The 141,603-nt window shown below is 43.4% G+C and overlaps 6 protein-coding genes across 31 annotated transcripts; 2 read left to right on the top strand and 4 right to left on the bottom strand.

The window, feature by feature from the left end:
• Positions 1–33,179: 33,179 nt before the first annotated feature.
• CTNND1 (catenin delta 1) lies at positions 33,180–86,104 on the bottom strand. 16 transcript variants are annotated; one of them, XM_072790889.1, is made up of 22 exons: positions 79,723–79,998; positions 78,801–78,878; positions 56,567–56,685; positions 55,039–55,330; positions 53,024–53,095; positions 51,890–52,042; positions 50,946–51,481; positions 46,983–47,446; positions 45,691–45,874; positions 44,368–44,485; positions 43,734–43,887; positions 43,331–43,348; positions 42,812–42,880; positions 41,863–41,990; positions 41,610–41,760; positions 40,996–41,188; positions 40,528–40,642; positions 39,929–40,016; positions 37,016–37,078; positions 36,134–36,237; positions 35,629–35,715; positions 33,180–35,342 (listed from the first exon to the last, which is right to left on the bottom strand). In XM_072790889.1, exons 4-22 carry the CDS (start codon positions 55,231–55,233, stop codon positions 35,331–35,333), a joined length of 2,904 nt encoding a protein of 967 aa, XP_072646990.1. In that variant the 5' UTR covers positions 55,234–55,330; positions 56,567–56,685; positions 78,801–78,878; positions 79,723–79,998; the 3' UTR covers positions 33,180–35,330. The 16 variants fall into 16 exon arrangements, with proteins under 16 accessions (XP_072646990.1, XP_072646989.1, XP_072646988.1 ...); XM_072790888.1 differs by lacking the exons at positions 78,801–78,878; positions 79,723–79,998 and adding an exon at positions 85,918–86,104; XM_072790887.1 differs by lacking the exon at positions 78,801–78,878.
• An 854-nt stretch (positions 86,105–86,958) lies between these two features.
• On the top strand, positions 86,959–95,033 carry BTBD18 (BTB domain containing 18). Of its 2 annotated transcripts, none has more exons than XM_072790862.1 (5): positions 86,959–87,352; positions 87,524–87,638; positions 87,769–87,921; positions 88,510–88,674; positions 92,312–95,033. In XM_072790862.1, the coding sequence occupies exons 4-5, from the start codon at positions 88,551–88,553 to the stop codon at positions 94,372–94,374; spliced, it is 2,187 nt and encodes a 728-aa protein (XP_072646963.1). In that variant the 5' UTR covers positions 86,959–87,352; positions 87,524–87,638; positions 87,769–87,921; positions 88,510–88,550; the 3' UTR covers positions 94,375–95,033. The 2 variants fall into 2 exon arrangements, with proteins under 2 accessions (XP_072646963.1, XP_072646961.1); XM_072790860.1 differs by having other exon boundaries at positions 87,769–87,886; positions 92,312–95,032.
• Positions 95,034–95,101: 68 nt separating this feature from the next.
• Positions 95,102–96,850, bottom strand: SELENOH (selenoprotein H). Of its 2 annotated transcripts, XR_012013924.1 has the most exons (5): positions 96,423–96,734; positions 96,181–96,326; positions 95,949–96,078; positions 95,422–95,510; positions 95,102–95,286 (listed from the first exon to the last, which is right to left on the bottom strand). XR_012013924.1 is itself a non-coding variant. In XM_072790880.1 (4 exons), the coding sequence occupies exons 1-3, from the start codon at positions 96,542–96,544 to the stop codon at positions 95,978–95,980; spliced, it is 369 nt and encodes a 122-aa protein (XP_072646981.1). In that variant the 5' UTR covers positions 96,545–96,850; the 3' UTR covers positions 95,102–95,286; positions 95,949–95,977. The 2 variants fall into 2 exon arrangements, 1 of the variants encoding a protein (XP_072646981.1); XM_072790880.1 differs by lacking the exon at positions 95,422–95,510 and having other exon boundaries at positions 96,423–96,850.
• A 441-nt stretch (positions 96,851–97,291) lies between these two features.
• Positions 97,292–106,756, bottom strand: TMX2 (thioredoxin related transmembrane protein 2). Of its 5 annotated transcripts, none has more exons than XM_072790870.1 (8): positions 106,498–106,752; positions 100,574–100,634; positions 100,223–100,336; positions 99,666–99,742; positions 99,325–99,431; positions 98,920–98,985; positions 98,699–98,828; positions 97,292–98,161 (listed from the first exon to the last, which is right to left on the bottom strand). In XM_072790870.1, exons 1-8 carry the CDS (start codon positions 106,684–106,686, stop codon positions 98,015–98,017), a joined length of 891 nt encoding a protein of 296 aa, XP_072646971.1. In that variant the 5' UTR covers positions 106,687–106,752; the 3' UTR covers positions 97,292–98,014. The 5 variants fall into 5 exon arrangements, with proteins under 5 accessions (XP_072646971.1, XP_072646974.1, XP_072646973.1 ...); XM_072790873.1 differs by lacking the exon at positions 106,498–106,752 and adding an exon at positions 105,889–105,910; XM_072790872.1 differs by lacking the exon at positions 106,498–106,752 and adding an exon at positions 105,838–105,897.
• A 122-nt stretch (positions 106,757–106,878) lies between these two features.
• MED19 (mediator complex subunit 19) lies at positions 106,879–113,855 on the top strand. 2 transcript variants are annotated; one of them, XM_072790876.1, is made up of 5 exons: positions 106,879–107,341; positions 111,233–111,489; positions 111,637–111,733; positions 112,007–112,128; positions 112,316–113,855. In XM_072790876.1, exons 1-5 carry the CDS (start codon positions 107,074–107,076, stop codon positions 112,382–112,384), a joined length of 813 nt encoding a protein of 270 aa, XP_072646977.1. In that variant the 5' UTR covers positions 106,879–107,073; the 3' UTR covers positions 112,385–113,855. The 2 variants fall into 2 exon arrangements, with proteins under 2 accessions (XP_072646977.1, XP_072646978.1); XM_072790877.1 differs by having other exon boundaries at positions 106,890–107,341; positions 112,034–112,128.
• A 145-nt stretch (positions 113,856–114,000) lies between these two features.
• Positions 114,001–139,191, bottom strand: ZDHHC5 (zDHHC palmitoyltransferase 5). 4 transcript variants are annotated; one of them, XM_072790864.1, is made up of 12 exons: positions 139,174–139,191; positions 133,440–134,637; positions 124,882–125,003; positions 121,808–121,965; positions 120,885–121,057; positions 120,632–120,734; positions 119,262–119,353; positions 118,705–118,837; positions 117,994–118,117; positions 117,130–117,242; positions 115,793–116,652; positions 114,001–115,345 (listed from the first exon to the last, which is right to left on the bottom strand). In XM_072790864.1, exons 2-12 carry the CDS (start codon positions 133,541–133,543, stop codon positions 115,180–115,182), a joined length of 2,148 nt encoding a protein of 715 aa, XP_072646965.1. In that variant the 5' UTR covers positions 133,544–134,637; positions 139,174–139,191; the 3' UTR covers positions 114,001–115,179. The 4 variants fall into 4 exon arrangements, with proteins under 4 accessions (XP_072646965.1, XP_072646964.1, XP_072646966.1 ...); XM_072790863.1 differs by lacking the exon at positions 139,174–139,191 and adding an exon at positions 138,338–138,490; XM_072790865.1 differs by lacking the exon at positions 139,174–139,191 and adding an exon at positions 137,220–137,591.
• Between the last annotated feature and the right edge of the window lie 2,412 nt (positions 139,192–141,603).

Here is a 141,603-nt window from a genome sequence, read left to right as displayed (position 1 = left end):
TAGAGCAGGAGATGGTGTGACTGTGAAATGTCTTTTCAGTGCTCTTGAATAATTTGCAAAGAGAGGATTTAAACACTGCTGGTCTCTCCCTTGATAAAGAAGCCTGCAATGCACAAAATCATGGCAAAAAGTTTGTTGGACTGTGAGGTTCCCTCTATGAAGCTGGCTTACGCTGATTCTTAGCCCAGTTAGAATAAGTGCACATGTAAGGTGCCAAACTCACCTGTACAAGAAGTGTGGCTTTTTTTTTCCCCCCTTGGCAAGTTCTCTTTTAAGCTCCTCATCTACTAGATGGTGAAAAATCCTTTTTGTCAAATCTGGGCAATATTGGTCAACTTAAGAGTCTCCCTCCCCAACACCCACCCACATACACTTCTCTTTCTCAGGGATATAGTATCAACAAGTACACATGGGGTAGACTGGGATGTCTGTCGCCGTGTCCTCTGTCATGCTCTGTCCAGGCTGGCATTCGCCAAGACATACATCCTATTCCTATTTAGTCTCCAATTTCCAGACTATGATGATCATGGTCATAACTCTGTGTCCAAAAAGAAAAGCCTCTCTAGGGACCCATGGATGGCTCAGTGGTTGAGCACCTGCCTTTGGCTTAGAGTGTGATCCTGGAGTTCTGGGATCGAGTCCTACATTGGGCTCCCCAAGGGGAGACTGCTTCTCCCTCTGCTTATGTCTCTGCCTCTCTCTGTCTCTCATGAATAAATAAATAAAATCTTTAAAAAAAAAAAAAAAAAAAAGGAAAGCCTCTCTAGACTCAGTTACTCCTTCCTTTTCGGGGAGGAGGGGGGCGCCACCACTTCCCCACCACACTCCAAGTCTCAAGGAAAGGTCTCAGGCTCTCAGCGCCACAGCCGTTTCTTTTCAATTGATCCTACACCTTGAGAGGTACAGGAGCTCTAGAGATTGGGCCACAGGATTCTTTCCTAAGGATTCACCAGCCTTTAGACTTATTTCTGCTCTGGGAACTTTAATCTAGTCTCTGAGAGAAAGAGAGGCACTAGAAAAACTGGCTCTGAACTGATCACATTCTTATATGCCTGTGGTTGAGGCATGAGTTTATGCCCTGGGTTATTGATGGTTCTAGCTTTTGAAGTTCAAAAGCTTCTTATCACAAAAGTTTTATCTCTGCCTTGGGTTTCTAAAACATATTTTAAACCGCAAAGGCCAGGGATTGACTTTTTTGGTATCTGCACTATGCTGTAACAACCCTACCCTGAGGCACGGCTGCCAAGGGGTCTAGTTTGAATGGGGAAGGACCACTGAGTAAAAACCAAAAAAAGAATAAACAAATGATCAGAAAAACAAAATCAGTGTCTCAAAATAAATAATATTCTATTAAACATAATTGTCAAGATCTACACATTTGCTTTACCACTACGCCCTACCTTTTAGCCACAAACTATGACAAGGTGCTTATAGCATTTTGTACATGTGTTTTAAATTGTGTTGTTTTCCTTTATAATTGAACACAGTTGACAGACTTGCTTAAATTCAATAAGTATCAAATTTACTGTTTTTGGCCTACCAAATGATATCTTCCTTTTGTGTCTCAATTGTAAAATCATTAACATCAGCACTTAATTCTTCCATTTTCCACTATCCTTTTATAAATATGGGCAAGTATGCAATAAAATGTTCAAGCAATTACACAAACATTGCCATATTTAGATGGCAATGCTGCTAAAATAAAACTATTGGTTGGCAGACAGCAGTACCATAAGGTAACTTAGGGTGGTTATTTGCAGAAATAGAAAAAGTATAATTTGGTTGAGGAAGGAAGCTTACAGGTGTGGGTATATAATATATGAAAGGGCCAGTTGTGCGAATTAATGATCACTTTCCCTACCTTCACATCTCTAAGTAAGAACAATTATAACAATTTTATTTGTGGCAGCTTTATTGAGTTATAATTCACATATCCTACAGTTCACTTAGGTAGGAAAAAAAAAAACACCACACTTCTGCTCCTGTGTGTTTCTCCTTTACCCTTATGCCACCACCACACTCACAATGCTCCTGACCCCACACTTTTGGGGATTTTTCCCACACCAAGCAATTCCTGGCAATGTCAGCTGGGTGTCCTACAATTCATTTCCGACACTAACCTGAGTTAGCACAGACCCCACAGGTGAAAGTTTGGTCCTCCAAGACTACCCCTGCCTTAATTCAACACAAATCCCAAGGTGGTAGGAGGTCCCAGGTTACCCACAACTTCTGTCCTACTTGGCTACAGGTCAGAGGCTCCCATGATCCCACTCATCCTTGAATTTGATTATTTGCTAGAATAGCTCACAGAACTCAGGGAAACACTTAAGTTTACCAGTTTATAATAAAATAATGGATACAGATGAATAGCCATATTAAGAGTTATATAGGGCAAGGTCCAGCAGTCCCAAATGCAAGAGCTTCTGTCCCTTTGGAGTTGGGGTGGACTACCCTCCCAGCATGTGGATGTATTCACCAAACTAGAAGCCCTGCTAACTCTGTACTCCTGGGATTTTTATGGATGCTTCATCATGATTTCATTTCCACTCCTCTCCCCTTTCTGGAGCATGGGCAGTGTGGCTAAAAATGCCAAGCTTCTGATCATAGCTTGGTCTTTCTGATGACCAGTCTCCATCCAGAAACCCACCAAGAGTCATCTTATTAAATCAAGACATTGTTATCACCTAGGAAATCCCAAGGGATTTAGGATCTCTTGTCAGGAATCAGGGTCAAAGGCCAAATTTTAGAACAAAAAAATGTTCCTAGTGCTCTCATTACTTAGAAAAATTATAAGGGTATTAGTTTCTTGTGTCAGGGACCAGGGATAGGGATTAATATACATATTTTTCTATTTCACTTCACCCATTTAAAGTGTTCAATGATTTCATGGGATTGTGCAGCCATCATCACAATTAATTTTGGGACATCTTTATCATACCCAGAAGAAATCCTGTAGCATTTGGCCACCTTCCTCTAATCCCTCCACTCTTCACCCCTTGGTGATCACTAATCTACTTTTTGTCTCAAGAAATTTGCCTGGACATTCCATATAAATGGAATCATAAAACAGTGGTCTTTTATGACTGGCTTCTTTCACTTAGCATAATGTTTTCAAGGTTTATCAGTGTTTCATTTCTTTATATGGCTGAATAATAATACTCCACTGTATGGCTACACCACATTTTATTTATCCATTCATTAGTTGATAGATATTTGGATTGTTTTCACCTTTTAACTATTGTGAATAATGCTGCTAAGGACATTCATGAGAATGCAGCCATTCACACGGCAGAAACAGCCCTCACTGAAAAGATTCACACTCTGATCTCAGACCTCTAGCCTCTAAAACTGAGAAATAAATCTCAATTGTTTAAGCCACTCAGCCTATAATATTTTGTTAGAGCAGCCTGAGCTAGGAAATTTATTTTTTGTTGTTGTTGCTTAAGCTTTTGATATCAAATCTAAAACTCCACTGCGAAATCCAAGGTCATAAGATTTACCTCTATGTTTTCTTTAGGTTTTGTTTTTTGTTTTTCGTTTTTTTGTTTGTTTGTTTTTTGTTTTTTGTTTTGGTTTGGTTTGGTTTGGTTTGGTTTAAGCTTTTACATTTGGGTCTTTAATCCATTTGGAGTTCATTTTTGTATAAGGTGTGAGGAAAAGGTCCAACTTCATTCTTTTGTGTGTGGATGTCCAAGTGTCTCAGCACCATTTGTTGTAGAGACTATTCTCTATGAAAGAATCTTGGCATACTTGTCAAAAATCAACTGGCCATAAAGGTATGGGTTTATTTTTGGACTTTCAATTCTACTTCATTGGTCTATATGCCTATTCTTATGCCAGTTCCCACACTATTTTGATTACTTCAAAAATTAAGAATCATGAGTTTTCCAACTTTACTATTCTTTTGCAAGATTGTTTTAGCTAACCTTCGTTCCTGAATTTCCATACGAATTTTAGGATCAGCTTTTCCATTTCTTCCCAAAAGTCAGCTTGGATTTTGATAAGGATTGCTTTGAATCTGTAGACCAATTTGGAATTTAAAAAAATATTATTTTAAATTATTTTAAAATATTAAGCCTTCCCACTCATGAACATTAGATGTCTTTCAATTTATTTAGATCTTTTATTTCTGGGCAGCGTGGGGGGCTCAGCGATTTAGCACCGCTTTCAGCCTAGGGCCTGATCCAAGAGACCTGGGATCAAGTCCCACGTTGGGCTCCCTGCATGGAGCCTGCTTCTCCCTCTTCCTCTCTCTCTCTCTCTCTCTCTGTGTCTCATGAATATGAATAAATAAATAAAATATTTTTTAAAATATTTTATTTCTTTCAACGTGTTGTAGTTTTCAGCATTAATTCTCCTTTTGTTAAATTTTATTCCTAAATATTTTCTTTTTGATGCTACTGTAAATTGAATTATTTTTTTTTCTTTAAATATTTATTTATTTATTTATGATAGACATAGAGAGAGAGAGAGGCAGAGACACAGGAGGAGGGAGAAGCAGGCTCCATGCCTGGAGCCCGACGTGGGACTCGATCCCTGGTCTTCCGGATCACGCCCTGGGCTGAAGGCGGCGCTAAACCACTGAGCCACCCAGGGATCCCCGGATTGTTTTCTTAACTTTATTTTTGAAGTGGTCATTTGCAAGTATATAAAAATATAATAGATTTTATAACAATTTTATTGAGATATAATTCATACTATACAATTCACTAATTTAAAGTGTACAATTTGGGCAGCCCTGGTGGCTCAGCGGTTTAGCGCCGCCTTCAGCCCAGGGTGTGATCCTGGAGACCCAAGATCAAGTCCCACATCAGGTTCCCTGCATGGAGCCTGCTTCTCTCTCTGCCTGTGTCTCTGTTTCTGTCTCTGTCTCTCTGTGTGTGTGTCTCTCATAAATAAATAAAATATTTTTAAAAAATAAAGTGTACAATTCAATGGTAGAAATACAATTGATTTCTGTATATTCTATATCTTGCAAGCTTGCTGAACTCCTTTATTACTTTTAACAGTTTTTAGTGGATTCGTTAGAAACACAGGGTCATATTGCCCTGAATAAAGATGGTTTTACTTCCTTTTTTCCAATCTGGATTCTTGCCTTCCTACCTCCTCCCCAGTTTCCCTGGATAGAAACTCCAGTATAATAAAAGTTGTGAGAGCAGATATTCTTTTCTTTTTCCTTATTTTAGGGCACTCAATCTTTCACCATGGAAAGTATTATGCTAGCTGTGCATTTTTCATAGCTCCTTTTAACAGGTTGAGGAAATTCCATTCTATTCCTAATTGTTGAGTTGTTTTATCCTGAAAGGGTGTTGGATTTTCTCAAATGATTGCTTTCTGCATCTGTTTATGTCCATTAAGTCAGTGATAATGTCTCCTCTCTCATTTTTTATTTTAATAATTTGAATCTCTCTTTTTTTCTTGGTCAGTCTAGCTAAAAAGTTTGTCAATTTTGTTGATCTTTTCAACATTTAGGTTGTTGATTTTTCTTTATGTTTTTTCTATTCTCTCCTTCATTTCCACTGTAATCTTATTTCCTTTATTTTGTTTGCTTTAATTTTGGTGTGCTCTTTTTTTTCCTTACATATCTTAAGGGAGAAGTTTAAGTTATAATGATTTGGGAGCATTCCTCTTTTATAATACAGGTTTTTGTAGCTATAAATTTCCCTCTCAGTACCACTTTAGCTGCATCCCATAAATTTTGTTCCATTGTATTTTCATTTTCATTCATTTCAATGTATTTTCTAGTCTCTCTTGTTATTTCTTGTTTGACCTGTTGGTTATTAAGGAATGTGTTCATTCCAAATATTTGTCAATTTCCCAAATTTCTTTCAGTTGTTGATTTCTAATTTCATTTCATTGTAGTTAGAGAACATTGAACAATTTTAGTCCTTTTAAATGTATTGAGGTTTGTTTTATGATCTAATAGATTGTCTATCTCGGAGAATGCTCTATGTGCACTTGAGAAGAACTTATATTCTTCTACCATTGGACAGTGTTCTATAGTTGTCTGTTTGGATTAGCTGGTGTATAGTGTTCAAATCATCTATTTCCTGTTGATCTTCTATCCAGTTATTCTACTCACTGTTGAAAGTGAAGTATTGAGACCTGCAACAATTATTGTCAAATTGCCTCTCTCTCCTTTTATTTCTGTCACTTTTTGCTTTGTAGATTTTGGAGCTCTGTTGTTAGGTATATGTATGTTCATTGTTATATCTTCCTGACAGATTGGTCCTTTTATCATGACAAAATTCCCCTCTTTATCTCTAGTTAAAATTTTTGTTTTAAAACCTATTTTGTCAGGGCACCTGGGTGGCTCAGTGGTTGAGCATCTGTCTTTGGCTTAGGTCATGATCTCAAAGTCCTGGGATCAAGTCCCGCATCAGGCTCCCTGCAAGGAGCCTGCTTCTCCCTCTGCCTGTGTCTCTGCCTCTCTCTGTGTGTCTCTCAAGAATACTTAATAAAAATAAAACCTATTTTGTCTAACATCATTATATTCACTCAAGATTTCTCTTGAGGCTCTATTCATTCTTCTTCTTCTTCTTCTTCTTCTTCTTCTTCTTCTTCTTCTTCTTCTTCTTCTTCTTTCTTCTTCTTCTTCTTCCTGTATTCTGGGTTTTATAATCTCTATTGATCTTCAAGCTCATTAATTTTTTTCTTCTACCAGTTCAAATCTACTATTGAACCTGTCCAGCAAGTTTTCTTTATTTCAGGTATTGTACTTTTTAACTTCATAAAATCCTTTAGGTCCTTTTTATAACTGCTATCTCTTTATTTATATTATCTACATAGTGACAGATTATTTCTTTGAGCATGATTTCCTTTAGTTCTTTGAATATGGCCACTTGAGAATCTTTGTTAAGCCTGACATTTGTCCTCAGAGGCAGTTTCTATTGCTTGCCTTTTATCCTATGTATGGGTCACATTTTCTTGTTTCTTTGAATGTTACATACCTTTTGTTGAAATTAGACACTCCAAATAATATATCATAGCAACTTTAGATACCAGCCCCTTCCCTTTCCCTCCAGGGTTTGTTACTATTGTTTGCCTGTTTATCAACTAGATAAACTCTTTTAGTGAAGTCAACTTCGTCCATATTGTGAAGCCTCTGATGTTTCTCTTCAGAGGGTGCAATACTGGCCATGCACAGTCACCCTAGGATGACAGTACATTTTAGCAGGGCTCTCCTCTACTGTCCCTTTCCTTTATCATTCCCATAGGCTCTACTAAATGCCTATTTGTTGTGCTATTGTTTGTGACAATTCCCTAGGACATAAATTGTTCCACAGTCTAATCCAACTGAATTTGTACTTCTTTGCAGGGGTAGTTTTTGGGGTCAGTGTTTGAGGTTTGCTCTGTTTGTTTTTTCCCTGGCTCTCTCTAGTAAACTGGCTGGACCATGGTTTAGCTTTTTTTTTTTTAATATTTTATTTATTTATTCATGGAAGACACAGAGAGAGAGGCAGAGACACAGGCAGAGGGAGAAGCAGGCTCCATGTAGTGAGCCTGATGTGGGACTCGATCCTGGACCCCCAGATGACGCCCTGAGCTGAAGGCAAACGCTCAACTGCTGAGCCACCAAGGAGTCCCACTAGCCTTTTCTTAATTGCTTTCTCACCAAACCGCCATTGTTAAGATTACCGTTAGTCGTGAACTTCCCCACATTTGGTTTTCAAATAATCTGTCCTAAAAGGAGAACCTTAGAGTTCTCCCTTTTTGAGCCTGCCTCTTCTGGGCAAAATCCCAGAGCCAACATCCTGAGCTTGGGGCTGGAATGGTGATTATGTCTATCTCTGAGTACACCCTTGCTTTAAGAGGAAGCCACTGGGTGGGACAGTAGCCTCTAGTCCTCTGGTTTGCCTCTCCCAGCATGTTATCTCTGCCCTACAATCTGGAATTGGGGCCCATGCAACCCCTGAGATAGAACCTCTCTCTCAATCTCTCTGCTGCATTTGCTATAACTTAACATCTGCAACAAACAGCTGCTGTGGATGGGAATTGCTGGGGGCTGGGTCTGCTTCTTCTGGAAAGCTATCACTACCCTAAACAGGGAACTGGGGGAAGAGAGAGCATTGTATTCTTTGCTGGAGTCTTGGGGTAGTGTTTCCTTCAGGCTGAGCTGGGACAGGGAAGGGAGGGAAGGTCATAGTTCAAAGGCCACAGACTTGCTGTTCTTAACAAGTAGATTTTCTTGAATAAATGTTTCTTAATTTATTGTATGTCCTAAAAACCATTGCAAGACCTTAAATAGTTGTTGTTTTTTATGATATTGACCAGTTATGCCTGTTTGACTGTGAAGCAGGTCCATGGAACTCCTGACAAAGATGCTCCTTGACCAAATTTTAGACAGGCTTTTCTGAGGCCCCTCTTCAAAAAGTTCTTGTCCTTAGGCCCTGTCCTTGGCCCCTGAAAATAGTCTTAGCAAAAAATCCTGCTAACCCAATCCCTTACCCTTGAGATCCGAACACCTTTGATATCTCATCAAGTTCCTCCTCTCCCATCTTAATACCTGGTCACCTTGGCCTGTATTGTTAAGTATTTTGGCCTGTTAAGTATTTTGTGAAGTCAGTTTACCAAGAACCTGCCTACCCTGATTATTACCTAGTAATAGTCCATCCATTGACCCCTTCACTCTGCTTCTCAGCTCTATAGTCCATGTGTCCTTATTGTATTTGGAATTGAACTCAATCCTATACAGAAGCCTCCCTCCCATTTGTAATATCACTGGATAAAATCTTCCTTTACTACTTTTTTTTTAAGATGTATTTATTTTAGAGAGAGAGAGCAGGAGGAGGGACAGAAGGAGAGGGTGAGGGAGAGAATCTCCAGCAGATTCCCTGCTAAGTGCGGAGCCAGACATGGGGCTTGATGCCAGAACCCTGAGATCATGATCAAGAGTCAGATGCTTAACCAACTGAGCCATCCAGGCATCCCCTCCCTTTACTACTTTTAACTAGCACTCATCTCTGTTTCTCTTTAACACTGCTCACACTGACATTCCAGAAGTGAATCCCCACATAACAGTTTTCTAACACACCATATCATATGTTGCATCTCAATCCACAAGTCATGGAATATAAAAGTTAGGAGCTGTCAAAAATATTGCTGAAGTATAACATATATTACTAATATATTACCTGAGTATTACATAAGTTATTACATATCATTTCATTTCCTTCCAAACCCCCATTCCTGATGCTCAGCTCTCACAAACCTTTTTGGTTTTATTTTACTTTTTGTACTAGATCATTATTTTCTTATGTTTTTAATTCCAGTTAGTTAATATACAGTGTAATATTAGTTTCAGATGTACAATATAGTGACTCAACGCTTCCATACAACACCCAGTGGTCATTACATCAAGTGCACTCCTTAATCCCTATCACCTATTTAACCCATCCTCATACTCATCTCCCCTCTGGTAACCATCAAATTTTTCTGTATAGTTAAGAGTCTGTTTCATGCTTTGTCTGTCTCTCCCTCTCCCTGTTATTTTCTCCCCTTTGCTTGTTCGTTTGTTTCTTAAATTCTATAGATGAGTGAAATTATATGGTATTTGATTTCTCTAACTTATTTCACTTAGCATAATACATTCTAGTTCCATCCATACCATTACAAATGGCAAGATTTCATTATTTTTATGGCTGAGTAATATTCCATTGTACATACATTCCACATCTTCTTTATCCATTCATCAATTAATAGATGCCTGGGCTGCTTCCATATCTTGGCTGTTGTAAATAATGCTGCTATAAACATAGGGATAATATATATATTATCCCTATGTTTATATAGGGATATATATATATATATTCCAATTGATGGGTCATAGGGTAGTTCTATTTTTAACTTTTTGTGGCATCTCCATACTGTTTTCCAGAATGGCTGCCCAGTTTGATTCCCATCAACAGTTCAAGAGGGTTCCCCTTTTCCACATCCTTGCCATATCTGTTGTTTCTTGAGTTGTTAACTTTTGCCATTCCGACAGGTATGAGGTGATATGTCATTGTAGTTTTGATTTGTATTTCCCTAATGATAAGTGATGTTGAGCATCTTTTCATGTGTCTATTAGCTATCTGGATGTCTTCTTTGGAAAAATATCTATTCATGTTTCCTGCCTATTTTTTAATTAGATTATTTGTTTTGGGGGTGTTGAATTTAATAAGTTCTTTATGTATTTTGGATACTAGCCATTTATCAAGGATGTCATTTGCAAATATCTTTCCCTATTCCATATACTGCCTTTTAGTTTTATTGATTGCTTCCTTCACTGTGAAGAGGCTTTTTATTTTGATGAAGTCCCAAAAGCTCATTTTTGCTTTTGTTTCCTTTGCCTCCGGACACATATCTAAAAAGAGTTGATATGGCCTGTGTCAGAGGTTACTGCCTGTGTTCTCCTCTAAGATTTTTATGGTTTCACATTTAGGTCTTTAATGTTTTGAATTTATTTTTGTGTATGGTAAAAGAAAGTGGCCCCATTTCATTCTTTTGCATGTTCCTGTCCAGTTTTCCCAACACCATTTGTTGAAGAAACATTTTCCCATTGGTTATTCTTTCCTGCTTTGTCAAAGATTAATAGATCATAGAATTGTGGGTTCATTTCTGGATTTTCTATTCTGTTCCAGTACCACACTCTTTTTATTACTACAGCCCTGTAATATAACTTGAAGTTGGGAATTGTGAAGTCTCCAGCTTTGCTTTGCTTTTTCAAGATTGCTTTGGCCCTTCATAGTCTTTTGTGGTTCCATACAAATTTTAGGATTGTTTGTTCTAGCTCTGTGAAAAACATGGGTGGTATTTTGATAGGAATTCCATTAGATGTGTAGATTGCTTTGGGTGATAGTATAGATATTTTAACAATATTTGTTCTTCCAATCCATAAGCATGGAATGTCTTTCCATTTCTTTGTGTCATCTTGAATTTGTTTCATCAGCATTTTATAATTTTCAGGATACAGGTCTTTTACCTATTTGACTAAGTTTATTCCTAAGTTTATTCCTAGGTATCTTACTATTTTGGGTGCAATTGTAAATGGGAGTGTTTTCCTAATTTCTCTTTCTGCTGCTTTGTTACTGGTGTACAGAAATGCAACAGATTTCTGTACATTGATTTTATATCCTGTGACTCTACCAAATTCATTTATCAGTTCTAGAAGTTTTGGGTGGAGTCTTTAGGGTTTTCTAAATATAATATCATGTAATCAGCACACAGTGAAAATTTTATTTCTTCCTTACCAATTTGAATTCCTTTTCTTTCTTTTTCTTGATTACTATGGCAAGGCTTGCGATTTTGAAGTTCCCAAAATTTTGCATACCTATTGCTATTATCTCTATAACTTCTGTACAAGTCTCTTACCACTGTTCTCAGCACACTGTCAGCTACCAAAGGCATGAGCATACAGCTGAATTCATGTTAATGTTTTGGTCTGCATCAAAGCGGTGGATAAAAATGGATAAAAATATACCAAGGGTCTGAAGCTTGCCTATGCATGTGGCACAATTCAAGTTCTTCAAGATCCTAGGCTATATACATCTTATAGCTAGCTCTGGCTCTGCATCCTCTCATACATGCTCATAATCTAAGGTAGTCATAGGGGATAAAAGTAGAAGCATGAACCCGTAGAACTCATCACAATTCCTTGCCATTCCATTGGCAAGATGTAAGTAAGAAGCTTAGAAGAACAACTGAGGGACATTCATTCTAAGAGGCTAAAGGAGACGGCCAAGTAGTAATATCTCTCTATCACTCCCTAATTCATGAAAGGACTCCTCCTTCTCTGACTTTGGAATAGGCCCAGGTCACCAGAATATGATGGAATGAGGGTGGAAGTTGGAGAAAATAAGCCTAGTGTTGTCATTATACTTTTTCTGGTAAGCATCACAAATGCTTTATTTATATCACTGCCATAAGATCCAAGCAGGACCAAAATCCAACATGATGTGTAAGGGGATTTGCTTTATCAAACAATTCCAATTTTGGAAATCTATACTACTGAGCTACTTTCACATATATATAAAGATGGTCAAAATAATATTAAATGAAACATTTCTGAAAGACCAAAAATTGGAAACAACCAAAGTGTCCATCAATAGGAAAAAGAATAAATAAATTTAGTGGGGCCATATGATAGAATACTATGATTAAGATTAATATGAGCAGATGCCCAAAGCATATTGCTAAGTTTCAGAACAATACACATAGAACCATAACTTTAATGAAGGAAGGAAGATTAGAAGGAAGAAATGACTGATGAACAGAAGGAAGGAGTGATGGATGGAAGGAAGGAAAAAAAGGAAGGGAAGGAAGAGAGGAAGGGAGGGAAGAAGGAAGAAATGAAGGGAAGCAGGGAAGGAGGGAGGAAGGAAGAGAGGAAATTGTGTACTTAGAGGTATCTATCTTTAGGCACATAAACATATAGGAAAGTTTCTGGATGAACCTCTTAACAGGGCAGCCCCGGTGGCACAGCGGTTTGGTGCCGCCTGCAGCCTGGGGCGTGATCCTGGAGACCCGGGATCGAGTCCCACTTTGGGCTCCCTGCATGGAGCCTGCTTCTCCCTCTCCCTCTGCCTGTGTCTCTGCCTCTCTCTGTGTTTATAAATAAAATATTTTTTAAAAAAAAGAAAAAAAAAGAAACTCTTAACAGCGGATGTTTCTCTGTGGAAAATGAAAATAAGAGTGGTGGTGGAGAGGCAAAAAAGAAAAGCTTTGATATTTTATTAGCTTCTACGTTGTTTGAATATCCTACTCATTAAAAATAGGAAAGAGGGCACCTGGGTGGCTCAATAGGTTGAGTGACCAACTGACTCATGGTTTTAGTTCAGGTCATTATCTCATGATCTCAGGGATCATGAGATCAAGCCTTGTACAGGTCTCTGAGCCAAGCAGGGAGTCTGCTTGAGATTGTCTCTCTCCCTCTCTTTCTGCTCTTCCCCCTGCTTGCACATGCTCTCTCTCTCTCAAATAAATAAATAAAATCCTTTTTAAAAGTAAAAAAAAAAAAAAAATAGGGCCGCCTGGGTGACTCAGCGGTAAAACATCCACCTTCGGCTCAGGGCGTGATCCTGGAGTCCTGGGATTGAGTCCCACATCGGGCTCACTGCATGAAGCCTGCTTCTCCCTCTGCCTATGTCTCTGCCTCTCTCTCTCTCTCTCTGTGTCTCTCACGAGTAAATAAATAAAATCTTTTTTTAAAAAAAGGTAAAAAGAATATTTTAAAAAATAATAATAGAAAAGAAAGAGCATGGCATCAGACAGAACTGAGTTGCAAGTTCAGCTCTGGCACTTACTGTGTGACCTTGGGTAAGTCTGTCCTTTCAGTCCGTTTTCTTGTCTCAATAGTTAAGACAATAGTATCAGCCTCCTTGATGTTGTGTCATTAGATGAGACAAGGTAAGAAAAGGCTTCTGTCACGGACTCTGCATGCAGCTGGTACTCACCTTGGTGAAGTTTCCCTTCCCTTTTGGGTAGATCACTGTCCATGTATGAGGATCTGAAGAGCACCAGGAAAACCTCCTGCTATCACTGACTCAACAACTAACCTACTACTAATAATGACAAAAACTAATATTCACAGGGCTTCTAGCATGTGCCAGTTGCCCTTCCAAGTATCTTATAGGTACACTCTCATTTAGACCTCACAACACCCCCACAAGATGGGCAGCATTGTTTTCTCAATATTAAGAACAAGGACAGAGTTGGATTTATGATCGTTTTTATGACTCCAAAGTCTGCACTCTTAACAACTATGCTTCATTGTTGACGTTTTAAGAGACCTTGATTTATTAGCAAATTTAGACACATCAGCAATGTATGAATATCTTTCAATACATATAAGACATTAGCATTGGAAATTCTTTGGCTAATTTGATAAGTCCCCAAAGTGAGAGAACCTTATCTTCATTTTCATTTGCATTTATTTTGTTACTAACAAGAGTCAACAGTTTCCCATTTATTCTGGTTATTTATGTAGAGAACTATTAGATGTCTGAGTACTTTAACATATCTTTTCTTATTTTGTAATTCTACCATTTAAAAGTTTGTAAGTTAAAAAAAAATTTCAGACAGGCCATAGACTGAAAGAAAATATTTGCAAAATACTTACCTGAAAAAAGATTGTTATTCATAATATATGGGGAACACTTATTTTTTTAAAGACTTTTTTTCTTTTTTTTTAAGATCTTATTTTTAATTAATCACTATACAAAACATAGGACTCAAACTCACAACCTTGAGATCAAAAGTCTCATGCTCTACCAGCTGAGCCAGCCAGGCACCCCAAAAATATATGGAGAACTCTTAAAACTCAACCATAAGAAAACAAGCAACCCAATTTCAAAATTGGCAAAAGATCTGACTTGCTATCTATATGTCTTCTTCAATGAGGTGTCTTTCAGATCTTTTGCCAATTTTGAAATTGGGTTGTTTGTTTTGTTATGGTTGAGTTTTAAGAAGACACCTCATTGAAGAAGACATACAGGTAGCAAATAAGCACATGAAAAGCTGCTCAACATCATTATCATTAAGGAAATGCAAATTTTAAAAAAAAGAGATAAAAAAAAAAGAGATACCATTATATAGCTATTAGAATGGCTAAAATCCAAAACACTGATAACACCAAATGCTAGTGAAGATGTGGGACAACATGAACTCTTGTACATTGCAGGCGGGAATGCAAGATGGTACACATGCTTTGGAAGGCAGTTGGGCCGTTTCTTACAAAGCTAAACATACTCTTACCATGTGATCCAATAAAAACACGCTTTAATATTTATCCAAATGAGTTGGAAACTTATGTCCACACAATACTTTCATGCATGCTTATAATGGCTTTATTCAGAACTGCTAAAACTTGGAAGCAATGATGATATCCTTCAGTAGGCGAAAGGATAAACAAACTGTGGCATATCCATACAATGAAATATTGTAAACACCCTTTTTAAAAAAAGAGCTATCAAGCCATGAGAAGACATGAAGGAAACTTGTATATTGTTAAGTGAAAAATGTCCATTTCATGGGCAAAAGACATGAACAGAAATCTCACAGAGGAAGACATAGACATGGCCAACATGCATATGAGAAAATGCTCTGCATCATTTGCCATCAGGGAAATACAAATGAAAACTACAATGAGATACCACCTCACACCAGTGAGAATGGGGAAAATTAACAAGGCAGGAAACAACGAATGTTGGAGAGGATGCGGAGAAAAGGGAACCCTCTTACACTGTTGGTGGGAATGTGAACTGGTGCAGCCACTCTGGAAAACTGTGTGGAGGTTCCTCAAACAGTTAAAAATATACCTGCCCTACGACCCAGCAATTGCACTGTTGGGGATTTACCCCAAAGATACAAATGCAATGAAACGCCGGGACACCTGCACCCCGATGTTTCTAGCAGCAATGGCCACGATAGCCAAACTGTGGAAGGAGCCTCGGTGTCCAACGAAAGATGAATGGATAAAGAAGATGTGGTTTATGTATACAATGGAATATTACTCAGCTATTAGAAATGACAAATACCCACCATTTGCTTCAACGTGGATGGAACTGGAGGGTATTATGCTGAGTGAAGTAAGTCAGTCAGAGAAGGACAAACATTATATGTTCTCATTCATTTGGGGAATATAAATAATAGTGAAAGGGAAAATAAGGGAAGGGAGAAGAAATGTGTGGGAAATATCAGAAAGGGAGACAGAACATAAAGACTGCTAACTCTGGGAAACGAACTAGGGGTGGTAGAAGGGGAGGAGGGCGGGGGGTGGGAGTGAATGGGTGACGGGCACTGGGTGTTATTCTGTATGTTAGTAAATTGAACACCAATAAAAAAATAAATTAAAAAAAATGTCCATTTCAAAAGGCTACACAATGTATGATACCAATTACATGACAGTGTGGAAAAAGGCAAAACTATGGAAACAGTAAAAAAAAAAAAAATCAATTATTGGGCAGCCCAGATGGCTCAGTGGTTTAGCACTGCCTTTAGTCCAGGGTGTGATCCTGGAGACCTCGGATCGAGTCCCACGTCGGACCCCTGCATGGAGCCTGCTTCTCCCTCTGCCTGTGTCTCTGCCTCTCTCTCTCTCTCTCTCTGACTCTGTGTCTCTCATGAATAAATAAATAAAATCTTAAAAAAAAAATCAGTTATTGCCAGGGGGTCAGGAGAAGGAAGGGATGAATTAGGGAGAGCATCAAGGATTTTTAGAGTGGTGAAATCATTGTGTAGAACACTAAAAAGATTTTTTTTTTCTCCTAATTGTTAACTCCATCATCCCAACATCATCTACTGACTTTTCTTCCCTCATTTGTGATGCTTTATCATACTCTTAGGTACAGTAGGACCTATTTCTGTGTTGGTACCATTACATTTTGAATTACAATTGATCTACTCATCACCCAATAAGTTCATCTTTATTCTTAGCCTTCTATGTCCCTGGTTTGTGTGGTGAACTTTAAAAACAAGTCTATTCCTGGGGCACCTGGCTGGCTCAGTCAGTTGAGCCTCTGGCTCTTGGTTTCAGTTTTCAGGTTATGATCTCAGGGTTGGGCTCCACACTCTGCATAGAGTCTATTTGAGATTCTTTCTGCCTCCGTTCCTTCCCCCACTCCCCCTCCACACACACACTGTCTCAAATTAATAAATAAAATCTTTAAAAACAAACAAATCTATTCTCTTTCAGAACATAGACTGTCAGAGTTGACAGGAACCTAAATACTACAATGCCCGAATGACTCATTTTATGAGAATTAGGGAGAGTACACAGGCTAAATTGTGGTCATGCAACTGGTTATAGAAAGAAAGAGGACAAGTTCCCAAGTGTTTTTCACCTATGTCAGAACATAATCTGAATTTAATCTACCAATTTTTCAAACAGTTTAGCCTTAAGAAATTTTAGAGATTAATTAATCACTTATTAATTGGGGTATAGTGGGCAAAAGCCTGTGGGAGGCAGGTGCAAACACACCTCAGGAGCTCTAGGAAAGGATAGGATGCTGCAATTTTATTTGCATGAGACTCTTGTTCCCCAGCTCATACTCAGAGGAATGCATTCCAAGTTCCTGAATGGAGGGAACTGTAAGAAATTGAAAGAGTAAAGCCCCTTGGTCACTAGAACTGAGGATTCCAGAGTTGGCCAATAAGGCACTTCTCCAATTTCCAGGCTGGAACAGCATGGGAACAAGACAACAGTAGTCTCAGAAGTGCCAGAGAAAGAGCAGCCGCCACAGCAGAAAGAACACAACAGAGGCAAGTCTCCAGAGAATTTAGAATAACAGTGGCAAACTAGCTTTGGGGTCAGAGTCCAAAACTCTTGTCAGGATGCTTACTCAACCTCAAGTCTGAGAGACAGTGGTGCAGGATTGAAAAGTTATGCTTCTAGTATTAAGAGTAGATAGATCCCTCCTTGGAGGAGGACAAGGGGGTTGTTTACAACCATCTCGGCCTTTCTTTTTTTTTTTTTTTTTTTAATTTATTTATGATAGTCACAGAGAGAGAGAGAGAGGCAGAGACACAGGCAGAGGGAGAAGCAGGCTCCATGCACCGGGAGCCTGACGTGAGATTCGATCCCGGGTCTCCAGGATCGCACCCTGGGCCAAAGGCAGGCGCCAAACCGCTGCGCCACCCAGGGATCCCCATCTCGGCCTTTCAACCCTAATTACCCACCACTTACTGTAGTATCTTGCTTGTGTGGGAGCCCTTTGAAGTGTTTTTTGTTGTGTAGTGCAACTTCCAAGTGTGGTAAGCCACTCCCATCGAGCTAACCTTTCTGGAAAACAGTTCAGTACTTTTAACTCAGAAATTCCTCCTCAAAGGAAATAATCCAGATGACAAAGATTTAGGCACAAACATATTTATTATGGCATATTTATAATACTATACATAAGTATTACACCTAAGTATCCAACAACCGAGCAAAAGTTAAATAAATAATTGTATATCCATTTGATTAAATATCATGCAGCCATGAAAAAATATTATGGTCTTGAAGAATTAGCTGGGAAGTGTTATAAAACAATGTCAGACAAGAGAAGCAGTGTTTATATTGTAGAAGCTCTATCAAGTTTTTTTTTTTTTAATAGAAAAACACTTGGTGGAAGGGTGCCAACATGTTAATAGTGGTTGCCTCAGGGTGGCAGGGCCTAGGATTACAATGGATTTACGCTCTGCCTTTTGTAAAAAAACTTTTTGCACTTTCTAAATTGTTTTCAATTATTACATTTAAAGGGGTTTTGCTTTTGTTTTTGTTTTTTTAAACAGCCAGTAAAAGGAATCAATTAAGAGAAAGCTACCCAATGATTTGGCCTACTCTTGCCATCAGTTTCAAACTAGTAAGATAGAGCTGGTGTGTAGAACATTGCAAACCTGCTTCCTGTATCCTCCACCACCACCCCCGCCAGGTGCTCTCACTCTGAACCACTGGCTATCCACAGGAATGACACACCCCCAATGACGCAAACGCAAAAGCACAGGACATCTTGCTTTGGGTGGGAATCTGAATCTCCAGAACAGGGGAGCTTGCACTCTGGATTGGGGAAAGTGAGCACAGAAAGAATTGATGAAAGATGGATAAAAGGAAAAGAGGAAATGTGGCGTTCTGGGACAGAATACTGTGGCTCTCCAAATCCAGAGCTGTGCCTGAAAATGAAGGAGACTCCACCCCAGTGTCAAATTCCCAAGCTTCTCCTAGAAGAGGCTTCACTGCAGAACAGTACAACTGACTGTTGAGTTTGAACTACATGGGTCCATTTAGAGATTGATTTTTTTTCTCATAAATACAGTATTATATATGTATTTTCTCTTATGATATTCTTAATAACATTTTCTTTTCTCTGGCTTACTTTATTGTAAGAATTCAGGATTTTACACATATACCATACAAACTATGTTGACTGTTTATATTAGCAATATGGTTTCCAGTCAACAGTAGGCTATTAGTAGTTAAATTTGGGGGAATCAAAAGTTACACGTGATTTTTGACTACCCCTAACCCCAGCATTGTTCAAGGGTCAACTGTAGTTGTTTTCTTTGAATGAGAACCTAGACTGCAGAGTTTGAACCTCTGTGCATAGTTAAATAGTTGGGTGGAGAAGATGAAATAGATATTTCTCAAATTTTAGCATACTTAAGAGTCACCAGGGATATTGCTTGAATTGCTGGTTCCTAGGCTCTACCTCCAAAAATTCTGAGTTAATGTGTTTGGGGTAGATCCAAGAACACTGTGTTTATCAAGCAGCCCTCACCACCACCACCAAAAAGTTTCAGTGGATCCACCTAGCACAGCTTTAAAAATGTAGACTCTGAATTTGTACACAAAATGCTGTGTGCACACTTTTCTAGAGAAGGTCCATAACTATCATCAGATTCTCAAGGAGTTCCATAATTTAAGAAGGCTAAGAACCATCCTGATTAAGAAGGCTAAGATACACCCTAGAACCACAAAAACAACTAAGGAGGCTTCGTTCAAGCATCAAGTCAGAGGGGCAAGGGCAAAGTTTAAAAAACAAAAACAAAAAACAGCCCACAAAGCCAAACCATCAGGAAGAGTGAAAGCCAATGGCTGGAGGCCCCTGAGAGATGTGACTAAGCCATTTTCACCTGTAAGTCTGGAACACCAATAGCTTATTTTAATTAGCCATAGGCAACTTGGTGCATGGGTGTGTGGCTTGGCACAGGGATCAGAGAGATATGAGCTCCAAGGGAGAGTAATAGGAGGGAAGGTCAGTGGATTTTCCCAGGAAGAGAAATCCCTGGATTGCAGAGATAAGGGAATAAAAGTGAGTTCACTGTTGGGTCTTACAGTCTGGAGTTGAAGCTGCTATACTAAGCTAGAGTCCGGTCAGGTAGGTGTGGTGGGGGTTTATCTGAAGCAGCTGTAGTTGAGACAGGGGCATAGAGGACAGAAGTGGTCACATTGGCCCAAACCACTGGCGTCACTCCCTACACCGTTGGTTATGGTGCATAGAACCAGGCTGAGACTCTCTCATCAGTGAGGGTGAGACTGCAGCCAGGATGGGAGCTCTCCTAGTGCTGGGCCAAGAATGGGCTATTAGAGGGAGCTGGAGTACAGCCCGTACTCAAGTAGGTGCTCAGAGACTGACTTTGTTGCCTGAAGAGCGAGCGTTATTTCCTCACCCTCTCTGTTTTTCTTCCGAGGATTGCACACACTATCATAGAATGTTTTTACCTCCTGGACCAAATCTTTATTAGCTAAATTCCTCTCAAAACAAATTTCTCATTCATTTGTAGTATCACAATAGTCCCATAGCTAATTTCCCTACCTCCGATCTTCTGTACTACAGCTCAAGTGATAACCTTTAAAATATTCAGTTGTCCCCCAGTGGCTAGAGAACCTTTTTAAAGCCTCAGAATCTTGTTTTGAAATATTACCCAGAAGCCCAATTTAATAAGGCAGAAGCAAAGCTGTTAAAATATGTAGGTGAACTGGTGTATCTTCTGTTCAACCCCACTCTCCTGTCTTTGTGGCTGCTCAGGAGGCACCACCACAGAACCTCAGGTCTCCATGGTGGTTTGAAATGCATTTGCCTGCGCAGGACATGAAAAGAACTTCATAACCCAAGCACCATTGCTGCCACTGCCACCCCCTTGCAAATCCCATGTCTTGCTACTACCTATGTGTTCCCATGCCTCAGCTACCTGGAACAATTAGTTCCCAAATTGGTTATCACGACTTAAAATAATAATAATAATAATAAACTTTTTATCATAGGGAATTACAAATACACATAAAAATCAAATAGAATATTATAATAAACCTCCATATACCCATAGCCCAGCTTCAGTGGTTATCAGCTCACAATCTTATTTCATTTAATACCTCCCCCTCTACTCTTACCCCATACTACTTATAAGCAAATTCCTCATAACATTTCATCCATTAAAATTTCATCACATTGCTCACAGTGACAAGAAATTAATTATAACCCACAATATCACTGTCACATCTAAAAAATAATAATTTCTTGGTAATATCAAGTATCCAAGTGTTAAATTTCTAATTATCTCATATCATCTTTATATCAGGATCCAAATAAGACTCACGTATAAGATGAATTGATGACTTTCTTTTCACCTGTAGGTATCCTTTCATCTTTTTTCCTTTTTTATTAAATCATTATATCATTACAACATAACTGTATAATGCTATCATTATAAATTGGGTCACTTGTTTTATAAATTCCCCCATTTTGCTAGTTGCATCCCCATGGTATAGTTTAACATTTCCTCTATCCTCTGTATTTCTTATAAAATAATAATTGGATCCAGAGATTTGATCAGATTCAGGATTTTTCTTTTTCAGAACCACTTTGCATATGGTGTCTGATTGGCTCCTTTTGTGACATTAGCAGCTGTTGATGCTCAATGCTCAAGATCTAGTTATTGAAGATTGCAAAGTGGTGATATTCTACTTTGATCACTCTGTCATTTATTAGATAAAATGTTCCTATAAAGAGAAACTTCCCCTCACCTACTAGGATACTCAGTGAACCATATTCCTTTTACACTTCTGTACTTTTGCATATCATTCCACCTGACCTGCATGACTTCACATCTTCTCCAATTTGTGGAATCCTAAATATCCTTTAAAAGCAAACTAAATTATCGCCTCAGTGAAGCCTTGCCCTCCTTCCCAGCAGAGTTTACCCCTCTTATAACGCTAGAAAATTATCATTATAATAACGCTTATCTCATTAACTCAAATCTAATGCCTCCATCCCTGGGACTGCAACTCCTCAAAGACAGGAATGGCTTTGGTTATAAAATAGTTATTGAACATATATTTGCAGAATGAATAAAATACTAACGGAGTCAGGATTTGTTTAGAAAAGTAGTATCATTTAAGTGACATTATATAGAATGCAAGTTACAAAGCAACTGATTGGCAATGAGGTAACCATCACTGGAATGAGAATAGCAGAATTCAAGACACTCTACAAGAAGTAAAGATGAAGTCTGAGCGGAGTTACCAAGTGCCCATAGTCAGACATTAACCAGACCAAGAGAAGAGAGCTCAAAGCCTGTCCTCTCAAAAGTACAAAGACATAGTAAGAATTAAGTGGGCCCAGGGCCCTAGGAATTCCATCAATAGCAAGTCAGCTGCAGCCTTCAACTGGCTGGCCAGGACTCAAAGTCAACTACATCCTACTTTCTGCTTCTGCACTCAGATCATGCCTGGAGATGGCAGACAGAGCAACTCTAATCTTTGAATGAAATCTAAGTAAAAAAGTCAAAACCTTCCATGTGTTCTGAGGAATGGAGAGGGTATGATGCTTAGCATCTCTGCCCAGGGGCACAGAGCAGTAGGACGCTTATTCCCAAATCCTTTGAGGAGGTGGGGTGAGGACATTGATAAGTTGAACCATTGAGAAAGGGACGAGCAGAGGAGAGGTCTGCTCATCCTAATCACAGGATCGTGGGCGCTCAGTCTTCTGAAGAATTGAGCTGTTGGGTTCCATGTTAGCCCAGAAGCAGGAATGTGCCAGGATCTAAATAACATTATAGTAGACTTACAGAAGTAAACTGGCCAATCATGAGGAAAGCAAGGTAGACCTAGATGTAGTAGAAAGATGTCAAAAAAAGAAAGAAAGAAAAAGAAAAAAGAAAGATGTCCATATTTTTATGGGAAAACACAAATTGTAGAATAATATGTATAACATGCATACATTAATTTCGTTAAAAAGAAGTATATGTTGCAAAGCACATATAGAAAGGAATCTGGAAGAATGTGCAACAAATTGTCAGTAGTTCTCCCTGAGGAGTGATACGAAAGGGAGTGAAGAGATTTAGTTTCAATAATCTACTGTATTAAATTATGGGGGAGAAAAAAGCTATGTAAGCTTTTATCATTTAAACCAAGATTTATTTATTTTTTAAAGTATTTTACTTATTTGAGAGAGCAAGCAGGGGGAGCTGTAGAGAAGCAAGCAACCTGCTGAGCAGGGAGCCTAATGCAGGATTCGACCCCAGAACCCTGGGATCAAGACCTGAGCCGAAGGCAGATGCCCGAGCCACCCAGGTGCCCCTAAACCAAGACTTTTTAAAAAATCAATGTATGTGGTCGGATGGGGTTAAGATATACGCTGCTGAATGTGCATGCCCTCTTGCAGAGGTAGAAAAGCCTGGTGGTGATGGGCTCTGCCAACAAAGAGCACCCATTCATTATCTCTTCTGTCGCAGGTGGCTACCATGTACTCATATTCAGCACTTGCTGTGCTCTGTGCTTGATGTTTTACTTGTACTGTCTCATAGGTGGAGAACTACTCAGCAAGGACAAGTCTCCAGCTTGGTCCCATTTGACCCCTGAAAGCATGGGGTGATGTGACAGGAAGTCTGTTGGAATCACAGTGAGCCACAGAGTAAGAACTATGGATGGAAAAGTAAAGGGAATGGATGTGCGTTTCAAGTCAGTCCTGCCAGTTTTTTTTTTTTTTTAACATTCAAGTTTATTTTTTTTATAAATTTTTATTTATTTATGATAGTCACACAGAGAGAGGGAGAGAGAGGCAGAGACAGGCAGAGGGAGAAGCAGGCTCCATGCACCGGGAGCCCGACGTGAGATTCGATCCCAGGACTCCAGGATCACGCCCTGGGCCAAAGGCAGGCGCCAAACTGCTGCGCCACCCAGGGATCCCAGTCCTGCCAGTTTTGCAAGATTCCTATCTGAGTGAGCTGGGAATCTCTGCTCTGCAGGGAAGACTTGCTACAAGGGCAACCTCCCATGAAGTGGCTTCCTTCTCGTAGTCACAGGATGAAAGATGGCTCTGCTGTATTGGCTATGCTCACCATTCTTAAAGTGACAAAATTTCTGAGCAGGGAGACACTGAGCTAGAGATCTGTGATTCTTGATAAGCTACCAGGTAGTGCAGGCCTGGAGTAGCAGCAACTAGAGTTGTAGTGGAAGAGAAATGAAGAGGAAAGCAAAGAAAGAGAGGGATCAAGGGGCAAGAAAAAGAGGAGTAGGGAGATAAGACACAATAGGCAGGTACATGGATGAAAGTAGGAAGAATATGAGATATTGCCCATTTCGTCCAATTGATACAGTGGTCCTTCAAGATACTGAACCTTAGTTTTACACCAGAGGGAAGAAGAGTTAAAAAATTGAATCCATGCCCTCTAGGGTTCCAAAACCCCAGACCCTAGACTTCAAACCAACATCCATATAAACACTAATGGAAGATCAGAAGAAAAACATATCCAGAGATGGAACAGATCAAAGTAAACCATACTATTTGTTGTGTTACTTCTCTTTGCATTGGGAAACCATGCAGACCTTTTTTTTTTTTTTTTTTTTTTATGATTATTTGAGAGGGAGAGAGAATCCTCAAGAAGACTCCCCACTGAGCACAGAAGCTGATGGGGCTCAATCTCACAACCCTGAGGTCATGACCTGAGCTGAAATCAAGAGTCGGATGCTCAACAGACTGAGCCACCCAGGTGCCCCTGCAGGGTTCTTTTAAGAGAAAAGTGCTCTAAGCCAAGCAGTTCTCTAGTTTCAAGCCCCTAGTGATATCAAACTTTCTCGGAAACAGACTCTCCAAACCTCTCTTGATACTTTTTTTTTCTTTTCAGAATCTCCCTTCCCTTCCTAAATATTGATGTGACACCAGAGTTGGAATCTAAACCCTCTGCTCTTCTCACACAAATACTTTGTGTTTAGATGCTTAGATCTTCTCACAGCTTAAAGTCTGACCTATAGGTTACCCTATACATCAATACTTAATAATTCTGTATTGCATACTTGAAAGTTGCCAGGAGGGTAGATCTTACAAGATCACAAGAAAAAAAAATTCAACTATGCTTGGTAATGGATATTAACTAGACTTACTGTGATGATCATTTTACAATGTGTACAAATATCGAATCATGATGTTAGACACCTAAAACTAACGTTTTCTGTCAACTATACCACAATAATAAAAAAAAAAAAATAGACCAAAACAAAGAAAAAACAAACCCCAAAACCATGGGATTTAGAATCCAACAAATCTGGTCAAAGTCTGACTTTTGCCACTGTATGTAACCAAATGCAAGTTACTTAACTGCTCTTAGATTTCATTTCTTCATTTGTAAGATGAAGATAATAAAAAGTTGTAGTAAATATTAAACAATAATGTGTATAAAGCCTTTAGCACAAAGGTTGGTCCCAAATATTTGCTATTACTATATATGTTCATGTCATTCCCCTCTTATGGGGTTGATAGGAAGATTAAATGTCAATATATTAAAAAAATTCAACATCTCAGAAATAGTAAGCACTAAATACTAGCTATTATTGCCATCATTACAGAACAGACCTGAAATTGATAAACTTTTGTCTCTACACTGTGGCCTAGTCCAAGCCACCATCTCTTGCTTAGAATCTTGCAGCTCCTTCTAACCAGTCATCTTGTCCTTTACCCTCCATACTATTATTCTCTATAGCTAGTGATCTGGTCACTTTACTGCTTAAAACTCTTTGCTCTTAGGATAGTTTATCACAAGTGCCTTGGGAATAAGGATGTGTGGTCACTGCAACATCTCTTATCACCAGCGTAGGACCTAGCATACAGCAAATACAGGTAGCTTTTTTTTTATTATTAAGGTTCTTTATTCATTTTCATAAAATCTTTGCCTTAAAAAGTAACAGTAAAAAATATACCAAGATAAAAGCACGGACTTCCATCTAGTTACTACACTCATTTTTCTGTTTAATTCCTACATTGCTTGAGTTTACTTTTAATTCCAGTTAGTTAACAGTTATATCAATTTCAGGTGTACAACAGTGATTTGACACTTTCATACATCATCCACTGCTCATCATGAGTGTGCTCCTTAATTCCCATCACCTATTTCACTCATCCCCACACACATGGATTTTTTTTTTTTTTTAAGATTTATTTATTCATGAGAGACACAGGCAGAGAGAGAAGCAGGCTCCATGCAGGGAGCCCAATGCAGGACTCAATCCCAGGACTCCAGGATCATGCCCTGGGCTGAAGGTAGATGCTCAGCTGCTAAGCCACCCAGGCATCCCTACATGAAGCTTTTTACTCATTCTTTTCCTTGAATCCCTTTGTATCTCATGGGTTCTATATGGATAGTAGGTATTAAGGCTTCAGACATACAGAAAAACTAGTATCTCTTGTTCAGAGAAGTCTGTGTGTCACAGGCACTACCGGCTTCAAGGGACATGTCTCCCTGGGCCTGTGACAAAGTAGTCTCTAAGCACTTCATGTGAATTCTGCAAGGTTCATTCCTAAAGGTCCTCATGTCTAAAACAGGCCTGGGACCAAAGAGGCAGTAAGTGTCCAGAGGGACTACTACTACTAGGTTTTCTTCAACCAGAGGATAGACATATGCACCACTTGTCAGTTGGGCTGGATATGATAGCTGAGAAGAGTGCTCACACAGCTAAACATAGATTATATACACATATATGAAGAAGAGAGGTACCTGGTGTTTGATACAATAATATAGTAATAGTCTATATGCCCACAGTGTTCTAAGTACAATTATAGTATCTCATTTAATCTTCATAATGACCCTTGGGGGCACCTGGGTGGCTCAGTCAGTTGGGTGTCTGCCTTCAGCTCAGGTCACAATCCTGGAGTCCCAGGATCAAGCCTCACATTAGGCTCACCACTTCATGGGGACTCTGCTTCTCCCTCTGCCCCTCACCTCGCTTGTGTTCTCTCAAATGCATGGATAAAATCTTAAAAAGACCCTACTGGGCAGCCCCGGTGGTGTAGCGGTTTAGCGCCGCCTGCAGCCGAGGGCATGATCCCAGAGACCTGGGATCAAGTCCCACGTCGGGCTCCCTGCATGGAGCCTGCTTCTCCCTCTGCCTGTGTCTCTGCCTCTCTCTCTCTCTCTCTCTGTCTATGAATAAATAAATAAAATATTTAAAAAAAAAAGACCCTACTGGTAGGTATTATTATTCCCATGTTACATATGATGAAAGACACCAAAAGCTTAAGAAATTTGTCCGAGGTCTCCCAGCTAAGTAGCAGAATAAGGACTTGAACTCAGGCAGTCTATCTCCATGGCGTGAGTTTACTGCTTAGTTTTTTTATATATATTATCATTCTGAATCATCTCAAAAACCTATGAGCTAGATTTGAGACATTAACCCTAACAAAGAGAAAATAATGGATTAAAGATAGAGGCACTTGAATGAGACATTATTAGCACATCTTTGTCTCCTATAAAATCCATGCATTCCATTGCAGAGGCACATGCTTTAAGTGGATCAGAGAAAGAAATGTATATTACAAATAGGTGTCAAAGAGATGTATCAACAATCCAAGATTTGAAACAACATCCCTGAGTCTTAAAGCCTATCGTAGAGCCCAGGAAGTGATCCAAGACCCAGAGATGAGCTAGAAGAGCTGAGTGCTCCCCCTTGACCTCTTCTAATCCACAACTTGTAGTGCCCCCAAAAGGGTACATCTCCTTCATGTCAGAGACAGCCTCCATCCTTAGCCTAGCCCTACTCTGAGTCAAGCCCTATTAGGATAGGTTGAGGCCACTCAGGCAAGTTAAGAGCTTGTACTCATGGGATCAGCAACTAAGCCAACAAAACATAAAAATATTCCATCTTGGGATCCCTGGGTGGCACAGCGGTTTAGCGCCTGCCTTTGGCCCAGGGCGCGATCCTGGAGACCCAGGATCAAATCCCACGTTGGGTTCCCGGTGCCTGGAGCCTGCTTCTCTCTGTCTCTGCCTCTCTCTCTCTCTGGGACTATCATAAAATAAATAAATAAATAAATAAATTCCATCTTGATCTTTTGTCTTTTAGGTCAGGCTGACCAACTCACATACCAGCCAGCAAATAATCTTCATTTAAGTTTTAACTTCACTTTAATGAATCTATTTTTTCCCCTTCTTACACTTGACTCACTGCTCTTTCCCTGCACATATCTACTTCGTTGGCCACACACTATGCACCAGGTCAGTGAAATAGAGGTAGGCTCTTCACCTCCTAAGAAAGGTTTGGAATTTATATGGCTACCTATTCTTTAGTTATTTAGCTAATACGTATGGTTCCACAGAAGTCTTGTTAGTATCTTTCCCCCTGAATGTAAGAACGTAAAAATTAGTGCTGTCATCACCCCAACTGACATGCTAATGTTGTCCAGTATTTTCATTCCAGTCTATATCCCTCTCTCAATTGCATACTGCTCTAAGGTAATGCTTTCTTTTAACCAACATTTGCCAGTCTTTGTTTAGTGTCCTTCCTTGAATCTGGTTTGTCATTTGAGATCATTTTCCTTCTGCCTCAAGAACATCCTGTAGATTTTTCCTTTTTTGAGTGGCAAACCTTGCCTTTGTCAGAAAATGTTCTTAGTTAGCCCTCTTTCTTTAAAAAGTTTCACTAAGTGTCAATTTCCATGATAAGAGTTTTGTTCTCAGCAGGATAAATGGTAAGGATTCTGGCTTTTACCATTGATGCTGAGAAGTTACCAATCTGGGCTATTTTCTACAGATAGTTTGTTTTCACTCTAGTTGCTCAAGATTTTAAGTTTTCTGCATTTCACCCTGTCTCTAGGAATGAGTTGCTTTTTAAAATCTTGCTTGGAATTCATTGCGATTGCTAAATCTGAGGTCTCGTGACTTTCACCAAATCTGAAAATTTGATCAGCCATCCTATCTTTGGATATTGCCTCTTCCTTCCCACTGTTACTTCCTGGAGTTTCACATAATGTGCATTAAATTCTACTCTCTTGTCCCAACCTCAACAACATTGCTGTCTTCCATTCTTCCTTCTTTCCTTCTGTGGAATTCATTCTGGATAATTTGTTGAGAACAATCTTCTAATTCACTAGCAGCCCTTCAACTTCTCCAACCTATTCTTTCTGAGTTTTTAGTTTGACTTTTTCCTAATTGAAAACGGCTTTGTTCAAATCTGGATTGCTGTCCTATTTTCAAACTTGTTTTAGTTTATAATCAAAATGTTATTTCATTACAATCTGTGTGACAATGCCAACATCTGAAGTATTTAAAGATCAGCTTCTGTGTCTTTTGGTCCATCCTTTTCACTCATGGGGCCTTATTTGTGTATCATCATTTTGAAGCAGGACTGCTCATTTACCTTAGGAGTTTCTCTATGGGAACTGCAGCATTACAGGGATTGCATCTGCTTCTGGAAGTCACCTGGAGGCATAACTAAATACCACTTTAAATTCTCCACTTACAACTGTTTTGGACCACACAGGCAGTGTACAAAAACTTGGTACTGAAAACCCACAGAGGACCATCTTGTGGTTATGAATTCTAAGGGAAAATACTGTACTTCTTTTTCCTTCCATCTAGAACCTTGGTTGAGACAACTAAGCTCCTTGCTGCTCCCTTCTATACAGTTCATTTCTTGTTCACCTTGACACTGAGGGTATTCCAAGCCTTACCTGGAGTCACCTGCAAAACTTACTTCCCCACACACTGTAGAGTCACTAAAATAGATGCTTAAAGTTTGCTGAGCTTGGCAAAAACTCTGGGGAAAAGCGAGCTTTTAGCAATTGCTTAGTTCTTAGGATTCCAGTTTTCACTTCATTCTGAAGATCTGTAGATTCCTTATTTTTATGCTTGTTCATCAATGTGTTCATAAGTATTATTTATAAATGCATTCACCCAGCATCTTGTTTCTGCTGAAATGACAGTTCAGATGATCCACCACAATGCCAACAGAAGCCTGAACTAGTCCCAACTATATGTAGTACACTCTGCCCACCCTTGAGTCTGACAGAATTAGGTTGTAAAAAGATCCAGAGCCCAAAGTTTGCAAAAGACCAATGCTAGCCTTGCCTTAAAAGTGAAGGGAAAAAGGTGTGAAGAGCAGAGTAAGTGCCTGACATGATTTCACCATGGATGACCCAGATTTTGTTTCCCTCAGGCGCAACCACCTTAGGGCATTCAGACTATGCCCATTAGCACCTGAGTTTGCTGCAGAAAGACAGTAAGATAATATTCCCTTCTGTATCCTCACTGGAAGTGGAAGAACCGGTCCTTTTCAACAACAGAGATGCATATGGAGAGAAATGGAGAACTTTTTCCTTAGCTAAAAATAAAGCATCATGCTTACAATAATGCTTATGGCTCTTACAATTTCTACTAACAAGTATAAATTATAGCTCTTGACTCAAAACAGTTGTGGATAACTCGTCCTGGTCACTTCTAATGCAGAAAGACCAAAACAATTGTTCTCATGCTTTCCCTACCTCACTTCCTCCAGCTTTCTCTCCATCCGTGTCTGCCTCTAAATTCCGGGTGGGTCATCTGAAGACCCATCTGTCTCACACTGTCAGACAACGGCAAAGTCAGGAAGTCAGTCTTTTTTGTGAAAAAGACATTCCCTCCTATAAGGTCTTTTCTCTTTTGTGCTTTCTTGAGGTAGGCCATTTCTCAGGAGGGATTTGTTTCCAGACACACCTCCTCGGCTTTGGCCAATGGAGCCCCATGCTCCCCAGTTCGGGTACCCATTGTAGCCAGAAGTGACCTGTTGGTCAAAGTCAACAATTCCAGAAGATCCTCTCTGCACTACTGGGTCCCATATCAAGGACTAGCTTCACCTCTCAGCCACCTGGATGTTATCTACAGGGGATGATTTGTAAGAAGTCTCTCCTACCTATATACCAGCCTATCACTATTACCTCAAAATTCAACAGTAAGCACTTCATTCCTTTGAAATCAAGTTTTTTCTATGAATTCTCCCTTACTGTGATTATCATCACACCCACCACGAAACTAGTAACAGTGCCAGTGGAGTTGGAGCCAGTCATCCTAGATTTCAGGTTGAGGATCGAACCTTAAGCAAGTCATTAACTACATCAGGATCTCAACCTTCAATGAACCGACCACAGATGTCAGAATAACCTACGTGACTTATCAAGATTTCAGTCGCCTCTATTCAATCAGCTTTTGGAAATGGGACATAGGAATCTGCGTTTTTCAAGCTTCCCAGGTAATTTTTTTTTGCACTTGTTCAGATCCAGAAGGTGAAGTCTAATTGGTCTACTAAGTCTATCCATGAAAATACCAAGATGAATCTCTACTATCCTATACTTCAGATAGAAAGACAAAATTGAGGGATCCCTGGGTGGTTCGGCAGTTTAGCACCTGCCTTCGGCCCAGGGTGTGATCCTGCAGTCCCAGGATCAAGTCCCACATCGGGATCCCTGCACGGAGCCTGCTTCTCCCTCTATGTCTCTGCCTCTCTGTCTCTCATGAATAAATAAGTAAAATCTTAAAAAAAAAGGGGGGGAGGGGGAGAAGAAGAAAGACAAGACAAAATTGAGAAAGGCTGGTTGGTCCTTAGCTCTTCCTGGAAAAGGTATTTCCAGTTTGTAACAAAGTTTGTAACTATAGAGTTACAAGAAAGACAAGACAAAATTGAGAAAGGCTGGTTGGTCCTTAGCTCTTCCTGGAAGAGGTATTTCCAGTTTGTAACTATAGAGTTCAGCAAGAAAGAACAAGTGGTCAAGTGAAGTCGTAACTTTCAGCTGTCAGAAAGTATGTCACAGCAGGACCCATTATGGCTAGCTATTTCACGAACATGTTCACAAAACTTCACCGAGACAGAAAAGTGATGGAGCATCATCTATAACCACTTCCAGAAAACAACTCAGGCTCTAAAGGATCAAGGAGTACATTGAAAAATCTTGACAAAATCCACAGGATCCCTAAAGTTGGTGTTAGCAAGAGATACCAATACACTTCAAAAGCATTACTAAGTCAGTGTCAAGACACTTGAGAGATATAGGGACTTTACAAATCATTCTGTTTAACACCTCATTTTAGGTACAGAGAGGAAAAATGTTTTTAAAAGACCATAAATCAGGGTGGCTGGCTGGCTCAGTCGGTAGAGTAAGCAAGTCTTGATCTTGGGGTCAGGAGTTTTAAGCCCCATGTTGGGTATAGAGCTTAAAAATAAATAAAAGACCACAGATCTTAGTCACATAGGATTCTCACAGGTTGTAAAGAGAAAGTGTCCATTTCATTCTCTAACCCTAACATCCACAACATAGAAGATGCTCAGTAGATATTTAATGATATGAAACAAACGGACCGACCCAGGAAGAGGGGAGAAAAGGAAGATTTGTTTATAGCTCAATGTCAGTGGATATAAAGAATGTAACAGAAATAAAGGCTATTCACCAGTAATCTGGCTTTTCCCCAGTGATAGAAAACCATCTCAAGTGAAGCTACCAAACCTCTTTGGAAAGTAAACTGATAGCTTTTTGGCTCTGTGCTTCATCCTTCTAGTCCAAAACTACAACTGTCAGACATAAGCTTTAAAAGGGATCAGCTACCGTGCTTAGATTTCCTGGTCTCACTAGCTCAAGAAAGTTTTCATACCCAAGACCTAGTTTAACAAAATTGAGACATGACCATCATCAGAAGCTATAGATTTTTAATCTAAAGATTGGGCATACAGCAAGCATTTTACATAAATTCTCAAGTTTTTTTAATTATATAACAGGAAATAGGGGCCCCAGAAAAATAAGTCTCTTTCCATAGGTCTTAATCCTTGGCCTCCGCAGTAAAAAACGTTCCCTAGCAACCCAACAAGTGGTTGCTGCCCACCCACATATTTGGTAGGACACAAAAGCAGCTATAGGTCTGTCCCTTATTAGAGGATTGCCAATAGCCTGAAAAGCAACACTATGACCCAGTATTCAGTACTTATATACATGAGCCTTTTAATTCCACATTTTCATGTTTATTAGGAGAGCATTTGGAGTTGGTAGCTTCTAACCTTCTGGTCATAAATGCTAAATGTTCAAGAGGGCCAGCTTCTAACCTTCTGGTCATAAATGCTAAATGTTCAAGAGGGCCATGTATTGCAATGGGCTTTGTTCAACATTCGTTGGGTCAAATATTGCAAAAGAATTCCAGTGACTAAGAATGTCATCAATTCCTTATACTTTAGTTTCCTATCTCTAAGTTAGCAACAAGCTTCCCATACTCGGCCACATTTAATTTTTAAGAATCTTCAGAGGAAAAATGTTTCATATGTAATTAAAAAGAGTGTTGCTTTGTAAGAGTTGGGATTGAGCTCACAATAAATCCATCCCGGTACAACCCCCTTCTGGCTGCTCTGGAGAGAAGGACACGGATACACATGAGGAAGTAACCAAGATGAAAGGAGGGAAAAGATACAGCTTAAAGTGAAGAAATGACACAGACCCCCCACATACACACTTTAAAAACTTTATTTATATAAAAAACTCATTTGTTTTTAAAAGCATTAACAAGAGAGAAAGAAAAAACAGGAAAGGTATGGAGCAGAAGACATGCCCCTTAGTAGTATTCGGTGGGGAAGTGGGATTTTTGGTTCTCTGGAATTGAATGTTTAGTGTTTTTATAAACAAAAAAGAAAAAAAATAGTTAAAGGTCCCCAAAAGCCCATGGCTGTTCTATTACCCACACCCCACCAAGAAAAAGAGCACCAGGAAAAGAGCAGAAGAGGACAAGAGAAACCAAGAGTGGAGCCAGGTCCAGATGGGGGCAATTTCCCCTGTGCAGTATGTTTTTAGAGTCAAAGAGGGGGAAAGGCTCCTTTTTGCCAGAAAAGGAGTGGGAAGATATGGGGGAGAGGGTAAATAAGGGATTTTAATGCATAGGGAAAGGGAAGGGGATGGTGGGTTGTGCACTTTTCTCCTACCCCGTAGCCTCAATATCAGGGGAGGGGGAGAGAGAAGGATAAAGATTTCCAGTTGCATTGAACAGAGCTTTTAGATTAAGGGGAGGAGTAAAAGGCAAATAAGGAAAAGGGTTTAAAAAAAAAAAAAAAAGTCAACCAGCACAGCAGCTGATTCCTCTAGCCCAACCCACTAATAAACACTAAACTGAAAGGAGGAGGTACTGGGGGGTGGGGGAAAGGGGGTCTGGGAGGGAGGGCAGAGATGCAACTTCCCTCCAGCCCCTTCAGAGATGATGGTGATAAAATTCTGGGCAGCTAAGTAATAAGAGTCGCACCACTCACTCCTCCCATATTTTGAGATTCATCAGAACAGGATTTTTGCAAAATCCCAACCATACTATTGAGCAAAAGCTGAATGGCTGAAATCAGAGGCTCTACCAACTCCCAATGGAGAATCTGAGGTTCTCTAGGTCACCTCTCCTTTCTGCTAGTTAGGGCCAATAGTGGGTAAGAAAGCAACAAAATATAATTTGCAAAATCATGAAAATGAGAGCGCAGAGGCAAAGAAAGGCACATGGAAGGGAAGGAGGAGATGGACCCCAGGCCAAAGGCACAATGAAGAGGCAAATCCAGGGGTGATCTCCACCTTTTATGGGTAAAGGGGGCAGGAGTATGTACATCAAGTCCTTTTGTCAGCCAACCAATCCAGGGGAGAGGCAGGGGAAGGGCAGGGCTATCAGGGTAGAAAAAGGAGACGTAAGGGCAGGGGGAAGCCAGCTTCAAAGCTTCCTGCCAGTTTCAGACTAACTGATTCATGTACATTCCTACTAGCTCCTCCTAGAGCTTCTTCTCCTCCCCAGAAGACATCTTTCTGCTCCTTCTCACCCAAGTCTTCCTTGACACATTCTCCTCTTTCTACAGCCTCTTGCAAATGGCCCGGCCAAGTCAGCAGACATTATCACAGGATGGGAGAGGAAGATTAAGGACAGCCTCAATAAGGGGCAATGGCAGCAGCCCAGGGTTGGCATGAGGCTTGGAGAAGAGATGGAGTCTGTAGGTCCATGATGGTCCCTGCCCTGGAGATGAGGAGAGCAAGGTTTCTTAATCTCAGTTCTAGGAGACCTTCACTTACTCAAAGGCCTTTGCCAGGTGGAATGTGCTAATGTTGCCAGCCTTCTTTGATTCAAAAATAGTCATCAGGGAAAAGGGAAGAACTCACACTTCCCATTCTCCAAAAAAATAAAAGTCCCTTCCCCACCAGGAAAAAAAAAAAATCTGGATTAAGAATCATCAGTTTATCAGAGTGCTGGACACTGCATATACAGCATGTAACTTCCAATTCTTCCCATGGCTTCCAGTGAGGACTCCCATTCTCTCCCTCCCTCCATACAAGGCCAAGAGTTCCAGGGAGAACTGGCAAAAAGAGCTAATCTGCAGCAGTTTCTCGAGATACGCATATAACTGAGTCAGGCTTCTTGGGAGCGGAGGGGATCTGGAGAGGGGAAGAGGGACAATTAAGCTTCACTGGAAGAAGTTAGGAGTTGGTGGAAAGAAGGCGGCCACTTAGGGCTGTAAGGGCAGGAGGCAGCCTGGCAGTTGGCACAATAGTCCAGCGAAGAAAGGGAAAAATCATCAGTCCATTTCACCACCAAAAAATAAAAGTACATATATTATAAGCCCAGATGTAGCGGAGATAGTGGTGCTAAATCTTCTGCTGTAGGGAAAAAAGAGAAAGAAATGTTAATAGGGTTGGGAATGAGGAGAACCAAAAGACAGCTGAGCAAATCTGAAGGGAGGAAAGTAGCACATAATGGAGAATCAGATCACCAGAGGCATGGCCCAGCCTCATAAGAGGCAATAATCACAGAAGCAGCACCCCCAAGCTCCACGTGGCTGAGACTAGGGTCTCTGGCCTGATCAGATCAGCATGATTGGCAAACTGCTGGCACACAGGGGTCTCCTTCCTCAAAGACCATCTTGGGGGTTGCTGGAGGACATACCATGGAGGGGTTAGACACTTGGTCCCCCTCATCATCCAAAACCAACACATCCAACTCTTCCTCCAGAGATTCCTGCCCCTCGTCCTGCTGTGAACACATGCAATTTGTTAGTATGAGAATAAGGAAATAGAAACCTTGTGAGTGTGTGCCAGATCTAAGAAAAAATCCCAACTGGTCAACTCAAACGAAACAAGAGATAGTAAGAAAAGGGCAAGATATTCGAGAAAAGGCAGGAACAGGAAGAAAGTAATGTATGAGAATAGATAAATTAGCATTAGTCACATGAGTAACACATTTATGGTCTTCCTTCCCCTAACCTAACCTAACCATTGCAGATTTCTGACCCAAGAAATCCCAACATGAGTCAAAACTCCTACTTTACCTGAAAATCCCTACCAGAAAAGGATACTCTTTCACTAGGTACTTTTTTCCTATTTCACAAAACATGCAGCTTTCAAAAAAGAACTAGCCTTAGAAGGACAACAGTATATAAACGAGAACTTACCATCAGGGGTGTTCCCTTCAATGGCTCCATTTCACCTAGATCTCCGGATCGATCCAGTGTTCTGTTGTGGTCCCCTCTCTCATTCAGTGTGGAATAGTTGTTATCTAGAGGAAGAAAAGTACAAGAAACAGGATATTCCCTCTGGTGTACAATATGTATTAAGCAGAGAGGTGTGAATTAGGCACCCCTGTTGGGAAGTGAACTTTGTCAAATGCTCCAAAAAGGCATTAAGGTCTGGTCCTTGACTTAAGGTCCCGGACTTAAAAAGAACTTGTAGGACACATGATAATAAAGCTAAACAGAAGCGAGCTGTCTATAAATGGTAGTATTGGAATTAAGAGGAGAGAGAGTGAGGTGAACTGCCAACGGTCAGGAAGGACCTAACAAAGGAGACAGGACTTAGTTAAGCCTTAGGGATGAAGAAAATTTAGCAAAGCAAAGAGGAAAGGCATTCCAGTTAGGAGGTATTACCTGAGCAAAACCAAAAAAGTATAAAGAGACAAAATAGCAAATTAGACCAGGGATGGCTGAAACAGAGTACAAGGGAGAAAGAGGGAGAGGGAGCCTGGGGCCAGCCAGTGAAAGGCTTTAACGGTTTAAGGACCCACACTTGATTCTGTAGTAAGTGGGGGTGGGAGTGGGGGGTGGAGAATGAAGATTTTTTTTTTAACCTCTGAGTAGGTAGGAATGTGGAAGAAAGTAGGTGGATCAAGTTTCACTAACTCTCCTCACATCCTCACAAATGGAAATGTCCAGCCAATCAATGCTCTTTCAGGATGGTAAATGGTGAAGGTGCTAGAAAAAAAAAAAACTTCAAGGCCAGGCAGTTCTCATCTCAGTGAAAAATCACTCCATATCCTCAGGCAGGAATTAATCACCTACCTAAAGATTTTGTGTTTGATCCCATACTGCTCATCTGAATTTCTTCCCGATCAGGTTTCTTATCTATACGAAGTCAGAAAGTTATCCAGGTCAAAAACCAACTCTTCAAACTCTATGCTCATCATAAAAATGCTCTCTGGTCGGTCCTCCCTCCCTCTCGTCAAATTTTTACTGAGTACCCACCATGTGCCAGATAGTAGACAAAGCCCTCATGGAACTGAAAGAGATCCCTTTCCAAAGGACTCCTAACATAAGAAATCATTCACTCTAAGCCAGCAATTGTCAAATTATTTGGTCTCCAGACCCCTTTACACTCTTAAAAATTAAGATCCAAAAAGCATCCATTGGTGTCGGTCATATGTATTACCATTTGTACTGGAAATTTTAGATATTTATTTCACTTAAAAGTAACAACTATGGGCAGCCTGGGTGGCTCAGCAGTTTAGCGCCGCCTTCGTCTCTGGGCGTGATCCTAGAGTCCCAGGATCCCGTCCCGCATCCGGCTCCCTGCGTGTAGCCTGCTTCTCCCTCTGCCTGTGTCTCTGCCTCTCTCTCTCTGTCTCTCATGAGTAAATAAATAAAATTAAAAAAAAAAAAAAAAAGTAACAATTACCTATTCCATGTTAACTTTTAAACACTTAAAAAGCACGGGTTTTTTTTAAATAACATTTTTGCACATCTCTTTAAGGTTTGGCTTAATAGAAAATAGCTGGATTCTCATATCAGCTTTTGCATTCAATCTGTTGTGATGTAATTTTAGTTGAGGTTTATAAGAAAATCCAACTTCCAGATAAAATGTTAGAACAAGGAGAATTTTAATAATCTTTTCAGATAACTGGATATTCTTTGATAGTATCCTAACACTCAACAAGTACAGCTCCTCTAAGGTTAGCAACTATATGGAATCTGAATCCAAATGAACGATCTCTTCATACTTTGTTAAATTAAAAGACACTGGTCCGCCTTGCACTTTGAATAGGTCAATTACTTATGCATGATTCTGAAACATCACGCATTGGTCACTTGAAAAATACTGGTTCACAGAGTAATGCAGATCTTCTAAATGTTAACACATTTCATTATGCAACATCAAAAAAAAATCACATTCATTACCATCACCACAGATTTCATTAAAAAGTCTTTTAAGTACTGGGGTGTTACCAGACTCATAATGGCAGGTACAGGTTTGTCAAAATTATCATTTTCACTTGAAAATTCAGGTAACAAGTATGGTCACTTATTTTTCCTCAAAGTGACAAGCTCATGGCATTCATTTTTGAGAAAATATCTAGCAAATATTCAAGCCTGAATAGCTGTAGTTGGTCATCCTTTTTTTCAAGGCAAAATGCCATTCCATAAAAAGAGTGGCTAGTCCACTTAGAAACTCCAACTATGGCACTAGTGTTTCTCCTCAGGTCAACCACTATGCTTTGTATGCAGCACAGGATATTTCAAGATGTGTACTCAAGGTTACAAACAATAAAATTAATTTTTACAGCTCCATCAAGTACATTTTTTTTTAATATTTTACTTATTTATTCATGAGAGAGAGAGAGAGAGAGGCAGAGACACAGGCAGAGGGAGAAGCAGGCTCCATGCAGGGAGCCTGAAGGGGGATCCCAGGTCTCTAGGATCCTGCCCTGGGCTGAAGGCGGCACTAAACCGCTGAGCCACTGGGGCTGCCCCATCAAGTACATTCTTAAGTGAAATTTGCTCCTTTTTAAATTGTGAGTCCATGGCAATAAAGACTACAATGACTGGTTTGGTTTGATGTCCCTGCCAGGGCTGCCACAACAAGCACCACCAGTGTGCATCACCAGGGCTTTTGTACAATCAGCCTAAACGTCAACAGACATAGGAATCCTCACACCACATTTCAAGAGCCCTGACTGAGGCAAAAGCCAAGTGTCCTCAGGATAACAAGAGTTACAATATACACTTCCATGAAAAAGAAAACTTTTCCTAAAACAAAATACGTAATTCATATTTTGGGGAGAAAATGTATATGCTCACATGCCAAAAGTGTGTAAAAGATAGAACCAGGCAGCCCGGATGGCTCAGCAGTTTAGCGCCACCTTCAGCCCAGGGTGTGATCCTGGAGACCAGGGATCGAGTCCCACATCAGGCTCCCTGCATGGAGCCTGCTTCTCCTTCTGCCTGTGCTGTGCCTCTCTGTTTCTTTATTTATGAATAAATAAATAAAATCTTAAAAAAAAAAAAAAAAAAGATAAAACCACAAAGAGAAGCAGTTATCTCTGGGTAATAACAGAAGTGGTTTTGTTGGGATGCCTGATGGCTCAGTGGTTGAGCATCTGCCTTTGGCTTAGGTCACGATACCGGGGCCCTGGGCTGAGTCCTGCATCAGGATCCCTGCAGGAAGCCTGCCTCTCCCTCTGCCTATCTCTGCCTCTCTGTGTCTCTCATAAATAAATAAATAAAATCTTAAAAAAAAAAATAGAAGTGGTTTTGTTATTTTTCTAGTTGTCTGCATTTTCTAATTTTTCAACAGCCCGTATGTTACTTGACATTACGTGGAAATTTAAAAAGCAAAAAATAATCATTAGGTGACATATACATGTATCAAGTCATTTGTGTTGTACACCTTACACATGTACAATGATAGATGTCAGTTCTCTCTCAAAAAGAGGATATGGAGAGATGAGGGTTTACTGTCCTGTCATTGTAAGTCTGCAAGGAAGGACAGAGGATCCCACACAGGCTCCTGCTTTTGTTTCATTTTCTAATGCTCAAACCTAGCCGCTTCTGTTGTAAAATCCCCAAGTATTATTACCCTTTACCAAAATATTAGCTCATTCAATAATAAATTTATATTCTATTCCTTAGGTAGCCCACGCACTAAAGAACAGCAGTGGTGGAGTAAAAGCAGAAGGGTGAGCCCCCTAGATACTGCACCTGTTTTCTGGTTCCGGTCAATGAGAGGGAGAGTGGTATCGTCATATGAATGACTGCTCTGGCTTCGAGAAGCATTGTTTAGATTTACCTGGAGGCAAACAAAATGCAACAATGTCACAAAACACTGAATTCACCCCCATCTTATTCCCCAGTGGGCAGACCTTCAGGTCCCTATTCCCAAACACAACTCTCACCAAAAGGTAATTCATATGGGTTAAATAAATACCTATACAGCGAAACAAACTAGGATGTTACAGCTTCTGTTTATGTTCCTAAAGAGGAGACAACAGAGAAGGTGACTTCCTTCAAGGGGCTGTGGCAGATTTGGGGAAAAGTCAAAAAGACCAAGTTCCTTCGTCATGACCAGCACGGACAGCATGCTGTGATACAGAGGAAGGCCACGGCTGTTTGGGCAGCAAATGAAGCATACAGGCACTACTCCTTTCGGGAGGAGGAGTAAACCAAATTATTTCCTCACTAACTAAGACTTGGGATAAAGTAGGACTTAACATGACAGTGAAGCACAAGAGACCAAAGACAAAAGTGGTACATGAGACCCATGTCAAAAGTACGCGCCTCAGGCCCCAGAGCTACGCTACCTGGAAGTCTGATTTCTTCCATCCTTCTTTTTCCAGTGGCTTCCGTAGTTCCTTATAGCCCCAGATCGTCTGTAATACAAGTGCTGCTGCTCGGACTTCTTTTTCTGAACGGTTCCTTTTGAGGAAAGTAATACCAGATGGAATTTGGACATTAAGACCAGGGAAGAAGCTAAGAACCTGTACTCTCTAATGTAATGTAACAACAGAAATGCCAAAATAGGCAAGACCAAGTATTCATTAAGTTCTGTATTCTGTCCCCAACAGTGATGCACAAAAAAAATGTCTGATAGAAAAGGGGGTTATCAACTGATAGCTCAACATTAAGACAAAGAACAGCAGTATCTCTTCATACTTCACATATAAATAAGGGACAATAAGCTTAGAAAGCAAAGGGGGTGCTCCTTTCTAGCAGCAACCCTGTCACACTCAAACTCTTCCAGTTGTTGTTTTAAGTGCTAATAAACTCACCCTGATTTGTTGATCAACACCAGCTTCTCAATGCCCTGTGTCTCTCGAAGCTTTTTGGCAGCCTCCAGGTTCTCAGCAATAACCTCGTTGATGGTGTTCAAGAGAGAGACCACAGTGTCCTCAGAGAAATTCTGGGAAGAGCTCTGCTGCCCTCCTGGCAGATTCTTTACCAAGTTGGGAATAGCATGTTTACCTACAGCATTAAGACGAAAGGAATTGTGCAGGGAGAACAAGCCAAGTCCAGCTATGAGGAGCCTAACACTATACTTAATTATACTCGTCATATATAGTGCCAGTCCTGTCCATAGGAATCAACTTCATTCTGCTACAGACTATTATATTGGAAGATATAATCAGTGAGAATGTGTGGAAGTGTTAACAATGCCTACTAACAAAGAATGTGCTTTAAATAAAGAGTTGCCTCTGTTCTGTTTTTGAAGAGTCAACACTTCTTGTCTTTCTAAGAACCGTTAAACTAGAACCCTCAGATCGCAAACTACGGAGGGCTAGCTAGAATTCCACCTCTGTCATTTCAATAATAAATGATTCAGCATCTGCCGGATGAGAGGCTTTGTACTAGATCCTGAACTAATGGTTCACATCCAACTCCTTACCAATGAGTTCTTTGTTGCGAGCATCCACGGCCAGATTTCTCAGTGCTCCAGATGCAGCTTTCACTACCCGCTCGTGTTCATTGGTCAGGAGGTCAGCGATGGCAGAAAGAGCCTTCTCTTGACGCAGAGCAGAGCGAATGTATCGGCCATACTAGAAGTAACATGTGGAAAGAGATAGAACAGATTACAAATGGCGGCAAACTAGTCAGCTGAGTCCTCTCACCTCTAAATCCATGTTCAAAAAGGTACTCACCGTCCAGCGCCCAGCACACAAGTTCTGGATGGCTCCAGCTGAGGCTTCTAGGATGGCAGGAGTCTTGCTCTCTTTGAGGAGTGAGATGTATATCCGAACTACCTCTGGCTGAAATAAAAGCTCATAGCCTGCACAAGAAAGGGCAGGAAAGCAGAAGAAGCTAGTCAGTACCTATGCACCAGGCTCTGGCTGGTTGAAGTCCAGCCTCAGTACTCTGGATTGATGGATTTATGCTCCTATACCATTAGACTCCCTATACTCTCCCACCCACCCAACAGCCAACTCAGAGGCTTGCGTCCATGCCTTCTTAAGAATAATTCATCCATGGTAGGAGAACAGATATCAACTTATCATGTGCAACTCCTCTGTCTCCTTCTTCCTTGCCTCTTCCCTTCCACAGTTTACTTGGCCTTGGCATTTGGAGGATTCATTTGCCCACTGATAGCACTCAGGGTCATAGATTCCTCATCTCAAATTAATTGCTTCTAACTTAACGGAGTCATTCTGCTCACCTTTACTATGACTAAGTGTAAGGGGCCTATCCTAGATTTAATAATATATAAAAATTTTTATATCCATGAAGAGCTGTGAATTTTAAGCCCACTGTATTGATAAATATAAACACCCAAACTGTGAGAAAGAGGCTTCTTATAACAGGTGATGATTAAGTCCTAAGGACTATAGTGGTTACTTAAGGCACCTAACGTTTCTAGCCTCACATACCATTGGGACCTTACTCATCCTCCAATAATCTGAAAAGTTTCCATAACAAGCCATCCTTCACAAGTTACTGCTACAATACCAGTTTCCCAATGCTTCACCATCACTCCACATCCAGAGTTGAAGGAACAAGAACAATGATCATATTGCACAGCCTACTGCTAGGCTACCTGACACTTATTTGTGTATGTAAGAGACCCTGGAGACTAAAAAGAAAAAGACGACCTACCTCGAGCTGGACTAGTTCTTTTAGGGAAATCCACTGTATCATTCGCTGGATCCTCTGTGGGTTTTTTCCCTTTGGAAATTAAAAAAAGGAGAGAGGGGTAAAAAGTTTGAGAAAGAGTCCATGTGGTGCACTTTTATTCTTCAGTCAAAATCTTTTTGATCAGAGATGCATCAAAAGGGGGAAAAAAAAACCCACCAAAACCCAAAACCAAAAAACCAAGCCCCACCCCCGTCCCTACAGGGGGCTGCACAGAAACAAGGACAGAAAACAGGCAGCAGACAGGTAAGACAAGGATAAGCACCGTGGTTGCTGTTGTCCTGAGTTCTGATCACTGGGACTGCTGCCCAGGAATAGCATGCCAGGAGCCACTAGCTCCAAAGAGCTGAACTTGTTTCCATAGTCCTCCTCAACTGAATTTTCCTACATGCATCCACAGGGAAGGGTTAGGAAATACTAGGGAAGCTAAAACCAAAGCATGCAAATTAGAAGTAGGGAAGCGCCTTCAAAGACTCCACTCACCTCTGGAGAACCACTCATCTTCCAGTGCGTCACCCAAGGTGGAAAGCAGAGAGAAAGGAAGGAAGAAAAATGCAGGAGAGAGGTGTCAACATGATCACGGGCAAATAAGCAGGAAAGCAGAGAGGAAAAGAAAAACACAGGAAACACAAAGGAGGAATGGGGGAGAAGGCCCCAGATTAGTTGAATTCTCATCCTTACTGCCCCCAAACTGATACCAGTACCACCACCACCACCACCGTTATCACTGCACACAACACAGGGAAGCAGCTGCAGAGCAAGGAGATATCCTTGACTAGGAGGACTCATGTATCACTCAGCAAGTATTTTGTACCTAAAGCTCAAAGTGTTCCTTCCCCTTCCTGTCCTACCACTAAAGAGCAAGGGACAATGACCCAAAACTCACCTTTGCCCTTCTTGGCCCCAAAGCAACTGGCAGCATGTGGCCCAGTATTGTTGGCAACACTGGGAGGTGCCTCTTGGTAACGCTCTGCCTGTGGGATCTCCCGGTGCACTTGATAGGACAGATTCCGAAGAAGGCAAACACAGTTCTCCACAAGCTTGACAACACAAGAGGAAGGGCTCGGTGAATGAGGAGAACATCTATCGTGATTTCCCCACAAGTACAGGTTTCCGTGATTCAAGAATTAATATACTGATCCCCAAAAGCATAGCCTAATCCGTCATCTCTCACAAAGCCTCTTAAGTGCACCAAGCTTCTCAAAATCCTTGCAGCCTCAGGCTAATGGAAGGTTTCTGCCACCATTTGGTGTGTGACACAAAACAGGGTCACCCTGACTTTTTTCCTACTTAGAAAAATATATAACCTTGGAAATACAGCTAAACAGCCTTAAAATAGATGACATAGGTGACAGAAATGCTAGAGAAAACGGTTTTCTTCTAAGGTGAACATCTACTTTAGGCAGGGGGGCTGGTACGCATGGATACCTAATGTCATTTGAAAGCCTGAGCTGGGGAGGTCTGCGCTACAGGTACCTTAATGGTTGCTATGAATGGAATTCACTCAGCCATTAACTTACCTTGCTGTCTGAATCCTTCTGCCCAATCTCAGCCTGAACAATGAAAATGAGGGCATCCACTAAACCATCACATTCCCGAAGTTTCCGGCGAGCTTCACTCCTCTCTGAGCTGACATTCCTGAAGGGGAAGGGAGAGGCTTCAAGATGACTCAGATCTAGAAATCCTCCTTTAATATCTTCAACATTACAAACCTCCTCCATACCTTTTCTTTTTACTATAACAATTAGTGAATACTTGTTATAAGCAAGGCACTGTAGGTGAGAGAAAGCTGAGTAAGACATTCCCCACTTTCAGACATTTATAACAAGGCCGCAGGGGGTGGGGGACTAGGGAGGGTCTAAGTAAAGTATACCAACAATACTTTAAGATCACATAGATACTTCTTGCACAGAAGTACAAATGAAGAATGGGGCAGAGCATATGGGGTATTCCAGAGAAAGACTACACTGCAACATTTATAGGATAGAAAAAAAAATCAGGAAAACTTTCCTAAATAAAGGCAATTTTGAATTTAGCCTCATAAGATAAATAAGGAGGGGCACCTGGGTGGCTCAGATAGAGCATGTGACTCTTGATCTCAGGGTTTTAAGTTCAAGCCCCACGTTGGGTGGAGATTACTTAAAATCTTAAAAAAAAAAAAAAAAAAAAAAAGACAAACAAGGGCACTGTGGCCTGAGGGAAGAACACAACTTCCTCCCTCTCCATTCTAGGACTCTGTACTCCTTTTGTTGCATTTATTGCAGCTTTACTCAAAATACAGGTCACTGAGGACAGGGACACAGATACACACAAGCTCGGGACTAAGACAACTAACTGCCTTCCACGTGGTAGATATTGAACAAATGTTTACAAAATCAAATGAACAAAGTCGGGATCCCTGGGTGGCGCAGCGGTTTGGCGCCTGCCTTTGGCCCAGGGCGCGATCCTGGAGACCTGGGATCGAATCCCACATCAGGCTCCTGGTGCATGTAGCCTGCTTCTCCCTCTGCCTATGTCTCTGCCTCTCTCTCTCTGTGACTATCATAAATAAATAAATAAATTAATTAATTAATTAATTAATTAATAAAAAAAATCAAATGAACAAAGTCAAAGAGACACAGAAGTGAGGATGTGTAGGGGAACAAGTAAACTGACATATCAAAAGTATGTGGCACACAAGCAAGTAGTAACAAAGGTAGAAAGACAGGCTGGAATCATAGTGTGCAATATAGATAGATATGGAAGCTGAATTACAGGCTAAAGAATTAAAAAAGAATTTCTTTTTTAAATTTAAATTAGTCCTCAAAAATTCAATCTTCATACTCTCGAAGCCCTTATGTTACCTAAGACAGCCAGCTGTGTTGGTGAGCACTGACTCCCATTCAATATGGCGTGGCTTGCAATCTTCATTAGGTTCCCGCTCCCAACCAGAATGTGGGATGATCACTTCATCTGTCAAGGCATGCAATGCATGGTCCACAATCTCCATTTTGATTGAGTCATGGGATGAGAGATTCCACAGGGTTCCTGGCAGAGACAACTCATCAGATACTTCAACACCCAAGACAGTATGTTTTAAGAATACCAAAGAGAATCCCCTATTCCATCATTTCTCAGTCTTCCCCAATGACCAAATACCTTGTAATGATATTCAAAGCTTTTGTTTGTGACCCATGATAAGAAATATACATTACGGCTCAACATATACATACATACATACATACATGTATATCAAGAAATAAAGTTTCATAAAATACTTTCTATAAGCAACGCTCTCTGGTTTATCTATACCAGAGTTTCTCAAACTCAGCATGGCTGACCTTTTGGGCCAGATATTTCTTTGTTGTGGGAAGCTGACCTGTCCATTGTTAGATGTTTAGCAATTATCTATGGCCTTTATTCATTATATACCAGTAGCACTCCCTCCCCTTAACCCAAGTAATGACAATCCAAACCATCTCCAGACATTGCAAATGTCCCCTGGCAGGCAAGATCAGTCCTCGTTGAGAATTAATCTATACCACTTCTCGTTCTTGCTTTGTCTTGAAATACTGATCGGGATCCACAAATGTGTTCAATACATACTAATGGATCACAACCCACAATATGAAAAACAACTCTTCTAAAAGCAAGGACCACAAGCTCAAGTGTCTACACATGCCAGGCAGGTAAGTCAAGATAAACAGATATTTAAAAGAAATGACAAAAGAGTGAAAAAACGGCAAAAGACTCCCAGCTTCAGCGTTTGGGACAACTTGCTATATGGCAGTAGTTGGCTAAAGATAACGAAGTATGTTCAGGATTACTGCAAACCAGAGAGCACACATAACAGCTCAAACCTTTGCTACTGTCAGGTAGCAAAACTGATCCACTGTTGCCAGTTCTCACACTTTAATAGAAGGAACATCTGGAATTTTAAGTGAAATCTTCTGAATCTTAAACATCAGCAATCAATTCTTTAAAATTGTGAAAACCTTATGTGATCCAAACAAATCAGTGAGATAGCTCTGCCCAAAGATCACCAGTTCACAACCTTGAGTCAAAAGTAAAAGGACCAGAAGTCCTTCTAGCTCTCAACACCTCTAGGGGTCACGGTAACCCCAACCCAGCAGCTGCCCTTGTGCCAGTAACTCACCGGTGATGACTTCGGTGAGGTCCATATCCCGAGCCTTTCGGAGCAATCGCACAAGGGCAGGAACACCATCACAGTTTTTTATAGCAATCTTGTTATCCTGGTCACGCCCAAAAGAGATATTCTTGAGAGCTCCACATGCTCCAAGGTGCACTTCCTTTTTAGGGTGGTCTAACAATCCCACCAGTACTGGGATCCCCTTGAGCTTCCGAACATCAGTCTTCACCTTGTCATTGCGATAGCACAAGTGCTGCAGGTATGCAGCTGCGTTAGACTTGACGGCATCCAAGCGGAATCCTAACATGGCTATCACCTCAGGCAGCTCTGGCTGTCTCCAGTTAGGGGGTGGAGGCCCCCCCTTGCGCAGGCTATCCAAGCTTGCTAAACTTCCCCGTTCGTGCTGGGCCAGAGGAGCCCAATAGTACTGGTCCGAAGGCACCTCCTCACCAATCATGTCTTCATAGCTCCTGCAGTGTTGAAGGAACCGAGGGGAAAAGAAGAATACATCAAGTTGTCTAGTCTGGTTTCCTGGGGAGCTCCTATGACCCCTTACCTCCAAGGCAGGAGTAACTTCAGCTCTAGTACACTACATCTTACCTCTCCTTTGCATAAATGATATACTGATCAATTTTTCTTAAGGGGATAAGGGAACAATTTCAAAGGCATCTGCAGTTAGATTAAAAATACCTTTTTTCCTGTCAAGTTTACTAGTTCAGAGAATAATTAGCATTCAGAGATGTTAATCACAAAAACAGAATCAAATCCTGAGTTAAATGATACCTGACAGCTAAGCGCTCTGGATAGAGACTGAAATAAACCCTCAGACGACAGAGTTAAACCCAAGAAGTCAGCAAACAATGTCTGAGAACAGTTCTTACAAGCCTTCAGCTAAACAGGAAATGAGGCATTTACACATAGGAAACAGCTGCTGGGATTAGACCCTTAAACACACTTCTTATTTAAAGCCTCTCCTTATCTTATTTTGGAAATTATAAAAGACGTGAAAAGAGTAGAAATAGTATAGGCCTTGCTATATCGTAGGGAAACTTGGCTTTGGTATAAGCTTGAACATTAATTTTCACAGTTCATCCCAAAGTCATCTCTGACACTCAACAAATGTGTTCGAGATATGGTTCCTAGCCTCCAATTTCTAAAAACAATACCTCGGATCCTGTCAAAACAGAGGCTACTGAGCACCCCAGCACTTGAGATACCCAACGACTAAGAAAGAAAACAAGAGACAAAGCAATGGAAGAAAGAAAAGTCTCACCGAAGAAAATTCTTCCTATTTCAATACTACCAGCAACCACTAGAGGGTGAATCTGTCACACTATTATTTATTCATAACCACCAGGAAGGAAGAGACCCATTATCTGCGAGCTCATCTCACCCTCTGGCTCCCATAGGAGAGGAGAATCTATTGTGTGGAACTCTCCAAATAAGCCTGTTGTTTGTTCCACAAAACCCCTCCCACAGTCACCAAAACCTCAAGGTTAGCCAGAGCAAAGAGGCCTTGCCTCTTAGCTGTCAACATCAACCACTCAACAGCAACTCAGATGGACAAATCATATAGTAAAAATCACTATTTTTTAATATCACTGAAACAAAATGAACAGATTATATAGCTACGTTTTAAAAGGAGGCTACTGAACAGTATGTTAAGATTCCAGTTTAGTAGGGGAAAAATAAGGTCAGGGCAGATCTACATGCATAGGAAAAAAGAACTCAAAGCAAGTGCACAAAAATGTTAACCGTAGTTCTTTACCGATGGCCGCTGGTGTACCTTTCTGGGTTTTTCTAGTTTTGTAGTGAGCATGTTTAACTTTCATTATTATTTCAGTATAAGCAATTACAAAAACAACTGTCATAGCCAGGACTTTTGGTCATTCAGTTGTATTATTTCCTTCTTCCATAAGCAGAGGATCTTGACATTCTTTCCTTTGTTTTACAAATAACAAAGCTGTGCCCAGAAAGATTAAATGACTTGCTTGAGGCTATATAGCTAGTGGCAAAGGCACAACTAGAACCAGAAGTCTTCTGGTTCAGTGCTTTTTCCACTAATCATTCTGCCTTACTGTTTCCGTTTGACCTTGTATTACTCTCCTAGGCCTGGAACAGGAAGCAGCTAATGTTCTTGCTAGTCAAGCAGGTTTCCAAGTCCAGTGCCACCCTGGAATGGACCCAAGAACCAGGCCCAAATGCTCTCTTTATGTCAATTGCCAGAGCAGAGAATGACCTGGCCACCCCCACCCACCTAGGTCCAACTCCACTAATGAGGAAGTCAGAAAAGTGGACTTGTTAACAAGCAGACAGGCCACCGCCCTGGGCAGACTCCTTTGGTGATAGCTGTTATCTATCACTGCTTCAAGTCGCACCAGCTGAGGTCTGGTGCCCACTCCACGGCCCCCTCCCCCAATAAAAGGTGAGTCACATGGGAGTTGGACTAGCTGTCCAAATGATACAATACCTAAAAGGTGAATGACTCAGGCTTAGATAATGGGACCTCTACCCGGGGACTAGCCCAGATCGCTATTAACCAAACCTAATAGGAGGTAAAACGAGCACCAAGGAATTTGCTTTAGAAGGTTATGACCCCATATAGAAATTCAGCAACAGCTGCTAGGACAGCTTTAGCACCGAGACATCTGTAAATCTTCTCCTTTCTTTCTTATTATTTTTCCTCGCCTGGAAAACACTAGGTCTCTGATTTATTCTAAAGCAGGACCAGCAGCCTATGGGCCAAACCTGTTTTTGTACAGTCCCAGAACTAAAAATGGGTTTTTAATGTTTTTTAAAGGTTGTAAAAGAACGTTCATACAACAAAAATTATATGTGGCCTGCGAAGCCTATTCAAATAGTTCTATCTGGGATCCCTGGGTGGCTCAGCAGTTTGGCGCCTGTCTTCGGCCCAGAGCATGATCCTGGGGTCCCATGTCAGGCTCCCTGCATGGAGCCTGCTTCTCGCTCTGCCTGTCTCTCTGCCTCTCATGAATAAACAAAATCTTGGGATCCCTGGGTGGCGCAGCGGTTTGGCGCCTGCCTTTGGCCCAGGGCGCGATCCTGGAGACCCGGGATGGAATCCCACGTCAGGCTCCCGGTGCATGGAGCCTGCTTCTCCCTCTGCCTATGTCTCTGCCTCTCTCTCTCTCTGTGACTATCATAAATAAATAAAAATTTAAAAAATAAAAATAATAAAATAAAATAAAAAATAAAAATAAAAAACAAAATCTTAAAAAAAAAAAAACCCACAAATAGTTCTACCTGATCCTTTACAGAAAAGGTTTGCCAACCCCCAATTCCAAAGCATTCTTTCAAGGCAAACCTTCTACCAGCCCCAAAATCAATCACTCCCTTTTTCACATCACCAAAGAATCCCATATGAGTAGTAAAGTCAGAATAGGCAGCTGATTAGTGACCTTCCAGAGTGTCACTAACGTACCACCCTCAAAGGATGCCACCCCCTTTTCACTTTATAACCAAACGTAAAAATCAAAACAGAAAGTATCAGGGCTTTGGTGAGATCAAGGTTTGTTCTTAACTTGAAATTAAAACCACCATGGGGAGGGCTGTCACATACACCTAACTGTCTACTCTGGCCCTGAAAGCCTAAACCCTCAACCCTGTCTTAATACCAAACCAGATGCTAAAGAAATTCATAGGAGCTAGTGAATATCCCATAGCACCAGGCACCAAGCTCCTTTGTGCTGCTGCTTATCACCAAAAAAGGGGCCAGATCTTAGGCAGAAATAGCAGCAAGGCTTGGCACGAAAGCAAAGGCCACTCTTCAGGATGTAGACCAACAGCCACAAGTCATTAGAATATAGGACTTCCATCATAAAAAAGAAAAAAAGAAAGTCAGTATTTAGTAAAGTCACAAAAGGGAAGACACAAGTGTCTCTGATTAAAAAAAAATACTTAGAAGAAGAAATACTTTTCACTGTCTTGGTAACACCCTTTCTTCCCTACCTGAGTCGTCGGCGAGGATCAGAGGGTGTCCCAGTCCGACGGGCAGTGCCATAATCAGACATCATGCCATAATCCAAATCATCATAGCCCATGCTACGCTGGTCATCCTCTAGCCCATAAGGCTCCGGGTGAAAACGATGCAGATCCACACTGCTCCCACCTACCCGAACCTGGGGCTGAGGCCCATACACATCCTGCCTACTAGGTGCCCGATAACCTTCCATACTGGGCCTGTACCGCTCCTCAATGCGGGTCACCCGGGACAGACTGCCATAGTTGTCACTGCTACCGGGATAACCATCTTCATAATGGCGGCTATATCCATCAGGAGGATAGTGGAAGTTCCTGGGAAGGGTAGCAGTGCCTGCTTGCCCCACATAGGGACCAGGTCCCCCATTGCCATTCTTGCGGAAGTCACGCCCCAAAGTCTGTATATAGTTGTTAGAAACTGATGAGGCATCCACAGGCAGCCCATCTGGTCCCACAGGGACTGGCTGTACTGTCCGTGTTGTCACAGTCTTCACCACTTTCTTGACCTTCACGTAAGGAAAGAGAAAAGTGAACACAATATAAGCCTAAATTCTAGACCTAAGAAATGAAACAAACCCCTATGGCAAGCTCACTTTATCTAGAAATGCCTTACATTTACCACTACCCTTTCTCTCCATCTTATTAGTGCCCAAGCAAGAAATCTGTGCTGGCAGTAACCATGACTATAAGGGAAGCTACTGGCAACCTTGTATATTTCTCTCTTCCTCATTCCATTTGATTTTCCCATATCTCTTCTATCTTTCCTATCTGGCTAGAGATCACTTTCTTTATGCCTTCACTACAGATTAATACCTTTCATCCACCCTAATTAAGTGTTTAATCCCCTACCACCACCACCACCACCAATGAAGACCTTCTCCATCATCCTAGACCTCACACAACTCTCAGCTTACTGTGGTCTCTGTGCGCCGAGTAGTTCCATCATCAGAGGTCTCCACAGAAACGACAGACATAGCTCCCTCAGGGTCCTCCTCTGTGTAGGTCTCCACAATCTGCCCTGGTTCCTGCATCCTGGGAATGGTGCTATACACAAGGTGACTGTGATCCTGTATGGAAAAGAGGAAAAGGAAGGAACAACTATTAAGCCATAAACATCAACGGTACAACCCAATGAGAAGCAATCTCCCTAGAGACAAAGACTCCCCCCTCCCCATGCATCTTCCATGGACCCCAAGATTTTTAGTGGGGTAGCTATCCCTACCTTTTGAACTTGTACAAAAGAGAAGACAGAAGTCCTCCGTTCTAGTCACTTAATAAATATGAACTGAGTTAACTATAGCCACATCAACATCCAAGTGACAGAGACAGCAAATTTAACTTCCCAGTTCTGGTCACTGGAGTGAATATGAACTGTTATTAACTGAGGCTACATCTACATCTGAATGATCCTTCAAAAAAGAAGTTTGCCCAGTAAAGAACTTTTTTTTTTTTTTTTTTTTTTAAGAACTTTTAAGATGAACCAGAAAATCCCTTCAAAAGCAATCTTCTGGGCAGCCCAGGTGGCTCAGGGGTTTAGCGCCACCTTCAGCCCAGGGTATGATCCTGGAGACCCAGATCGAGTCAGATAGAGTCCCACATCGGGCTCCCTGCATGGAGTCTGCTTCTCCCTCTGCTTGTGTCTCTGCCTCTCTCTCTGTGTGTATTCTCATGAATAAATAAATAAAATCTTTAAAACAAAAGATAAAAAACAAAAGTGATCTTCTGACTGGGGCTGTTACTCTTCAGAAACTGCCTAAGGCTCAAGACCCACCAGATTTCAGGGAGAAATAGAGGGATGCCCATTCCAGCAAAAGGATGCAGTAATTGAGGGACCAAATACAGGATCAGCGGCCATTAAAACTCATTCCAAAATACAACTACATGTATACGTTGAAGCTCCACTATTTTCCTAAATGAAAGAAGCTCATCAATGGTTGGGTACTTACAATGTACCAGGCACTTTACAAGATACCAATAATACTCTTATGGGCTGGGGAAGTAAGAAGAGAAAAATAAAGCAACCCCAGACCTCGAACCAAAGACATTACCTGGGGTCCGTTGAGTTTCAGATCTGGGAATTTCTGTCGCTCAAGGTCAGCATCGCCCACAAACCGGCCGTTCTGAAACACAGCCCACAAGAAGACAATTCATTTTGTAGCCTTCCTTTGCTCTATCAAATACAAATGATCTTTTTTCCAAACAGGAAAAAGGCTTTCAAAAAGATATGTGGCCTGGAATCCTTCTGTCAAGTACTTATAAAAGAACCACATCACTCCTTAGCTTTAGCACTTTCCTCAAAATTGGGATTGGTCCTGGAACTGGCAAAATGGGTCCCTAGAACATAAGAAGGTAAGCTCCATGAGGGCAGACATTTTTCATATTTTTATTTTCTGGTTAGTTTTGTTCAATGATATATTTCCAGTATCTTGAACACTGCTTGGCACATAATAGGCACTCAAAAATTATTTGCCAAGTAAATAGCAGAGACTCCGGTAAGTCCTTAAAAATATAAGGAAAGTTAGAAAAGCTAAGTTGGGGAGTTTCCAAAAGCATTTTTTATCATTCCATGCATCTTCATGTTCTACTACCACTGGAAACTCCCCTATCAGCCAGCTTTTTAAAGAGAAACACAAGAGATAGGAGTCTCCCTTTTCAAGTAGGAAGAAAACAAGTACCCCAATTCCCCTCAACCAAAAACAGTTGTCTCAACATCATCTTCACCAATTTTTAGGGCCACAGAACACAAGATGCTCTGTCTTAAGCAACAGGAAATAATCTAACAACATTATACTACGTAAAAATACATTTGACTGCTCCTCTTCCAATAGGAAACCGTGAGATCCAGCCATCTTGGGAGACTTCTCCCACCCTACTCCCATTACATAGGGAGTGTAATGCTGCAGGGAAAGGAAGTTAAACATTACTCTCAGGAAGAAGGAAGGGTGTGGCTTCATTGCTGAACAGAAGTTAAAAATAAAAGAAAGAGAGAAACCCAGTACTAAATCCTGGAATTCCCCACCATCTCCAAGCCTGGGCAGTCCTGCTCACCCCTTTCAATATATACCTCTCACTCCTAACACTATCTGGTTCCTATAAAAATCCTAGAAACGTTGCAAACATACTATCTCCCAAGTTCCTGATCACCCCCTACATGGACTTTTGTCCTCTCATGCAATATGCTTCTCAGCATGAGGGATCTTCTCTGTCTTAAAAAATAAGTAATCAATGAAAAGGACTATTAGATTAGAGCATAAGCACTGCTGTTAGTTCCCACCAGAAATCTCGTAAGATAGAGTCTACCAGGCAAGGTCTACTCTACAAACACATACCCTCAGACAGATTACATCACAGCAAAGTCAGACCAGAGAAACCATAGGGAACACAAGATACTTCTCATTTCTAATACCAACTCCCCCAAGTCATATCACAGAGTCAGCCAACCCAGAGACCACTGGCTCCTGTGGTTATCTGGGTTAAATAGCAGCACGATGCTCCTTCTCCAGCTCCAACCAAAAGAATTAACAATGACCATCCCCCTCCAAGACACAATTTGCAAAGCCAACAAAACAAGCATACAAGGACAATACGGAACAAGAATACACAATTTATAGACACTGAAACACCTTCTGAGCAGACTGTTCCCTGAGGGAGACTGAACTGGAGCTGAGAGTACAAGATGGCCAATTTCACCAACCACTAAGCAGGCATTTACTTTCCTGAATTTTTGATACCAAGTTGGGGCAGGGGGAAATCGGAGAAAACAGAAGGTCCTTGAGTATAGCTCCAAACTATAGGATCTACCATGACTAGAATTACATCCCAACCCAGGAACCCCACTCCAGCAAAACAGGAAGTCAGAGAGATGCTTCTCAAGATAAGTGCATTCAGCTCAGCAGAGCAGCAATACCCCCTATCTCTCACATCAGTGCTGGAAAGGTTCACCATGAAGCATGGACACTGGATAGCCCATAACCACAAGGAAAGTAGTTTTCCATGTAGGATCACAGCCTCTCTATGACCATGCCAAAGTCCTACCTGCAGGTCTGATGGATAGAGGGGTTACCTGATGCCGGCGGGTGAGGGTGCCGTTGGCCATGAGTGGATTGGCATCTTGTGGTGAGACCCGGACGCGTTCCAGTTGCGCCGAGACGTGGCGCCGTTCCTCCTCCAGCGCCCGGGTCAGCTTCTCAAACTGGGCCTCTTGTTCCTTCACAGAGGCCAAGATGCTGGCGGTCGACTCCACCTCTGAGTCGTCCATGAAGGTAAAGGGCGGAGCCGCCGCAGGGCAGGGTAAAAAGGAAGGTGTGGATCACAGAGGGAGGAGCAAGGAGGGAGAAGGCCCCCCTCACTTCACACTACCGAGAGAAGGTACGGGAGAGGAGAGAAAAGGTCACAGGTCAGAGAAGACAGATGAATCATTAATCCCAGAGCCAAAGATGCCCTCTTGTGGTTTTACTGCAATGCAGAAAGCCAGCCACCACCAAGCCTAAGAGCCCATCACCAGTGTCTGCTTAAGCAGCATCCTTTGCCCACTACCCTTTTAACACCTCACCAGAAATAACCAGTGAATGGAAAGGGGCAACTAGATCCACCTCTACACTGTTGGCAGGAGAGGGAGAATATGGCTAAGAGATGTAGTCCTGACCAGAGATTAATATTACATTATTTTTCCCTGGAAAAATTTGCTGGCATCAACTCAGTGAAAGTTGTAACTCCACGGTACAGACCAACACTCACTGTCCTGCAGGGGCAAGCCTTTTCTAGAATTAAGGGAGCAGTACGGACCTACAGATCTTACTTAACCTCTCCAAATTTGAACACTGAAATTGCCTCAATAGTGGCAAAATATACTAAATAAATATGCTAAATTAAAATGCCACTCATAATGGAAATACTAAAAAACTTCCTACTGTCAAAAGCAGGAAACAAAATGAAGGCCCTCATATATTGAATACATTTATGAAGGAGCCTTTCTACTTTTCAAGACTACGCTATACTATTAATAGTGAAGGTAAACCGTGTGCCTTGGCTAAAGGAGACAAGAGAGCAGTAAAAACACAAAAAATTCTGTATGTAAAAAGGCACGACTTGCAGCAACCTTCATCTCTTTGAGAAATAGGAAAATGAGCATTAGGCTCAAACTCTGAAAATGCCCCTCGCAGTAGTTCATATTCTAACTTCCAGACAGTCAACGGCTGGAACTTCCTACATCCCTGTTATCCTGCCGAAAGTTCTAAATAAACCAACTCTATTTTTACATCTTTACTTCTTCCAACTCTGGATAAATATCCAAGTATCTAAAAGATTTGTGTGTTATTTATATAATAAATGATACTTACAATGAGTTCCCCATTCCCTACTCCATTAACTGCAAGTTGGCCAGTAAATGGAGGGGCACTATAGTCATACAGTTGGACTCAACAGTTTCTTGCTTATAAACTAGCTATAGGTGATATGACCAGTCTAACATATACCATGTCCAGAGGATTTAAAATGATCTCTCTTCCCCTATTCCCCACCCTCTTTTTAACCCCCCATAAAGAAAAAAGGCACTTAAAAATTTTTTTCTTAATAAACATTTCCATACACACCTGTTAAGAGAAGGTCGTAATTGATTGGTTTAACACAGAGAACAGCCCAGTCTAGATTCAAAAAATCATGGGAGAAGCATCCCAGCCACCACAGCAAGGAGGAAGCAGGAAGGAGAGAGCTGCAGAAATATTTGGAGGAAAAATGGGATTGAGAGGAAAATAAAATATACACAAAACATTAAAAAATAAGAGGAACGGGGCAGGTATTTGGAGAAAGACAATCTGGGAGTGGAAGGGAGTAGTATAAAATATGACTTGGAATTGCTTAATGTGACAAATGCCCTTTGGACTTTGCTCTGTCTTCAGATACATGGACCTTGGATGTAGTTTTTATTAAAACCTGGACTCTACTGTCAAGAATTACTTCTGTACAGAATGAGGAGTAGGTTATAATATGGATAAAAATTCACTTACCCTCTATTCCCAGCAACCAAATTGGGGGGTGGGGGGGTGTAGATTTTGTTGTTAGAATGCCCTTCCCCTTCCTTCCCACCTCTAAGGCAGAAACCTCAAAGCCTAGTCCCAGCATGCCCACAAAGACATTGAGAAATCAACGCAATTGTCGTAGTGTGGAAGACATGTGGGGACTAGCCTAGGCTGGGCCTTTTGCTTCAGTTCCCTTTCCCACGCTCCCCAGAGCCCTACCAACACAAACGCTGGGGCCTGTTTGCTTCAGAGTACATGCAGCATTCTGTGAGCAAGAGCACCCAGAGCAACAGATAGACAGGTGCCCAATAAACTCCCTAATTAATCCTCTACCACTAAGACTCCTTCCAGTGAATACAGCACCTAAATCCAAGAATGTGGCAGCCCTTCTAAATCTCTGGCCCTGGCTCCAGGCTCCTGCAGTCACTTACTCCTGCTCTTTCTTCTGGTCTATTGCCGAGTTTTCATATTTCTACCCCACATCCCAAAAAGCTACTCAAAAGTCTTTAAGAAGTATCCTCATTTAAAAATAATAATAAAATAAAATTTTAAAATGCTGCTCCCTTTTCATCTCCAATGCTTCATTTTAAGCACTGCCCTTATCCACTACATATGATAATAACCTCTGAGCCATCCACATCAAGAGGACTCAAGCGCAAGAGATTCCTCCATTCTAGGTTTCAACAGGGCTTGAACTGCAGTTACCACTCTGGCAGCCTCGCCCTGTAATCTTCTTTGCTAATAAAAGCCCAAACTACCACTATTACGGGGCATACGGTGACAACACTCCCTGCTGCAGAGAAATTGTCATCCTGTCATAAACAGCTACTTTTTACCCCTACAACTTTAATTCTAAAAAGGGAGTTAAAGGACAGTAGGAAAACTAGCCAGGGCTCTAGGTCAGGAAGCAAGATCTCTTCCTACCTTCTTGGCTTTAAAGGCTGACCATCTAGCTCTAATTTGGAGAAGAGGATAGCACAGAAAGAGGATCAGATTCCTAGCCTAATGGCACGGGGAGATTTTCTGCCTGAAAGATGGCAGAAGCAGAGGCTATGTAGGATAGGCTGCAAGAGACCGGTCCCAGGCCAGGTTCTGCCACTAGCCAACAATGGCAAAAAGTCACTGCCATGTTCTCATCTGTAAGATGCCAACATCACCAGCCCAGTTCAACTGAGAGTCGCTAAGAGGATCTGGTAAGATAATGTATGCCATACAAATGTGAGGTATTAAGTTGTTTCAGGAGTTAGTTTCTATCCCCCAATTATAATACTTAATGGTAATGCCTCAGCCGAAAACTATTTTGTGAACTAGTAGGTGAGACTAACAGGATCAAAAGCATAACTGGGTTCTGAGGAGTGGATAAGCGGGTTCCCCTGCTCCAGCTCTATTTACTAGGAGGTCCCATCTAGACCAGTGTTTCTGGGACACAGAGTGCAGCGTTACACATCAGTTCTGATCCCACATTTGAGACTTTAGCAGTTTATGACCACAGTGAAAGGGAAGGTGAAAAAGAACTAACAACTACTAAGTGTTCTACATTTATTATCATGGCAATACTTACAACCCTAAGGAAGGAAGTTTTACTGCAAATGAGAAAACAGGCTCTAGGTGAAGAAATTACCCAAGGTCTCGGTTTAATAGCAAACTCTGAATTTAAACTCAGATCTATTCTGTTCCAAAGCCTGTGTTCTCTCTCTACTACATGCTGTTAAGTCCAGAAAGTGCAAGTCCAGTATAAGATAGACAGTCCAGTCACCCTCCCTCATAGTACTTGTGCTTTCTGCCCAAATATCACAGGAAAAATGGGGGGGGGGGGGGCTTCACTTTTCTTTAAAGGGTTTTTCATAATATCTACACAGATGATATAAATGGGAGAACAGAAACAAATAAGAGAAGGAAAAAAAGTGGAAAGAAAGCTGTTATATAATACACTGCCTCACAACTCAGATTTGAGGAGTCTTCACTCATGCCATACACATAAAAAAAAAAATGCTTTAGATCAGAATCTGCAAACCATTACCAGACTTCGGCAATTAGTCAAGAAAGTCATGGGAGTCCAGGCCAACACCTTTCTTAATATTTTCAAATGAATTATACTAGTTCTCACCACAAAAACACCATCAAGGAATTCTCAAATTAAGAGGAGGAAGGCTACACATAAGGTGAGTCCTGCCATTCTCCTAAGACTAGACTTTACCCTAAGACTATAATTGCTTTTACTTCTAACAAGCCATAGATCCTATAGACCTGTAAGTCTATAGCAAGGTTCAGGCAATGCCAATGGTAAAAACTCAGTCTCTTCTGTAAGAAACTCAAACCAAAAGTTAAATTGGACCAAATACCCAGACAGACCAAAGAGACGATGCCAACCAGGTAGCTAGGTAAAAAATATCAGCAATAAGGCAGTCCCTGGGATGGGATGTAACCTGGCCATAGGAATGATATTTGGAAATATGATTCTTAGAAGTTAAGAATACAGGCTTTGGAATCAGACTAGGTTCAAATCCCAGCTCCACTGCTTCTTAGCTGTAGGACTTAGGGCAAAGTACCACTTAATCAGGTTCCTTTTCTGTAAAATGGGAGAAATAAAATACACGTAAAGGTAGTTGTGAGAAGTACGTGAGACAATTCACATAAAGTACTTAGAAAAATGTCTTGACACCAGCAATCTATTAATATGGTTACTGATACAAACACTACCACTACCACAAATAGCTAACAAAAGGGACTAGAGTTCGGTGGTGTTTTTTTTTTTAATTTTTTTTATTTTTATTTTATTTTATTTTATTTATTTATGATAGTCACAGAGAGAGAGAGAGAGGCAGAGACACAGGCAGAGGGAGAAGCAGGCTCCATGCACCGGGAGCCCGATGCGGGATTCGATCCCGGGTCTCCAGGATCGCGCCCTGGGCCAAAGGCAGGCGCCAAATCGCTGCGCCACCCAGGGATCCCAAGTTCGGTGGTGTTAATAGGACTTTTGAATAAACCACACATGTCTCCACATGGTCCCCTCACTGTTTTACAAGTAGCCCAGTAAACTACAGGAATTCTTCACACTCTCAAAGGGAAAAACAAAATAAAATTTCAGACTAGGGGTCAAAAGACCTGAGGTCCTAGTCCTCACCCTGCCCAAAACTAGCTGTGAGAACTAGCTCTCAGGAGAAGTTATAACTCCTGTAATCTTCACTTTTATTACTTGTCAGGGTTTAGCTTTAATGGGCTAATATATGTAAAACCATAGGCTTGGGGATTGAACTTCTTTCCTACATCCATGCTATTCTGATAAAGATATCCAAAGACATGACCAGAATTAGGTAAGCTAGCCCTTATGGAAAGAGGAAAAAGTATTTGTCCTCCATTTTCCATTTGAGATGGAAAAAATCTAAACCCCACAAAAGAGTCTTTGGGTTTCTTAGGAAGGAAATTTTATCTTCTGCAGCCAATCCCAAAGCCAGCTTTCCTCCTTCCTTTCTTTTTTATTATGAAATCAAAACCAATGTCACAAAGTGATGCCTTCCCTCTAAAAGCAAGGATATGCAAAACTCCTCTTCTATGTCATCCTAGGGATTTCAAATGGCTGTTTTAGAGAGCACACTGAGCCTTGTACTGAAGAATACCAATCAGTAAAATATAGCACCTGTAAGACCATAGAGCTGTACTACATAACACTCAAGCCAACAAAGGTAGGTCTTCTAAATCCCTAAAATGACATGTGCTCCAAAATTCAAAGCAATTATTCCTATTCAACCACATACACAGAAAACTGCCATTTTGTTTTTAAAGTAAAGGAATATGTTTTTCCTCTGGCTTTTTACCACCAAGAGTGCTTGTACAAGTCCAAGATCTAAGCACCTCACCTACTACCTGATGTTCCACCATCCTAAGCTCAGTAAGCATAAGTCCAGTACTCCTGCCCCCTTTATTGGGAAGACTTACTCCCACACTAAGCCCAAGTCCCTGGATGTGATTTGTATTAAGGCCTAGAGAAGATTCTGCTCATGTCACGATCCCAAATGATCATTCCTCAGAGTTATAAAACTGATATTCTGGAAATGGCCATGTGTTAGGTGTTAGCATCTGAGCTTCCCTGTGCATCAGCCTGATGCAAGGCCTAGCTTTTCCACTTATAAGCACCCAAGAGGCTGACTGAGGACTTTCACTTTCACAGGGAAAGACTGGGTCTCATTGTGTCCACCACGAACCTCTCTGATGAATTAAGGAGTCTTTGACAAATCACTATCTTCAATACTTCTGATTGGGGTTTCAGAGAAAAGAAGGAAAATAAAATATATAGTTTTGGGTTTCTTAAAAATATTCTTTGTTAAAAGGAGGTTGAGCTGGTAATCTCTATAGGTCAACAAGACACCTTAAACTCACTTTAGTCTTATTATCCTTACCCAAAGTTACCTATAAGGATTTAGTTTTTACTGTGACTTTAAAAGGAAAAAAAAAAAAACTTCCATCATCTTGACCCTAAATTCAGAAACCAGATGGAACATTCTCCTTGTTCTCTTTTCCCCTACTCAGTGTTCTGGGAACCCCCCAAACCATAACATTCTAAATGGCTGAATGCTGGACTGGCTCTGAAGCAAAGGAAGGGTGTGGCTCTCAGCTAGTGAGGGGGCCCAGGACGAAAGGGTATGGAAAGAAACAAAACCTGCTTCTCTCTGGGGCACGTATGACACACACACAGGACTGGTCTAACAAGTCCTTCTGATCTCTCAGGCCAGGCCGCCTCCTTCTCCACCCTCATTACCCATGTGCCTCTCCAAGGCCCTCCACTGGGACAGACAAGGCTGAATTTTCTCTCAATACTGAAAGTCTGAGACACAGGAGTTACTTACCTGGATCCCGGATGCAACCCTGCCAAAGAAGCCTCACCTAGCCTTATAAGGAGAAGGCAGAGCTTTAGGGAGAGGCCGATAAGGAAACAAAGATAAGAGGGAGGGACAAAAAGAAGGAGGTGTCAGACTGGAGGAAGGGGAGAGGCTAAATGCTTTTCTCCTTTCTACCGGAGAAGGGAGAAAGAGGGAGGTCAAGTACACAATGGGAAATGAGAAAAAGTCTAATCAAACTAGGAAGGTATTATGCAACTCCTATGTCATAAAAGAGAAATCCTAAAATTAACTAGGACACCTTATACCCTTTCCTACTGCAGGCTAGAAAAAAAAAATTTTTTTTTCATGGAAAAAAAGCTTAACCTTAGGGTTTTCTAGAGGTCACCCAAATGTTTGAGCTCACATTCCTTTTTTTAAAGAGGCAGCTTCTCACCAAACCCCTTACTTTCTAGCTATGGCAATCTCACCATTTCCTTGCCCATTCTTTGACAGTGACTTGGGAAAGCTGAAAGCAAGTAATTGAGTCACATTTACAGTCCTGCTTCCTCAAAGTACTGAAAAGACCAATAAGACACCCTTCCATCAGGTTTAGAACATACCTGGCTTTTGAGACAAGGAACAGAGAGTCTGAGGAAATCAGAGAAAGCGTAAAGGTCCTGCCTATTTCAGTTATAGGACCGAATGCTGAAGGAAATGTTTTTCCCTCTATAAAAGAAAGAAGAAAATCTGATCTTACGGGGGAAGAAAAGTTGTGAGTTAATTACTGATCTCCCCCTCTAAGTTATCATACATAATCATCTCAACAACTTCTGGGGTGACACTGGCCCCTTTTTACAAAGGAGTAAACTGACATCAGAAGAACTAAGTATCCTGCCCAAGGCCATAGAGCCAGTGAGTGGTGGAAAGGCATCTGTTCTCCCAGTCTGTATTCCTTCTTCCTGAGAGAGTAAAGAGGGTATGAACTTTCTACACATCTTGTAGTTAAGTCCTTCTAATTCCAATAGAGAAGCTGACCAAAAGCAACTGGAGAGAATGGTACGGAAGCTAACAGATTTGAGTCTTACTTTCACTTCATCAAAAAAAAAATTTTTTTTTAAGATTTATTATTTGAGGGAGAAGGAGAGAGAAATCATGCACATGAGCTGGCAGGAGTTGGGGGATGCAGAGGGAAAGGGAGAATCTCAAGCAGACTGTATGTGCTCAGCATGAAGCCTGACATGCCACTCGATCTGACAACCTAAGCCGAAATCAAAAGCCAAAATCAAGAGTTAGATACTTCACTGACTGCGCTACCCAGGTGCCTCTGGGTATTACCTTCACTTTAATGAGCAAGAACTTAACTCAATTCTGAGTAAGAATAGCTTGCAATCTACCTCATTTTATAAAGGAATAAGAATTCAGGAGGGAAGATGCTAGGGGTAAAAGTAATATAACTTTTTATATAACCATCTCTTCCAGTGGAGGGTCTGCTCTAGAAATCTGGCAACATGCCATATTCTCAAATCATCCCCACCTCAAGAAAGAAAATCATAAATACTACTACTCTCATTTTTAATGTGGCATCTCACTAAACCAAAAGCAGAGATCAGAGCTGGGTGGGAAACAGAAGGAACTAGAAGCAGGGAAGATTGTACTGGCCACATAGGAACAGAGGGGAGGGATTGTTCTAGCGGTATGTTAGCAATCTGCCTCTGGGGCAGCTGTCCTCCTGAGCAATCAAAGGCTGGTTTGTGTGTGTGCTCAGGGACTAGCCAGCTTGGCAAGAAGTTGAGGACTCAGCCACCCAATCTACAGAGTTAGAAGAGATGCCTGTTTCACAGCTGGAATGGAGGGCAGGGAAAACACAAAACAAGGGGGGAAATGAAGGAGGAGGGGCACAGAGAGTGCTACAGGTGCTATTTCAGTCTAGACAGAAGGGGTAAATTCCCAGGAAACTACCAACCATTCCCTGGTGATGTGCAAACAGTGAATTTCCATTACCTCCAAATACTGAAATCAAAGAATGGGTAGGTTTCTCTAGCTCTGTGTAGTAGGGTGCCAACTGGAAGGATGAAATGAAAAATGTTGGGCCCCAGCATTACCTGTTTCACTCCATCCCTTTCAGAACTAACAAAGTATTTGCAATATAGAGTGAATAAACATTACATAAACATCTATCTATTTCTAGAATTCCTTTCTTAATTAAATCCTAGAGATCTATAAATAACAGTAACACACATAAAACTCAGTGAGATTCCCCAATGCTAGGAGATGGAGGCCATTTATATAACTCAAGTGCTGAGATGCAAAAGGCCACAGTCAGAATTCACACTCCCTAATCCGTCAGAGTAGCTAGATGATCCGAGACCCATTAGACACACAAAGACTGCTCTCTTCTCGGTAGAGCCCTGGAGCAGAGCTGCTCTCCAGGGACAAAGAGATTTCACAGGAGAACCACAAAGACACGGCCCCTCTCCGTCCCCCCACTCCCAGCTTTCTCACTTCCTGTCACAGTAGCACCAGACCACAGTCTCCCAGAAACAAACAAATACAAAGTGCTGGATTCTGGGCTGCAGGCCAACCGCATTCCAGGGCGTCCCATCCACCAATCACCAGTCAGAGCTCCCACTTTGCCCTGCTCAGTTCCTTATCATGTTCGGGAAAACAACCCTCCTCCCTGCCCCAAACCAACACTACCCAGGACAAAGCTCAGGCCTTTAAGAATCCACAGAAAGATACTATGTGTGGATCTAAGGGTTTGAAGGGGGTGAGGGGATTTTTAAGATTCCTACTTGGCCAGTTTCTTCACTTTGGAGGCATGGTACCGGGAATTTTAAAGCCGCTGCTGCTCTGATATTCAGTTCAGAAGCATGTGATTCATCCCAAAGAAAACTTCACTATGGCAATCTGGTTGCCACTCTGGATGCAGTCAATGGAACATTCCCACCTGGAGAAGTACTTTAAAACACATATCCTCTGTCACCTTCTCTATCACCCATTTCCACTGTTTCCAAAGTCTTTCAAACCTTTCCCCACAAGCATAAAGTTGATTCTTAGAGGCCCCACAGAGAACAAACAAAGGCAGCAGGCTCCACCCTACAAAGAGGCAGGATAAGCACCAGCAGGTGCTGGGAGCAAAGTTCTCTACTTCCCGAGGGAATGAGGGGAGTACTAAAATTGCACAGTAGTCCTGGCAGCAAAGAGGTCAAGACAGCAATCTCAGCCTTTCCTGCTCACTACTCCCTCTGGAGTGGGTTGGGGGCTGTAGATTTGGAACCTCTTCTGGAAAGGGAGGGGGAAAAAAAGCCTTCCTTTCTAATAAGGGTCCTCAGCTAATTCCAAGAATGGGACAAATGATGCATTCTTCTGTTATCTTGTACAAGCCCATTGGACGTTAGCCCTAAACCCCAGAAGCAAAGATGCAGATAGAAGTCAAGCTAATCTATTAGCCAGAGATTCTTGAAATCCAAAGAAGAAACACCCTTTGCCCACAGGGCTCAATTCCCTTTGCATAAAGCATAACACAGGTTCAGCACAGAGTTCTCCAACCAGGAGACTAGTAATATGTTATCATTTCTCATTTTTTCCTCTCCTTAAAAACTCCTTCCCCCTTCTTCTTGAATCTGCTAGAAGTAGTCTCGGCTGACCCTCATTTAGACAGTATATGATGCAAAAGGAGCCTAAGTCTGAAACAGCATAACTTAGAAGGAATTTGCCCATATCTGGATCTGACCTAACTAGATGGAAGGAGGTAGAGCAGGAGTATATACAACAGTCAGCCATTCTACAGCTGGGTAGAAAAGTGGGTAGCTAGCAACACTAGCTATAGAACAGAACTTCAATAGTAGAGCCTAGCCACTGCAAACTATCATTGAAGCACACACACAAAAGTTTAAGATCTTACCTAGCATTGAATCAAACTAACTCCCTTTTTCTCTCAAGAATAACTGAGGGGAGGGACACCTGGGCAGTGGTTGAGCATCTGCCTTTGGCTCAGGTCATGATCCTGGGGTCCTAGGATCAAATCCTGCATAGGGCCCCCGCAGGGAGCCTACCTCTGTGTCTCTCATTTAAAAAAAAAAAAAAACAAAAAAAGAATAACTGAGGGGCACCTGGGTGGCTCAGTCAGTTAAGAGTCTGACTCTTGATTTCAACTCAGGTCATGATTTCAGGGTGGTGGGGTGGAGCCCCACGTCAGGCTCTATGCCCAACATGAGTCTGCTATAGATCCTCTCCCTCTGCTCTCTAATAAATAAACTAAATCTTTACAAAAATATAACTGAAAAAGTAGTTCCAATTGTTAGTATTCTTTTTAAGATTTTATTTGAGTGAGTGAGTGAGAGAGAGAGAGCATGCGAGTACACAGTGCAAGCGAGCATGAGTTGGGAGGGGCAAAGGGAGGAAAGAATCTCAGGCAGGCTCCACCCTGAGTGCAGAGCCTGACACAGGGTGAGATCATGACCTGAAAGTCGAACACTTAACCAACTGAGCCACCCAGGTGTCCCCAATTGTTACTATTCTTATCCGATTCTCTCTCACCATAGCCGAGGCCAAATAAATCAGACAATTAAGTAGTATCATGTGAGGTAGTTATAGAAAAGGAGACCAAAAATCTAGCAGGGGAGTTTTTGGAGACACTTTAAAACAAACAAAAACAAAGGGCTGTAAAAAACTCACCCCAGAGAACTGGCCACACCCATATCAATGCTGTTGCTTCAAAAGGATGCTTGGCAGGTTCTCTGCCTCAAACTGAGCAGGTGAGACAGAAAAGCAGTGCTGAGTCAGAAATACAGTCACCCCAGGGTGTGAGGGAGGGAAGGAGACCAGTATAGCCAACCGATTACAATTCAGCATGACTTCACCAAAGATCCTGGTTCTAATTGTATCTCTGGCTGTTTGTGGACATATTTAGAAAACCCAACCGAAGGAGTAATGAATGGGTAAGAAGAAACTCAATGGAGGGGCACAAGACTTAAGCTGAATACTCAATGGTTGGAAGAATATGAATCTGTTTTGCTATCTAACTTCCCACATACCCCTCTTTCCAAATCAAGCCCAAAGCTGAAAGAATTGGGGGGCGGGGAGGCAGAGAAAAGAATGTGACCAAGGAAAGTTTAGCTACATTCCAACTAGCCAGCATCCCACATGGTATTAAGAGTGCCTGAGAATCCAATCCCACTACATGGGAGTTGCTGGGGCTCTGCTAACATACATCCAATTCCTCCACCCCCCAACCCCCAAACACTCTAAAAAGAAGCGTAATTGAGATAGCTTGATGAAGGCACCAGCTGTTTCCACCACTCTCCCTCCCCCCAGCCCCAGAGACCACAGTTCAAACTCACATCAAACACTTAATACAATTGACTGGGCAGTAGGAAGGAGAAGCCAGGACTAAAATAGCAGGAAGAGTGCCAACTGGCCCCACTTAGAAGGAATGTTTTCTTGGCTCAATTTAAAAATAAGAAACCTTTGTCACCCACTCCCTTCTGCCCAATTATGTTCTCTTTTCCGCAACCTACCCCCTCAGCGTCAAATGGATTTCTGTTTCTTCCCTACAGCTCCTTGATCTATTTTCAAATGTCAGGGAATACAGGGGAAGTATAAGGTTCAATGTAAAGTAATGGCTGGGAGACTGAGAGGCATCCTGGACTGCAACAGCCAAACCCAGCACAGGGCTCTCACACAAGGGCAAGGAGACAGGAGCCCACAGAGCACCCGTCTCCAGGTTTCAAAAGAGGAAAGAAGGGAACGTAGATGTTTCCACACTTGAACAATGATGGTAACCTGATTCCCAAGGCATGATGAGTAGCTAGTGAAAAGTATTAACATGATCAGCCCCTCCCCCACCCATATTAGAAGTTGGCCAGAGCTAGCCAAGGAGGAAGGGAAGGAAGCCAGCACTTCCTTTTCAGACAGGAAGTAACATTGGCCCTTCCTGTCGAGTTTTAAACAAATTGTCCAGCTGAGTTTCAATGAGAACATCCTCTCCCAAATCTGTTCCACAATTTCAAAATGGAGAAGGGAAGTGGAGATATCGTCTGAGTTTCCCTCCCTCATAAGACGAAGTCCTCCATACCATACTAAGTGCTGGGCATACCCTCCATCAGGCAGTGAGATCTGTAATTCCTACATGATACAGGCTACAGAGGTAGACAACTTCAAATTCCCACCACATCTACTACTATGAACTATTCTTCTCTATTTTTTTTTAGATTTTTTAAAAATTTTTATTTAAAATTTAAAAGACAGAGAGGCAGACACAAGCAGAAGGAGCAGGCTCTACGGGAGCCCGATGGGGGACTCAATCCTAGGACCCCAGGATCACGCCCTGAGCTGAAAGCAGATGCTCAACCACTGTGCCACCCAAGCGTCCCTCTTTTCTACTTTTATTTTTTTTAAGATTTTATTTATTTATTCATGGGAGACACACACACACACACACACACAGACAGAGAGACAGAAGCAATCTCCATGCAGGGAGCCTGACCTGGGACTCGATCCCAGGTCTCCAGGATCAGGCCCTGGGCTGAAGGTGGCGCTAAACCGCTGAGCCACCGGGGCTGCCCTCTTTTCTACTTTTAATACTAATTTAAATAACCACCCACCTGAGGAATCACATAGATATGTGGCTTAACTCAAATGTTCAGGTTTCATCATCCTCAGATCTGGGTGATCAGAATCACCTGGAAAGCTTTTTAAAAAAATAGAATCTCTTGGGGCGCCTGGCTGGCTGTCTGGGGAGCGAGTGACTCTTGATCTTGGGGTCATGAGTTCAAGCTTCACATTGGGTAGAGAGATTACTTAAATAATTAAGTTTTATAAAAGAATTAAAAATACAATAAAAAATACAATCTCCCAAAGCTACCTCCTCATCCCCCATACCTCAATTTCTAAACGGAATGTCTGGGAATTCATGCTTTTAAAAGCTCTCAAAGTGTTGGGAACCACTGTACTAGCCTATCCCTAGTACAGTGGTTATCTGACCAGCACACTCCTCTAGCAGGAAGGACACTGGTTATCAAATACTATGTTGGGCCTATTACTGTCCATCAGACAGCTCAGATCATTATTGCAGGCTGGATTAGAGCTCTTGGAAAGCACAGATTTATATATATGGGTGGCCGGAATGACACAGTCCTAAATTCTATACTCTAGACTCAGAACCTAAAAGAATTATCTCATTTTTTTTGGAATCCTGAGCTGCTACATTGGAGAATATTCCTATTTACATTGCAGACTGGACAACCCTGATTATTTTTAAAACAACTTAGTTCAACTGTCCTCCAAAAAAACAAAGAACTGTGCTAACATTTTTAAAGACTCATTCCATATCTCATCCCAAAAGAAGTCCAAAATCCAAATCTAACATTCACAACCGTAGATAATTCTAAGCCAGTTGACAATACTGATTCAAGGGTTACATCTGACACTTATTCAAGCAAAAGTCACTTTAACTTCTGGTTTGAGTAAGAGTAAGTAGCAAAATGTTTTTAAAAGAGCCATAAAGAGAAATATTTCCACAAGAAGCATGTCTCACTGAAGATTTTGAAAAGAAGAATGCCACTGAAAAACATACTTTCAAGACGACTACAAACATGGTGTGCCTGGGTGGCTCAGCCAGTTAAGCACCTGACTCTTGGTTTCAGTTCAGGTCATGATCTCTGAGTTGTGGGCTCCAGCCCTGTATGGGGCTCTGCTCTCAGTGGGGAGTCAGCTTGAGATTCTTTCTCTCTCCCTCTGCCCTTCCCCATTCATGTGTTCATGAGCATGCTGGCTCACTCTCTTTCTCAAATAAATAAATCTTAAAAAAAAAAAAAAAAAAAAGGCAACTGCAAACATCTGTGAATGTTGAAGTAATACACATCAACCAGTTATTTAAAGCAACTTCAAAATTAGGGGAATCTGTGATCGCCTAGAGTATTTCCTATGCAAGATGACACAGTTGACCAAAGGAGAAGAGGATGGTAAGGAAATAAATGTTTCCTGATTGAGGTCATCTCCCAAGGATGATATTAAGTAACAGGATGACAGCTAGATAGGTATAATTAAGGAGAAGGACAGAGGGTAACAAGGTCAAGTTGCAGAGCTAAACTCCAAACAACAGAGAGAAAGGGAGAACAGATTCTTTCACTGAAGGACAGGACTAGTTAAACCAGATTATCTTGAGAGGGAAAGTTAAGAATGGGTGATTCAAGACACAAATACTCTGGAAATCGACTACCCTTTTACTTTCCCATATGTAGTTACCATAGAATATCAATCCCATATGTAGTTACCATAGAATATCAATCACTAAATAGTTGGTGGTTATTCCTCAATCCCACCAAAGTCAACCAGGCCAAGTGGCTCAGTATATTCTTTAATAACCTTCAATGCTTAAACATACATATGGAAAGGGAAAATAGTGCAAAACAGAAATCCATTATGGTGACCTATAACATGGCCCCTGAAGCCATTAAACACCAATGATTAGGGCTTTTGGGAAGCAGGAGCTTCTTGGTCAAATGAGCAAAAGGGAAAGCAACAGATAAGTGGGATAGGCATATTTGATAAACCAAAGCAACAAATGTACTCAAAAGGAAACTGTACCAGATCTAGGCTGTCACTTCTTCTATTCATAGAACATTGACTATGTAGGTAAAGAAGGTAGAGAACTATATTTCTCTAGGGAAGAAATTTTTTTATCTCACTTCCCAAACACATACAAGCTTATTCTTAGTTACCCTACTATTATATTCTCCAAGACAAGGGTCATCAACCTATGCAGAATCCACTACTCTGCAAATTATGTGCTGACTATACTCACACATAACTCCGGCAATGGGACAAAGATGGAGGCTGGATCAGGTACTGCCTCAGCTCTTTACAGAGAACACACAAAAAATCATTAACAGCCGTTGTCTCTGGGGTCTGAAGTGAGGAGACGACACTTTTTTGCCTGTACATGATGAGGTCCCATGTTAAATTATCCCCTCTTCTCCCCAACACATATCCATTGAACCTCTCTGAGTAGGTCTATGTCTGTGTCTCCCCCTATCTCTCTTGCTCACTGGTAACAGAGAGGCTGTCCCCAACTACTCTCTATATTTTTAAGAACTTCATTCCTACCCCTGTACTACTTAGTCACCACTCTAAGTGTTCTGCTTTTTTTTTCCCAGTAGTATCACAAACTCTGGTGTACTATGCATTTACTTATTTATTCTCCATCTCTTCCAACTAAAATATAAACCCTGTGAGATCTACCTGGTGGTATATGGTTATATTGCAGTGAGTGGCATACAGCAGGCTCTCAAATTTATTTTTTTTTAAGATTTTTTTTTTTTTTTTTTAATTCATAGAGACAGAGAGAGAGGCAGAGACAAAGGCAGAGGGAGAAGCAGGCATCATACAGAGAGCCTGACGTGACCGTCTCCAGGGTCTCCAGGATCACGCCCTGGGCTGCAGGCGGTGCTAAACCACTGCACCACCGGGGCTGCCCTCAAATTTCTTTTAAATGAATGAAGATGTTTCACTTTTCCAATGAAAACAAAGTTAAATCTTAGAAAAATAAGTCAACTTTGTTCATTTTTCTTTCTATACTTTTTTTTTTTTGCACACAAAGGTTTATTCATTACATCTTGTTAGAAGATTTAAAAGATATTCTTCTATTGTTACAACTAAATATTTGGAGTAAAGAAATCCTGCCCCTCCCCTGCAAAAAAAGTTTCTAGCTATAAAGTTCTATACCAAGAGAGTGACATACACATGCAAAAAAATTCACCCTTTAATCTTTTTTTGATTTTTAATTTTTAAAAGTAATCTCCACACCCACCATAGGGCTCAAACCTACAACCCCAAGATCAAGAACCGCATGCTCCACCCACTGAGCCAGGCAGGCACCCTGACACTTCACTTTCAATTAATATGTTAGGTTATATATGTCTTCTGAGCCTTATGGATGGTTGCAAAACAGATATTTTTACATATATATTAAGAGCTCACGTAAGGTAGTAAGATAACAGAATGGGGCAAAGAAAGAATGGTGTCGTATTTTCTTAAAATAGCCTAAGGCGGCAATTTTTAGAAATAAAAATAGGAAAGAGTAGAAAGATTCTTAACTTACTGCTGGGAGCCCTCTTTCTGAAAGACCTGTGATGATAATTATAGAAATGTACTTAATGATATCTTTCATTTCCATTTAATGTAACTTTCTATACTTTTTTCCTAATTGTGATCTTAGACCCATCTGCTGGGGTCTCCTGTAGCCTGACCTTCAGCAGGGTACACATTCAAATGGCTAACTCTGCCCTGGTTTACTAAGTAGTCAATGGACAGCAGAACAGCAGAGAGGTTACAAAACTTCCTCCATTCCAACACAGAAACACAGTGGAAACAAATCAGATTGGCACCAATTTCTCCTTTAAAACAGACTACTCTATTTTAAAGGTGTGCTGAATATACACCAGCCACTTTGTTTCAATGAGATTCACTTCACTTGCAAAGAAATGGAAACTGTGGGTGCTTTGATGAAAGTATTGAAAAGTTGACCTAGTTTCTATTACAATGTCTTATGTCCTCAACCATCAGAATATATTTTGGTTTCTTAAAATATAAGCTCCCTAAAACAAAAATCTTTTCATGCCACAAAGCAACCTCTCAATGTGCTACTACATTCCAATACAGAACAATGCAGGAAGCATACACACAAAACTGGTAATTTACTCTTGGAAAAGTACATTTCTTTTGCCCTACTGTCCAGTGAACCAAAATGAGTAATTGATTGGTATATGTGCATGAAATCTGAAAATCAAAGATAAAAAATAATCTGAATTACTAGAAGAGATCTTCTTGAATCACAATTTATCTTAATCTGGATCTAACTGAAATAAAGCACAAGCAGTATCCTAATACTTGTACCTTTAGCACATAAGTACAATTTATTCTATGATAAGAACCAGAAACTTCTTTCTTATGAAGTGTTAGCAAGGCAAAGCAATGCCCATGAAGACCACCAATCTCAAAAGAAAAGACAGGGGACACCATAAATCAGGAAAGCAAACAAAAAGGAGAAAATGTAGAAACAGCAGTAGACAGGAATGCGGGTTTAAAAAAAAAAAAAAAACGTAAAGAGCTGGGTGGGGAGTTGTGTTGGAAGGCTACGGAGTGCCAAACAGAAATTAGTTTAAATACTATTCAGAACACCAGTTTCATGGGTCGGTATGACGAGAAGGAAAACCTTCAGCTAACAGAAACCTTGAAGTTTCCAGGCAAGGCTGCATCTAACACATACACATTTCCCCAGGCCACAGTTTGCCTTTTCCACATACAAGAGCAAATCTCTTTCTTAGAAGCACACTTCTCATAGGAAGCAAAATTTCTACACGCCCCAGTTTTACAAATGTCCATTGGGTTGAAAATAGAGAATGGTGTTTCCTGAACATAAAAGAGGGAAGTTTATTTCAAGAAAAGGGATAGTAAAAGCCTGCCTTCATTTCTATGTAGTTTCCTGTACAACCATTCATAGCTGAATATTATCCTACAAAATCCTGGTTGGACAACACTTCAAGGTAAAGAATCTGGTCCAAAGTCAAAAACAATAAGGCCAAACAAAGCTTTCCCAGTCCATTCTCTGCAAAATTAAATAAAGTTTACCCTTGGATGCTACAGCTCTGTCTCTTGTAGATAGAAAACATGAGAGAAACCTTTTCAGTGGCTTTTTCTCTAAAGTCTCCAAGTCTCTGAAGAAATTACTGTAAGATATTCAAGTTTTGCCACCTGTTTCTCTTCCCCCACTGATGCCTCACTGTACTTTATTAAAAGTTATCCATCGGGGCGCCTGGGTGACTCAGTTGGTTAAGCATCTGCCTTCAGTTCAGGTCATGATCCTGGGGTCCTAGGATCCAGGTCCCAAAGCTGTCCCCTGCTCAGCAGAGAGCCTGCTTCTCCCTCTCCATTTGCCACTGCCCCTGCTTGTACACATGCACTCTGTCAAATAAACTAAAATCTTTAAAAATTAAAAAAAAAAAAAGTTATCCATCCCTATATTTTGGACAGCTCTGCCCAAATAACTCCCCAAACTTGCCTATGCTTAGACACTTTTTTCCCCCATTAAAAAAAAAGTTAGCTTGGGGCATCTGGTTGGCTCAGTTGGTAGAGCATGCAAGATCTCGGGGCTTTCAGTTCAAGCCCCACTTTGGATATAAAGATTACTTAAAAATAAAATCTTAGGGACACCTGGATGGCTTAGCAGTTGAGCTCTGCTTTCCGCTCAAGGCGTGATTCTGGAGTTCAGGGATGGAGTCCCATATCAGGCTCCCTCAGGGGAGCCTGCTTCTCCCTCTGCCTAGGTCTCTGCCTCTCTCTCTCCCATGAATAAATAAAATCTTTAAAAAATATAAAATGAAATAAAATTTTAGGGGCACCTAGGTAGGTGCTGCCAGTTAAGCATCCAACTCTTGGTTTCAGCTCAGGTTGTGATCTGAGGGTCCTGAGATGGAGCCCCACACTGGGCTTCCTGCTCAATGAGAAGTCTTTTTAAGACACCCTCTCCCTCTGCGCCTCCCTGCCACACACACTCTCTCTCTCTAATAAATACATTTTTAAAAATAAAAATTAAAAAATTAAAAAAAAAAGTTAGATTACTCATCCAGGAAGCCCATTTATTCCCTAATATAAACATCTGTATCACAGAAAATAAGGTTTTAAGAGAACTTAAAAGGGCATTTAGTCCAACAGACAAATGATATTTGAACTTATTTAAAGCATCCATCCTAACAGCAAAAATTTACAAGGCATTATCATAAGCACCATTCTGTAAATTTTACATATATTAAATCACTTAAGCATCACAACAGTTCTATGAGATGGATAAATACTGCCCTCATTTTACCAATAGAAACCAAGGCATAGAGTGGTCAAACAGTTTGCCCAATGTTATATGCTAGTAGGTGGCAGAGCAAGAGTTGAACCTGAGTAGACTAACCCAGGGATCCATGCTCTTAACCACTATGCTACCCTGCCTCTCCATATCTGTGGAATTCTTAGACTGGAAATTCTCTTTTCAGTCAGCATATTAATAAAAATCAGAATAATAGCACATTTGCAGCAAAAGGTTAACTACTGATATCTGGGTGACTAAAGGATACACAGGAGTTCTTGTGCTATTCTTGGAAATCTCCTCTAGGTTTGAAGTTTTTCTCAAAATTAAAAATTTGAAATTTCTTTTATCATCATATAATGGGATATCTTTTATAAAAGTAATGACCAAATTACCTGTTGGCCAGCAAAGGCGGCTTTAAGAAGACAATCCTTATAATGTTCCCACTAAATGCCTGATCTGAATTGCCCACAAAACTTCAGTCAGACTGCAGGACTCACTGGAGAGGAAATGGACCTAAAAGTGGGGGGGAACACTGTCCCTGAGCCACAACACTAAATGTGGGCTCCATTGTCAATGCTCAATATTTAATAACAAATAACACGTAATTCCAAATAGAAAAGGGGGCACATTTCCTCCCAAAAATACATTATACTATATAACCAAATACAAATCTATCCATACCCTTGTTTTCCCCTTATTAGTGCTAACCATAATATCAGTTCTTCCCTCCTCGCTAGGTCTCTGCCAGGCTGTATCAATGCTCTCCACTGGAAACCTTGCAGACAGCTGCACTTAGGCAGAGCGATCCCTATTTCAGCTTTTCGTGGCATCTGAATCCTTGTGGAATGGAAGAGAACATGAAATCACATACTGATAACCTACATATCATTCCGTTAGGCAAGTTCCTGGTTACTATGGTTCTAAATTACCATGAAAATTAACTTGGGGACGCCTGGGTGGCTCAGTGGTTTAGCACCTGCCTTTGGCTCAGGGCATGATCTTGGGATCGAGTCCCGCATCGGGCTCCCTGGACCCAGAATCGAGTCCCACATCGGGCTCCCTCAATCCGGGATCAAGTCCTGCATTGGGCTCCCTGTGAGGAGCCTGCTTCTCCCTCTGCCTTTGTCTCTGCCTCTCTCTCTGTGTCTCTCATGAATAAATAAATCTTTAAAGAAAGGAAAGAAAGAAAATTAATTTGGGTTCTTAAATTCATAAACTTCCCAATACACTTGGTGAACAAAATCTCCTGAAGTTTCAAGCCAGAAGCACCGATTAAAAAAACAAACAAACAAACCAAAAAAAGCAATGATATCCAAACATATTTCTTTGGAATACTGATGCTCAAAACTACCATCTCAAGTTTTTTATGTTTTTATTTACTAGTATAAAAACCATTCATTTCCAACATGTCTGACAGCAATACTTCGCTGCTGCTGCCCTAGTAAATTCTAGGTAAGCAGGGCCTCTCCCCTAGACAACGGCTATACTTAAGGTTTGAGTGGTTTAAGTTAACAGTTGCCTAGATTATGAAATATTAGGACCCTTACCTTTTATACTGTTCTTTGGACAGTTTGCCCAGAAAATATAATTTTTTTAAGTAAAATTTTAAACCTTCAATTATTTCCAGAAACCTTACTTAAAAATGAGAGAAAGGTCGAAACTTCATTCTACAGAAGTTTCTAAATCATACTGTGATTTCATTAATCTAGTTTGTATTGCTTCCTATCTCAACTTCCTTTCAGCCTTCCCCACAAAAGTCCCTCAGTGATTCCCATCAAGTGCCTTATTTAACCAAGGCTTACTGACACCTAGGTATATACCAGACACTGATAAGTGCTAAGAGGACACAGAAGTTAACATAGCATCTACACTTAAACAGCTCACAGTCTAGAAATAGAGACAAAAATAAGTAGACAATTTTAACACAGTGCAATAAATATTATTTGGGCTACTGTTACAAGCCTCTCCCTGCAAGTTGGCAAGATCATTCCAAACCACATGCTTGACAATCGTCTGAAGAAGAAATTTCACTGATAATCAAAGTTGGAGGCATTTCCGGTAAGCTTAAGATATCAGGACAGCAGCGATGAGCATATGGGAAGATCCCTGTTTTAAAGACACATAATATCCATTCTAACATATTCAGCTCCCTATGGGATTTATGGAAAATGGATTTCTTACATATATTATCCCAACATGCAGGGGGTTGGAAATCTAAGTGGGGACTGGCCCTCTGCAAAATTAAACACTCCTGCCTCTAGCAAGTGCTCATTTTAGTTCTAGTTCTTGTTTCTGTTCTCTCTGGAGAACGGTAGTATATTAGTGGTTAAGTCCATGGACTTTGTAGTTAGTCAGACGAGGATTTAATCCTGGCCTTGGCCATTTACAGGCAGTGAGATTTTCAGCAAACCTCAGCTTCTCTGAGGCTCACATTCCTTTAAAAAAAAAAAAAAAAAAAAAAAAAAACAGTTGTGGGAAATTAAGTAAATAGTTCATGCAAAATGCTTAGCATGCAGTAAAAAAAACAACAAGGGGGTGGTGGGGAGAGAGGGCTGGAAGTAACAGGGGACCATCACGTACTAAAATAGAAAGCAATAAATTATACAGAGCTAATCATTTTGTTATTCCAATTGAATAGTGATCTATGCTTAATTTATTTGCATCCATCCTGTCTCACCCATCCCTAGAGAGCAACTACCTCATAAACCTAAGGCTGAATTGCAATTACTCGGAGGTTTTTTTTTTTAAAAAAAAAAACGTCTCCAATAGTCTCAATTTTTATACTGAGAGAACATACCTAGTCCCTGTGACTCTCCATAATTTGGAACCCTAAGAAAGGCACTAGAACTCTAACCACCCAAAAGAGACACCCACCTGGAATACACAGACGGTACCTTAGTCATATAACAAAGAAACCAACAGAATATAGGAGTCAAACAAAAAAAGAAAAATCTGTACAACTCATACTTGTCATTGTTTACCCCAAAACCAAAATGAGGAGCAAAACAAAACAAAAAAGATTTACTTATTTGCACCCCTTATATTTCCTGAAAGAACTAGTAGAGGTGAGGTAAAAGACAGATCTTCCATCTTATCAACCAAAAGGCTCTATAGTACACACCAGTCAAAACAAAGCCTCAGTCGTGGAAATAGTCCTGGACGCTAGTTACTAGGATGCTCACTGCAGCTACACAAAGCCCAGTATTTAAAGCTGGACCCAAATCACCATCACTCAGTCATCCAGAACCTATTTTCAAACTGCCTTTGTACTCCTTCTTCGGATTCCCTCATCCCTCCCCCTAAAGGTTGAGTAGGAAACCGACACTCTGGCAGCAACATGACCAACCCTTCAAAGATCCACCAAGAAACCTCCCCTAGGATGGAGTCAAGGCAGAGAAAATGTTGGAAAGAAAATTTGGAAAATATTAAATGAGAGCTACAACCCGACAGATTGTACACATTGTGGCTTTTCTTTTTAACTGCACTTGCTATAATTATGAGATCCAGACATCAAAATTTTACTGTAGCCCTCACATAGATTATATTAAAAGAAGGAACAAAGTTGTTTCCTCTGAAGCCACAACCTCACAAGGATGAAATCATCTTTCAAGAAATACTCTCATTCTGGAAAAGAAATTCAAGGAAGTGTTGTGGTCTAAAAGCGGGGCGGGGCGGGGGGGGCATAAAACCAGAGGATTATTAAAGATACATACCAGTTTCAAGCTAAAGAGCAGCTTATCTATTAAGGCCCATCTTGTTACAATCAGGGCAATATCTATTCCAACTATAATTTTCAGACCAAATTTCAGCACATTTTTTAAAGAGAGAAAGAAGGGAACACTCAGTTTTCAGATACTGATGAGTTGGCTATATAATTATCTACAAACAGTACTTTTGCAAGAATGTATTTTGCAAAAACAAAATCAGAACAAATCTTAAGATTAAATATGTGAAAGCAGGCATGGGCCTTCAGCTCTTACAGATTTCTGATTTCACGGCAAATTAGCCAAACAAAAAAACTCACCTCCAAGAAACAACTTTCAGTTGGTTTAAAAATAAGAATTCCTGTTATGCTTTCTCAAATGCATTCTAAACACTCAAGTTTGCTTTGAGTATTTTCTCTTAGCCTCACCTGATTTAATCCACGGCCCTTTCAGAGGGCACAAAGCTGAAAATATTTCCAGGTGCGCTGCCACTTTATTCAGGTGAACTGAAAAAGCATGTTTAGAATTTCCTTATCCCTTGAAGCACAGAAACCAAACGTTACGGTACTTGCAAACTAAACCTACAACACCTCCACAAATCTCTGCCGTCATAGGTAGTCTTAGGAAGGAAGGAATAGCTGTTTGGTTAACATGGATCCATTCGTTTTCTTTTATAAAGCGAAGCAGGGAGGCTACCTCTAGCAGAAGGAGGCTCCCACCCACCGCACCTGGAAAAGTAAAAGAGGGATCCACCCAGGAACAGCAGGGCTGAAACTGATCTGGGCCGTTCAAACTCTCTGAGGGGGAAAAAAACACCATTTAAAGCTGCACAGCTCACTGCAACTTTCCACTTCCACAAATCTAATGATAACGGGGGGTTAAAAAAAAGTTTTAAGCATATGAAGAGCCATCTGTATAACCATCTTCTGACCCGGACAAATTCCTTTCCCAACCCACACGCAACATGCCACAAAAACGAACTTTTGGTTTGGGCTCTGAAAATAGAAGTTTGTTAGCTTAACACCAGAAAAAATATAAAATCAGAGAACACACCAAAATGTAAATTTACATGTAAATGTAAATTTGCTCTCACCCCTTTGAATCTATTCATCTCCCTATGTTAGAGAGACCTAGAAGTTTGTTACTGGGTCTTGAATACTTTTTAAGATAATAAAATACCCAAATTCCCCAAAGTAAGTAGAAAGAAAAAATAATTGCTTAAAAGTCACCCGTCAGCAGAGCAGATTTTCTCGTTTTTAACTTCCCTCTGGTTACCGTAAGGCAAAAATTCGACTTGGCTTCTCCTCCTTTACCCGTCTGTACCACATTTTTTTTTAAAAAGGCACACACCTCAAATGTGGACTTCTAAAAATCAGTCCTTTAAGAAAGAAACCCAAGGCTTCGTCAATGTGCTGAGAAAGACAAATCCAGCAAGGTACTTGATTTTTCGCCACCTCTTCCTCCTTTCAGGATCTTTCCTGCTCTTCTTTCTCTCTCTCTCCCTCTCTCTCAGTATCTCTCTCTCTCTCTCTCTCTCTCTCTCTTTTTTTTTTTTTCTCTCAGATCCAACACCTAAAATGGAAGTTGCACCCAGCCAAAGGCTAGGGAGCCTGGGTGGTGACAAACTGATCTAGCAGCCCTACCCCCTCGCTTTCCTAAGTGATGTCAGCCCCTGAGAACTTCCAATAGGAACCAGGCATAAATCAGGGAGCTGATTTTATCCAATAGGAAACTTTATTATAGGAAATTAAAAAAAATAAAAAAGGAGAGAGGAGGAGAGAAAGAGACAGGGGGAAGTTTTATATATATATTTATATTTAAAGTGGAGACTACACAATCTCGGAGGAATTGCTGCAGAGCTCTGGGGGGGGGGGGGGCAAAAGAACAAGGGATTTTTAGGATGGCACGCCTAAGCTTCAGTTCTCTTTGATGGTGGGGTTCTTGCTCTCTCCCCTCCTTTCCCGGTAGGGAAATAAGAGAAGAGGTGATTTTGTTTGTCTGCTCTATGGTGTGTTGCTTTCAACCCCAAAGCATTTTCCCAAAAGAAGATAGGAAGAAAAGGAGAGAAAAATCCTAGAAATAGGACTTCTATGTATTGATTGGGTTGGTAGGAATAACTCAGGTAAACTATCGATTTCATTGTTTTGGTTTAAGTGCATTAGAGCCAATGAGAAAAAATAAATACCTGGACTTAACAGTTTTTAGTGTCTATACTTTAGAAGGAGGCTGAAGCCATGGGGTGTTGAGGAAAATCACTGCCTTCACATTTGATCCCAAATCAAAATAATGTGGTTTGAGGGGGAAAATAAATGGAATTCAATAAGCAAGCAATATATATATTTAGAGATAACATCATGTGTAAGAAAAAACAAGTCTCATGTTAGGAAAATTTGGTTTCTTTGTGCACTTCAGCTCAAGATGATCCAGTTCATAATTCTCTTTTTTACATTTAACCCAAGTAAAGGATTATAGGTGTTCTTCTCCTGAGTTAAGAATTATCCTTATTTTCTCACACTGTTATGCCATGAAGGACAGAGATGGGTTTTTTTGTTTGTTTGTTTTTGTTTTTTACAGGCTTGACAAAGGCTAGTAATTTCTGGTCATTCAGCGGTTACTAAACAAAGATGATAATGATAAATTGAAAATTTCCTTTTTCTTTCTCACCAAAAAAATCTAAATTCTATCCGGTACAATGCTGCAAAATGAATCTTCATAAAGTTTTCATAATCTAGAATAATGATTAAGAGCACAGGTTCTGCAGTCAGTCTGCCTGGCTTCAAACCTTCCTCCTCTGCAAGGACACTTAAGTAAAGGTATTACTATGTGACCTTAGACAAATTATATAACCTCTCTGAGTCTCTGTTTCCTTAATGGTAAAATGGGGATAATGACTATATTCCTCTCACAGAACTTTTTGGACAATTAAAATACACATGAAGTTCTTAAAACAATGTACAGCACTTGGCTAGAAACTCACTAAGAATGAGTTACTATTACTTCTATGTACCCTGCCCCCAAACTTTCAGTGGCTCACCAATGCCCCATAATAACAAACAATGGCGGAGCATCTATCATGTAAAAGGCACTTTGTGCTCATTATCTCTAACTTCTAAAATAACATCATGGAGGTATTACTACTACCATTTCACAAATGAGGAAATCGAGGCTCAACAAAGTGAAGAAACTTGCCTGAGATCATCTGGCTAAAATGTGAACCCCTCATGGATCTGACTCCAAAGCCCAAGCTTCTTCTATCACCTTACATTGTTGTGGCCAGGATAAAAGCCAAGTTCCTCATTAGCTTTCAAGGTGCTACATTTATTCATTTAATACATTAAAGTCACACTTACTAACCATAATCTGACCTTTCCTTATCTAAACTAGAATTCCACTCCTCCTCAGCATGATGAGCCCTTCTAATCAGGCTGATCCAGTCATTATGCACCTCTTCATACTCTGTCTACAGGCTCACAGACCCTCATATTGGTTTTATGTGGCCAAAAAAAGGACTTCTCTCAAAAAGGCATCACAGCACTTGTTTGATGGGCTTTAAACAAACTAGACTGGGAAATGAATACATTTAACAGAGAAATGAACAATCTAGGAATCTTCTCCTACTATCTTATCACACCTTCTACCTCTACTTTCCATCTAATATTCCTGTCCTCGAGGCATAGCATGTTCGAAAGCCAAAGATAATTGCCAAAGGAAAACAACCAGCACAAGAAATGTTTGGGGAGGAATCCCTGGGTGGGTCAGCGGTTTGACCCCTGCCTTCCGCCCAGGGCGTGATCCTGGGGTCCCGGGATCGAGTCCCGCGTCAGGCTCCCGACATGGAGCCTGCTTCTCCCTCTGCCTGTGTCTCTGCCTCTCTCTCTCTCTCTCTCTCTCATGAATAAATAAATAAAATCTTTAGGAAAAAAAAAAAAGAAATGTTTGGGGAAAAAAAAAGCAGAAAGAAATGTCTGTTGATCCATCAATTCTTTGAGCCACATTTAAGAATATTATCTTCTAGAGATAAATTGGTCTTCTTTCTTTCACATCATCTCTAAAAACTTGCAAGTATTTTGCCTTCCTTTTGTATGTGCTTTCCTGTCTCCCTCACCAGAAGATAAGCTCCATGAAGACATGAATGGTATCTTTCTAGATCATGGTGTATCCCCAGAGCTCAGCCTAATGTCTCACATTTAGCAACAGATGGATGAGTGAATGAAGTCTCTTGGCTTACTAGTTATGTAATCCTGGGTAAGTCATTTATATTAATGAATTTTAAATAAAGTTATATGCAAATCAAAAAAGATAACTCAGGGAGCACCTGGCTGGCTCAGTTGGTAGAGCATTTGACTCTTAATCTCAGGGTCGTGAGTTCAAGCCCCACATTGGGTGTAGAGCCTACTTTAAAAAAGGGCGGGGGGGAACACCTGGGTGGCTCAGTAGTTGAGCGTCTGCCTTTGGCTCAGGTCAGGTCATGATCCTGGGCTCCGGGGATCGAGTCTCACATCAGGCTCCCCACAAGAAACCTGCTTCTCCCTCTGCCTCTCTCTCTCTCTCTGTGTGTCTCTCATGAATAAATTAATAAAATCTTAAAAAAAAAAAAAAGAAAAAAAAAACTCAGTGGTGAAAAAGTTGTTAAAATTTAAATCTATCTGAAACAGCTCTCTCCAAATAAAGCATCACAAAGATTAACACTCAGTAAGGGGAAAAATTTTTTATACTCAGGTGACCAAAAGTAAAAAGATAGGTTCCACTTGGGTTATTTTGAGCACCTACAGTGAACCAGGTCCTCTTCTAGATGTCAAATATAATAAGTAGACAAGTTCCCTGCTCTCAGAAAGCTTACATTCTAGTGGAGGGAGAGAGATTAATAAATAAGATGTCAAATGAGGGACGCCTGGGTGGCTCGCGGTTTGGCGCCACCTTCAGCCCAGGGTGTGATCCTGGAGACCTGGGATCAAGTCCCACGTTGGGCCCCCTGCGTGGAGCCTGCTTCTCCCTCTGCCTATGTCTCTGCCTTTCTCTCTGTGTGTCTCTCATGAATAAATAATATCTTAAAAAAATAAAAAAGATGTCAGATGGAACACTAAGCAGAGATTTAAAATGGACTGATGAGAATGACTTGTGGCTTGTGCTACATTGGATGTCAAGGACAAACTCTCCAGAGACTTTGGCATTTAAGTTGAAATATGAATGGGAAGAAGCAGCCAACATAGGAATATAGGAGCAATGGTAACTACTAATGCCAAAGCCCCCAAGTGTGAGGCTGAAACTTGTGGGATCCAGCACAGTATCAAAATGAGGGAGGGAATGGTAGAAATATGAAGAATTCCACAGGTTAGAGATTTGATTAAACTATTCTCAGGTAGAAGGAAGTCTGTGAGTGTTTTCAACAGCAGAGTGACATGATCTAACTCAGATTTTGAAAAGATCTTAGATGACAAATGGATAAAAGAGGGCGCAAGGGTGAAAGCAAGGAAATTAGTTTGAAGGTCAAGTTGCAGTAATATGGAGTTAACTACAGTAGTAGCAGTAAAAATAGAGAGAAGTCAACAGATTAAGGATATGTTTAGAGATATAAGGTGGGGGAGAGAGAGAGGCAGAGACACAGGCAGAGGGAGAAGCAGGCCCCATGCCAGGAGCCCGATGTGGGACTCGATCCTGGCTCTCCAGGATCAATCACACCCTGGGCTGAAGGCAGCACTAAACCGCTGAGCCACCCAAGGATCCCCAATAAGGTGTTTTTTTATTTCAAGGTGGGTTTTTTTTCTTTCCTGTTTTTTTTTTTTTAAGATTTATTTATTCGTAAGAGACACACACAGAGAGAGAGAGAGAGAGGCAGAGGGAGAAGCAGGCTCCCTGCGGGGAGCCCAATGGGGACCCCATCCCAGGACCTCAGAATCATGACCTGAGCCAAAGACAGACCCTGAACCACCAAGCCACCCAGGCGTCCCTTCTTTGATTTTGTTTTGTTTTTAACAAACGGAATGAATGTTACATTCAGTGCTCAGTTTTCAACTCTCAAACTTTATCTCCCCTCCAACATCCATCACATGCTTAACATACAAAGATACGATAAAATAGTAAAAAATTAGGGAAGAGTTGGGAAATAATATTGAATTCAAAAAAGAAATATTAAAAATAAAGTAATAAAATAAAAATAAAAGAAATATTAAAATTATCATGTAGGGCTGAGTGCTGTGCTGTCTCCACTCCTAAAATAGCCAAAACCATAAATGCCAAGGAGAAGAAACGGGGGAAAAAAAAAATCAACTCCAAAAAGCACTGGCTATCCATACAAAGGAAGACAAAATATTTTTACTCGTTTCTACCCTCTGGTGGCTACACATTACCATCGAATGTTGTCATTTTTTAAAGCCCTTGGTAGGATGGCCATTTATCTTCCCCTTTAGAAATTCCACTATCACAAGATTTATCTAAATGGTGTTGAATTAAAAAAAAAAAAAAGAAAAGGGGAGCACCTGGGTGGCTCAGATGGTTAAGCACCTGCCTTCAGCTCAGGTCATGATCTCCAGGTCCTGGGATCAAGCCCCACATCCGGCTCCCTGTTCAGCAGGGAGTCTGCTTCTCCCTCTCCCTCTCTATCTCCTCCTGCTTGTGCTCTCTGTCATTCTCTCAAATGAATAAATTAAAAATCTTAAAGAAAAGAAAAGAAGAAAAGAAAGAAAAGAAAGAAAAGAAAAGAAAAGAAAAGAAAAGAAAAGAAAAGAAAAGAAAAAAGAAAAGAAAAGAAAAGAAGGGTCTCTGGGTGGCTCAGGGTGTGATTCCAGGATCCGACACTGAGTTCCGCATCGGGCTCCCTGCGAGGAACCTGCTTCTCCCTCTGCCTGTGTCTCTGCCTCTCTCTCTCTCTGTGTCTCTCATGAATAAATAAATAAAAGCTTTTTTAAAAAAGAAAGAATGAATGAAAGAAAGAAACCAAGAAGTGAGTCCTCTCTATTTCTTGAAAATTAATATAATCCTAATAACAATAAATTCATGGGGGGGATATAATATTTCTATTTTTCTTATGACAGATGCCATAAACACTGCTCTGCCTTTTTTTTTTTGCTTGCGTGTGTCCTCCTTCTGCTTTTACGTCCTTTCACAAACTGCTTCCCCTTCAAAACATTAACTGCAGCCGAAAATGTCTTCTGCTCCTTGATCTTTTTTCCACGTTGAGAACAGAAGCCTAGAAAATTATTACCTGACTTGGAAATGCACCCCGCCTCTCATATTTAAGTCAACCTTCTCAAATTCTTTAAAAATAATTTATTACAGTGACGCCTGGGTGGCTGAGCGGTTGAGCGTCTGCCTTAGGCTCAGGTCGTGATCCGGGGGTCCTGGGATCGAGTCCCACATTGGGGTCCCCGCAGGGAGCCTGCTCCTCCCTCTGCCTGTGTCTCTGCCCCTCTCTGGATGTCGCTCATGAATAAATAAAATATCTTAAAAACATAGTTAATTGTAGTATCATCGACATACCCCTCAAAGCCTCTTGGAAAAGACGTTAGATACCAACAGAGACCTATTTGAGCGCATTGCACTGCTCACCTCAGCACTCTGGTCCGTTCTGTGCAGGTTCCCCTTCTCCCGAGCATCTTCGGTTCTGCCTCCCGTTGGCCTCAGTGGCAGCTGCCCCGCTTTAGTTCACCGCACTCCATCCCCGGTGGCTTTGGCCTTGACCATCTTCGTCTAGAGAGCCGTGGCGGGGCATCTCACGGGAGCCAGGCCCCAGGTCCTAACACATACAACGGGTAAGAACCAATGTCCGGGTTCATTGTCATGTCATGTGGGCTGACATTCTCTCTAAATGTTTAATCCTGAAATCACTTACTTTTTTTTTTTTTTTTTTAACCTCACCCCTGAAAATAGTTGTTTCCAGTCAGGAAGTGCACTAACTAGATCATCCCTGGAAGGACACCGGAGGCCGCTCCGCACGGGAAGTACTGCAACCCCCTCGGTCACGCCCGGTCTCGGAGATTTAGGGGGGACTGGAATCTCTGAAATGCCTACACCCAGGCACTAACCCCAAGGCCTCGCTGGCGAACATCCGTAGCCTGAGGAGCTTTCGAGAGCGGAGAGGCCCGACCGAGGCGCAAGGGGAGCCCCCCGGGGAGCCTGGAGCGCTCTCACAGGCCAGGGCCACTTACTGGCAGCCTCCTCAAAGGGAAGGCAGTGGTGTCCTGCAGCCGCCCGGGAGCCCGCCCTACGGGGCATCCTCGCCCGCTTCTCACCGGGGTTTCGTCGGGCGCCGAGGGAGAGGGCAGCCCCGGGAGGACCCGTCCGGGCAGGCCCGCCCGCCCGCCTACCTCTCGCAGCCCGTCTTAGCGCGGCCTTCAAGTCGCTCGAGACTTAGCCTCCCGCCCAAAGTGCTGCGGCCCCTGTGATTGGCCGTCCGACGAGCCTTCGGCCAATGGGGATGACGTGTTCGGGCAGACGTCAGCAGGGGGGGCTGGGGGAGGAGGAAGGACGTCGGGCCCCGCGACGCGCCGTGCGCGAGGACGGCGGCGCGAGCTGTGTGGCGCGGGCCGCGTGGCCTCAGGCCCTCGCTGTCACCGCCTCCCGGTGCAGGCGGCTGGCGGGGCCCGCGGCGGTACGAGGGCGCCAGGGGGTGGCTGCAAAGCCCGTGCGGCCTCGGCTGGTGGTGCCCGCGAGCCCTGAATTCGGGCCTCCGGGGTCCCCACGCTCCATTCCCAGAAACCTTCGCGCCGAGAGGTCTCTCTTGAAAGGAGTTGGGCCGGGGCGCCCGGAGCGTGCGGGACGGGACGCCCAGCATTGCAGGGCCTGCCCTGAAGCCCAGCTTTCTCCGCCAGCCCCGATTCCTCGGCTCTGGACGGGGAGACCCTCAGGCCGTTGGCCCACCTGCGCTGCTTTGCTAAACCTCCCCGCGCGAGGCTGGGCTTGGGGAGGAAGCAAGGCAGGCTGGGCAGAGGACCCAAGCACCGAGAGGTCGCCAAGCGCAGCTCCGACTGCACAGCTCGTCCAGGTCGGGTCTCGGGGCCAGGCCGGCTGCTGGTGGGTTGGGAAGCTTCCCCGGAGCCTATGTGTGGGGCCTCGCGAGAGCCATCCTCTGCCCCCACCCCCCCTTCTCTGGCTGAAATTGGAATTGAGCCTACCCTTTCTTCATTAACCTTTCCATTCTCTTCTTTCCTGATAGTTTGACGGGAGCTGTTCAGATCCTCGGTGCCACCTGACAGAAAACTGCATGTCAGGAAAGGAACAGCAGCTGTGCGGGGAGTGTGGGGGTTTCAGTGCAAAAAGCTGGAAACACAGTAAGCCTGAATTCAGAATATGTGGCTTGTATCAGGAAGGGTAGAGTGCCCAACTATCCCCGCTCCGTCGTTAGCCAGGTCGTGAACCAGTGTGACCAACCTAAAGGCCAAATCGTTTGCTAATTTCCAGGCTGCACTAGGCTCACTTTGGTCAAGAACATCTGAAGCAAGAGTGGCAGCGTCCTTATTTCTGAGAGACTTTCCCACCCGGTCCTGCAGCTGTTTTCTCTACTGTGCACCCTCTGCTGGTTAGTGTGATAAGAGTGAGCTCAAAGAAAAGGAGGTGTGTACAACCTCCTAGAGAATTTTCTATTCAGTATTGTTTTCTTTAAAAGTGTGAAATTGAGGATGGTACCTGTGGAACTCAGAAGTGTGTTGTTGCCCAGGGAGAGAATATGGGTTGTCAGCACTGTAGGCGTTGAGTTTCAGTGGGAACGTGAATGAAGGAGGTGTAAGGGTAACAATAGCTACCGCTTTAGAAGTGGTAGTTATTATATGCCAGGCACTTCTAGTGCTAAGCAGTTTTACCTGCATTGACTCACTTAATCTTTAAAACAGCCCTACCAGGTAAGTACTGTTATCATTACTATTTCATAGGTGAGAAAAGCGAGACTCAGAAAAGATAGGTCATTTGCCTGAAATTATACAGCTAAGCTAATAGCAGAGCAGAGATTCAAATCTACACTTGCTTCTGAGCTCCCACATGGAACAACTATGATGTTCTTTCTTGAGAGACCCTTGGCATACTTTCTGGACTTAGGTAACTCACCTTGTGGCTATTCTCTGATCTCACAAGATTTTCCTATCATTTCAAAGACGAAAAACAAATTAGGTACAGTAATTCTTCTGAAATATACTTTCTCATCCACAGGAATCTGATCTGTGAAAACCTAGAAGGTTTCAGAGACTAACATGTGCTCTCCTGCAAGTTCCAAAATCCTATACAGGAACCCCCGGTTTCTCCGGTTAGCTTTTCTGCAGCTGCATCACCAGCAACAGACTGGTGTGTTCTGTGATGTCCTTCTGCAGGCAGAAGGTAAGACACAATTGAAAAGTCACTATAGAATACTCACTATAGAATAAGATAAAATGAGTTCAGGGCCAGGGAGTAGAGGACAAAACCAAGAAAATGTATTATCCCCCTTGAGCACTTTAAGTTATTCGGTAGAGAGCTGTTTGTTTCTAGGATAGTTGCTGTTTCCAAGAGTGAAAATGAGACTGCTCTTTTTCTCTTAAAAACTGGAAATAGGGGATCCCTGGGTAGCTCAGCAGTTTAGCGCCCGCCTTTGGCCCAGGGCGTGATCCTGGAGTCCTGGGATCGAGTACCGCGTCGGGCTCCCGTCATGGAGCCTGCATCTCCCTCCTCCTGTGTCTCTGCCTCTCTCTCTCTCTCTCTATCATAAATAAATAAATCTTTTTTTAAAAAATGGAAATAAGGGATCCCTGGGTGGCTCAGCAGTTTAGCACCTTTCTTTGGCCCAGGGCGTGATCCTGGAGTCCCGGGATTGAGTTCCGCATCGGGCTCCCTGTGTGTAGCCTGCTTCTCCCTCTGCCTGTGTCTCTGCCTCTCTCTCTCTCTCTCTCTCTGTCTCTCATGAATAAATAAAATCTTTAAAAAAATGGAAATAACTGTAAAGTTTAGTAAGCGTAGAAATTCTGTAAAAGGTGGATAATAATAATACAACGGGATGATTGCGAAGATAGTTACCATACACCCAGCACTTAGAACAGTGTTTTTAACATACTAAGCGCAATGTAAGTTTTAGACAATACAATTACATATTTTCCTTTTTTTATCTTGCCAAGCTATTGCTTAATTTTTCTTTTCTTCAAATTGATGGTTTTTGTTGTTTGTTGTTAGACCTAAAAATACATAGTTTATTTCCACCTCTTCCCTTTAAACTTGGAACGTTCAATCAATATAGAGTCTGGTATGTATTTTTGTTGTTGTTTTTTTAAGTAGGCTTCATGCCCACAGTGGAGCTCAATGCAGAGCTTGAACTCACCACCCTGAGATCAAGACCTGAGCTGAGATCAAGAGTTGGACCCCTAAATGACTGGGTCACCCAGGCGCCCTGAGCCTGGTATCATATAAAAAGCCCAAGACTAGGAGTCAGAGTTAGTCTTCGCTTTCTTTGGTACTTAGAAACTAAGTGACAAATGGGCAGGTCCCACTTCATCCCTCTGGAGCTCACTTTCTTCATTTATAAAAGATTATGACACCCAACATCTTATAGCACTCTACAGTTCGCAGAGTACGTACAGTATATAGCCTAGTGTCTTATTTGATTCTTACAACAGCTTTGTAAGATGATATATGGTTCTAGTTCTACAGATGAGTGAATTGAGGCTTAGAGAATTAAGTGACTTGCCTGTTGGTTCTATTAGTAGAGAGTTGGGATTCATTCCTTAATTCAAAATAAGCAAACCAAAAAAAAAAGATCAATTACCTGTTGTATATTAGAATGGTGTACTAGCATGGGCAGACAGCATGTATAAAGTCCCTCCTTGTATAAAAATCATGGAAAGAGGAGACCTTGAGACAACCAGTGCATCCAAGTAACTGCAGTATAATAACATTGCAGTAAGTAAAGGCCAATATAGAAGCTCAAGAGCGGGCACCTTCCCAGATAGGAGGAGGTTGGGGGATAAGGGTTAGGGTGATTTTCTTGGAGAAAATGACCTCTTAGCTCTCTGGAGGACAAACAGAAGTAGGAGGAAGTGGGGAAATATTTTTCCCAGGCAGAGAAAATACCATGTACAGAATTTTAGATATGACCAACGATTTGTGAGTGGTTCACTATGTCTAGAGGGCAGACTCTAAGAAGTGTATTGATGAGAGATATGGCTAGAGAAATTAGCAGTGTAAGGTCTGAAGTGTTATGCAAAGTAAGTCTTGTCCTCAGAACATTGAGAAATGTATTTGTGTGTGTATATATATGTATTTTGTATATATACTTTTAAGATTTTTTATCGTAGGGGGGCCTAGGAGGCTCAGTCGGTTAAGCATCTGCCTTCACCGCCAGTCATGATCCCAGGGTCCTGGGATCGAGCCCTGCATTAGACTCCCTACTCAATGGGGAGCCTACTTCTCCCTCTCCACTCCCCCCTGCTTGTATACTCTATCTAAAATAAATGAAATCTTTAAAAAATATATTTATTTTAGAGACAGTCCGTGCATGCAGGGAGGAGCAGAGGGAGAGAATCTCAAGCAGACTCCCTGCTGAGCACGGAGCCTGACGCAGGACTCAGTCCCACGACCCTGAGATCGTGACTTGAGTCAAAACCAAGAGTCGGACACTCAATGGACTGAGCCACACAAGCGCCCCAGGAAATGTATTTAAAGGTTTTAAGAAGGTCGTAAGTAGCACTTGGGCTGCATGAGAAGAATTATTGTTGAGCACAGATAGGCCATTTTGGAATCCAAAAAAGGGAATGGTGATGTAAAACTAAAGAATTGAGATTAGAGAAAAATGCTTTATAAACAAAAAATTTACAAAACTTGGGGCAGTTAAGGGCATAGGCTCTGTAGCCAAACTGGGTCCATATCCTCTCCCTGTGACTTGCTAACCATGTAATTGTGGTAGGTGTACTACTGTTACTTAGCTATGCCACAGTTTACTCATGTGTAATAACAGCTTCTTCACAGGATTGCAGTGAAGAGTAAATGAATGAATACTGGTAAAACCCTTGCATAGTACATTAGTACATCACATGGCATGCAATAAAGGACAAGAAATAGGGGGGGGTTGTTTTTTAAAGATTAACGTTTGAGGGTTGCCTCGCTGGCTCAGTCAGTTTAGCATGCAGCTGTTGATCTCAGGGTTTTGAGTTCGATCCCCACATTGGGTGTAGAGATTATTTAAAAATAAAAATCTTGACAAGATGACTTGTAGTTTCCAGGCTTGGGCAGGTGGGTAAAGTGGATACTTATTTTGAAGTAAGAAATGGGAGGTTTTGGGGTTAGGGAATGGAGTTCACTTTATAGAAAGGTTGATGCAGGCTGTGGCATGTTTAGTGTCTCAGGAAAGGTATCTGGGCAGAGATAGAACCTGGGAATCAACAGCAAGCCTTTGGGAATTAAGGCCATGAGACTGAAACTGACAGGAAGTGCCCATAAAGAAGGTGACTGAGGACAGATTATGCCTGGCACGGTGCTTAAGAGGAGAGAATTGAACCTTGATTGTCTACAGCCAAAGCTCATATTCTGTTACAAGCAGCTTCTATAAAAATTTTAAAACTCTCATGAGTCTAAAAAATTTTGAAACCATCCTTTGTGTCAAGCAGTGGGTATATATACCTCAGTGAGCAAGACAGATAGTCTCTGTCCTTGTAGAGCTTCACCTTAGTGAAAGCAGTAGTCACAATATAGATAGTGAAGTGCTCTGATAACTAGAGTCCTTCTCTCTGCCCAGGAGCACCTAACCTAGACTTGGGTGGGGTGGGGAAAGGCTTTCTGAAAGAAGTAATGTCTAAACTAGATTTCGAAGAATAAAAAGTGGGTTAGCTAATGACACAAGGTTCCAGGCAGACAGAAGGAACAAATTTCTCCTATTCGAACTTCCGTGAAGGAAAACAGAGAACGGGCAGCATATTTGGGAGGTAAAGACTCTGCTTAGCCAACGAACATGCCAGTTTGCATGAGATAACAAAGTGTGTGGATTTCCTTCCAGGTGAGGCAGTCCCAGCCCATTGCTGCATCCTGTCAGCCTGCAGTCCCTTCTTCACAGAGCGTCTGGAGCGGGAGAGGCCAGCTCAGGGTCGGAAGGTGGTGCTGGAGCTGGGGGGCTTGAAGATCAGGACACTGAGGAAGCTGGTGGACTTCTTATATACCTCAGAGATGGAAGTATCTCGAGAAGAAGCCCAGGATGTGCTTTCTGCTGCCCGTCAGCTCCGTGTATCTGAGCTAGAATCCCTTCAACTAGAGGGTGGGAAGTTGGTAAAGGCCCCCCAGGGCCGAAGACTGAACCGGGAGTGCTTACAGCCTCCAAGTGCTGCACCAATCTCTGCCAGGGTGGTGGCATCCAGCCGTCGACCTCGGACTCCACTCCCTGCAACCCAGACTCCTTGTCCTCTTGGGCCAGTGAGATTAAAGTCCTCGGGGAAGGAGGAGGGGCCCTTGGAGAAAAGCAACAGACAGAATGCAGAGAACTTGTCCGGCAATCTTCTGCTCAAGAAGAAGGCCAGAGCTTGCCCAATTCCACAAGAAAAGTGTTCTTCACCATCAGGCCACAGCCAGGGACCGAAAGAGAGTAAGAGTGACCCTGCCCTTGCTCCTACGGCACTTTCCCCACCCAGTATGTACCCTTCTGTGGATGAGCGGCTATTGCCCAGAAAGATCAGACTGAGTCGCTCAAAGCCATCTCCTGATATCTGTACATCTAAGCCTTCCAGCATGGTAAGCGGACCCAGCTCAGTACCCACAGTCCCTGGCCGGCGTCTTTGGCGGCAGAAGAGTATAAATAAAGTACCAGAAGACAAGGAGAAACCAGGGAGAGCTAGTCCTCTACAGAGCATCCCAAGCCCATCTGGTCTTGGAAAGACAGGTGGGAGCAAGAAGAGGAGCCCTGAAGTCAGGGCACCTAACTCAGACTCTGCAGAAGAGGGGCAGGTTGGAAGAGTGAAGCTTCGGAAAATTGTCAATGGAACATGCTGGGAGGTGGTACAAGACCCTCCCCTCAAAAACTCTCAAGATAGCCCTCAGATCCCAGAATCTCAATACCCAGAAGAGCCTGCGAGTACTCAGCCATCCTCACTTAATGAGCTGGAAACGTCATCTGCTAGGGTAGACCTGTGTCAGGACTCCCCCATGTGCCCTAGGCTACAAGACATTCTGTTATCTGCTAGCCACTCCCCAGACCACCCAGTGGTGAAATCCGAGTTTGGGTCCAGTCTAGAGCTGGTAGGGAAGGAACCTGGGCTGGATATTGACTGCCGAGAGCCCTATGCATTTGACACAGCCCTGCTGGGGCAGCCCTGCGAAGCTGAGGAGTACCGTATCACAAGTGCTGCTGCCACCAGTGAGCTGGAGGAGATCCTAGACTTCATGCTGTGTGGCTCAGACATTGAGCCACCCATAGGGTCTCTGGAAAGTCCTGAAGCCGAGGGCTGCAGGACCCCTAGCTATCACCTGACAGAAACAGGAAAGAACTGGATTGAAGGGGAGGAATGGTGTTTGCCAGACATGGAACTCTGGCCCAGGGAGCTCTCAGGATTGGAAAAAGAACCTGTTGATGAGAACAAAGAGCCAATTGAGCCCTTTGGCCCCCTTGTCATGCACTCTGAGAACAAAGAGCCCATCGAGTCCCTTAGCCCCCTTGTCTTACCCTCTGAGGTAAGTGAAGGGGAGGTACTTTCAGTAGGAGGCTCTTGGACTCCAGATCTGGAAATTACCAGCTCCCAACCACTGGATGGTCAGAGAGAGAAGCTTCACATGGACTCTCTTGACCTTCCCCAAAGGTCCTATGAGGATCTCTCACCTCCCTGTTCAAACTGGATGGACACTAGGCCAGAAGTGTCCCTAAGTATGGATGAGGTATTATATCCTGCTCCAGAAGCAGGCAAGGAGCTACTTGGCAACTCTGAATTGTTGGACCCACTTCCTGCCAGCTCCGAAGAGGAAGAGATTGATGTGGTGGACTGGACATTAGAGGGGAGGCTGGTGCCCACTGATATTCCCTCTGTGTGGCCCGACCCTTCCTCAGAGTCAGACACAGAGATAGACATATTAACGTAGAACAGGAGTACAGGTTAGGGGCAGTGGGAGGGTGGGAAATGTTTGCTAGCAAAGGTATAATGGCAGAGGCTGGTACATGCCCTGTCCTCTTAGCAAAAGAGGCAAGTGTACTGTAGTTCTCTATGTCCTTTCCTCTCCCCTCACCCCCAAGGCTTTGGGAGCCAAGCAAAACTAGTACCATGGGTACAAAATTATGAACTTGAACCATCTTATTTCTTTGTAATCTATTTTCCAGTTAGCGATAAACAAGTGAAATTATAAACTGTGTGGTCCCCAACTCTACCGGGTCATAAAATAACCAACACCAGGTCTTCTAAGTTATGAGGCATCTAGTCACTGCTAATTTAATAATAAATGAGAATACCCTCTGTGAAACAGAAAATGGGAAACAGTGCTGGGATGGAACAAGTGGGTAAAAGTAACAGAACGTTTTTGTATATCTAATGTGTGTGGCTTATTCAGTCCAGCATGGCAAGTCTAGCCAAATGTCTGTAGGGGCCAAAAAGACCACTTCATCATAACTTTCAAGAAGTGAGTTGAAAAAGACATGCTTTTTAGAAAATAGATTTCTACCCCCCCCCCCCCCAACAGTTCTGTCAAGTATTTCACATGATCTACCACAGACCCTAGGAACTCCAGGTTAATTTGTGACCTCAGAATATTAAAAACACAGGGGAGCCAATCCCACTAAGAGCTGGTTTTGTCCAACTCTTACCATAAGATTAAGTTTTATTACTTTCAAATACTTTATTTCAACTTTTATTAAACAAACCAAGAACTTTTCATTGCCTTACTAGAGGGCTGCCTCACAAATGAACCATCATTTCTGGAGGGAAGAAACCATGGCTTCAGGTACATGACTGAAGTTTGGCCATGTTCCGTCATAAATGCTCCAACATCACCAGGGATATGCTGTGAAATGATGGGGGGAGGAAAAAGGTTAGAGAAGGGGTCCAAGCAATCCTAAAGCCAGAGGATTGCCCACCCTCAGAACCCACAAACCCAGGAGATTTCAAGGATTGCATCCTCCTTGTATATTTCACTCAATATATCAGGTGCCTAACATGTCCAACCACTAAATTTGGGGGGCCACGAGTGACACAACCATAGGTTTTACATGAGATTTAACAGAAAACCTAGGAACAAAAAACACAAGAAGGTAGGGTAGGGGTAAGCACACATGAGGTTACACAAAGACTCTGCCAGTAAAGGAAGGAGAAAAATCTGGACATTATCAATGACTAACTCACAAACGAGGAAACCGGTGGGATTTATTACACCACCAGCTAAAGAAAAACAATTGCCACAGGTGTGCAAAATAAATTTAACAAAGATGAAAAGGGTCCATACCCCCCAGAGTAATAACCTCATCTTCAAAGGGCACAAATTGCGTTTCTATAGTCCTCCACACCTTAAGAATAAACAACTTTGTGGCCGATTTCTATTTTTCTACCAGCACAAACGGGAAAACCTGAGCAAGAGGAGTTCTAAGTTGTAGATGCTGCCTGAGGTGAGGACACCTCGAGGGCTGCTTCGCAAATACTCCCAATCCACCCCTCCTGTCCCCTTCAAACCTCAGCACGAGGACTTCTGCCCAAACACCCTACGAAAGGTGCTGCTTCAGCGCCTTCACCACCTCTTGAGGCTCAGGGAACTTGAGTTTGCGTGGGGGCCCCTTCTTAATCCCAGTCCAAAGCTCCACACCTGGGAAAAGACCAAGGAAACGAAGTCACTTCGGGATGCGCCAGCATGTGCCCCAGAGCCCGAGGCCCTCCCGCCTGCTCCCCGGGGCTGGGCCCCACTCACTGCTGCCGTCCGGGCGCAGCAGCGTCACCTCGAAGCTGCCCCGCCGGGGCTTGGCCGGATTCACCTCCACCGGGAGCTCCGGGGTCTCCAGGCGCAGCGCCTGGCTCAGGGCCGCGGCGTTGCGCCCGTAGACGCGTCAGCTCGTGCTAGGGGAAAAAGGGGAAGGTCGGAGGCGGGGGCCTCGGAGTGCGGCGCCCCGGCCCGCCTCCCCGGGCCTCCCCGGGCCTCCGGGGGCCCCTCACCAATGCTCGATCACGACGGTCGCCTCCTCCACGGCCTTCCTGCCGCTCGCCGGCTTGTCCCGTTTCTCCGCCGCCGCGACCCCCGCCGCCTCGGCCTTCCGCTTCCTCCCGCGAGAAGCCATGGCGCCTGGAGCCGAGCTGACCTGGGCGGCAATAGGGGTCCGGCCAACGCCGCTCCACGCGCTGAGCTCCAAACCGCAGGCCAGAAAGCCCGCCGGCGGAACAATGCCTCCCCCGGGGCGCACCGAGCGTGGCCGGCGCACACGCGGCCTGGAGGCGGGGCTGCCTGGGCACAACCACTCCGCCCGCTACGGGGGGGGTAGGAGGGGAGTTCTCTGGGCACAACCACTCCGCCCACAGCGGGAGGGGAGCTCTCTAGGCACATGCCCGCGGGGGGAGGCGGGGCTGCCTGGGCACAACCACTCCGCCCACGGCGGGAGGGAAGCTCTCTAGGCACAACCACTCCGCCAGCGGCGGGGGGGAGCTCTCTGGGCACATGCCCGCGGGGGGGAGGCGGGGCTGCCTGGGCACAACCACTCCGCCCGCGGCGGCGGGGGAGCGCGGACAAGCAGCTCTGAAAGAAGCCTGGCTTCACACAGGCGTTTTAGTAAGCTTCCGTCGGGGTAAAAAGCGTGCACGACCACACACAAGTCCCACCCCCGCCGCCACTCTGCTCCGTAGGAACCGCGGACCAATCCCAAACCAAACTCCCAGCCTAACTCGGTGAAGTCAGTACTCTCTAGCATTAGAGAAACTTGCCTTCCCATCCCTCCCCGATTCTGGGGACCAAGCCCAGCAGGTGAGGAGACAGGCACTCCCTATGCAGTGGCTAGGCTTTTCTAATAGGCGAGGAACCCACAAAGGCAGAATCAAAAGGAAATCCCAGTTTATTATGGAAAACCATCTACTGGGTGTTGGGAGTAGGTGGGGGAGTAAGTGAAACCCCATTCCTGCCCAAGGGCTTTCTCCTCCAGGCCCTACCACACAAACGAAGGTCTCAAACCTATTCCCCTTCCTCCCAAACTCCCAAAAAACAGGGCTATTATTCAATATTATCTCCAATGAGTACACTCAGTGGTTAAAAGTGTCTCCTTGGGACCAGTGACAAAGTTAGTCTTACACTTTTTAATGAAGGCCACAGACCAAGCCAGAAGTGCCTAAAGCAGCAAGGGTCCTTGAGGGGAAAATCCTGGTGCAGACTCCATACCCAGGGGTCTTCTGTTTTAGGTTGAATGTAATCTAAGCAGACTGTGTAGGTCCACTGAGAGGAGAGATGAAAACACAGCATAGTGGGGACATGTGAGTGGTAACCATAACTGATACAGTGACCCAAGCTTGGAAGGAAAGCCTTTCTTCATCCATTGTAGATTTCTCCCTTCTTCCAGTGAAAGTTGGCCACAGCAGCGGAGGCCTTCCTGGAGGGTGCCTGTCAATTCCCTGGAAGCCTCTTTAAAATCAGAAGCAGCACCCTGCCCCACTCAGGTAGAGCCAAAGGAGAAAACATAAATAAAAGGCCCAGGCCTCACACAAGGCTTGTGGTTACAGGAGGGACAGGGCCTCAAAGGTGAGGAAGCACAGACAAGGCAGGGATTCTATTTGTCTTTCTTGCTTTCCCCATCTGGTACTTCCGTGGGGGTGGGGGCCACAGGCTGCTCCTCGGGGATATTATCTCCAGCCTTTGATAGCTTCTTGGCCCGTTGATAGAGTTCATTCAAGTTGAATTCTCGGATCACATTCTCCTGCACAAAAGAGGTGTGCGTACACACATCAGGGTTCTGGTTGGCAAGTACTTACTGGGAAGTAAGAAGTATTTAGACACAGTCTAGAAAAGAAGGAAGGAAAAGACAGAAACCTACTCTAACCTAACTCTCCTTTTTTGGGTACCTGGACAAGTCAACCCTGTACAATTAAATACCCATTATGTGACAATCACCATGCCAAGAATTACAGCTATATTATTTAATATACTCCACAAAACGACCCTGTGATGCAAGTGTTACTCTCTCCAATTTACTGCCAAGGAACCTCAGGCCTATAGACTATACTGACTAGGGCCTCTGAGATGGAATCTTAATAACTGTTCTCTGGTACTAGAAGTTCTGGCACACGGTAGAAGCACAAATTTGCTGAGCGAATTCATGAATGAAATCTGGTTAACTAGTCCACACTCTCACAACTAGTGGGCAAGGGGCAGAGCCAGCAATCAAACCCAAGTTGGCCTCCAAAGCCCACCACTGTTCCATATGCTTCTCTAAGCCACTCACTCATTCAGATACCTCAGAGAAGGTCCAAGAGACAGCTCGTCCTTTCTTGTCAATCTGTGGCCGCCGCATGACCTCCTTGCCACCTTGGAACAGGATCAGGGTCGGGAGCTGCTTGGTGAGGGGTGATGTGCTCACTTTGTACCTACAGGGCCCAGAAGGTACTCTGTAAATGCATCTATCTACACTACTCAAAACGACTTATGCTCAGACCCTCTGTCCAGACCCTTACATACCGTACACTAACATCAGTATAGCGTCCGACGTCCACCTTCCCAAAATTTAGCCCCGTACAGTTGTACCTAAGAAAAATATATTATTTAATTTAACACAGTAAAAGAAGAAAATGGATCAAGAGAACTGGAAATGCAGATATTTGGGGAGCAGGGAGAAATGCCTTTGGTTGCAACGTGAAGAAAGGAAAGAAAGGAAAGGAAGAAAAGAAAAAAAGAAGAAAAGAAAAGAAAAGAAAAGAAAGGAAAGGAAAGGAAAGGAAAAGAAAGGAAAAGAAAAGAAAAGAAAAGAAAAGAAAAGAAAAGAAAAGAAAAGAAAAGAAAAGAAAAGAAAAAAGAAAGCCAAAAACAATGAGAGGGAAAGTATAGCACTTCTGCTTCCATCATCCGTCCCTATGCAGTACTCACTTGAGGGAGAGGTCAGCATAGATGGGAGCAAACGACTGGCAGTCATTAGACCAATTGGCAAAGAACTCCACAATCCAAGTGACCCTCTTGTCCCGCTCTAGCTCTTCCTGCCACACACAGGGAAGAAACAGTGAGCTGGATCACACAGGTTCCCAGAAAAGTTCAGACTTAAGCGTCTAATTGCTGGCCCTGGCTTTCTCTCCCCTCTCTCCCTAGCTCCAATAACGAACCACAGTGCCCTTGACATCTACTCTGAAGAAGTTACCCCTAGTGAGTAAAAAGCACAGCTACAAAATCACCCAAAAGGGACCCAAGAAACAGAAGAAAGGAAGAGAACTCACATCAATGGTCTTATCATTGAAGTACTTGATATATTCAGGGCCCATATACAGGGGAGGCTTGCATGTCATCAGGAACACTAAACACAGAAAAAAAAAATGTCAGAGGAGACATATTAAAGGCCTGCAGCAGGGGATTTACTTTCCTTTTCTTTTTTTTTTAATTTATTCATGAGAGACACAGAGCGAGAGAGAGAGCGAGAGAGAGAGAGAGGCAGAGACACAGGCAGAGAGAGAAGCAGGCTCCATGTAAGGAGCTCGACTTGGGACTTGATCCAGGGTCTCCAGGATCACACCATGGGCTGCAGGAGGTGCTAAACCGCTGCGCCACTGGGGCTGCCCAGGGGGTTTACTTTCAAACTGACTCAAAGATTTTAGGCACCAAAGAATACACTTTGTGGACATATGCAGACCACTGACACATTCCCTTCTTCCTAAAATTTCCATAGATTCTTATCACCTGAGCCACGTACATAATTAATTATATACAAGATATGGAAGAAGGGTATGGAGAGACCTGTCTGGGGTTGGAATTTGGTTCGCACAACCAGTCTCCTTACCTATGCACAGTGTGATGTAAAGCAGGCCCATGCGAATATCCAGACGGAAGAAAAGAATTGCATTGGCCACTTTACTAAACATGAAGATGTTGCCTATATGCTGCTCCACAGTGACTGAAACACAAAGATGTCACAGGTCAGGCTGGGCTGCATACTCCCATATCCTGTTTGTCACTCTTCCTGTGGTACTTTGAAATGGGAGAGGGGGGGAAGAGGATAAGTCCAAGATCAAATTCGGCCCTGGCGTGGAATGAGGGACTCATTCACCAAATAATGCCCCTCTCATAACGAGACTGAAAGCACCTCTGGAGGGCATGAGGCCCGAGAAACCGAGGAGCAGGCTAAACTCACTGGATCTGCGGTTCTTCATCATCACGATGGCACTGAGGAACATGAGGATCTCTACTTCTCTCTGGAACAGAATCAAAGTGACAGGAATGCCATAAACCCAGATGCTTTAGCTGGGGAAGGGAGCCCAATATGGAATAAAAACCAACTGAGATCCAGATTGGGAACGGCACCAACAAAGAAATAACTGGAGTTGGTGAAGATGCAGTGGGAAAAACACCAGTCAGGTTCAACCCACTCCTGCCATAAACTGTCTGGTGCCTTCCAGTACATCATTTAACCTGAGCTTTGGTTTCCTCCATGGAATGCTAGTTATCTCAAAAAGTTACTGGGAGGAGTAAATGAGATCATGGGTATGAAAGAACTGCATAAAGTCTAGTCCCATATAAAACTGTAAGACAATATAACCAACTCAGTGTGATCCCGGCAAAATAAAATTTTTCAAGGGAAACTTCCTCTGTAATATCCCATTAGTACAATATCTGGCTGTTCTGCTTTTGGGGTTCTGTTTACATTAAGTCACTCCTTCCCATCCAATATTCATAGTGATAATCCATGCACCTTTAATAGGATTTGAGAACTGAAAGAGGCATCTCAGGGCTTTAGAAGGCCCTTTTCAGCACCTTCAGCTTCCAGTTCTTTCTCACTTTCTAGACTCTAAGGTCCATGAGATGGATGGTAATCATGACAAAGATACCAACAAGGTAATTTCAAAGAGTAAAGATTGCAATGCACCCCCTGTGGGAGTGAGCATGAGGGGATTGGCAACTCGAGAGTAGACCATCTGAGGCCTTCCAGACCTTTCTGTTTACAATACAGGGACCCATATCACTCTTTCACACAAAACCAATCAACTACAAAATACAGGTAGAAGTCAGGGAACCTAGGTCCTGGATTTTTAGCATCATCTCCAACAAAAAGTAACTGACTAGCTTTAGAAATAAGACACGTAAATGGGAGTTAGGGAATACGACAGACCTTACTAAGTGTACCTGAGCAGAAAGTAGCACATTTTCACAAATGAAATTGGGTTAGAATTGGCACTTAATGTGGGAAGGTAACTTAAAAAAAAGAAAGGACCTGTGGTTACACAGAAGACCCCGATGGCAAAGATTGGCTGTGTATAAGCCATACCCAACTTCTCTTTCCTCCCAGGCACACTGCAGCTGTACTCCCTCAGTCTACTTGCATCGAAGTAGCGCTGTGTGACTAGCACTCCTGCGTGGAATGTGAGTGGAAGCAATGTGCCATGCCTGTGCTAGGCAGTTAGAAAGCGTGTGTCCTCGCATTCCAGCTTCCTGTCTTCATCTGCTGGCTGGCTGGATGCTGGCATGGCCTTAAGGCCTTAAAGTGAGACAGCATGAGCCTGGATTCCAAATGTACCAATATGAAGTAGAGCCTCTCTGGTTGCTCTGCCTGTTTGTTCCTTGTTTTTAAACTTTGTATCATGGAAAAGTGCAAACATACATAAGGATAGAGAGGATACTAAATAGTAGCAGAATGTGCCACCCTAAAATATGCTATTTTGGATTATCCTCCATAATAACTTTGAGCCTAAAAGCAATTAAGAAGTAGATACAAAAAAAAAAAAAAAAAAAAAAAAAAGAAGTAGATACAAGAAAAGCTCCTTCCCTTCCCTCTATTTCTCTAAAAGCAGGACTCTTTTTTTTTTTTTTTTAAAGATTTTGCTTATTCATTTGAGAGAGAAAGAGAGCATGCGCACAAGCACAGGGAGGGGCAGAGGGGGAAGAAAAGGGAGAGAATCTCAAGCAGACTCTGAGCTGGGCTGGAAACCCCATGTCGTGGTCAATCTCAAGGCCCTGAGATCATGACCTGAGCCAAAACCAAGAGTCACAAGCCTAATTGACTGAGCTACCCAGGTGCCCCGAAGCACAACATAAATTTTTTAAAGTATCCTTCTCCACCAAAAAGGACAAAAGTTAATCAAGGGAGACAAATTTAGAGAGACCCTATCAGCCTGGAGACAGCGCCAGAGGAAACAAACAAGCCTTTATCTACCATTAGTTTACCTTCCCACAGTTTGCCCTCCTTGGAAGCCTAAAACTTCTTTCCTTTCTCCAGTCATTTCTCCAAATATATATTGCTCTTTGTTGAGGACGTAATATAAGCCAGAGTTCTAATCCACCTCTGAGTTCATTCATTTTCCCTGGGTATCTCCCATGCATACGTGAGGTATACATGTTAATAAACTTGTTTATCTTTTGTTTTTAATGTCTTTTATTACAGGGGTTAAGCCAAGGTCTCAGAAAGGTAGAGGAAAAAATTTTTTTCTTCCCCGACAATTTCTTAATAAATCCCTACTACTCAGATTTAACAGTAACATTTTGCCAAAACAGTTTCAATTTATCTATGCTACCCACTGTTTTTGGAGAAACTTAAAGCAAATACTAACTGTATCAATTCACCTATAAATATTTCAGTGTTTATCTCTTACAAATAAGGACTCTTTTTTAAAGGAGGGGACAGAGGGAGAGGAAGGGAGAGAGGGGGAGGAAGGGAAGGATGGAGGAAGGAGAGGAAGGGAGAGGAGAGAGAGAGAGAGAGAGAGAGAGAGAGAGAGAGAGAGAGAGAAAGAGAACCTCAAGCCGACTCCACCCAGTGCAGAGCCCATTGTTGGGCTCCATCTCACCACCTTGAGATCATGCCCTGAGCCAAAATCAAGAGCTGTAGGGTCAACCAACTTACTGAGCCACTCAGGCACCCAAAGGACTTTTTTTTTTTAAAGAAGCCCCCACCCCCGGTTTTTTATCTTTATTTTTTTTAGTCACCTCTACTCCCAATGAGGGCTCAAACTTACAACCCCAAGATCAAGAACTATGTGCTCTTCCAACTGACCAACCCAGACACTCTGGGATGACTTTTTTTTTTTTTTAAGATTTTATTTATTCATGAGAGACACAGAGAGAGAGGCAGAGACACTGGCAGAGGGAGAAGCAGGCTCCATCCAGGGAGCCCGATGCGGGACTCGATCCTGAGTCTCTGGGATCAGGCCCTGGGCTGAAGGCTGCACCAAACCGCTGAGCCACCCAGGCTGCCCTTTTTTTTTTTTTTTAAACAAACCAAAATGCCACTATCACACCTAACACAAATAATAATTCTTTACTGTCATTTAATACTCTGTCCTTATGCAAATGATCCCAGTAATTTCAAATTGTCTTTGTGCAGTTTGTTCAAATTAGAAACAAGCAAGCCAGATCCACATAGTACATTTGGCTGAAGTGTTTCTTTGGTCTTCCTTTTTTTTTTCTTTTAAGATTTATTTATTTATTTATTCATGAGAGACACACACAGAGAGACAGAGACACAGGCAGAGGGAGAAGCAGGCTCCATGCAGGGAGCCCAATGTGGGACTCCATCCCAGGTCTCCAGGATCAAGCCCTGGACCGAAGGCACTAAACTGCTGAGCCACTGGGGCTGCCCTCTTTGGTATTCCTTTATCTCTAAAGGATATCTATTCTTTTCTACCTATCTCCTGAAGACATTGAATCATTAGTACTGTCAACTTTCCTGCTTTCTGGATTTGGTATGTGTTCTTCTGATGATTTTCTATCTCCCATATTTCTTGTAAAGTGGCAATGAAATCTAAAAGCTTGATTAAAATCCACATCTTTTTTCCGGGTCTCCAGGATCGCACCCTGGGCCAAAGGTAGGCGCCAAACAGCTGCGCCACCCAGGGATCCCTGCTAAAGGATTTTTAAATTTTATCCATCCTTCCATATTTATTAGCCCAGATTTGACTATTAAGAAATCAACATTCCCTTACCAATTATTTGTTTACTCTGAAAGACAACATATATAGGAAGCACAAAATGCATCTTTCTTTTCATTTAGAAATAAACTTTTGTCATGTCACTGAAAATTCCGTGTTTACCTGTTATTTTTATTTACCTGTTATTGCTAACATTATTTACTTTAATATCCTAACTTCCCAGTCACTAAGGTAAATCAGTAAAACATGGCTTCTCCAGGAAAACAAACACTGGCTATGAACTCTATGTAATTAATTTTTAAAAATTCTATCAGGGAAATAGTAAAATACAAAAAGTTCCAGTATTTTGCATATTATTAAATGAGAGTATACAGTGAATTTAGTTATATAAAAGATCCCTACACAGTGCACGTGAGTGGCTCAGTGGTTGAGCAACTGCCTTCAGCTCAGGTCGTAATCCTGGGGTCCTGGTATGGAGTCCCACATCCGGCTCCCCATGGGGAGCCTGCTTCTCCCTCTGCCTATGTCTCTGCCTCACTCTCTGTGTCTCTCATGAATAAATAAATAAAAATCTTTAAAAAAAAAAATCTCTACACTTAACTAAAATCTTTACTACTACCCACTTATATCTTTTGAGTCCCATTTTGGTTAAATCAGTATGGAATACAGCAGTCCTCCCTTATCTGTGGTTTTAGCTACCTGCAGTCAACCACAGTCCGGAAACAGATCATCCTCCTGACTTATCAACAGAAAGTCAACAGTAGCCTAATGCTGTTATGATGCCTGTGTCACTCAGCTCACTTCATCATCTGATATCATCATCATCATAAGGATGAATATAGTACAATAAGATATTTTGAGGGAGACAGACCACACTGACGTAAGTTTCATTGTGTTATGTTGTTAAAACTGCTTTATTTTATTAGTTATTGTTGTTAATCTCTTACTGTACCTAAATTGTGAATAAACTTATCACAGGTATGTACATGAGACAAAACATCATATATATATATAAGGTCGGGTACTAACCAGGGTTTCAGGCAACCCCTGGTGGTAGGGGGTGGGTATTGCAATGACGATCCACCACCCCACCTGCCTCAGATAAGGGGGGAATCACTGTAAAAATCGGGACTTCTGGGGGCAGCCCGGGTGGCTCAGCGGTTTAGCACTGCCTTCAGCCCAGGGCATGATCCTGGAGACCCCGGGTCGAGTCCCACGTCGGGCTCCCTGCACGGAGCCTGCTTCTCCCTCTGCCTGTGTGTGTGTGTGTGTGTGTGTGTGTGTGTCTCTCTAATGAATAAATAAATAAAATCTTAAAAAAAAAAATAGGAACTTCTAAACAAGCATGTCTACACTTGAGCTTTTTTTGTCATAGTGTCTGGGAAAGCACAGAGGATGTAGGAAAGCATTAACAAGGGATGGAGGAACAAAATAAGGGAGTGGGTTCTGGTAAAGGTCAAGACTCACTTTGGGGGCTGGGGAAGAAAAAAAAGACGAAAACTCAGGTTGACCCCCCTTCCCTTCCCGCAGAACACACCCGCTGCTGTACAGCAGGGCGCGCAGAGCTTCAACTCCTTTTACTCCGCACCTACTCGAGGACAGCAAGTCTCAAGGGAGATTTCTTTACAATTTTGTTTTTACGATTCCTTTTCAGCGGGCCTAACGCCTGTGTTGATGTTTTTGCATCCTCGGAATGCGGCAGGGGGCCTAGCAGGTAACGCGCGCCCTGGGAGTGTTAACTGAATCCAGGAACGGCTGCCAAAGCGTGCAGGGGTGGCTGCGGGTCGCAGTCCCTCACCGGTGGGCTCCCTGGCGACTACGCCGAGGTCAAGCTCTCCATCAGTTAAACGGGGGCACCACGACCCGCCTTGTTTATACCTCACCAGCTCCTCCAGAAGCTTTACATAAAGGGCGGCCCTGTGAAATACTGGACACGTGGCGAGTTTGGGTACGGCCGCTGACCAGCATGAACGGGGCGATGGGAAGAACCCTGCACTCCAGAATCCTAAGAGCCAGGCGGCCGTGCAGGCTAACCCGCTGTCTGCCCATCTCAATGAAGCACGAAGAGGTTTAGGCTCGACGATGCTCCAGGCCCCACATTCTAATAGTCTGTGAGGCCGCGACGGGCTCGGGACCTCGAGGCTCCCGCATGCAACCTCGGGGAGCAGGGACAGTGAAGGTCGCGGGGTCCGCTCACCCAGTCAAAGTCACACGGGTTGCCGTCTTCGCGCTGCGTGGGGAGACTGCTACAGAGAGGGGGCAGCTTCCTCACGAGTAAGAATGCAACAGAAAGCAGGGCTGACAGGAGATAATAAGGTCGGGCCAGCCATCGTGAAAGTCGTGGCACCGAATACACCAGAGCGATTAGAGGTGCCAGGACCGCCATCTTTCCGGCCTTTGCGGCGCCCGCGGAGCTTCGGCGTCTGTAGGTCTGGCCCCGCCCCTTCCACCAGCGAGCCTTCCATTGGGTTTGGCCTCGGATGCACCGCCTCCGCGCCCGGAAGTAGATCTCTGATTGGACGTTGCGGAAGGTAAGGGGCTTTGACGTCTTATTGGCCGACCTAGATGTCGCTTTCTCCACTTAAGTCATTTTATTGGATATGCGGCGGTGGCGCACGGAGACGGCCTTTAGGGGAATCTCTGCAAGTTAGATAGCACTTCCGGAACGTTCTCATAAAGCGACGGAAGTAGCTGCCAGAAAACGGTAGGCGGGGCACCCAATGAAAAGCGGCTCCTAGAGGAAGGGGGCGGGACATCGTGAGAGGATTGTCCAATGAAAACGACCGACGCCAGACACAGGGACCGCGCCGGGGCGGAGGAGACGATGGAGAATTTCTCGGCGCTGTTCGGAGCTCAAGCTGACCCACCACCACCACCAAGCGCGCTCGGCTTCGGACCAGGAAAGCCTCCACCTCCTCCTCCCCCTCCTCCGGGCGGGGGCCCCGGCACGGCCCCGCCGTCCACCGCGGCCACGGCTCCCCCCGGCGCCGACAAGTCGGCGGCTGGCTGCGGTCCCTTCTACCTTATGCGGGAACTGCCAGGTGAGTACTAGGCCTGGCAGAAGGCAGCCAATCGGATCGTACCGAGGAGGCGGTGGGCGTGGCTCTCGGCCAGCCGGGGGAGGTGCGGGGTATCCTAGGCAACGCGTGCCGGGCCTCGGAGCTCCGAGTCGGGAGGGCGCTGAGGACTCGCGACCGAAGGGTTGACATGAATTTTTGGCCTGGTTGGGAAGGGGGAGAGAAGGCCTTTCGGCGACCCATCTTTCACACCGAATCTGGCTCTGTCCCTGATGCTAGCTTATGGTTCCCTGAAAACTCTCCGGGGTTTGAGTTTGGAACTCGAGACGCCTGATTTAACATCCGTGCAGACCTAAGGTTTTCCAGATCTGTCACAGACATGCTCTTGGTTTGAGGCGTGTTGCCGTCTTCCTGAGGGCTTCCGCGTTTCCTCAACTACCCGAAGGAGGGAGGAGACTCGAACCAAAGAATTGTTTTGTTGAGCACCTACCGTGTACCAAAAGCACTGTTCTAAATGCTTAAGATACAGAAGTGACTAGGGCTGACAGGTACCTCTGCCTGTTTTGGAGTTTACATTTCAAAGGAGGCGGCGGCACAGTGCACTAGATAACATCACACAGTGGTTAGTGCTACAAGGAGAAAATGTGATAAAGAGTTGAGGCTTTAGCCAGAGTGATCAAAGAAGCCATCTCCGCGTAGATAATATTTGAGCGTAAAGAGCCAGTCACGTGTGAGTGGGAGAGATAACACGCAAGAAATGAGGTCAGAAGCCCTGGTGTGAGGGAAAACCATGGACTATCCGAGGATCAGAAGACCAGTTGGACTCCAGTGAAGTTTCAAGGGAAGGAGTGATAGGAGATGGAGGGCGTGGGGGAGACAGCCTTTGTAAAGCATTTAGATTTTAAGTTCAGGGGAGCCGTTGTATTTTTAAAAATTTTTTTTAGTAATCTCTGTACTCAAACTGGGGCTCAAATGCACCACCCGAGATCAGGAGCCACCTGCTGTACCAACTGAGCCAGCCAGATGCCCCTCAGGGGGAGCCATGTTAGCACACAGGAAAGTGACACGATCTGATTTTACTTATTTTTAACCAAACAACTACATTAAGAATGGAAAGTGGGGAAATCAGCCAGAAGTTACTGCATAGTAGTCCCGGAAGGAGATGATGGTTTGGACTAGGCAGTAGCAGTGCAGGAGAGAAGTGAACTGATGCAGGGTAAATGTTAGGGGCAGAGCTTAGAGGAATGAAGGGTTGAATATAGAAGTAGGGAGGAACTTGTGAATTCCTGGCTTGAATAGTTGGGTGGATGGTAGTGCTAAGACCAAGAAGGAACACGTTTGAGGAAATGGAAATCAAGAGTCGCTTTGGACACGTTAAATCTCCAAGTTGCCCCTCAGTTCCTCCCAAGTTCTACTGCTACATCAGGGGTTGAGGGAAATAATAATGCATATTGGCCTGGTGCTTTGAAGTTCACAGTGCAGTTAGGTATGTAATAGAATTTGATACTGAGAATAGCCTCTTGAGATAGGCATGTTACACTTGAATAAAACTAAAGCATAGAGAGGTTGACTCTCCTTTGGTCAGTTAGGGGTTGATGTCTACCAGCACTTTCTCTAACCTTATTTATTCTATTTATAAAATTGTACCTATTTATATCAACCACTTGACAGATGCTACTACCTGTTTGGGGCAAGTATGTAGGAAGGGGGGCACCTGATGAGAAGGAAAAGAATAAATCTAGCCCTTGCTTTTAAGGAGCTTATTTTACATAGGGATATAACATATGTGGTTTAAGGATAGTGACTATAGGGCAGCCCCAGTGGCACAGCGGTTTAGTGCCGCCTGCAGCCCGGGGCGTGATCCTGGAGACCCGGGATCAAGTCCGGTGTGGGGCTCCCTGCATGGAGCCCGCTTCTCCCTCTGCTTGTGTCTCTACCTCTCTCTCTCTCTCTCTCTCTGTCTCTATGAATAAATAAAGTCTTTAAAAAAGAAACCTTTTTTTAAAAAAAAAGGTTAGTGACTATATTTCTTGTTAAGGCTGATCTCATTACTTCGTGATCATACCTCATATACTATTGAGCACTACATGATGGGGGCCCCTGGGTGGCTCAGTAGGTAGAGCATGCAATTCTTGATCTTGGGGTTGTAAGTTCGAGCCCCACACTGAGAGTAGATGTCTACTTAAAAAAACAAAAAACTACATGTTGGTTTTCAAAATGTGTTCCTTGATCCAAAATGACAGAGTTGTCACTTGAGCCAAACCTTGGAAATTTCATATGGGTGAAGAAAACTTAGAATAACTGTCTTATAATTACATCAATTTTCCTAAGACAAACTTCCTAAAAGGAAACAAGAAGTATGTTTTTCAGGAGATGATGGAGACTCATTTGGATGGGTCAGCAATTTGGCATAGGGGAGTAGTGGCTGAAGTTAGAGTCAGATGTGTTTTACCATGAGTACCTAAGGAATTTGAGCTTTTTCCTGAGGGTAATAGGAAACCATTGAAATTTTTGACCTGAGGAGTACTGCTTCTAAAAATATCTGGAGAATATGGGTGCCATGTATTGAAATAGAGAAGACATAAATGAGGTGGAGAAAATTTGGAGTTTAAAAAAATGAATGCATGAAATTAACTAGGAGGAAGTTGGAAACCTAAGACTAGTTTTTAGGAGAGGAGTGTTAGGAGACTGGGGTGAGACATTTAGAAATCATCTTCATAGAACTGGTAGTCAAAACAGGATGTTGGATGGGCTCATAAAGTGTTTAGGAAAAGCAGGATAACTAGAATGGCAGGAGGCAGTGTCTGTTTAGGAGGAGCCAGTACCGTGGCACTGAGTCTTCTGCCACCACAGTACACGGTGCTTCTGGAACGTTTGGCATGAGAAAGGAAAAAGAGAAGGATAGAGCAAGGCCTTAGGGTACGGAGGGAAAATACCTTGCTCTCTTAACAATTACTGAGCACCAAAGATGTGTATTGCATGGGGCACCAGCAACACATGTGTGAACAAGACAAACATTGTCTCGGCCCCCAAGGGACTCACGTCAGAACCTGGGTTTTTCCAAGTGAATGATTATGAACAAGCCACTTTTGTCATTTGCATTCTTCGTGTTCATCATAACTGTAGATGAAATTGTGGGCTAGCTAGCTCCACCCTTTGCCACTAGGTCCTTATTAGATTACTAACAAACTTCCATTCTTTGAAAAAAGTCAGCCATGCAGTATTTATACTGATAGTACCTTGCACTTATAGAATACTTTATAATTTTCAATGTTTTCATTTGAACCTTGAAAAAAAAAATTAGCGTGCTCAAGATAGCTGTTACTCCACTGCAGAGATAAGGGGAAACTATGGCATTAACTTTGAGGCAAAAAGCATCATATTTGGTATTATTAGTAATAGAGACAGTGGTAACAAATTAGTCAGCAGTAGCTAAAAATCCTGTTCCTTATGTGAAGATAATTAGTGTTTCTTGCTAGCGCAAAAAAAAAAAAAAAAAAAAAAAAGTCCTTAATCAGATGCTCAAGGCTTTGTCCTTTTTGGCCCTTACCTTGCTCGGTAGCTAAGCTCTGAGGTAAGATCCTGCTGTGCCAGAGAGTATAATTTCTCACTGGTAGATTATATGAAAAGCACCCAGAACAGTGTTTAGCACAGTAATTACATCACGTAAGTTATTATTGCGAGGAGTCCAAGTTGGGGAAGAGTGTCTTCTTTGGGGTGAGTTTCCATCTGTGCTCTATTTGGATGTTTGCCGATTTTTCTCCTTGTTCCGACTATTACCATTCTTTGGTTTATGTTTTCAGCGTCTATTATGTTATTTAGTTTTGCTGTTTCTTACTTTAAAAACTAAATTTAATTCTTTATAATTCTCACTACTCTTGGGACTAGTATCTTTTTGTTCTCCGTGCCCTCTAGGTAGCACCGAGCTGACAGGCAGCACCAATCTGATCACACACTACAACCTGGAACATTCCTATAATAAATTTTGTGGGAAGAAGGTGAAGGAGAAACTCAGTAACTTCCTGCCGGACCTGCCAGGAATGATTGATCTGCCTGGTTCCCACGATAACAGCAGCCTCCGTTCTCTCATCGAGAAACCCCCTATTCTTGGTGGCTCTTTTAATCCCATCACAGGGACCATGCTGGCTGGTTTTCGCCTCCACACTGGCCCGGTGAGTCCCCTCTTGGAGAGGCCTGAAAGGCGTGGAGATGGTTTCTCTCTCCAAGTCTGTTCCTCCATAACTTACTGAGCAGAACAGATGATGGGAGCAGAGCATTTTGTCCCTCCACTCACCTGGAACTTCCTTTGGTTCCTTCAGTTACCAGAGCAGTGTCGCCTGATGCATATTCAGCCGCCCAAGAAGAAGAATAAGCACAAGCACAAACAGAGCCGTACCCAGGATCCTGTTCCCCCAGGTAAGCAGCAGTTCTATTCAAAGACAGAAAACCTGGACCTTGTTGGACCATCTGTTTTTAAAAACCCAGTTAGGTTCCTTACAGAGCCCCAGACTTCCCAAGTTCTCCTGATACTGGTATAAGGATAATTAGTGTTTCCTTCAAGTAGAAAGCTGGAACAGTGCCTTAGCAGTGCCTCCCTTATCATTTCTGGCCATTAGAGGAGCAGGTGCCCTTGACTAGGTTTTCCTGTGGTCTTCAGTTCCTAGCTGTAGGGAATTTTGAGTTCTACAGGTGATCGGCACACACTGTTTCCTACAGAAACACCATCTGATTCTGATCACAAGAAGAAGAAAAAGAAAAAAGAGGAGGATCCTGAACGGAAAAGGAAGAAGAAAGAGAAGAAGAAAAAGAAGGTAGGTTAGGGCTGTGCTGCTGCAACCCAGAGCCTCCCCGTCTCACCCTGTCTTTGAAGGTCCTTTGCCTCAGGTGGGACCCAGGATTAAAACCCAGGGCATGTTGCAGCTTTTTCCTGCACCTCCTGATGGAAGCCAAGGCTACTTCCTAGTTGTTCTCTTAGCCCTCCTCCCTTGTCTTCCCCAGAACCGACACAGTCCAGACCACCCAGGCGTGGGCGGCTCTCAGGCCAGCAGCAGCAGCAGCCTCCGCTAACAGGACTCTACTGGAAGGGCTTTTCCTGCTGTCCTGAACCTGCTGACAAAAGCTGCCTTCCAGGCCCAGACTCTGCCGTGGGAGCGTCCCCTGCAACCGGGATAGAAGCCAGCTCCAACTGTGCTGGGCTAAGATTAACACATTATATGAGAAGGGCCGTGCTTTTGTAAAGCTCGGCCCAGTTGGCTTTCTCACGGACATCTCTTCCTCTCCTGGGAAGCTTTCTTTTCATCTCTTCTGTGCAATTGGTCTGATTTAGGACATTGTCTGATCTGTTAGGGTTTTTCTTTAAAAAAAAAAAAAAAAAATTGCATTTATCAAACTGGCTGAACTGTGGCTGCCTGTTAAGAGGTAAGTGCCTTTCTATGTGAGAGTCAGGGTTTAAGCCAAGGCATTCAAAGATCTGTGGGGAATTTGGGTCTTCATTACATTATCTTATTAGCAGGCAGGGAGACCACCAAAATGAGATTGGGGAACATGGTCCACAAGTGAGGCAGAGCTTGCTAATACCTGTCCACAATGGACACTTCACACTGCCCATCATGTTGAGAACCAAGCACCTGGATGAGATCTATACCATCTATCTTAAGAGGTGATCCAGTTAAGGCTCAGCTCCCTTCTAGGTCAATTTTGCATTGAAACAGAATAGCCAACTGAAAAAGCACCCACAGTAATCACCAGTGTACTTCAACAAGGTCAATTCCTGGCCAAGCCTATGGGTTTTGTTTTGTTTTGTTTAATCTCTGGCAAGCAAAGGTAAATGCTTCTCATCTTTATAAGAATCTTTGACCTGCCTCATTCCTTAGGTAAAACAATGAAATTATTAGGCTGATGTGAAAACATTTCTAAACTTCTAGGACAGCCACAGAAAGGGAACCTAAACTAGCAGGATGTGAAAGAAATTCCTTCAGTGTTTACAGCAGGCCAGGTAACTAGAAATGTCCACGAGAAAACCCAAACTATTGTAATCTGACTTTAAATAAATTTGACACAGAACAGTTAAAATCTGTTGCTATGAGCCAAGATTGTTACTAGATCAGTAGGTGGAAAACCAGTCATTGAGCTACAGTTTTAATCTAGGATTTCAGAGCAAGGGTGTATATACTTAAGTCACGGACAGTGAAAATAATGGGTTCTGGCAGGCTTCTGGAGATGTAGTGTCTGAGGCGGCCTATTTTAAATTAGGGCACAGCCTTTTTGCTTTCAACAAACAGAACAGACCCGTGAGCTACCAAACTGGAGTGCCAGCCACATCCAGGCAGTCTCCCTCTAATGGGCTTTCATCCCTTGATCATCCACTGTCTCACTTCTGGCTACATCCAAAGAGCTTTCCTGTCCAGAGACAAAATTCTGTATTTAAGAACTGTGGCAGTCAAGAGTTCTCTAAACTTTGAAATGACAAGGAGCTGAGGTGGTCACAAAAGGTTTCTTCTAGGAATTTTTGAATTAAATCACCAAAATAAAAACAGAACCTGTTGTTTTAAGTGGTTATTCTCTAGTCCTGCCTAAAGGTGGGCCAGGACCAGGGAAGCTTACAAGGTTTTCTTTGTAACTTCCCACCAGAGATCATTCACCCTGCCTTAACCAGACAAAATAACACAAGTCGGGGGAGCTGGTTAGATCAGGATTTCTTTTTATTCCTTGTTGGTTTAAAATGGCTAATCAGAATAAAAAATAAAAGGGCCTCTGTCTAGAGGCTGGGGTCTCCCCTATTTAGAGGTTAGAACCCAGGTACCCCCACTACCCAGCACCATACTGAGGTGGGCTGAGGGGTAACCCCCAAGAGACAATCGGAGGGGCCTAGGCCTGCCACTCCTTCTCTCTATCCCGTTTTTGGCATGTGATGAAAAATATTGCTTTTTGGATTCATCTCTCCCGGCCTTGGATTTAAAAATAATGTGAACCATGTGAGTTGGGGGAAGGCTCTGAGGGGACTAGAGAGGCCCACCCTAATCCCTCTCCCCCAAGAAGGGGGAGGTTATCCAATATTGTTTCTGGAGCTCAGCCAAGCTCTCTTCCTGATCTCCCCACCACCACCAAAGTCATGGGGCTGTGACCCCTTTCCTGGGGAAGCTAAGTGCCAATGAACCTAGAAAACTAACTCTCCTCTCCAAGTCCTTCCCTCCTCTGACCAAGACCCCAGACTCGCCTCTCCAGAGCTTTCTTTCCTGATCACTACGCACCCACACCAGGGGGTACACTTTCCTCAGTTGGTAACTGGGACAAAAGAGAGGGAACCACTGGGAAAAGGAAGACTTTGATGGATGTCCCCGCTGCTTTCCTGCTGGTCTGCGGAATGGGAAGAGTAAGATACCCCTCCTTCTACATATCCCTCCCTCATTTTCCCATCCCAGGATAGATATAGAATTTCTTTGATATTTATAATATATATATATGTATATATATATATATATATATGTACACACACACCTGGTAACGCAGAGAGGAAAAAAATAGAATCCGTAACAATAATAAAAAAAATTATTTCTGGTTTAAAAATGATCTGGTTCCCTCCAGGGCGAGCAATTGCACAAATGTCCACTGAGTCTGGTCCAGGGGTTAAGGAGGGGGAAGGTCTTAAAAGGTGAAGGGGGTTGCTACCCCAGTCTCAGGGCCCCAACTCTCCGACTCCCCAACCCCGCTGCATTTTATGAAACACTCCTCATCCTCTTGGAATCGGTGGTTTAAAAAAATGTCCATGCAGGGGAAGGGAGCCCCTTGAGGAAAGGAAGGTGGCCACCTGGGGCCCTTTGGTGTAGGCGCAGAGGCGTGGGGGGAAGGGAGGTGCCGAAGGCTCACACGGAAATCTCATAGGTGGTACCACCCACCCCTGACACCTTCTTGACTCCGCCCCTTGTGGGGCTGCTGAGAGGTTGCTGGCCTGGGCCAGGGGAAGCTGAGCCTATACTCTTGGGCTGCCCATTTGATTTGCTGTAGGCGGTCTTGAGCTGTACTTCATCTCTGGGAAGAGAAAGAGATAGGCGTCAGGAAGTGGGACACAAACACAGAAAAGGGACAGTTTTAAAGGTCATGAGAACAAACTGACATACTTTTTTTCCTACATACATACTTTCTTACCCAAACATTCCCACCTGTTTCACTGCCCTGCTTAAAACAAACCTGATGCCCTATCTCCGCTCTTTATTCCTTCTCTGCAACAGCAGCTATCTTAAATATAGACTCTCAGGCAAATACGTACATTTTGGGAAGACAGGATTAAGACAAAAGTATGAATCTTTAGGCTCTTAACAGGAATAGCCAGGAAGGCAGCTGGAGTGAGTGAAAGGAGCTTATGTACAAGCAGGCACCTCTGAGTCCATGTGCACCCAAGGGAAGTCGTGCTATCTTCTGTAGGACCCTATGCTAATTTTAAGTCCACTGAGTTTCAGGATGGACGTACATACTTACTTGGGTGTCAGTAATGGCTGCAAGGCTACTTCCTCTGCCTCAGAGACACCAGCTGGGGCTTTTTGGCTGCTGTAAGACATAGATCGGCCCAGGTACGGGGCAGTTGGGCCTGGTTCAGGGGAACCTAGTCCCCGGCCCCTTAGCCCATCTGGCTTGCCAAAACGGGGGGCAGCTGGGCGTCCCAGTGGAGTCTTGACCAAGGGTGATCTCTTTGAATCATCTGAGGAGGAACTAGTACGAGGGGCATGGCCTGAGCCCGGTGTTGACTGAATGCCTGAGTCCCCCAAGCCTGGTTCTTCCTCACGGCCTGGGAGTGGGGGTGACTGGCGTAGCAGCTTCTCTCGTTCCTGGAGGGAGGCCACAATATGGCGCGACAGATTGTCGTACCGGACTGGTGAGGGCTCTCGGTGTGTTGGGCCGGTTGGCACCAAACGTGGGTGCCTCTCGGCTTCCCGTTGCTGGGCCAGCCGGGCTGACAGGAAGGGAGAGGTGTAGCCTAAAGGTGGGTCTGGCTCAGGCCCTGCCTGCACTGACTCAAAATCAGGGCTGTCTGAAGGAGTAAGCAGGCTGTCGTAAGATAGGCTTCCATTGCGTGTCTGGTTGGCCAGGCTCTTATAGGAGGTGGAGGTTGTGCCCTCTGAACGAATGGATTGCAACTGGCCCAACTCAAAGCCAGTGCCCTGGGCTGACTTGAGGCTGGAGGAGCGTGAGCCACTGGATAGTGGATCGAAGTGAAAGCTTTTGCCAAAGGTGGGAGAACGAAAACTCTCTGGCTCCAAGCTGGGCTCTGAGCGGTAGCTGGGATGGCGGCTGCTCTCTGCAATTGAGGTTGGCTCCTTCAAGCTGTCCCCACGACTCAACTGAGGGAGAAAATAAAGCATGTTCTTAGTGCTCCTCCTCTTGTGACAGATGCTGGGCTCCAGAGCCCAAGCACTCAGTCAAAACCGGTATTTGGTATGTGCCGCCAACATGCTTAGAACTCTCACATGCATTCATTCTCTTATTCAATACCTAAAGCAAACCCACAAGTTGGAACAAATAGTATCTCACTTTAGAATGCAAAAAAGGAGGCTTAAAGAGGTTAATTAACTCGCCCATGATGGGTTTTGAACTCAGTTATGATGCTGTGATCAGTGCTTTTACCTAGTACGCTACGTTACTCCCTCTGATGAAGGACGCACTGTCAAGGAGATTCAATCCCATTAATGCCAACAGTCAGTAAAATGTCTTTGGTTTTTTTCCCCTTCCCTTTGCCTCTTCCTTCCCTTCTCCGATATTCTTTTTCCCAGAACAGCTGACACACATCACAACCCTCCTTCCTATACAGTGCTCAGTACCTTGGCGCTGGAGGAATGAGGCATGGCAGCTGATGTACTGCTGCTACTGTAGCCCGGCCGATACTTGTACATGGTAGGTGTGGGAGGGCTGTCCTTGCCCAGGAGGCTGCTATCTGCAGGAAAAAAGGCCCAGAGACACCACTTTATAAGCTGTTCTCTTAACCTGGGCAGAGTTCCTTAAAATACAGAGGGACAACAAGGTAGGAATAGATATACCAGCAACAGAAAGGTCCCAGGAACATGATTTGGCTGCAGTCAAGACTACAGACTCATACAGGCCCAGAACTCAGAGTCAGAAAATGTGCCAAACACATCTAGGATGTTTGCTGGTCTATCTAAACACTGATAGTTCCCTCCCCACAAAAGTCCACTCCACTGGAGGGTATTATGCTGAGTGAAGTAAGTCAGTCGGAGAAGGACAAACATTATATGTTCTCATTCATTTGGGGAATATAAATAGTAGTGAAAGGGAATATAAGGGAAGGGAGAAGAAATGTGTGGGAAATATCAGAAAGGGAGACAGAACGTAAAGACTGCTAACTCTGGGAAACGAACTAGGGGTGGTAGAAGGGGAGGAGGGCGGGGGGTGGGAGTGAATGGGTGACGGGCACTGGGGGTTATTCCGTATGTTAGTAAATTGAACACCAATAAAAAATAAATTAAAAAAAATAAAAAATAAAAATAAATAAATAAATAAAGTCCACTCCACTGCCACTAGCTAAGTGCCCTCCCCGCAGCTGTCCAAAGTGGCTCATGGCCCACCTGCTGGGTGTTCTCAGGCACACTGTGAGGAGCACCTCCTGAGCCCTGCCTGCCTGTCTTCTCCACAGCACACAGGAATCTTGCTCCTGCCACTGCTCTTACCCTCATTAGCAGCCAGGGTGAGGTGCGTCCGTAGCCCTGTGTAACGGCTCAGGTCCGGCTTCGGAGGAGGTGGAGGTTCAGCATCTGCAGACTGGCTCTCCGTGACCTCCAAGCTCCCCTTAGACTGAGTAAATGAGGGAAAATCAGATTTGGAGAACTAGGGTAAGGATAACTGAAAAGTATTAAACTGCTGTGAGAAGGATGCTGGGGCAACAATTATGTATTTCTAAACTGGGGCTAGAAGATAAGAGACCAGAGCCATTCGGGGGATGACAACAGATGAAAGTTTTCAACAAGGGTTTAATCCTGTCACTTATTTGTTCATTTCCACCAACAATTTGTTGAGCTCCTATCATCTGCAAGCTGCTATATTAAATCCTGTGAAGACATGAAAATGAACGGACTTAACTTCTACTGTCAGTGGACTGACAATCTAATGGAAAAAAAGAAGATACGTACTTAAGCAATTAAAATAAAATTTTTTAAAGTAACTCCACACTAAACACAGGACTTCCAACTCACAACCCCATGGTCAGGAGTCGTACACTCTACCAACTCAGCCAGCCAGGCACCCCTACACTTAAGTAATTTTTAACACAAGTTATCAGAAATTGAGAAACACCGTAAGGGCAATGTCAACTGAAAGCAAGTTTCCATCCCTTTGCCGTGAAAGTCCCCAAGTTACCTCCTTTACTTCCCTACATTCCTCACCTTGCTTCTCCTCAGCTCTCCCTGGATGCCATTGTCCATGATCTTCACAGTTATCTGCCCATCTGACACTTCTGGTCGGAGGAAGGGAGGTCTGATGACAATTGTCTTCTCTTTCTTTGGTCTCCCCAAATACCTGAGTGTCAAGAGTGAGAGGGCTTTCCTTCATTCATTCTAAAATATCTAGTGGCTGCCTATCTTGTGTAAAGCATTTTTACAGATACAAGAACAGTCTGACCAAGACCATGGAAAGCTCATCACTGAACTGATTTCTTAGATTCCCTGAAAAACTGCACCAAGACAAGGCAGATCCCTAGCTCAAGCCCCTCTAGGGTAAATCAACTCTCAAAGGAGAGTAACCATAAGACCCGAAGAATACTAAGTGAATTCAGGGGATCCACTAAAGGATACCATGGCTCTCCCTTACAGGCACTTTCCGGTCTTTAAGAACCCTCCCTAAACAGCAGTCTCCCATCCAACCCCCCCCCTGCATATTAGAACAAGCTCAAAGACCAATATTTTGACCCAAAGTGAACACCCGACCAATGGGCTGGGCGTACCTGGGTGCTGGAGAACTGCAGAGCACACGGCTGACATTGTTACAGCAGCCATTGGTGAAGGGGTTCACACCGCCTCGGAATTTACCCGTAACCTAGAAGAAGGAAAAACGGGCCACATCAGTCAGATGATGGACCTTGACCTCCAAAGGCCAAAACACAAATTGATAACCAATTATTATGCACCCACTATTTGGGAAATACAAAAATGAGTAAAACACAACTCCATCTTCAAGAAGCTTATGGTCGTTGGGATCCCTGGGTGGCTCAGCAGTTTAGTTTTTTTTTTGTTTTTTTTTTAAGATTTTATTTATTTATTCATGATAGTCACACAGAGAGAGACAGAGAGGCAGAGACACAGGCAGAGGGAGAAGCAGGCTCCATGCAGGGAGCCCGACGTGGGATTCGATCCCGGGTCTCCAGGATTGTGCCCCGGGCCAAAGGCAGGCGCCAAACCGCTGCGCCACCCAGGGATCCCGGCTCAGCAGTTTAGTGTCTGCTTTCGGCTCAGGGTGTGATCCTGGAGTCCTGGGATCGAGTCCCAGAACAGGCTCTCTGCATGGAGCCTGCTTCTCCCTCTGCCTGTGTCTCTTTCCCTCCCTCACTCCCTCCCTCTCGAATAAATAAATATAACGTTTAAAAAAAGAAAAAAAAAGAAGCTTATAATCGTGATGCTTAATTAAGAATGGGAACTCCAGAGTCAGGGCCTTGAGTTCGAATCCTAGGGCCACTTCATGGTAGCTATCTGATCCTGCACATCAGTGTTCTCATGTGGAATAGGGATACACATCTCTCTCAATATTGAAAACTAAGATGATACACATAATAGGAAGCAGGTAAGGTCAGCTTTATTATAAACACAAAAATAAGCCTTTCCCTTTAAGTGGCTCTATGAGCTTTCTGAGGGCTGGCCCAGGTCTACTATTGTTTCTAGACACTTGGAGCTCAAACCATCCAGTATACAGTGAGCATTCTGCAAATGTCCGTTAACTAAGAAACGGTTCTGTTCTCGTGCTTTCATAAGAAGCACGGATACTTCATCATGAAAATTGTTCATCAGGGGCAGCCCGGGTTGCTCAGCGGTTTAACACCACCCTCAGCCCAGGGCCTGATTCTGGAGACCCAGGATTGAGTCCCATGTCAGGCTCCCTGCATGGAGCCTGCTTCTCCCTCTGCCTGTGTCTTTGATTCTCTGTGTGTCTCTTATGAATAAATGAGTAAAATCTTAAAAAAAAAGAAAAAGAAAAGAAAAGAAAAAAAGAAAAGTATTCATCAGACATCCATCTGTGGAAGCACTCCACTACACTCTCATCAGAGGGCAAAAATTCACACGCCCAGAGCTACAGGGGGTCTCCCATCACTTCTCCCCATACCTGTTCATTGGTTGTGCGGCCCCTAGCCACCAGCACCACATGAAATCCCGTGAGGCCAGCTACAGGGATGAAGAATAAGCCAGCCACACACATCACTGCCATTCTAAAGCCAAAGAATCAAGGAGAACAGAGCAGCATGATCTCGCCATCCCCGTCCCCTACAAGAGCCACCTTCCCTTTGACCCTCTGCTACCACAGCGCTCGACTTTCCTCCTCCTCCCCACTCCCAAGTCCACAACCCACAGAAGGATACGTGACAGCCGTGCGGACCCCTGAGAGTTCCTCCATGTGGTAGAGGACATAAAGGAGGCCAAAGCCAAACACACCCATGATGTGCGCTGTCAGAGAGAGGAGGAAGAGGAAGAAATAGCGGTAGTTCCGGCGACCGATACAGTTGTTCACCCACGGGCAGTGATGATCAAACTCCTATGGGCAAAAGAGAAACAAAGAGAAGCATCCTTGGACCACAGCCCTGCATCACTTGTGTCAAGAAGGGGACCAAATGTCAGAACTGAAGGGCTGCTTTCAGTAATAAGCAATCATGTTCACCGTTTAGTTCCAAATTAACCATAGACTCAGGCACTTTAATCTTGCAAGGGAAGACCTTCTAGAGGCTGATCAAAGGCCAAGGCCCCCTCTCAGAGTTTACCCAATATAACTAAGGAACTCTGAAAGGGACGAATATCAGAGGCTTTGCAAAACATCAAGATTCATGAGAAAAAGAGGCCTAGAAGGAAAGCCTGGCAGGCAACTGCTTACAGCTAAGTAAAAACTGATTGAGGAAAAAGGGTTAAAAAATAAAAGAGGATGCAGAAGAACAAGCACGGAGAGAAATATAGCTGCAAGATCTGAATGCAACAGCACGATATAGAGGATGCAAGAGATAACACAACAAGTCCAGGACAAATCACCAAAAAGATGAGTCAGGAAGGCTAGAGTTGGGAAAGCCTATTCTCACTTAGAGTCCCTCCTATAACAGAAGAATATTTATGCTCTACCTCTCATGTTTACATCATTGATGTTAACACTCATGGACAGAGCTAAAACACAGTCCAGATAGTCAGCCAAGGGTATACTGTACCCAAGGCCCAGAACACAGAGGATTCAATTCTTACTCAATGGGTAGGAAGATTACCCAGATTAGGCATGCAGGACTCCCCTAGTTGGGGTTCTTACCTCCACACAGTTGTCACAGACACTGCAGTGGGAACATCGAGGAGGACGGTAGAAACGGCAGGTGGCACACCACTTCATGCGTACCTGGATGCCCTTAATCTCCACTGTTTTATAAAGAGGAGCTCGGAAGTCATCTTCCTTGTCTTCATCCTCCTCAGCTGTAGCGAGGAAAACTCAATTAAAATACAACTATGCCAGACCTGTACTAGGCACAAAGGATGCAGTGATATTTAAAATACAGCAATACAGCCATTTAAATAAATAAATAAATAAATAAATAAATAAATAAATAAATAAATAGAATAAAATAAAATAAAATAAAATAAAATAAAATAAAATAAAATAAAATAAAATAAAATAAAATAAAAATAAAGCTACTGCCTTCGAGGAATTCAGTCTACTGGGGAAGAGAGAACAGGAACTAGTAACTAATACCGTGAGATCAGCTCTACATACAACAACACTATGGGAACACACTGGCAATGAGGTTCAAGAGAATATGACTCAGAGATAGCTCTGATACGGGTATGCTGACATTTGGTTTTATATACTATGAACGTATTTTTAAAGAAATAATTTACATATCAAAGCACATATATAATGAGCTTGCATAATAGTTCAACATCTACAAGTACACAAAAACTATAGCAATCCAAGAGAGGAATTAACAGCAACCTTTCCTTCCATGCACAAACCCCTTCCCTAGGGGAGGATCTTCCCCAACTCTATTAATTCCCTATATATTTCAGTGTTGTTTGCTGGCTCAAGATGTTCTCCTTAACTGCATGCCCTTTCTATTTCAATTATCAAAAACTCATGATCCTACTTCAAAACTTAAAGGGCACTACTTGCCTTCTCAACTACAGTGTACAAATTTTATTTTTAGAACGTCTGGGTTGCTCAGTGCTTGAACGTCTGCCTTTGGCTCAGGGTGTGATCCCAGGGTCCTGGAATCGAGTCCCACATTGGGCTCCTTGCAGGGAGCCTGCTTCTCCCTCTGCCTGTGTCTCTGCCTCTCTCTCTCTCATGAATAAATAAATAAAATCTTCAGGGATTAAAAAAAAAAAAAAAAGGGCAGCCCTGATGGCGCAGCGGTTTGGCGCCACCTGCGGCCCAGGGCGTGATCCTGGAGTTCCGGGATCGAGTCCTGCGTCGGGTTCCCTGCATGGAGACTGCTTTTCCCTCTGCCTGTGTCTCTACCTCTCTCTGTGTATCTCTCATGAATAAATGAATAAAATCTTAAAAAAAAAAAAAAGTTTTCTTTTAAAGGAAAAAAATTACAGTGCTACTTATTTTAAAATTTCTGATCTTTCCACACCACTATCTACCAGAAGTGAGCACTTTCTCTTCTATACGGTTCTTTACTCTTACAACTTAGCCCAGCATAGGATATTCAGTCATATAAATGTCTTCCCTTTCTTTATAGACTGAGCTACTTGAAAACAAGGAACTTTAAAAAAATTATCCCAAATGACCACGGTAATGCCTTCCATATAGATCAATAAATATTTAATATATAAACATTAAAAGCTCATTAAAATAGCCCTCCTTGAAAAAAAATTAATAAAAATAGCCCTCCTTGGCTTGAGGGACTCCACGTTCCTTTGGTTCAACTAATCTTTGAGACAGAAGCCACAAATACAATTAACTAATTAAAAAAAAGAAGAAGTTACAAATAAAGCACAGTGATACAGGCTTTGTGAATACAATGATCTCAGGAAAACCTCATTTCTCCAAAGTTGCCATCCCTATCCACACCTCACTCTTAGAAGTTACCTTCACGTTTGAGAGAAATACTAGTTATCAGCAACAACCCTTATCAACTTCTCTCTACCTCTTAGGACAGTTCTGACCCTCACCTCTTCTGCTAGAACAGTTTGCTTCTTCTGCAAGCTTAACCCCTCCGACATGCACGGGAATGTACGTCCTCCCTCTAGCAGGTAACTCTTCAGCCAATACTGGTCAGATCTGACCTTGGTTCTTTCCTCATCTTCTTCTACTTTCCCTAGACAATCTTACTCCTGTTCCTTCAAACACCACATGGCTGAAGCCTCTGAGACCAAGGTCTCTGAGTCTGACTCCTGATGGTCACTGGGCAACTGCACCTGAATGATCCATACTACCTCAAGTTCAGCATGTCTAACAGGCTATCTTCCCTCCAAACCTGTTCAACATTCCTGTAACCCCTATCTTGGTTTCTAAAAATCAGCATCCAACTGATTTCCCAATTAGGTGCCTTGAGATTACCCGAAACAATCCCTTCACTCTCTCGTTCTCCCCCAATAAACAAATGGTCGTCAAGAAATCTGTTGAGTCTACTGAAAAAAAAAAAAAAAATCTCTAAATCCAGCCTTGAATTCAAGTTCTCATCTGGTTTACATTATTGCAATCGCCTCCCAAAAGGTATCTGTGCATTCTTACAAGAATGACTTTTGTAAAGGAAATCTGATCCTGTGATTCCTCCAGTTAAAGATCTCTTGCTGTCCAAAGGAAGAAATGTAATCTATTTAATTTAGTACATAAAGTCTTCCACAATTTGGCTGTTTACCTCCTACTCCTTCTGGCCCGACCATGAGCTTTATCTTCCACCCCACTGAGCTCAGCACTAGTGGCATGTACTGCTTCCTCGGCCTAGAATGTGCTTCCCTACCATCCTCCACTCGAAGTCTTTCCTGTGTCCTCCTTGCAGCATTTCCCCAATTTAATGGGGGCAGATATAAGTGCACCCTTTTATATGGTCTCACAGAACCTCGTTCATGCCTCCACTACAGTTCACACCACACTATTATAACTGTCTAATTCATCTTAGATTATCATTGCCCGACCCATATGCTCAAAATGAATCTCTGCTCAATGAGCAACTGAAAATCAAAAACTTGACCCAAAGTGAATTAAGAGGACTAGAAGTTATGACACCTATTCTGGAGGACTCTGACCAGCTTTTCATCATGAGACTACAGACATATCCCACAACCCCCAGAGTCCTAAGGCCCAGGATTAAATGCACATGTCCAAAAACCATTATATTTGAAAGGTAGTTGAGGAGTTTCCAAGAGAGGAGAGGGAGCTCTTACCTCGAGGGAAAATCCCTGGGTCCATGAAGGTGGCCATGCTGAAGTTGGCCAGCACAAAGAGAAAAACAATCGCATTGTAGATGGGCACTGCAGGTGACACACAGAGGCTTAGTCCTGGACAGCTGCACAGATAACAAAGAAAATGAGGGGCTGCCCCTAACATTTGGGACACCGACCATATAAAAATCTGAAAGTTTCAGTCCCCATACCTATAAATTACGTGTATTTCATCTCTGCTGTCTCAAATGATCTTCATCCTTCCCAACAATTGGGTCTAGTTTCCCCACAGAAATGCTCATTTTAGATCAAGGTACGAAATTCAGAATCTCTCCTACCATAACCCCTTTTACTGAGGTCTGTGTTCTTCAGATTCATTCTTCCCCTGTGGCTCTTTCCACATTTTAGAATCTGTCCTTATCTCTTTTTAGCCAGGCATAAGAGCTAGGGACTGAGTGTGTAATTGACGCCAGCTACATTCCCCTCTCTTGCGCAGCCCGAGGCTGCTGGATCTCGGCCATGCCCCACTGACCTGTACACTGGCGCAGAGCACGGGATACCACCTGCCTCTCTGGCTCCCCTTCCCTCTTTCCAGCTGGCTTTCAACCACTCTCCACTGCCTAAAATTTATTCACTGCATCAGATATTCCTGGGAGTTTTTATTCAACAAAAAGCTGGTTCTCAAGGCGGACAGGGGGCCCACACACTGATATGTAGGAATATCAAGACACAGAACTAGATCTCTTGAGGTCTATAAATGAGGCAGACAAGTAGCAGAGAGGAAAATAGGAGGGAGCAAATCAAATCAGCCCTAAATCCTACAGGAAAAAAGAAACTGGCCAAACATATTCAATATTCCACAGGGTCCAAATCAAGAGATATGCTTTAGGTAACTTTTCTTTGACACCCCCCCCCCCAAAAAAAGCAGGGGGTGTTCTAGTCGAGGATTAAGCTCAGTTTCTCTCAGGTTATAAGTCTAAGTAGGAATGCTATAAGAACTCTTTTCTTTCTGATTTCCTGGGAGCTGGAAGTTTCAAAACACCTGACGTGCTGATCACTTTGTCAGTACTATCAAATGCCCGTTCTCCTATCTCAGCTCACGAAGAACTTCCTCTTACAAGACAGTGGCTAAATGCCCTAATCTGCTTTGTGGCTGAGAACTTAATCTCCAGAATGAGGACAGCATCTGTCCTTGTCCCCTTTATCTAAACCAGCCAGTAGTAAAGGAAGAGTTCATTGAAAGAAAGAAAGAAGTGGCCAGGAGAATAACACAACAAATGAGTCTGGAAAATGAATCCACAGTAGTCCTGGATTCTGTTCAGAGAGATCTGTCTCCATCAAAACAAAAAGCACAGCCCTGAACAAGTGATTCAGGACAATTCACAGGAATTGAGCTCCTTAATCAGATATAAACTAATAAGAGACAAGACTGACCGTCATAAAGCATCTCACGAGTCTTTACCACCTCCATCTATTTATTCAAATTCTATTTAGCCACTCATTAAAAAAAAAAAAAGTAAGTAAATATTTATTGCACAGGCTTTTTAGATAGTAAATATCAATTAACTCTTTGCTTCCCTTGGTAGGTGAGTACGTAATTGGAAACAAAATAATGAAGCGAGGTAGGCACTGATTTCAAAGGAAAACAGACCCTCAGTCCCAGGTCTAGTTTTACGCTATCCACGCCTCCCAAAGAAGCCTCTGCCTCTGGGGGTTATCTGCTTCAGAAAAGATGTTCCCATACTCTGGCAGGGTTTGGGGTAGAATACAAGCAAGAAGAGTCCTCATACAGCCCCACCCAGAGGCTGACCTCCCAGGCTCCTTAGGAGGGAGGGACAGAAACTGAAAACCAGTCATCCAGGTCAGAGCCCCTCCCTAGCACTTAGCTGTCGCTTCGATTTCCGCCAGGGGAAGAGGAGAAAGGGTGACTCACTTGACTCCTACAGCCTGGGAAGATAATTAGAAGGGAAAAAGAAATTAAATCCTTAGAACACTGAGATGCCCATGATTTAAAAACCTCATTCCTAGAACTGACGACAACTGTAGCTACCATGGCCTCTTGAGCTTCTGACACACTAAAGGTTCCTCGATCCCTGAGGGGAACTAAGATGAGAGAATGAGATGTCAGCCCCTTACAGGCCCAGATGGCAGTCTTTCTGACCCCATTTTTTCCTTCAGTTTCTGCATTTCCAAATGAAGAAAATCACCCAACTTCTTGGGTAGGCTGCCACCCACCCATCCCTGTATAATGAACGTCACCCCTGCAATCTCCCCCACCCCGAGATTTTAAAGTAATCTCTACACCCACCATGGGGCTTGAATGCTCGACCCTGAGATCAAAAGTTGCATGTTTCACCAACTGAGTGAGCCAGGAGCCCCACTCCTGTAACCTTCTTGGTATCGACTCATCCCAGCTGAAGTCTGTAATCCTACAATCCAGTTCTAGAATCTGTTGTCAAAACAAAGCTACCCTCACAGTAGCAGCATCTAGAAATGATACAAATGGGGCACCTGGTTGGCTCAGTGGTTGAGAGTCTGCCTTTGGCTCAGGTAGTGATCCTGGGGTCCTGGGAATGAGTCTCGCATCGGGCTCCCTGCAGGGAGCCTGCTTCTCCCTCTGCCTATGTCTCTGCCTCTCTGTCTCTCATGAATAAATAAAATCTTAAAAAAAATAGAAATGATGCAAACAATTCCATTTCCCAGGCAGCATCTGCCCCTTGACTGAAATCTAGGACCCACTACTTATAGACTTCATACTAGCTAAGGGAACACCCCACCAAGGAGAGACGTGAAGGAGCAGAGTCTGTTCCTGCCACATCCCATATTCTACTACTTGGCTCCAGGGGAGGCTTGCTGTTGCTTTAGTACTTTGCCAAATTCCTAGGTGACCACTCCAAGTAGCCTGTCTGAATCTGTTGCCTTTGATGAAAGGAGATGAGGCCTGGGCTGAGGAGGAGCTGTTAGGGCTGGTCCTCAGCCTATGGCAATAATCACAGAGCTCCAAAGCACAGGGAGTGGCTATAGCCCAGAAGGCTGGCTGACTCACTGATGAGACTCCCAGACCTATACCAACCCAGGAAGAACAGGTTCTTCTGCCCACCCATCCAGCACTCCCGTTTCAGAGAGTGGGTTTCAATACCCACACTCCTGGGGCATCTGGCTGGTTCAGTTGGAAAAGCATGAACTCTTGATCTCAGGGTGGTGAGTTCAAGCCCCATGCTGGGCGTGGAGATGACTTTAAAAAAGAAATAAACTTTTAAAAATGGTTAAGTTGTTGGTAAGAAAAAGTAGGAGTCATGAAACTTTGGATCTTAATCCTGTCTCAATCAATACTTCCCTACGTAGCCTTAGGTAATCTACAGCAAACTCTCCAATTTTGTTACTTTAGCTTCATAATACAGATAGAAGAATGAAGGGGAGAACATCTAAAAAGATCCTCAAATTCTCTTTAAACCAGCTGGCTTGGGCAGCCCCAGTGGCGCAGCAGTTTAGTGCCGCCTGCAGCCCAGGGTGTGATCCTGGGGACCCGGGATCGAGTCCCGAGTCAGGCTTCCTGCATGGAGCCTGCTTCTCCCTCTGCCTGTGTCTCTGACTGCCTCTCTCTCTAAATAAATAAATAAATAAATAAATAAATAAATAAATCTTTATTTTTTTTTATTTTTATTTATTTATGATAGTCACAGAGAGAGAGAGGCAGAGACATAGGCAGAGGAAGAAGCAGGCTCCATGCACTGGGAGCCCGATGTGGGATTCGATCCTGGGTCTCCAGGATCGCGCCCTGGGCCAAAGGCAGGCGCCAAACCACTGCGCCACCCAGGGATCCCTATAAATAAATCTTTAAAAAAATAAATAAACCAGCTAGCTTAATACTGAGCATTCACCGGTTCAAAGGCATGCCCCCTCCAACACATTACTATCACCATCATCAATTATCACTCCAGTTCCACATCATCCCTAATTCCACTTCCCCTATGTGAGGTACTAGAAATTCAAGAACACTTAAAACAGAGGTGCTAAGCTCCTAAAGAATAAGTCTAAGCTGTCCGCCCATGCCTAGCACATAGCTAGTGTTCCTTGTTGATGAGGCCAGGATGGAATGAAAAGCCCACTTCCTGCCCCTGGGGATCCTCAAGATTCCATGCAAAAACAATTCTTCCCCTCTTAGGTGGGTAAATTTCTCTTAAAATATTTGATTTGTCGTGTCTTATGCACTTTCAAGCAGCTGAGTGCAAGATGTAGGACTTGGGCACTTATTCCTGGATGAGAAAACAACGTGGGAAGTAAAAGGAACATCCACTGCTCAATTAATGCCCTAAATCACGAGGCTGCTCCCACTCAAATCAGGTGCTAGCACCTCTGCAGTCAAGAAAAAAAAGGACCAAAGGGAGAGGCACTGAGGTTGCCCAACTCTGTGGGTAAAAGGGTTGGGAGGAGCCAGAAGCAGAAACTGAAGAGAAGAAAAGCTCTCTCAGGGATGGGACACTGGAAAGACAATCATGGATTTCTGGACAACCCTGACTTTTAACCTTCTCATACAGGACCACTTGCAGCAGAGATTTTACCACTATGCCTCCCTACCAACTTTAGAAATAGACACACAATGAGACACTGGCTGATTTAACTCAGAGCTCAAGGAGATTTTAGGGAGGCAATACAGTGATTTATTTCAAATGGCATTGCCGGGAGCTCTAACAAAGACTCTGGAGTCCGCAAGGAGGCAAAGAGATACCAAGTGGCTGGGCCTCTACACACCAGCCTCACTTGAACCAGAGCAGCCTCCTCTGGTCCTCTCATGTTTACACACTGGGGTTCCACACACAATCTCATTGGAAAAAGGGTCACCGTGCTCTCAGTCAACTCCCTCATTTTACAAAGAACAGATTCACAAAGGTTAACAGACTTCACCAAAATTAGTCTCCTGACCCCCAAAAGTGCTGATTCCTCTTACCTAGCACTGCCCCCGACCCCTGCCAATCACAGAAGAGGACTAAACTACAACAAATGAGGATCCAGACCCACTATCTTAAACACAACGTCTAGGATCTAATTGGGAGGGGAAGGGTTACTTTAGCAGACACTTTCCTTCCCCAACAGAATTCCCCGTAACTCTCCCCCTTCATTTTGGTACTCAAATTCAGTGAATGGGAAGGATCAGGGATCTGGAGACACGGCCTCAACTGTTGTAGTTAAGCTTCTCTAGGGCAGATCACCTTTTGGTGACCAAACTCAGCTGATAATTTCTGCTTGCAGCTTTCCCTACCTGCCTGGGAAACAGCAAGGATAAATTGTTCCTAATGAGTCGAAGCTTACATTCCTCCACTAATTATGCCTGCCACCTGAACGGACTCTCCCTCCTACTTCCAATCCTCTAGGTCCCAAAGTCATTCCCACTTGGGACTCAGACTGATGTAAGAACAGACCATTATAGCCTGGTGAAAAGAGCAAGAGGATGACAGAATAGTTACAGATTTGAGGCCCCAAACAGGAGTTGGTTCAACAAGAGCCTTCCTCTGGGGCTCCTGGCTGGCTTAGTCGGTAAAGCATACGACTCAAGAGATCTTGGAGTTCTGGGTTCTAAGTTCAGAACCCACGTTGGGTGTAGTGATTACTTAAAAATAAAATATTAAACAAACAAAACAAAGAGAGACTTCCTCTTGTCTCTCTACTTGAAACCAGAAATTCTTTTTTAGGTTGTATGTAGTTTTAAACAGGAGTGGCGGATGGGGATTTCTCCACGGAATGAACCTCAAAGGGATATAACCTGGGAGGGAACAGTTTCTGACAACAGTGGCAGCTCAGCTCAGATATACACTTAGAGAGTAACTACTGTGGTCAGCTGGAAAAGAAAAGATGAGCATTTCACAGGTACCAAGAGCTAAGAGATAAACAGGGCGTTTGTCTCCATGCAGTGGGTAGGGGAGCCCCTAGGAGGGAAAAAGCCCAGAAACTGGTCCTGCGGAAACTGCCAGGGGAAACTCTAGCTGTGAATGAAGTCTCTTCTAGCTTTGGATTAGAGGCAGTAATTCTGAAGTCCATTATTGTCCTCCAAAATTCTGTTTCCTGGGGCTGAGAGTCCACGGAATAAGGGGGGGCCCCTATTTTTCTGGCACCAGGGAATGACAAAGTAGGTTAAATAGCTTCAACTATCAGTGGAGAAAATGCCTATGTCAGGACAACTCTTTGTGGCAAAACTGGTATAACCAGCCAAGCACTTCAATGGCTTCAGATTAACAAAATAGGAACGACGACTCTGCCTGCCGTATCTCAAGAACAGATGGGATGGAAGAGAGACGGCTCTGTCAGTCCCTGGATTTCCTAGCTTCCCAAAGGCCTTGCCTTTTGAAGTAAAACAGGCCCTCCCCTTCAATCAAGCAGCCTAAGGGTGTCGACCTGGTCTTGCAACACCCTCCTGACACAGCACCCTCAACCCCCAGGGACAGGGAAGATCCCATATATGGAAGATCCCTTATGTCCCTTGGTTAAAATACTGATTCTAGGGGCGCCTGGCTGGCTCAGTCAGTGGATCATGTGACTCCATCTCAGGGTCGTGAGTTCAAGCCCCACATGGGGTGTAGAGATTAAACATTTAAAAATCTTAAAAAAAAATAAAAAAGCTGATTCTATTTATAAACCACAATAGCAGAAACCAAAACAAGACTAAGACTGAAGACTCACATCTCCTTATTGATAGTCAATATGTGAAGGACAGAACACTAAACACACTGAATTTAAGTAAGAGAAAGAAACTATACAGGGAAGGGATCCCCTGGGTGGCTCAGCAGTTTAGCGTCTGCCTTCGGCCCAGGGCATGATCCTGAAGTCTGGGGATTGAGTCCCACATCGGGCTCCCTGCATGGAGCCTGCTTCTCCCTCTGCCTGTGTCTCTGCCTCTCTGTGTGTCTCATGAATAAATAAATAAAATCTTAAAAAAAAAAAAAAAAAACTATAAGGGAAAGTCAGATAAAGAAGAGTACAACAAAGAGTAGGGCTGCTTTAGATCCTTGAGGGACTCGACAGGCATGCTCAGGCTGGAGAGCTGGGGGCCAAAGAATCCATGACCTCTCCCCTCCAGAGGTAAAAAGGATGATGTTCATACCTAAGATAAGAGATCCATTTTTTCCCTTGTTTAAAAACTAAACAGAAAAAATCATTACTCTGTTGACTCTATTGGCCAAACAATCCAAATCTTTTAGAATTCCTTCTGACATCTGCAGCTCAATTTTTTTTTTTTAAAGATTTTATTTATTCATTCATGATAGTCACACACACAGAGAGAAAGGCAGAGACACAGGCAGAGGGAGAAGCAGGCTCCATCCAGGGGGCCCGACGTGGGACTTGATCCCGGGTCCCCAGGATCGCGCCCTGGGCCAAAGGCAGGCGCCAAACCACTGCGCCACCCAGGGATCCTTTTTTTTTTTTTTTTTTTTGCAGCTCAATTTAGGACGGTAAGGGAGAGGGGTTTCCTCCTCTCAGATTTAATATCTGTTCTTAGGTTTCTCCCCATAACAGTAACTGCCCCCTCCCCAGCAGTTCCTGCTTCATTCACCTTCAGTGGGTCCAAACTGCTTATATTCCCTGCCACTTTCATCCATTTCCTTCCTCTTCCCAGCAACCTCCCCTTGCTCTACACAGCACCTCACAATTAGGTGTGAGCCTGAAATCACAGCAAAGTGAGCTCCCCAGAAAATCTAGCATGCTCTGTTCCAAGAGCTACGACTAGAACACTAACTCGGTGACTCAACAATTTAAGGTTCAGAAACCTGCTACATGTTAATTCATAAAATAAACAGGTAACGGCGAAGAGGTAGGCCAGGTGGTCAACAGCTAAAATACTGAGGGAAGAGGAAAGATAAATCAGTCTCCTCCAGATGAACAAAGTCTGACTATCCTAAGCAGGAAACCTTTCAATGCCAACTGCTTTTCCTAACAGGACCAGGGAGGAATTACTGCCATGCCTTTAGCAGGAAGAGATGTGAAGGCAGCCTGCCAGGACTCTTCCTAAATAAAACCTGCCCTTTCCCAGTGGCCTTCACTGGTCCAGGCTTCGGCTATGAGAGTGCAGAGAAAACCATCTGAGCAACAGGAAAAGCCCAGCTGTCTCCTTGGTATATCTTCTAAATCAATTCTGCAATTCTCCAGTCTGCTCAGCTTCAGACATCCTTAGGAAAAGCCATTACCATCTAAAAAACCTCTCCTCTAGTCTAGTTCTCTCACAGAACCAATTGCTTAAGCTGCTTCAAGCCTCTCTGATGGTTTCCTCCTACTTCCTTCCTAGTTCACAATCATCTCATGATGGAGAGCTGGGTAGGAAAACACAAAGACATCTGTAATTCCCAAGGAAGGGAGAGGATTCAGTACAGTAAAATTTGTAACAAGACAAGATAGGCCTTTTCTCCCTCTGCTTACCACGTCATTGAGATTTGCTGTTGCCTCTATCAGACATCAAGATGCCCAGGCACGTGGCAAGTAACTAGCAAAACTCAGGAGCCAAATACCTCCAAGTCCCATGAGCCACCACCCCCCACCAACCCACCCAATACCACCACTGGGAAAAAACTCACGTAAAGGCAAAGAAAAGGGTCGTGGCTCCCACTAAGAAGATGGCGGCTGCTGAGACCGGAACATACTTGCTGGGCTTGAATCTCTTTCCAGACTCTGCGGGCATGTTGGAGCTCTGATGGGAGGTCTGCCCTGCCGCATAGCCCAGGCCCACACAGCGGCAGAACAGACAAGAAAATGGGACGAGGGAAACACCGGAGAAGAATACAGAAGGAAACCAGGGAAACAGAAATTTAAAATTATCACCCTTCCCCCTCCCGAAGAAAACCAAAGGTCAATAGGTCTCAAATGAAAAAAAGCACATGGGAGGGGGAAAGGTGATTCCAAATGATGAATAACCACCTCCCCAGAACAAGGCAAGACGGAGAGATTAAGAAGCACAACTTGTACAGTTTAAAAACTGGAGACAAAGTAGGCTGTACACATGCAAATGGCTGCAGGTGGACACCATGGGCCGGCAGACAGATCAGGGAATAGCTCATGGATGGAGGCAAGTCTTCGAAGGGCACAAAGGGGAGAATGTCAGGGTAGGGGAGAACACGTCAGGCAGGAAAGGTTCTTCGGGAGGAGACACTTGAACACCTCCACGACTACCACACTCCACCAGGTATGAGCTGCACGGAAAAGAGGTGCACCCTGTGTTTCTATTTTAATCCAAAAGGGAACCAGAGGCCCTCTCCAGTTTTAAAGAGAAGCTGTTTTTACTGCAGTCCTTGTCCCTTTGAGGCAGTTTTCTCAATGCCACCACTCCCACACCTTGACTTCAGGGCTTGTTGTCTGGCAATGGTGGTTTAATTTTATTTATTTTCTCTTGATGGCTAAAGCTGGGCAGCAGCTGTTACAAGGTTCAGTTGTAAATCCTTTTCTTCCACAGGGGAGGGAAAACAAAGAGAGAGAGAATAGGAGCAAGCCTGTCTTCAATCTCTTCTTGTTATTCCCAAGCCCTTTAAGGGCTCCGTTTCCAATCGGGTTCATGCAAAACTAAAGGGAAACGTAAAATCCCCGTAGCCATGTTCTTCCCAATGCGCAAAAATAAGATGAAGAAATCAATTCCACTCAAGGATAGTTCTACAAGGGTACTGTGGATGAAAGCAAAGTTCCAAAGAGGTCCCTGTTTCCAGGTTAGTCAATGTCTTTGATCTTTCTTCTTCAGTCTTGGGCTTTCTAGATGCAGAATTCAACTGGGTTACAGTGCTTCACCTGGGGGGGAAAAACACAAATATCTCTATCAGATAAATTCTTTCAGAGAATTTCTTAAGACCATCAAGGACAACACCCCACAGGCTACTCTGTTTAAAAAATGCCTTTTTATGCCATACACTTCACCTAAGTACACATAGGAAAGGATTCTGGGGCAGCTCTGATGGCTCAGCGGTTTGGCGCCTGCCTTTGGCCCAGAGCGCGATCCTGGAGTCCCGGGATTGAGTCCCGCATCGGGCTCCCTGCATGGAGCCTGCTTCTCCCTCTGCCTGTGTCTCTGCTTCTCTCTCTCTGTGCCTCTCATGAATGAATGAATGAATGAATGAATAAATAAATTTTTTTTTAAGATTTATTTATTCGTGACAGACGGGGGTGGGGGTGGGGGTAGGGGGGTGGGCAGAGACACAGGCAGAGGGAGAAGCAGGCTCCATGCAGGGAGCCCGATGCGGGACTCAATCCCGGGACTCCAGGATCGCGCTCTGGGCCAAAGGCAGGCGCCAAACCGCTGAGCCACCCAGGGATCCCCCAATAAATAAAAATCTTTTTAAAAAATTAAAACAAAAAAAAAGAATTCTGAATTGGGAGTACAACGGATTCAGAATCCTTCACCCTTCTAAGTGCTGTTCATACTGGAAAGAGAAGAACGTGGCTTCACCTAGCCTGAGGTCATCAAAGAACAAGCTTTTTTTTTTTTTTTAACATTTTATTTATTTATTCATGAGAGACACAGAGAAAGAGAGAGAGAGAGGCAGAGACACAGGCAGAGGGAGAAGCAGGCTCCATGCAGGGAGCCCGACGTGGGACTCGATCCCAGGACTCCAGGATCAGGCCCTTGGCTGAAGGCAGCGCTAAACCGCTGAGCCACCCGGGCTGCCCAAAAACAAGCTCTTATAAGGGGTGCATCGCACCTGACACAAATGGGCAGTAACAAATACCATGAATATCAAAACCTAAAAACAAACAACAGCACAACAGAAAAGAACAGTCCTAGAAAACATACTTCTCTTTGGACAAAAAGTATTTATTGCAACAATGAAAAAAGTAACCTCAAAATTAGGACAGTATATCTCATTTCCCTTCTGTGTATGTCTCGGTCTCTTATCTCTCTATGCTTTTTTAGTTATAACCCTGAAGAGGCAGAGGCTGAGTTTCTGGTCTGCTGGAATAATCCATGAAAGGACCTAGCTGAGAAACGTCCTTGAACTAAAAGGTAGCTGCTCTCTCTGAGAAACTGAGTCAACCATAGGGGCTGGTCCTTTTCTTCCCCATTCAACAATGTATTCCTACATTGGCCCATCAGAAGTCAACTGAGCCCCCACACTCCCCATATGATTCAGAGTAACAATTATTTCTGTTGATGGTAGGAGCCAAATAACACCAGCACTTTGGATTTTATAGGATGCTTTTCATCTAGTGATCTCAAAGCACTTAACTCACATTATCTGGTGACACAGTCCCTTACCCCACTCCATCAAATTGAAGGCTAGAGAATGCCTGAGGCCAATCTACTTAATCACTTGAGCAGTCAGGTTAAGAACCAGAGTTCACATGCCCCTTTGCCAACACAAAGCCTTTCTACCACTTTTTCATCCACTACACTACTTGCCCAATGACTGCATCTCGCAATGTGCAGACCAAAAATTTTACTCAAGTTAGAGTTTAAAAATAAAAGTTTATTTGACCCAAGCCATCCAGGATTTCTCTTAATATCAATGGCAGAAATCCATAGGTCAGGAGGTTCAGCTAGTGAAATACAAGTGTGCCCCGGAATTCATTACTTTCTCCCGTAGCATGGCACCTTCTTTCAAGATGCATGTCTTTCTCCTAAAAATGTTAAACAGAGTATCAGGGGGCCAAATGGCAATATTATAATAGAGTTAACACTCAAGAGAGTACAAGAAATTGTAAAAGGCCTAAAAAAAGATAAATCCTCTCTAGCCCCTGATTTTGTGATTTAACGCTCAGTTTCTATAGGAATCAAAGCCCAACCTGCTCAATTTGGGCCTAAGTAACTTTGTGAACAATGAGAAGGAAATTCTTGATTTGTGGACAGTACTATCAAAGTAAACTTTCCCCTCAAAACCCCTAAGAGTAGAGAAGATGGAAAGCTGCACTGCTTCGATTTTACCTAGACTGCATAATACCATTTAGACGCTATATGTTATTTCAGATTATACTTTCTGACAGGAAGAAAATGACATGGGCTAATACTGCCATAGGAAGGCAGGATCATAAAAGGCCATACAGTTTGGGGAGTATGGTACTGAGAAACCCAAGAAATCAACATCTGAAGTGTTTAGGGAATACACTTTAGAACGGAGAAGACAAAAACCGAACAATGTATTGGGTATAATAAAGACACACCAAGTCTTAGCCGAAGAATGTGGTCTGGGCAGTAGGGATGAGACTGCAGGGTGAGCATGGTTCATCACAGCCAGCAGTCTGGATCCCGACCAGCAGGAGAAAGGTGTACAAGAATGTGTAGGACATATTCAGGCACAAAGTAATCGATGGAATGGAAATACATATATAGAGAACAAACTGGAAAACATACAGCGCTAAGGTTTAATACAAGTAGGTACCTTAGAGGTGTGAATGGAAATCAGCAGTACCACCCATAGCAGGAGCTCAACATTTGTGGAAATAAGTAATGTAACAGCGCAAGAGTAAATCTGAATACAAAGTATAATCCGCGTGTCAAGATGTTGGCTGGAGTCAAGCAGAAGTTTAATAAGGGTGTTATTACATACACAAGGAGCCACGTACATGGTGATACAATTCTTATAGGCATTAGGTGGGTATTTAAAAATGGGTGACAACGAGCATTCTGAAGAGATCTGATAGAGCACAAGGGATACTGGGATAAAAAAGATAGGGATGTGAAGAGAAGACCAACCTAGACAAGATGGCATTAACCAGGAAGTGAAAAATCCAACGCAAAAAAAAAAAAAAAAAAAAAGGTCTAGGGTATAACACCCGATCCTACACCTCTTTCTGTAACTTTTAAGTCACTTTCTTACTTCTCATTAGCGTGTTTTCATTTGGCCAAGTGGGTAAAAACGCTTTCCACCTCCCTGTCCCACGAAGGGATTCCTATAGGTGAAATATTGGCAAACGCATCCGAGCTCCGCTGGCAAAAAGTACAAAGTACTAAAAGCACGGAGCGGCCAGCCGGTGGGGGCAGGGGAGGCAGCGGACGGGTGGGAGAGAACAGGTACCAGGACGAAGGCTTGAGCCAAAATAAGTATCAGCAGAAGGGGGCCAGGGATCTGAAATGCGGGGAGCTGAAAGGGGAACAGCACCCCGTCCCCACCCGGGAGCTGGGGCAGGGAATCGCCGCACGGGGGAGGCAGGCTGAGACCGAGGAGGCGGAATCGGCGGCCGCAGGGCCCCCACGGAGGCTGCGGGCGACAGCAGAGCCCGGGGGCGCAGGGCCGGGGGCGGAAGGGGCGGCGGCCCGGCGCCAGGCGCGGAGGTCCCGGGCGAGCCCCGGCGGCCGCGGAGCCCCGGCCTCTACTCGTCGTCCGTTTCCGGGGCCCACGGGTCCCGCCGCAGCTGGATGGCCCGGCCCCGGGGCAGGAACGGGGCCTCAACCCACGTCCCCACTCCTCGGTCCCCCTTCCCTAGAGGTCACTCTCCCCTCCCACCTCCCTGGCCCGGCACTTCCGGTTCCGCAGGGGCCGGTGTCCCCGGCACTCACCCCCGGCGCGGTTCCCGTCGCCGCCGCCGCCGCCGCCTCCCGGCAGTGCCGTCCGGCCTCTGAGAGGCCGCGCGCGGCCCCCGCACGCTCCACGCCCGCCCTGCTACGCGCGCTCCCGCCTGGCGACGCTCGCCTTCGAGCCGGCGCGCGGCCGTTGCCCTCAGCGCCGGGTCTCGAGCCCTCCCAGCGCTCCCATTGGCTCCCCGTCCCGGACGCGCGCGACGTCTCGCGCGGGGCACGTTTCTCTCATTCATGCGGCTCGCGCCGCCGCGCCCGCCCCCGCTCACTCTCCCATTCACCCACAGCCCCCACCCCCACTCCGCGCTAGGGCGTGCGCGCGACCCGGCGACCGCGGCGACCTCGCGGCCTGATTGGCTGCAGGGGCGCAGCGCCGTACGCACGCGAGAGAACGAGCGCGCGCGCGCACGGCCGTCGGGGTCCGCGGGCGCCTGGGAGAGGAGGCCTGGCCTAGTGCGCAGGACTCGGAAATGGGGAAGTGGCCGGGCGACTCTTCCGTTTCCCTGCGTCCTGTTTTCTATCCCTACGGTATCCAAGAAGGAATGCTCGGAAGTAAAAACAGGCTTATGTGTGTGCTGGACATGCTCACGAGCGAGGAGCCACCTCCCTCCCTCTCCAGACCCCCTCCAAGTAAGTGGTACGGCCCAGACAGGCTCCTGCCGTAGCCAATCAGCGGCCCGCCCCGCCGGTCCTCCTGCTCTCAGCCCCTCGGAGCATTGGCCGAGCGCTAGGCCACGAATACCTCCCCTCCCCCCCATGGCGAGAACTTGAAAGCACTCCGAACGGCGGAGTCCGCGGCGGAGCGAGTTCCCCGGTACCGGCGGCGTCGCGGGGGAATGGAGCGGTCTGGCTGTGGCTCCCGCGTGGAGGGGGCGCCAGGACTGCAGGGTCGTGGGGGCGAAGCTCCTGCCGGAGGCCCGCGAGGAAGAGGAAGGAGAGCGGCGCGAGACCTCAGCCCAACCGCGGAAGGAGGCGCAGGGAGTGAGCGCCCGCCCCACCCCACCCCCAGGCGGTGGCGGTGGCGGCAGCCCCCCGGAATGCCAGCGGGCTCTTGGCTTCATTCCCTTAGTTTCTCACTGCAGCACAAGGGATGGACGCCCGCTTCCCGAACCTCGCCCCGGCCGGGAACACAGGCTGGAATCCGGCTGTCCCTGGCGGGCTGCTGGCCGACTCTGCTTAGATCCGAGCACCACGCTTTTGCCCTAATTAGCCCTACCCAGCTGTGAACCCGAGAGCAAGGCCAGGTGTTGTTCTCTCCTCGTTTAGCCCGAGGCCATTTCTTTTCAAAGCAGCTCTGGCTATTACATAACACTCAGAAAAGTGTTCCAGCAGCCACTTCTCTGAAGCAAAGGTTGCTCACCTGCAAGGTGTGATCCTAAATCCTGCGGTCTGTCCCTGGGTTCGGTGTGAAGTGTCGAAGGCTTAAACTGTGGCCTAATACTTTAGTACTAGACAGCAAGGATAAGGGGGAAAGGTCTACCTCCCAATTTTCTGGGGTCTAGTCTGGCTCTTCTGACATGGCATATGCATCAGGTTCTAGTTCACTCTTGCTAGAGATTTCAAGCCACCATTTACTGCAGAGTTCTCTTGTAATGACCAGTGTGTATTAAAAAATTTTTAAATAATTTATTTATTCATGAGACACACAGTGAGACAGAGACACAGGCAGAGGGAGAAGCAGGCTCCCTGCAGGGAGCCCGACGTGGGACTCGATCCCGGGACTCTAGGATCACGTCCCGGGCTGACCCAACCGCTGTGCCACCCAGGCATCCCTAAATATTTTTTATTTAGGGTTTTGTTTTTTTTTTTTAATATTATTCCTGTGAGAGAGAGAGAGAGTCAGAGACACAGGCAGGAGAAGCAGGCTCCATGCAGGAAGCCTGACGTGGGACTCAATCCCGGGTCTCCAGGATCAGGCCCCTGGGCTGAAGGCGGCGCTAAACCGCTGAGCCACCAGGGCTACCCCTATTCAGGGTTCTTTTAAATAAAAAATGAAATCTTTGAAACACTTTAGCCCATGTAAAAGGTAAAGTTAAGGTATTACTGGAGATACAATATTTCTTTTATAGAGACTTATATCTGCTAATCCAGCTTCATTTGTTTCCTTAGGAAGAAATCAAATTTCATTTTTCTATCGTATATTTTTCTTGGATTTTAAGATTTCCATTTCCCCAACGTCACATTATACATTTTTCTTTTCCTATTTTCAACAACGTAAGAATCTGTAAATTTTGTCTTTCGGCTAGACACTGCCAAATGAAAATAAAATTCCATCTTCCAGGGGTGCCTGGGTGGCTCAGGGGGTTAAATGTCTGCCTTCCACTCACGTCATGAACTCAGGGTCCTGGGATAAAGCCCAACATGGAGCTCCCTGCTCAGCAAGGAGTGTGCTTCTCCTTCCCTCTCCCTGCCATTGCACTTGGTTGTGCTGTCAAATAAATAAGATCTTTTTTTTTTTCCTGATTTGAAAGTGTGAGCACAAACGGGAAGCTGCAGCTGAAGAAGAAGCAGGGTCCCCAATGACTGAGGAGCCAGATGGGCTCCATCTCAGGAGCCCAGGATCACGACCCAAGTCCAAGGCAGATGCTTAGCCAACTGAGCCACCCAGGCACCCCGAAATAAGTAAAATCTTAAAAAAAAAAAAAAAAATCTGATCTTCCACCAACCAACCACACATACTAAAGCTCTCCTAGGACACTGGACTACTGGATGCCAACCTCTTACCTGGATGAGCACTAATGGCATAATCACTATCCCAAGGTTTAGACACAATTCCATGTTCTTGTCCAGTTTATTTTAGGACCATACAAGATATTTCCTGGAAAGGATGTTTAATGAAGAACATAAGGTTTGGGAATCCCTGGGTGGCTCCAGTTTAGCGCCTGCCTTTGGCCCAGGGTGTGATCCTGGAGTCCCAAGATCGAGTCCCACGTCGGGCTCCCTGCATGGAGCCTGCTTCTCCCTCTGCCTGTGTCTCTGCCTCTCTCTCTATGTCTATCATGAATAAGTAAATTAAAAAATCTTAAAAAAAAAAAAAGGCTTAAACTATCAACCATTTGAGAAATATTGCAGAGTAAAATCTAAGCTAAAACAATGGAGCATCCAGACCAAATTATTTTGCTATGAGTATCAGATAATACCTTATAGTTTTTTTTCTAGTGTATACCTTTTTCCACTCCTTCACTTGCATCTTGTGCTGATACATGGCAAACCACAAGGTCGTTTTTAATTCAACTTACCCATAAACA

This window comes from Canis lupus, chromosome 21 (assembly GCF_048164855.1).
Source record: "Canis lupus baileyi chromosome 21, mCanLup2.hap1, whole genome shotgun sequence".
Lineage (NCBI taxonomy): Eukaryota > Metazoa > Chordata > Mammalia > Carnivora > Canidae > Canis > Canis lupus.
Note: the sequence above shows the minus strand (reverse complement) of the source record. Positions and strands in the feature narration are given on the sequence as shown.

What these genes read in the sequence shown, in the direction of transcription:
- CTNND1 (XM_072790888.1), bottom strand. Translation starts at nt 55,233, where the DNA reads ATGGACGACTCAGAGGTGGAGTCGACCGCCAGCATCTTGGCCTCTGTG. An exon ending in AGAAGGATTCAGACAGCAAG is followed by an intron (nt 43,888 to 44,367) that starts GTAAGTTAATGG and finishes TGTGTTGTCAAG; the next exon opens with CTTGTGGAGAACTGTGTTTG. An exon ending in TGACCGGAACCAGAAAACAG is followed by an intron (nt 37,079 to 39,928) that starts GTGCAGTATCTA and finishes GACTTCGTATAG; the next exon opens with ATAAGAAACCTGATCGGGAA.
- BTBD18 (XM_072790862.1), top strand. Translation starts at nt 88,551, where the DNA reads ATGTGCTCTCCTGCAAGTTCCAAAATCCTATACAGGAACCCCCGGTTT. An exon ending in TGTCCTTCTGCAGGCAGAAG is followed by an intron (nt 88,675 to 92,311) that starts GTAAGACACAAT and finishes ATTTCCTTCCAG; the next exon opens with GTGAGGCAGTCCCAGCCCAT.
- TMX2 (XM_072790870.1), bottom strand. Translation starts at nt 106,686, where the DNA reads ATGGCGGTCCTGGCACCTCTAATCGCTCTGGTGTATTCGGTGCCACGA. An exon ending in GATGAAGAACCGCAGATCCA is followed by an intron (nt 100,337 to 100,573) that starts GTGAGTTTAGCC and finishes TTTGTGTTTCAG; the next exon opens with TCACTGTGGAGCAGCATATA. An exon ending in TCTCTTGGACCTTCTCTGAG is followed by an intron (nt 98,162 to 98,698) that starts GTATCTGAATGA and finishes TCTTTTGTGCAG; the next exon opens with GAGAATGTGATCCGAGAATT.
- MED19 (XM_072790876.1), top strand. Translation starts at nt 107,074, where the DNA reads ATGAAAACGACCGACGCCAGACACAGGGACCGCGCCGGGGCGGAGGAG. An exon ending in CCAGGATCCTGTTCCCCCAG is followed by an intron (nt 111,734 to 112,006) that starts GTAAGCAGCAGT and finishes TGAGTTCTACAG; the next exon opens with GTGATCGGCACACACTGTTT. An exon ending in AAGAGAAGAAGAAAAAGAAG is followed by an intron (nt 112,129 to 112,315) that starts GTAGGTTAGGGC and finishes TGTCTTCCCCAG; the next exon opens with AACCGACACAGTCCAGACCA.
- ZDHHC5 (XM_072790864.1), bottom strand. Translation starts at nt 133,543, where the DNA reads ATGCCCGCAGAGTCTGGAAAGAGATTCAAGCCCAGCAAGTATGTTCCG. An exon ending in GCCGCACAACCAATGAACAG is followed by an intron (nt 119,354 to 120,631) that starts GTATGGGGAGAA and finishes TCCTTCTTCTAG; the next exon opens with GTTACGGGTAAATTCCGAGG. An exon ending in GAGAGCTGAGGAGAAGCAAG is followed by an intron (nt 118,118 to 118,704) that starts GTGAGGAATGTA and finishes TCATTTACTCAG; the next exon opens with TCTAAGGGGAGCTTGGAGGT.